We start from the raw sequence: 144,179 nt of genomic DNA, 5'->3' as shown, positions 1-144,179 counted from the left end.
TCTGCCTTCACACACACTGTTGTGTCCTTAGATCTGCACAGGAGCTGCCTTGGAATAAACAAACGTTGATTTACCCCAACTGAGGTCAGAAGTCTGCTGTTAACATGACAAGAGTATGAAAGGCAAATCTGAGCTTACATTAACTTACTTGTACACTCTGCAGCTGTTAAAACTGCCACAGAAACATAGGACCTGCCCCACCTAGAGCTGACATAGCATCATACTGACAATGAGGCAAGGGGTAAATAGTACAAAGGGGCTGGAACTTGCTTCTGGTATGTCACTGCTGGCCGTGTGCACTGTGTCATGTATTCCTTTATTGTGTCAAGAAGACAAGGGAGCAATGGCTTTGACTTTGACTTTGATAATTTCTTTTAAAAAAAAAAAAAAAAAGAGGTGACAGGCATTTTATTGAATGTCCTCCATAGCAGTACTGGGATATTGTCTGGATTCTAGGAGCCCCTCCTCATAAATACAGGTGCAACTGCAGGCCTGATAGCGGTCCATGCATGTGTAAATATGTGTATTGTACATCTGCATGTGTGAATGTCCTGCTAAGTCTTTACATCAGATATGTGGTAACCTAACTGTTTTTACCAGAAATGCTTTCACTGCAAATTGCTTTGGCTTTTGCAGAGACCCTGCAGTCTTCAAGGGTAGAAGATCTTTGGTACACTACCCTTACTAAAACATGCTAGAGAGGTAGGGATTTGCTATGTTTTGTAATAAAAGTACAAAAAAGATCATACTTAGTTTGCTATCATATTTTGCACGGACAATTGGAAATATTTGGAAGAAAAGCTGTTTCAGTTTGATTTGTCAACCACCCAAAGTTCAAAGCTCTAGTTATCTCCTGTATTAAAATGTTCTGTTGTTCCCTAAGGAAGAATTTTTCATTTCTGATAGTGCCATTGTCAAATAAAAATTGCCAATGGGGGTAAGCCTTTGAAAAAAAAGATGTTTTATTCATTAATTATTTTCTCTCATAACTTCTCTAAAGAAAATCAAATTGGGAAAATCTGCATTATGAAACTGCAACTTTGCTCACTCTAGTAGAAGTAAAACTGTTGCTGTGCAGCACATTTCCCTTCCTACACCAAACTGGCAGAAAGAGTAACTCACAGAAGATACCGTGCCTCAAAACTGTGTTCTTCAGAAGTATTTTCCTTATTTATCTGATTAAAGATGCCCACCCCACGATTCTCATTCAGTCAGTTTTAAAATAATTTGCCATTTACATATGTTTTCACTAGATTGAGAATTAAAAACCCACATTTTATGTAATTCCAGAAATAAACAATAGAAAGAGTCACATATATCTCCCGGGTTTAGTTCAGCAGGCCTGCGCTAGATCCTTGTGCCTCGGAAAGTGATATGTTTTCAATGGTGAAGGGTTAAAAGAGGATACCAAACTATCTTCTGGAAATCATTAACTTACAAAGCCTCAAGAAGATAAAAGTTTCCATTTTCTAAAATGTAAATCTAAAACATATTCATTAGTATTGCAAAACAAACATGCAAATCTTCACCACTTGAAAAGCTCAGCTAAATATGTACAAGGGCAATACCCAAAAATACATCTGGTCCTCGGTTAGAAAACTTGCCTTTTTGGTTTTATCTAAAGAGCTTGTCTGTCTTCCATGGTTGGCTTCTTGGATTATTGCAATTCATAATAAGCCTTTTAGCTAAGGATGAAATAAACAAAGATAAAGTCTACGTCCTAGTTTTAAATGGTCCAGATGGGATGATTTTTCCATATGTTTAGCACACCAAATGTTTATTAATCATTACTAGCAGAACTCTGAAGATTGCAACAGTTTATTAAAGAGGGCAGGGGATAACATTTACAGTTTGTATAATTTCTGCCCACCTCCCTAATCCTCCACGAGTGCAGGGTTTCATTTGGTAGGCACTCAGGTTCGGGGTTTGTGTGTGAGCGAGTATGTGCGTGTGCAGCTGTTATTACAAGGCAGGGAATTTCGGTTAACTGATCAAGAGAAGGTTTTGTGCCCTAATTTGGATACAATATCAGTCATGAGGAATGTGTTACATCATAACAATGACAGTGTGGGTAAAACTGGCAGTACTTGACTCGTTCTTCATCAGAGTGATTTACTTAGTGTCTGGCAATCTGTTTTTCACATGATGTTTGTTTCCCATAAACAGTTTCAACATGGGAGAGTATGGTGTCAAGATAACAGTCGTATCATCAGTCACTGCAGAACATCTACATGGGCTGCCAAGAAAATGAGACTCTTTTATCTCTGGCTTCTCTAAGTGCTCGTGTTTTAGTGATTGTTTCTCATAACGTGCCTGATTGTTTTCTGAAACCTGACCATCGGCAGCTCCATTATGTTGTCACCTCAACCTAAGCGAGCTGAAGGCTGACAAGGAAGTGGGGCTGCCCGAGGAGCCAGGGGAAGGCTGTAGAGGGAGTGTCTTCCAGAGGCTGGGGAAACAGTGCTTAGAAAGTAGCACAACAATAGAGAGGCTGGAAATAGAACCACAGACAAACACTAAAGAATCTGCGAGAGGTGCATTGCACCACACTGTTTTCCTGTGACCTTTCAAATCAACAAGTTTGGGCTATTAGTCAGATAGGATGTGAAATTTTCCATTGCATTATGTATTCCTTGCGCTTATAAACATTCTACATTTGTTAGAAGCAGAATGATTGTAGCTTTAAATAACAAGTAGGCAGCAGCAACTGAATCTCAAGGCATGTTTTGATGGAACATAGCCATGACTTGAACTATAAACAGGAGAAAATAAGCCCAATCCTATTATTTCAGTGAAATAACTCACCCTTTTATTGGAGATAATTTACATGAGCTTTGAGGTAGATTTATCTCATCCAAACAGAAGTGACTTATAGCCACATATACAGGATGCAAAGTGTACTTTGGATTTTAAAGAAAGGTATTTTGATTATTGCATGAGGCTACAGAAAAAGTTCCCTGAAGTCAGTAAATTCAACACCTGGTGAACACACATTTGCTCAAGACGGTTAGCCTGCCTGAGCCTGTTTCCAGCTTAACAAAGGGACCTAGAGGCTGAAAATGTGATTTCGATACCTCTGAAAACATTACAGCTTGTGGACTGCACAGCAACTGTGGCCTGAGGCAGGAGATGCACTTCTATGAGCTCCTCTCACGGGGCAACAATGCAGCATAGCCAGCATCTCATTTTTAAGAAAGAGTGAGCCATTAATGCATCCAGTCATGTCCTGGCACCTGCACGGGAGCTGGCTGGATAAGAACCTCTGAGTGGATCTTAATCTTGGCAAAAGTAAAAGTAAAACTTTGGACAAACTCAGTACAGCTCTGGTATAAAATCTCCGCCCCATATGCCAGATGAAACGGAAAGTCCACAGGACAGCCTATTCACAACTGTCTGGTCGGGCTCGAGGAAAGCAGCAGCTGCAGTTGTCCAAAAGAGAAGCTTTTGGCTTGGCTTCTTCTTCATTCCTATAGCCTCTACTTTCGGGGCTTAGAAATATCTTGGCATCTTCTGACTCCTCAATGTCCAAGAAGAACAGGACCTAATTTCCTATCCCAAAACATAGAACTGCTGATGCAAAACTCAAGAAAATGTTACTACCATCTCTGGCACCGAAGCAAGGGATGAAATTCCTGTCAGGAAAAAAAAGTAAAAAGAAAAGAATTAAATCCAAGATCAAGATTTCCTCCAGGCCATTATATAAATGTTGTGTGTCTCTAATTACATATTAATATTATGGTCATCTTGCAAAGACCTGTCTTTTTGACCCTCAGAACTAATTCCAGTTGTCCCTCTCATCCTCAGCCCCAAAATCTTCAGATCTTCATCTCCCTTTCTCTTCCCCACCATTTACTAGCCCAGTTCTTGCACCGACAACCCATTCATCTGACCCCACCCAAGAAGCTCAGCATTGCACCAGGGGTATTAAGAGTGGGTCGTTTTCTCCTTCTCTTCCATATTACTTGGTGGGGAGAGTAATCTCCATGTTTTCATCTCCAAGTATCACAGTAGCCTCTGGAGATAACAGGAGTAATTGCTTGGAAAGTCCTACTCCATCCAGGAATGGAATATGCCCAATACATAATTTACATAGCGAAACAATCCTAGTTTGAAATTTCATTATAATCTACAAGGCCAAGTGCAACAACATTTGCAGAGAAGCCAAGATTCAAGTGAAACTGGACCAATTTACCATCTGGGGTGGAAAACTCATTCTTTTTCTGCTGAGTTTTGCTCTGCATCATGGGAGCCATTTGAAGCCAAAACAGAAGGTAAACTCATATGATAGGGACCCTCATCAGTTGAAACATAAGAAAAACTTGCACAATCTTACAGAGATTATCTGCAGCTCAGTGTCTGTCTCCATTTCCAGTAAGAACTTTTGCAGGTGAAGACAGAATAGGTGAAGGCACAGGAATGTATTAAATCTGACGTATGTTACAAAGGACTCAAACATGGGATACAGCAAACTGGCCACTGAATAACATATGTGCACACAATTTTCATTAATAAAAGCAAAATGTTACAAAGGAACAGAATACCCAATCATTTGGGGATTTTGTCATTCCTTCCTGTGATTCTCTATAACAGCATGTTACAATTATTTGTCAAGACCTCCTAATTTTTCCCAGAGACGAAACCTCGGAGCCTCAGGCAACTCTTGGCATTGCAGGCAGCTCAGAATCCACCGAGACTTTGGACACAGTTTCCTCTTTACAGTTTCACCTGGATGCCGGCGGAGAACCAGCTGCTGCGCTTCAGCCAGCCGTGAAAAACAGGAACGTCAGAGGAGCCACACAGCCACCTTCCTCACCACGCACCGACCTGAAGCTGACAAAGCTGTTCCAGGGAAAGATGAAGAATTATCCCCAGCTGTTTCTGGTGAACAGCTATCTCAAACTAGTGATTTTGTAAGGCCTGTTTCCAGTCTCTGTTACGTAGTTTTCCTAGTGCCGTCAGCTGGAGTGCCTATAAACCTCCAGTGAGGGCTCCCCAATATGAAAAGCTTTGCATTTTTAATCCCTTTTATGTGATTTACAGCACTGCAAGCGTGGTGCTTTCTGTCCACATTTCCAAGTTTTTCCCCACATGCAGGGGTTGAAATGATTCCCGTGCTGTGGGATTCCAGAAGAGCCAAGGACCAAATGCTGTGTAGATCTGCCATGATGCTTCTCATTTCTGATGAACTTCAGATCCTGATATGAGTCAGGCACTTGCATCCACTGATGTGACACCGCTGCCCTGGGAGTGAGTAATATCATTGCCATCACAGCTCCCTGGCTATCAAAAAATCTTGTACTTGCTCAAAAGTCTCTCTACTTTCTCAGGATCTGTGTGCCTCCCCTCTTTCCTAACCCGGACTGGCCAATCATCTGGACCACATTCCTTACAAAGGCCGGTAAAATGGGAATGCTGTGAGCACACATCTGATCCTGAGAGAGCATGCTGTAGTTTTTGGCATTACACTCAGACAAAATGGGAGGAGGAAGAGGGTAGTGGTTTTATTTTACTATATCTGATTTTTATTTTCTTTTGTTATTTTTAATTTATTATATTATTTATTTTAAAAGCCTCATCTAGAGACATCTGTGCTGCACAGAGGAACAAACTCAGCTCAGGTGGAGCTGACTCAAGCCATGCTGCTTTACATGCATTGAAATACTCCTTTTTAGACAATCTTATGGACTTATTCTCACACTGGGAGTGTTTTCACACAACCATACCATACTCCTTCTGCCTCAGACTCACAACATACAAAAAAAAAGCATTGCTGAAACAGAAGAATGACTAATACGGGGATGTAAGTAATTTGTGTGCAAATAGCATGCAAAGAGCAGGACTGAGGCTGCATCTGAAGCCAAGTGTTCCGTAAGTCAAGTCATACGGAGTGGGAAGTGATAAAGGGTGTGACCCATGAGAGAGAAGTCTAAATTAATTAGGAGGATCTCCTGCTGAATGATATATGGAAGACTTGACATCTAAAAAGGGGGAATGATGTTTCAAGTTTTGAGTTCGGTGTTTCAAGCACCACTACTGTGTGAGAGGTGCCTGCAGCCTGCTCGCTCCAAATGCACAGTCCGAAATACCCATATTAGATCAATCCCAGCTTTGATCATTTTTGTAGAAACACCCTTTCACTCTATATCAAATTTGGAAATTGACAGTCTTGGCCTTCATTTCCTGGTATGAGTCTCCCGACGACAGACATCATCATGGCAACACCCCTGCCTTAATGCTCCTGGGGCTGTGACTAACGAAACAGAGGAGAGTAATAGATTTTTTTAGGCCAAATAACTTATTAAGGTCACCTACCCTGACCTCCTCTGTGCTGAATGCCACAGCAAGCAGAGATTGAGCTCAGCACAAGAGTGATTCTTTAGAATGGAAGCCAAAGCAGTGGGCCTCCACCAGAGCAGCCCCAGCAATGACCATGGCCACTTGACCATAGGGACACAGCAGGAGGCCACAGGAGGAAGAAGAGGTTGCAATCAGCAACAGCAAAGCATGAGTGTGAGTGTGTGACACACACATTTACACACAACAGGTTGATTTGAATGCAATTGTTACTGGGCAATGAAGTTGGTCTCTAGCGAAAGGTCAGATGCTGTGGCTCAGCAGGACAGATGTCTCGCAAATGACGCATCTGCATCAGATGTGCACCTTGAGTAATTGCAAGTCTGTGAGCCTGGAAGACTGCAAATGGTGCTCAAAGTCCAGAGTTGCTCTGTTCCAGTAACAGGGGCTGACAAGCAAAACCTGATTTCAAAAAAGCCCTGCTGAGAAGAAACGAGACCATTCCTTACTTACATATAATCCAGGCCACAAGACTTTTTCATTTCTCATTCTTCAGGAAGACTTTTAGAAGACACACCTTGAAAGGAGAATCAAAGTCACCTGTGGCAGCATGGCCCTCAGGGCAATGCTCACTTAATGCTCCAGAAATATGGCATGGCTTTTCTAACCACCAATATTTTTCAAGAAACACTAGAATTCATGCATAAAAAATGAGACAGAAGTATGAAACACTGTTCTCAGATGTGTGGTGTTTGCAGTCACATCTGATCCATTTGCTGAGAGCAGACTGCCTGAGCAGCAATCAGCACTGGGAGGAGGTTGGACCTTAGGAGATGGCTGAAGATCTGACTCGGCTCCGAGCAGTGTACTGAGCAGGATTCAGGACAGGATTGTACACATCAACCAGACTCTGGTCTTTCCTATGAGACCTGATCTGGATTTCAGGAAACCATCACCATCATTTTCTTAAAAAATATATTTTAGGAAAAAAAAAATAAAAATAAAAAAAAAAAATAAAGTAAATACAAAAGGCTGTATAAAACCCCAGTCATTACCAGAATAGAAGCATAATCTTTAAAATTACAAATATGTACATAATTGCTCAGACCTGATTATAGCTTTCTGTGTTTGCCTGGCTACAGATCTGACAATTCTGGGAGACCTTGGGCACTCAGATTGCTTTTTTTTAATCAAATCACTGAGTTAAGTGTCTACATATAAACTCCTTGGAGCCTAAGTTTAGTGACCTATTTTTGAAAATCTTCTTCTATTTGCACGCAAGCAAAATTACCATCAGTGTAACACAAAAGGCTGTTATAGCCTGCCCAAACAGAGAAAAAACACAGATTCTCATCACAGCTGCTCAGTGGTGATGAACATCCTGAGTTGAGCAGCTTGGCTATTAAGAAAGATTTCTTCTTAAAAAGAGTGGTGAGGCATTGGCACAGCCTGCCCAGGAAGGTGGTGGAGTCATCATCCTTGGAGGTGTTTAAGGAAAGGGTAGATGTGGATTTAGGGACATGGTTTCGTAGGCAATGTTAGTGGAAGGTGAATGGCTGGAATAGATTATCTTGGTTGTGAAGAGGGGGGGCTTGGCCTCTTCTGCCAGGCAACAAACAGGACCCGAGGAAATGGCCACAAGCTGTTTCAGATGAGTTTTAGACTGGACATAAGAAGGAACTTTTTCTCTCAGAGAGTGGTCAGGGACTGGAATGGCCTGCCCAGGGAGGTGGTGGAGCCACCATCTCTGGCAGTGTTCAAGAGGCTTCTGGATAGGGAGCTAGGAGATATGGTTTAGTGGTTTTCTGTAGGTATGGTAAAGGGAGAATGGTTGGACTGGATGATCCTGTAGGTCCTTTCCAACATTGTGATTCTATGATTCTATGATCTTAGAGGTCTTCTCCAACCTTAATGACCCTATGATTCTATGATGCTCTGCTGATGTCAGAGACACAGGCGTTTCCCCCATCTTTTGAATAATTACATTACATGGGCTGATGTTACCTCTCCCTCCTTGTCAGTATGGCACCCACTGTCTCTCTTCAGCTGTCTCCAGCCTAACAGCATCTGAAGTCAAGGTGGGATCTCTACTGGCCATTTTCAGATCAAATCTCCCCAAAGGCCAAGAGGATCTGGGCAGCTCCAAACACAGGATTCTCTCTGTCCTCTATAGCATTCTCTGGAGTGCTGTGAAGGTGGCAGAGCATCTGCAGCCTCCCTGACACCGCAAGGTTCAGGAGTCCATGAGATATTCCTGCTTAATCCTCACTGAAGGGGAAAGAACAATTTTAGCGCGTAGTAAAGCATTTGTTTAATTCCTCTTAGGTGCATGGTGCATTTTAATGAATAAAATATTGGATTACCTCATACAAACAAAGTTTAACACGATCATGAATTGAGGCCTGAGAGTACTCTCTGTGAGCTATGAAATTGCCTTTGGGAAACTGGCAATGTTTGGCATTTCCTGACCGTATATATTTTATGGAGTATATTATTCACAAACATAAAATGTGCATTAAATAAATGTAAAACTATGTCCAAAGCAGTGGGGTCATTAAAGATCCCATGGCACTTTATACTTATTGTGGGTGTTAGCCCTGGTCTCCTGGCCAAAATCAATTTGGCCATTACAGGCTGTTTGCCTAAATTCCCAAGCAGTTTTTGTCAGATGCCATATTCCTCACTTCCTCCTGAGACCATCGAGTAGCAGCATTGTGTGCTGCTCAACAGTTTCTGTGTTTCATCTTTTAAATTGCCATAGTGGCCATGCCAGAAATGGGAGCTTAAAAGCTAGAAAATCTTAGTGGACACTTGGAAGGTCTTATTTGCTTTGGGTGGCTTTTTTGTTGTTGTTGTTTGTTTGGATTATTGGTCGTTGGTATTTATTTATTTATTTTTAATTATTATTTGTCTGGTTTAAAAGTAAAACCAAGGAGAATTAAGACTTCTCCAAAATACGAATCCAGCTACTCTGCAGCCACATTGGAAAAATATGGTTACAAAATGTTCTTCAGCCCTGACCCAGTTACAACCTGAATTTAATTTGCTGCCTACATTGCCCATGGCTGTAATACATCTCAGGAGCATGCTATTCACATGATAAGGTCCCATCCAACACCCATTCCTTTCTGTGAGAGTCAGACTGCCGCTGCTAATAAGGATGGCATAATTCTCTCCTCGTCATTATGGCCGCTATCGTGTGCCAGAGTTTACATGTTCCCTTTAGGCACATGCTTTTAAAGAAAGAGTTTATTGTGCACTTTGGTGGAATCTGGAGCTGAAGCACAGAAGCCATATGTCAGGGGCTAGCTGTTTTTATATGGACGTTTGCCATAGTTACAGCTGTAGGTAATTATTACAAATAATAATGACTAACATTTATGTAACAGCTTTCTCCAAGCATCTCAAATCACTCAGTAAGCCTTATATATTGATTACAAATCCTAAGCCAAATTCTGCTTTCATTCATATATGCACAACACTGATGGAAATCTCCACTGGGATTTATATACGTAGCTAAGGGCAGAAATTAGTTCTATACATACACATATGTACATGTGCAACATGTATACACACACTCATGTAGCTGTATAGAGATTGGTTCATCTACTGGCTGAAAACTGGAGAGTGACACATTTTAAGCAACATTCAGCAACAGAAAAAGCAAGTTGGGATTAATAAACATTTCCACAGAACAGTTTTCATTGGAAAATTGGACTTCATTTTAATCAAAAAATGTCAGTGGGACAAAAAGGCCAATCTCCAAAGAAACTAGAAATAAGTCAGTTTGTCATCTCGATTTTTTTCCTGAAAAATGAAACATCTTCACTGTATCTAAACAAAATATTTCCATATTAACCAAAAAGACGCGTTTATTATAATGAAAAAAAAAAAAGCAATAATGTGACATTTCCTATCCTATCCCTTTTATTTTTCTCCCTGAATGGATAGTCTGTGAGAAAACAGAGAGCAAGCTTTCTCATTGACAGCAAAAACAAATCTAGAAGAGTAGAATTTCCCATGAAAATAAATTCAGTTTTCTAACCAGACCTACTCAGCTAAGAGATCGGGACACAGATAGTGAGCCTGAAGCCTTTGTTCTCCACTATTTACATAAACCAGGAAGAATGGACAGAGGAGACTTTGCATCATCTTTGAACTTCCCACCTCTTTTAACCTTGGTTTAGCAGAAGTTGGCACCTGTGGGTTGCTGTAATACCTGCTTGCCAGTAAAAGAGAGGAAAACCAACTGTTTTAAAATAAAGCTCCTATACGGGAGAGTTTTGGATGAGCAGAGCATAATCACCCTAATTATGAGTTAATCAAGAAGCTGGAATAAGCAATGCAGCTCCTGAGAAAAGTCCAGCAGTGATCATTCTCCCTAGCATTACAAGAGGCTTCCAGTTCCAGGTCGATCACAGAGAATCAGGATACCATTTTCCACCGTGTGTGTTTTTGGAGATTTCCTATAGATGCATCGAGCAGGCCCAAGTCTGCTTAACGGAAAGGAAAAGATGAGTGCTTGAGGCAACATGGCAGCAGGCAAGCATGACAAATTTCAAGATTCTGGATAGATTCAGAGACCAAAACTAAACAACACAAACGGGGGACAAAAAGTGCAGAGTATTTACTCTGCTACAATGATAAGAACATTTGGATTCCAAAACAACAGATGCCTTCTGCAATATCTATTAAAATGAATGACACTGTATTATTTATTTTAGAAATTAAAAAACACCCTAGTGAATTATTCATCTCTTTCTGTGACTTGAGAGGAGATGGTATGTTACAGCACATCTTGTTATAATACACAGCAGCATTTTGATCTGCAGATTTAAAGAATTTCAGATTGCTTAGAGATACATGAGGCTCCATGGTGGTATGTAACATAATTTCTCACACAGACTACCCATTGGAACAACTCTTGCCTTAGAGGAGGTTAAGTGGTAATGCGAAACATGTTGTTTCCTATTGTGAAGTTTTAAAGAAATGCATTAACCACAATACTTACTTTTCCCTTCATTAATATTCTTGTTCAATATATGCTACTAACAGGCAACTCTGGGACAGCTCAGACAGCCTGGCTGATATATAATACAAACAAGGGCCCTTGCTAGCTCAAGCATTGAAGTTTTTGAGCAGAAATACTCCACTGACTTCAGAAGAATTCCTCCTTATTTACTGAGGTACATGTGACAAGAGAATCAGGCTGAAAGCCATTGTATTGACAGTCACAAAAATCTTACTTTAATCTCCACAGAGAAACAGAATAGTTGCAATTTCCATTTAAAACATATCTATTTTGATGAAATATAAAGAAACATGTTTTAACAAGACACTGTACCATTTTCAATCTTCAAAAAAGCACAGATCACATTTTAGAGAGGCATTGTGAAATATTTTTAATGAAACATGCACAAAGGTCCTCCCTCTGAGAAACCTACCAGACTAATACATCAATAGAAAGGGAAAATGAGACGTGAAAACAAACTCTGGTTAGATGTCGATAGGAAGCGTTAGCTAGCCTAGAGGAAAGGAAAGGTTTGGAATTTAATGCAAAATTTAACTCTTCTTTTGACGCAGGCAATTTTCAATGCTTCTTTGGTTGCAAACTCCACAGAAGAAGCGAAGACTTTTTGTAGAAGAACTGAGTGTAAAACAAATTAATTTCGGAAACCTCTCAAACGTTTGACAGGCCTGAAAGAGCAAGTCTGTTATTAAGGACTATAAAGAGAGTCCTATCTCCAGTTTTGACATTTTTTTCCTCAACATCCTTGATCTCAAATCACCCATGAAAAGATATATTTTCTTCCCGTAGCGTTTTTGTTTGACCAGCTAATGCTCAGGTCATCAGCTGTTTTTGTGAAGGGAGAATATATGCAAGCAGTTTTATGCTACGATGTCCCCATTTAATTTTGATTATAAAACTGGTCTGTCCTAGAAATGGATGAGGTGGGGATGGTACTAATCATCTGCCAGGGCATGTAGTAGATCCTTAGTAGTATCTGGAGCAGAACGTGCTGTAGGTTTGGGCTGAGCGCCTTTGATCTCACACAATCACCATGCTAAGGGCTAAGGCTCTTCATCCTGCAGAGCTTCAGTTCCTTAGTCAAGAAACAGATAGATAGAAAACCTTCCCTTATTACCATTCTATTTCCACCCTATTACCATCCTGTTGCCATCCTTATCCTCTCCTAATAGTTTTAGTCCACAATATTTTGTGAGAATTGATTCCTACTGAGTGGCTGAGCTGCACTTCACACAGTGAAGTCCCCAGTGTCCAGTGGTGCCTCTTGCAATACAAATAAACTATGGTGATAAATATGTCTCCTGAGGAACAAGTTTCTCTGAGCCAATAGAGCTCTGAGCAGTCCCCTTAGGCAAATTCACCCTTTCATGCTTAGCATTTAAAACTCATTTTATGAGCTGGTTATAAGCTTATAATGTTTAATCTTTGCCTAATACATTTTATGGGGTCCTTGTGGATGAAGGGTGCACTTAGAGGGAAAAGTCAGGCTATGTGAAAACTGCTGAAAGCAAGAGCTGGGAGGACTGGTTAGATGAGAATTTGGGAATAATCCTGCAGGTCCTTAACACCAGAACTTGAAAATGAGGGAATTAGTGCTCTTTATTGCTATTCTGCATTTTTTTCCAACTCCTGTTTTGGGCCATGAATGTTTCCCTTTTAGTCAAAGCAGATATACTAATGGCTGGATGCAGTTCTTTTACTGTCTCATAATAAAGGCAACATTAGCTTGCCTTATCGTAGCCTTAACTAACAGCAGTGAGGATATTCAGCCCTTAAAGATGCACTGACTATTACCAGAGGCACCCAGAGAGCAGGCTGACCTTTAGTCCTATTGCACCACTCGCAAGTTAACTCTGTTCACTTCTCAGTGCCATGGTCCTTGTGGGAAGCATTTCTACAATGCTTGCTCACTATGAAATGCTACTCTTTTTTGCTCAAAGGAAAGAAGTTTGTTCTTTCTGAAGTGGTGGGTTGCAATCCTATCTCAGTCCCTACTGATTTTCTACAGCAGCATCACTCCCCTCATCTGCATGAAGAACTTTTCTTCCCCCCATACCCAGTCCTTTCTGGACCCCTCTGTGAGCCTGTGATGGGTGAGGTCTTCCAGGAAAAAGCAGAGCTTATGTCCTTGCAGAAAAGGAGAGCCTTGCTGACTTTCACAGACTTTGGGCCATGGTTTCTGCATCTCTGCCTTTCACTGCTGTGCACTGCTGTCTTTATGCAAAAACATTTGTTCCCACACACTGGATGGCAAATGGTGCATGCACCCATGGATATCCTCCATTCATCTTCACACACACACACAGAAAACAACACAAAAGTAGTCTTTTTCTGCTTCCTGCACCCACACAAGCATTTTCCTGCAACACCACCTCACACTTCAGAGCTTTGTAAACACCAGCAAATCTGCATGACAGAGCTAACCAAGCTCACAAACAAAGCTCTATGAGATGTGCCTTCTCAGAGGACTCCAAGCCTTCCATAAATCCTCTGTCACCACTCAGGGAAAGCCCTCTGGCTTCTCCAGCATCACTCTAAACAGAGTCAGAGCAGTCACAACCAGTACTCTCACACATAAGGAGTACCAAGACATTCAGACGCACGAACCCCAGTCTCTCATCCACCAAGGCTTTCTGCTTAACACTGCTGGTTCTGGCAATCAGACAAGCACTGCAAGATGCCCTACTCTTTGTTCTGCCCTAATCCAGCTCAGTGGAAAAAAAGAAAAATACATCCTTCCCTTTTGGAAACATGAGCTAAATCTCATTTACTTTTATTGAAAACAACACATTATTTCAACTAGTTCCCCTAGCTCCTACAGAGCAGGTGTCTCTGGCTGGTTATGTATAGAGCTCAGCTACTGTTTTGATCATACATAAATATCTGCCCTGCTTTTACCTCAGTTATGCTTCCCGTGGCCATTTGAAGCACAACGCAGTGTGAAACTGCCCACATGAACTGGAAGCTCTGACTTTTATCAACCTCAGAAAAAAACTGCAGGCTCTCACTTCACACACAAATGACACCAGTGATGGACAAAACCATGATGTCTATAGACTCAATACAGTGACAGAGCACAGAGCTCTGGATACTCACTCAAGATGTCCACCTGGGTGAATATAAGCAGGAATTATTTGGGTGATTCAGATCAAATGCTGCAAAAACCGCAAAGATTATTTACACTGAAAAGAAGAATTTTGGCTCATAAAGTACTTTTAAGAAATTTTCCTCATGCCACAGTCACAGGATTGCAATAGGCAGTAATTATTCCAGTCTTTAATACAGACTTTTTACCCCCCCTCCTTCTCCTCCTACAGAGAAAAAAATAATAATAATAAAATAAAAAAAAATTATAGGTAGTAATTTTCCTTCATTGGCCAACACACGGCTGTGTGTGAAGAATGCTCTCTGGTTATCCAGCACGATGTAGGCTTTGATGGATGGAAATAAAAGATCATTCTCTGCAAGCTGGAGCTGAAATGTTAGCCTTTGAGAGCAAAGGTTATTTTATCAGGAAATAAATCAGAGCCCTCTTTCATTACTGTTTTTTTCCGAGCTCATCTCAGTGATGACTAGGGTGTGTGTTCAGACCACAGGAATCTGAAGAACCACCCAGTCGCTTCATCAGTCCTAGAAGACGACAGCGTTCAGAGTCAAAGCAGCACCATCCTGGATTTTTTTTTTCTCCTTCGGTCTTATTTCTGTTTGTTTGTTTGGATGTTCTCATTTATAGGCTGGTGGTTACAGCTCATTTTGTGGCCCCTGAGCCAAGCAGTGCTGGGTTTTGCTCCCAGCAGCCAGTCCCCTGGGTGGCTGTGCTGCGATATGCCAGCCTGGAGCTCTTCCTGACGTGTCCCCTGGGAGCACCGCATCTGAGGCCCTTTCTGAACATTCATATTCACAATTCTTCAGTGCCTGCCCTCAAAGGAGAGGCTCTGCCCCATTGTTTGACACAGCTTCTCTCCCCAGCTCACAGCTCACCACAAGCTCGTGTAACAGAGATGGTGTGTAGGGTATAGAGGTGGTTGCCCCACCGACACTGGGATCACGGCTTTGGAGCCTCCAGACACCCACAGAGGGGGAGGAGACATGTTTTGGGACTTTCCTCTTTGAGGGGAGGAGGACGGACTCCAGTACAAGACAGGACATGCCTAAAGCTGGGGGAAAGGGAAGGCCCATTGGGAGTAGCGAGTGAGGAGAGAAAAGGGGAAGAATATAGGGAGAAATGCACAAATGGTAAAGGTGGGAGACACAACAACAAGCCAGCACCTACATGGGCATCCTGGAGGGCAGTGGGGCACAGCAATCCCCTGGCAGCCAGCAGAACAAAAACAACATGGGGCTGGCCATGGAGGGGCGGGATCTGGATACATAAACCAGAAAGGAGGGTAAATAAAGGGCTTGTCCAGGGATCCAGGCCCACGTACCTTCCACAGACACTGGCCTGTAGCGCTTTTCTACCTCAAAACCTGAAATAAACTTGGACACCACACCTTCAAGAAAAGATACAGCTATTTATAAACATTCCAGCCATGCCTTTGATGCTATTTCAAAACCCTAAGATATAATTTAGTTAAAAAAAAAAAAAAAAAAAAAAAAAAAAAAAAAAAAAGTATAAGAGAAGATGAGGGGAAAAAAAATAAAAAGTTTAAAAACAGAAATAAAGTGCTACCATCACATTTTGCTACTGACCTACCTGCCTCATTTAGCCCCAGCTTCCCAGCAATCACGTTTTTAATTCGTTGATTTATTGCAGAATTTTTATACAATTTAATGCATATCTTTTCAGATATAAATTTTCTAGCTATCAGCTGTTAAACATGCATCTCCCTTGCTCCTTTGGGAAAGAGAAGAGCTATCACCATTTTGCACATGGTGAAACTAAGGCATCAACACGCTCGACAACATGTCAGGTCTGCCAAAGCAAGCCTATGTCAGAGATAAGACGAGCACAGGACTGCTTCGTTTTCAGGTCTGGTGCTAAATGTCAAGCTTTTCTTTTTAATCTATTTTACTGCAACCTGGCAATGATTGTAAGTCTGACTGGAGAAATAAGATCTTCAAATTGAATGTCTCTTAGTGATCTTGCTGTGACTCCTACATTTATTTTATACCAATATCCTGCCAGAGATGGAGTTTTCACTTGTTCTTGACAAGAGTATAGATTAAGTAATGTCTTAATTATCAGATATACCTACATCTTTTTTGGAGGTCTCCTTTTTACATCACAAACGTCACAAAGAAGCTGCAAGATCCAAGATTTAAAAGTGTCATTGATCAAGGCCCATGCAAAGATATTAGCCACAGCAGAAGGCTCTTTTGGGTAAAACATGAAGAATTTTTTGCAAACGGTTCATCTCATCAGGGCCTCTTCTGTTTATCCATATTTTGCACAGCTTGTAGACATTCTGCATGGTAAAAAATCTCTCACTGCCTTCTAATACGTGAATACACACAGGAACTCATTAGCAGCTTCCGTATGATAAGAAATACTCGGTATTTAAAAGCTCTCAGAAATGATACACTGCAACTATCAAAATGTCAGTAAAGAAAGGATAGCGACAACTTTGAGATTGCAAAAGATGGGTGCACATGCTCTGTGTATTCCCACCTGTCCTGAAAAGTCTCCGACAGAAGTTTTGCTGGGGCAGCAAATAACCTGTTTGGGCAGCATACAATCTTCCCAGTCTTCTTTCATCATCCTGAGGAAGCACATCAGATCTGATACATTTTAGAAGGTGGCACTTTAGCGGCAGCTTTGACCTTTTCTGGTCCTGGCCTTATGCCTGCTGCATCAATGCTATGAGAACAGCAGCTGAGTTCATCACAGCATACATTTTCCTCTATCTAATTACATTCCTGCAGTCTAAATTATCTGCACAGCTTTGTTTGAAGTTTATAATGCGTGCTTTGAATTTCCCTTAAACTTCCCGCCGGTCTTGGAAACCTTCCTCTGATCAGCCTTGGAAGCCTTCTGGGAAAGCCATGGTACTGAGCAAGAGGAAAACAACTAACACAGGACAGCATGCCAAAACACAGCAGTTGCACCTATGCAGAGCAAACTACATTGTGTTAAAGACTATTTTACAGATCATCCAAAGGAGAACTATGAGGATGGGGACGGATCTGGAGGTCAAGATATGTGAGGAGCAGCCGAGGTCTCTGGGTGAGCTCAGCCTGGAGCAGAGGAGCTGAGGGGAGGCCTGATGGCGGCCACAGCTCCTCACTGGGAGCAGAGGGGCAGCGCTGAGCTCTGCTCTGTGTGACAGCGACAGGGCCGAGGGAACGGCATGGAGCTGTGCCAGGGGAGGGGAGGGTGGGGGTCAGGGACAGGGTCTGCACCAGAGGGCCATGGGCATGGAATGGGGTAGTGGTCACAGCACCAAATCTGCTGACATTCAAGAAGCATTTGGTCAATGTTCTAACACATGGTTTGAGTTTTGGATGGTGCCGTGTGGAGCCAGGATCCTTATAGGTCCCTTCCAACTCAAGGTATTCTATGATTCTGTGTTACATTTTTTCCCCTTTCACTCCAGAAGCATGGTTGCCATTCTTCTCTCTCTTTAAGGCCTGTCTAGTACATAACTAATACAAAATAAAAGCTTCTAGGAATCAGAGCCTTTCTGTCTAGCACTGAGAATTGCAGCTGTGGCCCCACAGAGGTGCTCCATCATCCCCTGCTCCTGCACAGGGCTGTCTCCATGACAGACTGAGTGTGTGCCATGGGGTGGGGGAGACACACCAAAATATACCATGAGCAGACATCTCTTAAACACCATTTTCAAAATGCCTCAAGGATTATTCACCTCATTTTAAGTACATACTGGATGTTAGACTTGCTTAAATATATCTTTCACTGAAGACTGGACAAGTTCCAACAAAGTCATCCATGCTGTTGAGGTAAATGATATACAATTTATGACCATTTCTTATTTTATTGAATAAAAAAAAGAAAGGAAAAAGCAACAGAAGAAACCGTCATTGCCAGAAAGAACAAGGAAAAAAAGAAAAGAAAAAAATAAAAAAGTCTTCCCAGAAGAAAACACGTATTTACTTAATATTATGGCTGCAGTACAAACTAAGAGAAACCAAGTGATTCAAAGTCAAGGCTATCCTTTATGCTTTTACCCCGGTAGCTATATCAGGTAAGAGTGGAGTGCCAGACATAACTTGCGTTTCTTATCCAGTGCTGGTTAATGTGCCCATCTGTACATTATGGAAGCAGGTGTCCTCTGTTGAGTCAGCAGACAAAGAGGACAGTCTTTCAGATTTGGACAACTCAGGGCTCTGGCTCCCTCCCTTGACTTCTCTGGGTTCAGGTCCCTGGGCTCAGTGACCCTCTCAGACTACAGTCATGGCTAATGTGAAGACGAAGCTGGTCCTTAGGCACTCAATGGGCTTTCCTGGCCAGTCTACTTAGGGCCCAGCAGGAATGAGAGCAGCCTATGGCCACACTGCTGCCAGTCCAATGGCATTATTCCTGATTTTTCTCCCCCATAACACAGACTAAGCTCAGGAGTTCTCAGGTCCTGCCTAGTCTGAATACTCATCACAGCAGCAGATTGCAAGCCCTCATCTACAAACTCAACTGTTATTTACCGTATGTATTGCATTACATTAACCCCTGAACCATGGACCAGGACCCCACTGTGCTAGGTGTTATGCAGCCTCAGAAATAAAGGATGATCCCCACTCTGACAAGCGCATTAGGAGGAAAAACTGACCTTGCAGTTCCAAACAAGCACTGTTTGTTGTCCTGAACCAGTATCACCACATACCAGCAAATATCATTTCCCAATATATTTTCCAGTGTTCTGTCCAGGAAATATATTCTTGCAGCAGCACAAAAGGAAGAGAGAAGGCTATGTGCGGGGACAAGAAAAGGTGCCCCATTAAGGGTTTGTGGGAGTAATGGCTTGCACTTGAATTCAGTGCATGCTGGCTGACAGGCAAGAGGATTAAAGGGTTGCATACCAAGTAGAATTAAGAAGTGCTAGTTTTCCTAGCTCCTATAATTTGTAAAGAACGGAAAGAAAGAAAAAAAAAATCTCATGGAATTAATCTATTTCTTATGCTCATTCCAGCTGTGTTTAATTTACTCTTTGCTATTTCTCCCCTCTGATCGAGGAATGCTGTATCCTTACATTCATATTTCCCCTCAAAATCCCCGTGTTGAGCAGAGCTTTTCTTAATTGCTTTAATATGCTGCATTCTGGGATGGGAGAAGCTGATCCAGAGTGACAAGTTCTGCCTCTGCCCCACTTCATGGCAGCACTGGGCTCCTTGCCTTCTCCCTGCATCATTCCATTCCACCTAGTGATGCATGTGTGGAGAGTGGATGCCCAGTGCTTGACACAGTCACACCAAGCAGCTTGCAGCAAAGCCAGAATGCTCCTCTCCACCTGCCTTGCTTTTGCTCATGGATTAGAATGGGCCTCTGGGTGGCCCATCAGTGATGTAGCAACCTACATCCTAGATGGACCAAGCCTGAAAGAACAAGACTGGGACAAATGCTGAGCCTTTTAGGTGACAGGACTGCAAAATGGAAAGGATCCATGTTTATGATTTCTGCATGTGTGTGTTAACCTGGACCCAGCCTGCAGGGGGTTTCTGGATGGAGCCTCTTGGCTAAGCTGAGCTCTGCACCCAGCATGGACTTGCACATGTCCCAAGAGCTGTCAAAGGAACATCACACCGCAGGCAGCACATGGCAGTCTGAGTGTTGGCAACTAGGAATGCTGCCACAAGGAGACCTTCCTGCAGACTCATCAAGGCCCTGCCACCATACTAGGCAGAGCAATGACACTTGTATCTCAACCAGAACCAGGACAAGGATGAACCCTTCTCCATCTCCATCTGCTAACAACTCATCTTGTAGATGGTGTGTTGCAAGGCCATGGGAGACCTCTGTTCCCCAAGTGAGTCAAGATCTTCCCAAAGCTGTGTACCCATGGTTCTATTTTTTCTTATGATCCAAACATTTCACTATGTAACAGGATTCCATATCTAAGCCAAAGTGTTATTCCTTCCAGCAGGAGGATGTGTCCATACAGAAGGAAAAGACCTCCCCAAGGATGAGCCACCAAGGGCTGATGTATCTGGCCCTCTCCATAATGACCAGACTTAAGACAACACAGCACTTTGCCAAAATAATCACCTCCATGCTAGCCATGCTCTCACACTCTGTGCAAGTCATTACGCCTAACTTATGTGGCAGATACATGCGGCAAAATGGGAATTGTATAGCAATTTATGGAGGCTAGGATGAATGTTCTGGCCAACAGTTTCCCCCTCAGGAAGCTTCTTTGCACGTATTTCCCCCTGCCTCAGTCCTGTCCCTGCCTATTCTCTGAGACCTGCTCAGCCTTACTCCTGTGCCCCTTGCTAAGAGTCTGCTGCGAATCCCTTCACAGGCTTTGGGGTTCATTGCTCCTACATTTGGGAATCGTTCTCGGGAAACTTGGGACCGAATGTGTGACTTTTAATTTTTTCCCCTTAAGTTTCCCATTCTGGCTATTCCAGGGGCAGCCCAACAACCGTAAATAGACCCAACTACAACAAGGGACAAAAAATAAAGAAGAAAAGCAGGCAAGCGAGATGATGACGTGAAGTTATGCAGCACAACCGGGAAGTCAACAAAGAGGTAAATTATGTGGCCTTCAGCAGGGACAACTAACAGCATTGTGCACGCCACACCCTGCCCTCAGCTTGGGGATGGCCAACACGCAGGAGACTGTCGTCTGCCACGAGCCGCTGGGCTGCTGGATGCCAGGGGACACCGGCACCGCCATGCCCACGAACCTGGGGTTTCCTCCTCCAGCAGCCACAGGCATCCGCCACCACTGGCTGGCTGGCAGCTGCTATTTACACCACGATTTTCTAAAAATGTGCCTTGGCCTGGAAGCCCAGAGCGCTGCCAACCTCCTTCTTTAATAAAAGTAACAACAGCAAGGTATTGAAAATCACAAGGCATTTAGAAATATACAGACTCCTTTATGGGTGAAATAATCTAATAGACAAGCTGTTGTTAATTTACAGCCTCAATTTTCAGACACACTTCTTGAGTAAAAAGTACTTCCTGCTCCATAATTCCTACAGGGACACAGGTGGCCCAAATTGCAGTATACATCTACTGTACATTAAAATGTATTTCGGACTTAGCTTAAACATTTCTGAAATCTCAAGTTTATGTCTAGACTATTTTAATCAGCTAAATGTCATAATAAGCCATATGTTGGGCTTGATAGGTTACATATACCAGCCCTGCTCATAAAGTATCAAAAGGTGTTTTTAAAAAGGAGTCTGTGTTTGTTTTACCAGGAAAATGGTGCTTTTAGTCAGTCATATCAAACCTGCTAGCAGAGTGCACGGGCTCTGATGTAACTCCTGGGAATGAGGGGCCATGGTGGCCGTGGTGTGGGGAACAGAGATGGCTCAGTCTGGGGCACCACTCCACTGCCTGGAGACACCCACCACCACCACCTGTGGCATTCCCTGGGTGGGAGCATTTGGGACGGACCCCTCCATGTAGAGGGCACCCTTTGCATCTTTGTGGTGTCAGGGACATATCCTCTGACTTGCATCAAAAGAAAAAAGTTTTCGCCCATAAAGCTGTGCTGCCACCAAATTAAATTAATTAAGTATAGCAGCACAAAATAAATCATGCATTTTCTGGTGGAAAATAGCAAAAAAAATCAAAGCCTTCTGAGTGCTGTTATGGCACCAGCCAGAGCGCCCAGCTGGAAGCACCCCACGGCCCAGCATTGCTCCGTGCTGGTTTCCCACCTCAGCTGAAAGGGATCCTCTGTGCGCCCCGCGCTGCTGAGGGCCTATGGCACACAGACACGTAGCCTGGCCTGCCTCCAGCCGTGAGCAGGGATACACATGCACATGAATTCATCACACTGTCGTGGGAGATTGTTTCCTTATGCAACGCTGGCTCCCTTCTGGATGCAGAAATTCCCCCTATGCTTCCAACCGCTGCCACCAGGCAGGCTTGCTGCCCCTCCCCGGCACCCTGACCACCAGAAATACCCAGTGGCAGTGGGCCAGATAGAGGCCTGTGTGCTCTCATTGCATCCCCTGGACAGTCCCAGCTCAAAGCACTTCTTACCTGGAAAACCACACAGCCCCAGACAGAACACATGTGCCTGGTGAAGCAGAGGATGTGCTGGGGGTTTCACGGGCAGGAACTTGCCCCTGGAAGATCCCCAGTGACTCAAGGTACACAGAGCGGAGCTTAAAGAGCATTTTAATTATAGACTTTCCTTAGGAAAAACAGTCCATTTAGTGCACAGGGATCCCCAGGGGCAACACCTGAACTGTAGCTGTAAGCAGGGCATCCCTCTGGTTACTACAGCTCCACAGGATGAGAGGTTTGGGGTATGCATTGGAGTGGCCCACAAGCTGTGCTTTAGCCCCCACAGCCTCCAGCTCTTTGGCTCCTGGGTAATTTCACCATGTCCTTTCCAGATGCACGTTTTCTTCCTCCTTTTAACAAGCCTCCAGGGCACAAAGGGAGAGAGAAAGTAGGGCTCTCATTCTGCAAACAAAGCGCGGTGCCTCTGCAGGATGTGAAATACGGTCCGGCAGGTGAAGCCGTGCAGCAGCACAGCCTGGCCGTGGTATCAGGTAAGAATACTGCCTATTTTAAAAATATATTTTCCTGTCAGTGTCTCCACCACAAAACATAAATCCTTACATGATCCTGTTTTTTCAGGATCCCCTTGTTTGCCAGCAGTAAACATCTGAGAGCTGTTTTTATTTCCACGGCACTTTATTGCTGTGCAAATACCATAATTTTCAGTCTCTGCAAACAAAGAGAGATCCTCATCCACCCAGTTTGTTACTATACTTGTTGGGCAGAGGGATGTAGTAAAAGTCATGATTCCCCTCTGTCCAAAGTGGAATTCCACTTTTTAACTCTTTCCCTGCCTGTGCAGGCAATGGTAATTTTCCCCAACACTGGGTGGTCAATTTGAGCTCCAGTCTGAATATCCATCCCTCTTCCTCCTTCTCATATTTACTATGTGCAGACACCAGGGGAGAGGACAGCTGGGCAGATACTGAGCTACATCACGAGCCCACAGAAATTGGCATGGCTTCATTTAAGGTGCCATGGTGGAGACATGAGCTATTTGCATTTGTGGTCTTAGTCCCAAAATAATGGTTAGTTCATATTCAGGAGCTACAGCTGGTCATTTCACTACCTTGGTTTCCTATTTTGGTTGCAAAGATCCAGGACTATATCACTACAGTGTAGGTTAGCCCAGCGTCTTCCTGTCTATCTCTATATGCCTGGCCTTGAGGACAGAGGTCATTGCCCCAGCAAAGAGCATCCTTGGCGTGTACCACTTAAGGAAGGGGCAACATCAGCTGAATCCAAGTGCTCTCCCAAGCTGTTATTAGTGGAGACGGATCAGCTCCTGGAACAGAAGGCAGACAAGAAAACATCGCAATTCTGCAATTCTAAATGCCTCAATTCCAAATCTGGGTGACCAGGAACCAAGGAAGGATAGAAGAATGTAACTAGGAATAAAATGGAAAGAGGAAACTATCACATGGATCCACTTTCTCAAACACATGGCTGGGCTGGGCTGGGGACTTCTAGTTTTGTGAAGAAGCAAATGAAGATGTCAGATCAAGGGTAAGCAAGGAAAGGGATAGAGAACTAAATGCCATAATTTCATCAAGAAGTAGAGGCTTAGAGGCCAAATTCTGTTGTTATATCAACGTGTATATTGAGTTTTGCTGCCATAATCACTAGGATTACATGTGAGTTTTCAGCCCCTTCTACCTGTTAATGTTTTCTTGTTTAAACTGTTCACAGTGGCACAGAGGTGAAGGTCAGTCCAGGAGGGACCAAATCCAATTAATTAAGGTTTCTCAAATGCTTAATGTAACATGTAACAGGCTGACAAAGCTCCCTGTATATTCATTATGGAAATGAAGTGCTTTAAGAGACCTCTGGGGGTGAATTCTGGCTGTATCCACAACAGGAGCCCAGGAAGAACTCTCAGTTCTCACATCCAGATGCATAGCTCAGCCACCACCTTTCCTTTTTGCAGGAAGGAAATCCGGGTATGGAAGCTGGGAGCAAGCAGTATCCCCTATGCCTACCTGAAGGGAAAACAAGGGCTGAGGCACCAGCTCTGCCTGTCTAAATGTAGCTCTATGGGTATTCAGGTGCTTGTTTAGGGAGACCCAGATTGCTTTAGCTATGCATCTAGCTTTCCTGTCACCTAGATCTGCCATTTTTCTTCCAGATGAAGGGAGCTGAACTCAGCTGTTCACAAAGATTAAACCCTGGAGTTCAGTCCTGCACCTGAACAGGCAAAGAACACCTCTCCATGCAATCCTACAATTATACTGAGACATCTTCATCTGAACATTTTAATGCACTTTCTTGACAGAAAACATTTTCATAAATAGATGCGTTTCTTGTATCACTGAAATGGCCTGCATGTTGTGTTTGTTGTTTTGGGTTTTGTTGTTGTTGTTGTTTTGGGTTGTTGTTTTTTTTTTTTCCAATCAAATCCTGGTGCCAAATATTCCCGTTATTAATTCATTTTTAATTTATTTCTCATAACAAGCTTTTTATTTATTTATTTATTTCCCTGAAAGTATCTTTGCTTTGCTTTCATTTTTGAGGGTCTTTTGAGATTTCCTTTTTTAAACTTCCAGCTATGATGATATTTTTAACAAGCAGCAATTATAAAACACAATACCTGATAGCTTCCCAGACAGATGGATCACAAGAGAGTGTAATTGGAGGTGGGTAGGAAATTACACCCTACCACTCACATATGCCTCTGTTCCTTAGACAGGGACACATCTTCTGATCCTTGAGAGCTCTTTAATCTAACAAGCATGCAAGGAAGAAAATATCCTGCTTATTTCTACACTGAATGTTGTTGACTACAACTCTGTCAATCAGCACAACTCATTTCAATTAGGTTTTAGATAGCGGATTTTGACAAATCACCGTCTGTTAGAGCAAAGTTGCTCTTGGAACACATTGCCAAATGGTGTGATGCATTTTCCTTTATTTATCTAGTCCTGACTCAAAGTCTCTATTTGTCTAAAATATGTGCTACAGTTTCACCATAAATTGTTACACTGGGAGCAGTTTTCATAGTGCAAAATCTATGGCTTGTGCAATACTAGTCAAAACAGAAATAAATATTGCAGAAAAACAAACTCACCCCCCTGTTCTAAAGTGACTTGGGACCACAAGCACTACCATCTTGCTTTAAGTTTTACGTTCCTATATATGACGAAAGGTCATGAGTCTGCTACATCACTTGAGCATCCCTGAACATGCTGAAGCTGTGGTTGATCTGGTGAAATCTTAAGCTCATCAAGATCAAGTGCCAGGTCCTGCACTTTGGCCACAACAACCCCAGGCAATGCTTCAGGCTTGGTGCAAAGTGGCTGGGAGATGGTTTGGAAGAAATGGACCTGGGGTTGTTGGTCAGCACTGGGCCAAACACAAGCCAGCAATGTGCCCAGGTAGCCAAGAAGGCCAATAGCATCCTGGCTTGTATCAGAAGTAGTGTTACCAGCAAGAGAAAAGAAGTGATTATCCCTCTGTTCATAGCTCTGGTGTGGCCACACGTTGAGTGCTGTGTTCAGTGTTCAGCCTCTCACTACAAGGAGGACATTGAGGCCCTGGAGTGTGTCCAGAGAAGGGCAGCAAAGCTGAGAAGGGTCTGGAGCATAAATCTTATGAGGAGCAACTGAAGAAGCTGGGATTGTTCAGGTTGGACACTAGGATCTTCTCTGAAACACTGGTCAGGGGCTGGAATGAGCTGCCCGGGTAGGTAGTGGAATCACTATCCTTGGAGGTGTTCAAGAAATGTTTAGATGTTGTACTAAGGGACATGGTATAGTGGGGAAATATTGGTGGTACGGGGATGGTGGGACTGGGTAACCTTGGAGGTCCTTTTCCAATCTTGTTGATTCTAGGATTTCTAGAGTTTATGGATAATTTCTTTTTCCAGAAATAACCCGTTCAGTTGTATGGGGCACGGCTCACCCCACCAAACAGAAGAACCCCAGTGCCCCCATCAGAGATGTGAGCCCCCAGCCTGGCACCCAAAAGAGCATCAGCCTCATTCTAGGCATTCATGGGGGGTTCTCTGGGGCACCACACTGTCCAGGGGGTCCTTGCTGTGGGAGATGGGGCTTATTACAGGATGCCAAGAAAGAGCATTCTGGAATTGTGTAATACTTACTATGGGATGCTTAGGGGAGGAATCAAAGGCCGGGAAAGGATTTGTGCATCTGTTGGGAACAGACACTCCATCTCTCTGGGGGACGTGGAGCTGCAGCAGCCTCTTCTCTGCAGGGCTACTGGATTTGGCAACTCCTAGCATAAGCTTTGTGGATATTTCCAGGCAAAGCTTGGAATTAAACATCCATTATTCTTAAACGAATTGTCAAATGTCAGACTGAAATAAAACATGAGCTGCAATGGCCATTAGCATAGGAAACAGAGGGAAAGTAAATAACAATACCAGATCCCCTCAGTAAAGCCACAGTATCTCCATTTCCAGCTCAGCCTCAAGCTCTTCTAGCGATGATAGAGATAGACATGGTACGGAAATTACGGAGAGGAAGCCAAAAAGCAGTGGAGGGGACATCCTGGGGAGTCTGATAGCTGTCAGCTCTGTCGGAGCAGAGGACGATTAGATCAATGTAAGGTATATTTGCAAACCTAGCAGATCAGCCTGACGGGGACCTGGCAGCCTCCCAAGCCTCTAACAACCACTGACTCAGAACGGAGGCAATCAGGGAGGCAGCACAGCAGCCACCATGGGTGGCACAGCCCAACCTGGCACTCATGGCCAGTGTGCCTCACCAGCACCAACCACGTCTGAGGAGAAGCATTTATAAATAGGCTGTTCACGAAATTTGAAGACAAGGAGGAGGAGGGCTGACAACATTATTACAACAGGCAGCACTGCCAGCCCTGATCAGGAGCATTTTGTGTTTGTCAGGTTGGTCAGCTTGTTTGTCTTAGTAATAATATCTTTTGAGTTTCTTGTTCACAGTTTGGGTTTTGAGCCTTGAAGTTTTTCTCTCAAGCCTGTCCTCAATAAACACAAAGTTTGCTTTGATAATTACTTTCCTTAATGCAAAATGAAACCTGAGATTCTTCCGTGCTCACAAGAAATGGCACTTAAAGAAAATAATGATCATCCAGTGCCATGCAAGAAAACCATCACACCCCAACTTTTCCAAACTGTTAAGGAGACTACAAGAGAGTTCATGTTCCTATAGAGAAGGTACAGAATTTTTTCCTCCCCATCCTCTCCTTTGGCCAAAATATATCCGAATTGCTCATCTCTGAGAGCAGACCTAGAATCACAGAATAGCCTGAGTTGGAAGAGGCCCGTAAGGATGATTGAGTTCAACTCCTAATCTAGTTTTTCTTAGCCTTGGGTATGAGGAGAACATAGAGGCCCAATGATTGCAGTAATGTCACTGCCAGCCATGTATTTGGCAGAGCAGAAGGTACTGCTCCTCGAGTAGAATCACTGTTGCTATAATTGGGAATGGGTTGTGAAGTGCCTAAGGCAGAATAACAGGATCCCTCTACTTTAAGAACTGTGTATACACCGAGTACATAAACCAGATTAGACATCCAAAGCAGCAGACAAAATCAGAAGAAAATGAAAATAATGCCATTTCTGAAAAATTCATTTTAAGATGAGGAACAAACCAAAGAGAGACAGAGAACTCTGTAAGCCCATTCCTTGTCTCTTCCAGTGTTTTGCAAAAGCAACAAAAATGGCCGCAGTGTTTAAAATGCAGCGCATGCCCCAAATGTTTTTACAGCGACTGTTTGCAAGCAGGTTCAGCTCTGCTGCAGAGCAGCCAGATTCATCACTCCAGCCTGTTACCCACCAAATGAGATGTGTTTACTCAAGAGATCAAGCACTGCAGCCTATCAGTCACTTCTGAAAAACTGGACTGAGCAAACAGGTTGAAAGCCAGCTGCAAAATGTCACCTGCTCACTAATTAGCCTTTTCACACACAGTAATTGATTTACCTCATCCTTACCATATCATTAGCCATCCTTCCAGGACTCCCTGCACCCTGAGGATGTCCCTACCTGGAGGAGCCGGAGCAGAAAAGCCACCACTGCTTGAGGCCACCAGGGAGCCACCATCCTCAAAGTCCTCAGGCTGCCAAAGCAGGATCCCAGCAAACCAAGACCACAGTGAGCTGGTCTTAACACTCAGCTCCTGTGCAGCTCTATTCATATGGTGAGATGGGTTAAAGAGAGGGCATCCACCTTCCTTATTCCTGTCTGCAGCCACTTTGAATCCAGCCCTTATTACTAAATATTTTCTTTCCATGCTAAATATAAATAAATAAATAAATAAATAAATCCTACATTTAATGCAGAAGAAAAAAGAAGATGCTGGAAAGTTTTCAATATTTCACCTGAAATACACACGTTAGATTAGAATCTTAGATGCTGTGTCTGAACCAATGTAGGTCATCACAAAGAAATGATTGCTAAATGTAAGCCTGTAAGAGGAGACTGTTCAGCGAAGCTGGATAATTGCAAAACAAGGCATGTATGACTAGATAGGAACTCAGATTCCACTTCAGTCACTTATCATTATCAAAGTACTCGAGACAGGTGATTATTTCAGGGAATATGTAACAGCACATAAATCCTTCAGCTATAATGCCTCCGGTGCAACCTATGAGAGCAAAAAGAGTCATCCAGCCAGCAGTGCTCTGCGGGGCCCATGGGCAACAGGCAACCTACAACATACCAGAAGGTGGTCCATGAATTGATTGCCTAAAAATAATTAAAATCCAACCCCAACCACCCGCACGTGCCATCCCACGCAGTTGGCAGGCACTCCCGTCAGCGCCTGCCCACAGGCACAGCTCGCGCACTGGCTGCTGGTGCTCACATCAAAACAGCTCGTTGGTCCTTTGATTTTGAAAGATTGAGAAATGCTCATTTAGCTCCTGTGAAAGCGGGCAGGGCTGTCGCAGCAGCTCCCAGAGCCTGTGTTTTCTTCCCCTGCAGCCGGCAGTGTGCCACCCCCACCCTGCTGCCTGTCCATCACTCAGAAGCTACCAGCAGGGATAATAGGTTCAAGCTGGAAAATCTGCATCTTGAGTCAAGTTTCCTTAAACCTTTTTCCCCACCCCATTCCCAGCTGCCCTGGTGGGCAGCATCAGTGGGGTCAGCACCAGACCCTGCTGAGCTGGGCGGCCCCATGGACAGCATTACCGCACCAGCAGCTGCGCTCCTTCATTCACCTCCCCTGGGCTCAGCACAGTCACTGTCCCCTCCCCATCCTCCCCTGCCCAGGAATGGGGTGAGGAATGCCCTGGCATCCCCTGCACAACGGAGCCCACCAGCAGGAGCCTGCAGCCAGGGAAACAAATCTCATCCAACAGATAAATAAGAGGTGAAAGGATCCCATTATGTTTAAATTTTGCTTGCTGACATCATCAAATGAAAACAAATATGGAGAAATAGTAACAAAATATGATGAACCCCACGGGTTGCCTGGGGAGCAATCGCTGTGACCTCCTGCACATTACTGGGTACGTTCGTGTGTATGGCTGATAGATTTTATTGGTAAACCAGATTTTTCTGTCTCAAGGTCAGTTCCAGTCTGCACATGGGAGTGTGAGAATATTGTTTCCCCTCCGATAAAAAGCCATCTCAGACACAAGAAAAATGCAGTTGGTGGGTGCTGTTCTTAAAACAGCCGTTTATTTGAAGAGGAGAGTGCTTTCTCCCTGCCACTTGTGAGCATAACCAGGACCAGCACACTCCCCGTTTCTCCTTGTTTGGGGGTAGCATCAAATATTCCCTGGAAGTTTTTTTCTAAGAGCCAAGAAAGTGAGCCAGTAATCATGTGGGGCCGTGTGGCCGAAGGCACATAAACTGACTCCACATGGGACCCACAGTAGATCGGGTTGCATTGGGGGGAATGAAATAAAAAAGATCCCAGAAGCCTAGTTTCTTTGGAAACGCACCAAAACTGTCTCGCTATACCAACCTGGCACATCATATGTAAGAAAGTGACTATTTCCTAATGCAGTATATGGGGTGTTTTATAGAAGTCAAAAAATCAGAATGGCCTTAGTTTGACATCGTAAACACAATATACTGTAATGTCATTGAGAGACTACTTGTCCCAAAATTAAATGCTGAAATTGAGCACGCAGACCTACCTACAGTTTCCCTGTGAGCACAGGCATGCCGGAAAATCTCATTGCCATACAGCTTGGAAATAATTGCAATAGCTACGTAATAGAAGAAACCACTTCTGTTTAATTCACCTCTATTATTTACGTCTGCCTTGAGAGCCTGCAGTGCTGGGAAGCGATGGCATGAGAATGCCACCCCTCACCCAGAGAATCTTCTGCCTGCATCCCCTGGTGCCTCTCCCAGGACATGGGCTTGGGCTCCCACTGCAATGGGTGTAGGGCACACAGGGTTGCAACAGGGCTGATCTGCAACATGGCTTTGCAGATCCAATGCTATCCAAGATGCTTTTCCTCTCAAGACCGTAACTTCAGTAACAAGTTTGTAGGTGAAGAGGTCACTGGGGATTAACAGGTGTCTCCTCCTATGGCTGATATTGGTTTAGCTTTTGGTGAGAGCTAACTGAAAGGATCAGCTGTGCGCAGTGCCTGGATGTGGGCTTGGCAACAGGGCAAGGAGGAAGAGAGCTGTCACAGAGGCCCATGAGCTCCAAGCCATAAACTTCTTAATACTGTCTTAATCTATTTGTACATTTAGAAAGATGAGATTATTTTTTCTGACAGGCTACATCATGTATTGGAACCAGTGCATCATTCTTACTAAATCAGATATATTGTCTCCAAATTACAGATCACCACCAGCCTGGAGGCAGGGATTACTACACGCTCTAGAAGTAGGAACAAAGGTAATTAAAAGGTGCTGCAGACAAAACAAAACGAAACAAAAAACTAATATGGTTTTATGTAAATCAAGGATTTGATCAATAGCAGTGAGCTCTGTTGATAGTTCCCCAACCCCAAGCGCTAACCACCAGCTGTCCATAGCCAACAAAGTAGTGAGGGATCACCAGGAAAACACTGTGTGACCAAACAACCTCCTAGGCAGCAGAGGCCTTACACCTGGAAGTTTCTGCCCATGGCTCCCTGCACGCAGCTTTCTAAACAATTTTCTGTATCTGCATCCAAGGAGGAGCAATCCATCACTGCTGCAGGAGAGCTGCTCTCACAGCCGATGGCCAGGAAATGCACGTGATGGTGGTGGCCTTAAGTGCAGTTGTGATCCAGGCAGTAAAATGTTTAAACACTGCTGATGTTCTTTGTGCCTAAGATCTGAAGGTACTCCTGAAAATGGGAGTTGGACACCAAGATTTATACACTCCTTTTTGCCTTCTATGGCTATTAGCAGGCAGCAGTTAGCTCGGCTGTGTTCTCATTGCAGCCGATGCTCCACAGTGAGCATAGCTGGGTTTCGATGCTCACCCTCACTGCTGCATTCCTCAGCTGCACCAGATGTCAGTCCCTTCATTTGGGAAGGCTGGAAGCTGACTCCAGAAGACAGAAAGCCCTCAGCCCTTCTTAATCTCTCCACGCCTGTCTGGGTTCTTTCTTCCTCTCATCATGAAGAGACAGAGCACCAATGGACCTACCCCAGTACAAGGTTCTCAAAGCTATCTGCTTGCCATGAGGTATCAGTGAGCAGCACTGAATTATTTATTCCAGCTTCCTAGGCAGGTGTGTGGCAAATTTCCATGCAGCTTTAATGGGAATCAGATTGCCAGCTTCAAACCCTAATTCTTCATCTGCAACACAGCATGACTGTGAAGTGTTGCTGAGCGAGGGTGGGGTGAGCTATGGAGGAACCGACCACGAGGTCACAACAGGCAGAAGTATGTGGGTCTCACTTAATAAAACTCAATAGAAAATAGTTGTAGCTATACAAACACAAGGGGAAAGCCAGCAGTGTGATACACTTAGAATCCTAGAATTGTTTGAGTTGGAAGAGACCTAAAAGGCCATTTAGCCCAACTCTCCCGCAATGAACAGGGACACCTACAGCTAGAGCAGGATGCTCAGAGCCCATTTCCAGGTGGATATTCACCACAGCACACATATGGTGCTGCAGGATCTGGCCCAGCAGTGGGTGTTGGGGTTTCCTAGATCACAGCTCCTGGGACAGGCACAGATCTGCCCCAGCCAACAGCTAGGGAAGTTAGAGAGGAGCTATGGTGAACCCTGACCGTGGGGCACAGCACACACCTGAATGCCCAGAAAAAATCTCATTGCACAGGGAAACAGAATGGCTTTGTTTACTCCCTGCCAGTGTGAAACATCACACAAAGCCAGGCATTAAAAATAAGAATGCCCTGATTTTTACTGCCACTGCTTTGTGCTGATTTGGTTAAATAAAAAAATAATAACAAACCACAAACCTTACAAACAACATAAAAACTGAGCAGCTCCAGAGCAATAATAAACCCCATGAATGCTGAGGAACAAAAAGTTGGTACAAATCTCCAGTGTCTGAATGTGTTTCTTTTAATAGAGAAATGTCTATGATTATCACAAAAGGGGTAGAGCCGCAGCTCCACTGAAGGATCCTCAACTGAAGGGCCCTCATCCTCTCCCCAGGCTCGCACAGATTGAAGGACTGCAAGGACAGCTTATCATTTCACCTTGCCAGCAGGGCACTGAGGGAGGGCTGGAAGTGATGGTCTCAATTAGGGATGGAAAGTGGAGTGCTGTGCCTGAATGCTGCCTGTGTCTGTAGTGCTTTACCTTGAACCCATGCCAGAGGTAGGCATACCTTTATCAGAGCGCAGCAGGCAAAAACATTCAGAGCACCTGAAATCTCAGAGCTGTCTCTATTAATCGAGCCATGAAATCAATTAAAAAACCTCTGAGGTCACTGCTGCAGGTCCAGTTGCACAGGGTGCTACACACCTGCAGGCAGAATGGGTATCTGGGGGCAAATTGCATCTTAATGATCCACTTAAATGAATAAGAGAACAAAATGGAAGCGGAAGGCACAAGGGAAAGAAGTTCTGGTTTGGACATCATTTCAGTGCAAAACATGGAGCTCGGTACCTGCCGCTGCCACATCTGGATCCATCTTCAATTGCTTTCAAACCATGCTAACCACCCTCTGCAAGTTGCATGTTGAAAATTGAATGCAAAAGCAAAGTGGAAGCTCTACAATGCTATTAAAACTTAATCATTTGGAGACTTGGATGCAAAATGAGAAACAGCAGCCACTGGGTGGTGTGGGGGACACAGTGACTATGGAGCTTTGGTGAAGGTTGGGTTCAGGTTCTACAGGGACATACTCTGACTCTTCAGAAGGTGTCTGTAAATAAATAACTGCAGCCTAGGAAGAAGTCTCCCATTCCACCAATTTCATCTCCATTTAGCACTATCTCTGCTCAGATCTCAGCTTCCTCATCCCAGCTCACCAGCGTTGACCAAATGCTTGCAGCAGAACACTCATTGCTGCCTCCGGTCTGCCCACATCAAAGATTTTCTACCTAATTCCAACTTCCTCCACCCAGAACTTTTCCCCAAACAACAGTATTAAAATCTATGTTCACATCTGCCTTCAACGTCTTCCTCATACATGTGCATTTCTTGAAGTCAGGTTCATTTCTGCCCTAGCAAGTTATTGCTTTCTTATTCTTCACATTTCCTCTTGCTTCTTCTGCCCCGCATATGCTGGCATGACTGACAAACAAGCACTTGTTTCCCTTCCCCATCTTCACTACATGCTGCTGAGAGCACAACAGTTGTGAACATCCAACTGCCTCAAGCAGGTTTTGCTGTTTTTTAACACTTCCATGTCAGAAAAGACTAATACTCTCCAAAGGCCATTAACCTTGATGTATCCCTCCTTACTATGTTCGTACCTCACTTAATCTCTTTGGCAAGCCAGCCTTTTTGAGACAAACTGTAATGGACACAGAGCTTACTAGCACTCCTAGAGAGCCTTGACTTGGAGATGGCAAGTGTGAACAAAACCACCCCGCTGAGAAAATAAAATGTTCAAAACAAAGGCTGTTAGAATAGAACAGCTTTATTTATTTTTTTTGTCATCTGCTATTTGTGGTAAGTTAAAATGGCCTTGTTTTTGGCATGTACAACATCGTTTGGAGACAAAAGAGATTCGGGGCTGAAAAGACGACAGGGAGATGACCAAGGTGTCCATCTACATGAGACTTAAACCTGATTTTGACACTGAGAAAACATCTCCCTTCCTCAGTTCTGCCATCCCCAGCCTACTCCTGGCTTTCCTACCTTTCCCCTTCCCTTGCTTTTATTTCAGAGTCCTTTCCCAAACCCTCCATGTTCCGCAGCCGCTCGCTCCTTGGTGCCCTCCTGCACCTCCTGGTGTCACTGCCATGGGGATTTCAGAGTACAGCCACACCTCCAAAAGCAGTGGCAAATCCTGATGAGAAATGGCACAGTCCAGCAGCAGGTCCCAGCACCCACAGTCTCTCAATACCAGGCTCCCAGTTACCCTCTGGAGATGAATCCTGCAGTCTTTGGACACACTGAGCAACAGAAGTAGTAGTAGAGTGGCCCTCTCAGGGTATGGCTGTGATCTGGAGATGAGGAGGCTTCATTCAAAGGGACAAATAAAGTCATGAATTAAGGTATACCGGTGGCAGAGGAGCTATTATACATGAAATAAACAACCTTAATGAGGTTGTAACCTTAGATTTATGGTCTCATCTCCGTACACAGGACTTCAGGTGCAGAACTCCGTTAGCACTAATGGGATGTGCACAATTAAAGCCCCCTACACCAAGATGAGACTGCTGCTATTAAAACCAGCTGCAAACAAGTTCTAGAGAGGGTCTCCCATTCAGCTCAGCAGAGTGGTCTGAACAAAGCTTGTTTGCAGGGCGGTCACTTCTGGGCACTCGGTGAGAGACCCCTTCATGGCAGACATGAGTGTGAGGGCAGACCTTTGGGTCAGATGTAACCCTGCCCCTTCACACTTACTGGGATATAAGCTCTATTTGCTGGGAATGGGCTCCAGCTCTCCAGCCATGGTTGGCAAAGCTTCCAGCTTCAGCTGAAAGGAACAAAAATCGCCTGGTTTGCACAGATACAGAACAGCACATCTCAGTGTGCACATATCCGGAAGCACCTCACCTCTGCTTAGGGGTACATCATGTATCTCCACACCGAGAGGCAATATGCCAGGTAAGAGCCCAAGATACAGCATGTTTACCACTGCTATGGGCAGCGATCACCAGCTGAAAAGGGCAGCAGCTCCTGCTAACTCCTGCTCTTTAGCAGACATTATCCCCAGAATGGCTTTTTTGCCAGGGAATGGCAAAAGCTGTTTACATCTGAGCACTGCCACAGCATATATGGGGGGGGAGATGGAATAAGGTGCAGGCGGTAGGCAGAACTTCAACGATAAAACATTAAACACGAACGTGATTTTAGATGTTACATTACGCTCTCCCAAGTGCCGTAACTTTTCAGATAGATGAAGCATTCAGAAAAAGGGAATTGAACTCTTCATCACACGATTTTTTTTTTCTACAACATTAACAATGTAATTTTGGCAGAAGCCGTGGGGACTCCTGTGTTCTTAATGTACTTAAAGGTTTTTACAAGCCAACTGTAAAACTGACTGAAATGCCATACGCATCCTCATTCCCACTTCACATTACTCCGAAGGCCGTTCACTCTAGTACTGCATCATAATGTTCATCTCCTTGTATTCTTAATGCTCACAGATTTCAGCAGTTCAGAGTTCTGACATCATTCCTGAAGAGTCCGCGTTCACACAGAAAGCGGCAGACTTTTACCACCAGCTTTAGTGGCAATAGGCTTAAGCCCAAAAGTCTTAAATCTGATGGACATTAAAGACGGAGAAAATTTACTGGTTAATCTAATTTAGCCAGCACAAGAACATTCTCTACATTGGCCAAGGTTATTAATGGCAGCACGAGTAGCCGCATTTATGCAGAGGCTACTTAACATTTTCCATTGTAATGCTCCGCTTCAGGATAACTTTGAACAATTCAGGCTAAGCATTCCTGATGTTAGCTGTCTGACTAACGGGATCTTTTTTGGGAAGCTTTTGCTCAAGGGATTCAGCTATTTCCAAGACTGAGGTTACAGGGGGGGGGAAACACCAAGAAAACAAACTACAGCTTCACACGAAGAGCTCTAACGCTCCCATAAAGTTAAACAAGAGCTTCAGCAATAAATCTGTTGAAAATGCAGACAATGACTGAGGAGTAAGGCTGAAAAAGCACAGACTATGGATGAAAATGAAGTGATGTGCTAATTAGAGAATGAAGAGGCATAGGAAATTAAAAGCAGGTGCTAAGGAGAGATTAGGCAGAAGGACTTTTTCTGGTCAATAGGGTTACAAATAGGGGTGTTCACATCCCCACCCTCTGGCCTCAGCCCTGTTTCGCTGCTTGGCAAGTAGCAAGGAAACCTGTTATCAGCTGTTATCACCTCCTGCTATCAGGGCTGCACCACAGGTACCCACAGTGTGCTGCTGCTCTAAAGCAGGGGGATAACTGCATCCAGCACAGCTCCAAAACAGAGCCCATGCATCTCCATGCAACAAAATCTGTTTTCCTAAACTTCGGAAATTTGAGCCCTCCAGGGACAGAAAAAAAATGGAAATGTCTGTGAAATCTTCATCCCATCCAGCTACTCAGCATACAACCTTGTAATGGCTAATCATTTTCTCCATAAGATGTAATAATCAGGCAATTATGCTCAGATTGCATTTGGAGCAGATATGCTCCAAATGATATCAAGGACCTGCTGAGCGTGGACTGGATCGAGCACATTAAGCACTTTAAATGTGTGTGACAGACATGGACGGCATCAGTCCTAAAGAGCTTACACTCCATAAATACAAAAGAGCCAGAACTCATTCTTAATGCACAGGGCACGGGGCTGAGGAACCTGTTTGGGTCATTTATCCGATCTGCTGAATCTGGGCTCAGACACAGGACCCCTGCTAGGCTCACACCTCCACTGCCTGGCAATTGCAAGTGATGAAGCAGCCCATATGTTTTCTGTCAGGAAGAGCTGCTGTTTACATAAGGAAATTATTCACCTATGTCTACCAACACCAAGACTCCAGTAATTAGTGACGAGTTCACAGCCACTGTCTGGTGGGAGTCGGAGGTTTATGGCTAGGAGACCACAGGCAGGACGAGCTTCTCACCAGGAGTGCTGGTTTCCTCCCTGGGGAATGCTCAGCCCATGGCCTTCTCTTGTCCCCTTCGATGTGGAAAACCTCCTACTTCAGGTGAGAGCAAAGCAGATTCAGCTGTCCCTGGACAGAAAGCAGCAGCTGCACATGGAGGGGATGAGAATTTCAAATAAATGCCTGACTAGTATCACTCCAGTCATCATCTATTTGAGAAATAACATAAATATTCAAGAGAAGTGTCTTTTAATAGTGCTGTGATTAAGAAACGTTAACCACAACAAATGCTTAGGATGTAGGCACATAATTTGTAGACAGCCACCATGCAGTCACTTAGTGGGCATATTACTGCTTCAGTGTTTGATTCAGAAACCCTTTTTCTTCTCATTGATCCCCTTATTTCCTTTCCATAAAGTTAAATTCTCTGAGTATCCTTCCCAATTAGAAAGCATTCCCTTCAGAGTGAGGATTCATTGAGGATTCATTAAAGATTCATTAAAGTCTTACGGAAACCAATTAGTGAACGAGAGCTTTTCATTTCCAAGTAGCTCGTTGTGCTGCAATCTGTTACCCACCCTGTGACCGTGCCAATTCCGTGTGACCCTGAGTCTGTACAGCCTCCTCTGCTCTTTGCCTGCAATACGCACAGCTAATAGCAACGTAAGCAAAGGCTTACGTTGAGCTTTGCTAAAGAAATAGGGCATACACAGTGATGTCGTCTTAACGGCACTCTAAATTCTAAACCCAATGGCCAAATTCAGTTAAAATGTGGTAGATTAGTAGGCCGAGGCATTATGTTGAGGCAGCAACTCAGCAGAAGTCTGCTGGCGTGGGCTGGGTAGGAGCAATGCTGGGGATGTAAGGATTGGACCCACACCTGCTCAAGGAGGGGGAGGGACTCTGGGAAGAGCTGTGGGTGCTGGGGCAGCCGTGTGTGGGAGTCACTGGGAACAGCTCTTTGTGGTTGAATTAGGAAGACCAAAAAGCCACAAGAAGGCAACTCTGTGAATATGTGCTCATATACGCAACTGTAGAAACTGCTCTTCCATCAACTGCAAGCTATTACTTTTTTTTTCCTCTGATGGATGCCTAATGGCATCAAGAGTCACGTTAGAAGTGATTAAATCAAGTAAGACCTTGTAGTCCATGTAAACAAGCTGTTAACATTGTCAGAACTCGTAATTACTAATCCTTCTGGAAACCAGTTTTTTTTTACAGCTAGTAACGCTGGATGTGTCTGACTACATGCTCTGCTTTTCGCCTAAGGTAAGCTGAAATAATCCGTATGGAAGTCACACATTGGGTCGAAAGCAGAAACCGCTCAAGTGTTACAATCCGGTGTAATACAGCCTTGATCGTCACATTGTTTACTTCTTATCCTAAAATACATAAATTGGACGGTACGATTTAGACTCCACTTTCAGGCATATTTATTACCACAGCTTGAAATAGAGACAAGCATTGCCTCTACTGCATTCCAGTTAAATATTTTCGTGCCTTATTCTGCAATCTGAAAATTAAATTTACCAACGTTAAAAGCCAAGTGAAAGATCTCAGAACAACAAAAAGACAAATTAACAAATTAGTGACAGACAAAACCTGCTGTAAATCTTTCAGATACATGCTTTCAAATGTGAGGATACGCCAGCATGCATACGCTAGCTGTGGGATGACACCCCTGAATTTTTCCATCCGCTTTCAGCTTTGCTCCCATTGGGTGTGACCCTCAGTCCATCCGGTTATGGAGACGTGAAAAAGGAAGAAATCGTATGATTTCATGATTGCTCAAATCCAGGCATATGCTAATAAAATATATCCAAATCTTGATGTATCATTCTGTTCTAAGGAACAACACGATCAGCGATGGTGAGGTTAATAAACTGATCATTTAAAACTGACCTGAAATCCTCAACACATCTTACAATCCCCTTTTAATCTTACAAAGCTCTTGAGGTCTTCAGCTTTGTTTGTGCTGGATAAACACATTGCTGCCCATCCTCATTCACTGATGCTAATACCTTGAATATTGTTGTAAAATGGATCTGGTCATTTTTCCCACATATAAATGTTCTTTTTAATTGAAACAAGACTTTTTTTTAAGGAGGCTTTTGCCAAAGCTGTTTATCAAGACACCTTCTACAGCTCTGCACAATTCACTGCTGCTCAGCATACGATGAGTTTTGTGTTCTGTCAATTAAAAGATTAAAAGAAAAAAAACAATAGCAACCAAAACTGCCTTCCAGTTGTAAAGTTGGTGTGCAAAGCCAATGCACTTGGTGCCCTCACACCTGAAGACGAGGGGCATGAGAAAGGTGTACCTGGGAGTGCACCCGGAGCGACAGTCCAAAACTTCCAGCACCGATGTGATGTGCTGCTCATAAAACTTAGAATGTCTTCCCAAACCTGCCCAGCAGAACTCACCCAAAAGTGAAGCACATCATGACGGACATTGGAGGACTTGGAGCAGTGTTATCTTTTTCTTAGGAATCAACAAGCTGTGGGCAAAATCTGAAGAAAATTCAAAGCGAGTATAAAAACCAAGCGAAGAAAATGCACCGGCATGCAAAATCACAAGGAAGGGTATATCTTTCACCCCAGGCTGACAAACTGGCTGTGAAGCAGATCTACAGAGAGCAATTCAGCTTCTCTTACTGCACACATCATGCATATTTAGGCTGGTGTTATTATTTGCATCATCAGCTCCTAATGGCTCCTTAACAGAGAGACAGTTTTCTCAGTTCTTTAGACTATCGAGTAAGAACTACTACATGGCACTTGCTTCTCAGAGATGTCTCAGACTGTCATTGGTGATTTGTCATACCCAAGACTCATCTGAAGGCAAAAAAATCAGGCAAGGACGACCGACAAGAAGATTAATGACTGCACTCTGGAATTTACACAGCATAAGGAGCATGAATGTGAAGATATCAGATGCTCCTCACAAACATATTGGTTGCCATGGCCAACCCCATCCAGCACCGCTGCTGGCACAAAGCAGGACATCCACATGACTCAGCCCTTCTCTACCACACACTCTGCAGATGCGAACAGCTACACAAACACTACCTGCTCTCACCTGGCAGTGCCTTATAGCAGTTCTGTTCAACCTTGCGCAGAAGTCCAAACTTCAACAGGATGCAGAGAAGGTAAAATCCAGGTCCTAAAAAGTTTAAGCATTTTGGGGGAATGTTGCATGCAACTGAGAAGAAAGGTATGATAATGTATATTAAATAACTAGGTAAAGAAATCCTGGTTTCCTCCGTGTAAGCATTTTGCTGCAGAATACTCACAAATAAAAGCTGGAATGTGATCCAAAAAGAGAACCACTTCACAACCTGATGTAGAGATAAGGCACACCAAGCATGTCTAGATCAGAGAAAAGCTCTCTCCCATTTGGTTTTGTTTTCCTCAAACATTAAGGATTAGTCACTGCTAACAAGCACAGCAGTTAATTGTGTCTAAGGAATTATATGTATTTTCTTAGTTTAACCACCAAGTAGATGGCCCGAAGTGTGGCTTCTTTTCCTGTTGCCTATCCTGAAGATAAGACATACTCAGACACGTTTCAGAGCATTAGAGAGGCTCTGTGATTAACCTATTCCACTCTGTTTAAGGGCAGGTTCGTTCACAGTTCAATACTCCTCAGGGAGAGCATCACCTCCAAGTACAGAAACAGTAACTTTTTATCTACGCAATACCACCTGCATTTGCCTTTGCCTTTTACCAACAACTTCATGCTTTGTTTGCACGTGAAAAATGAGTTGGGGCAAAGGACCTCATCACCTTGTAAGCACTCAGTCACAGCAGTGACTACAACATGGGGCTACCGTTACCACCAAGGGAGATGGCATTGCACTCCCACATGGGCTCAGTTCTGAGTACAATTAGCGCACCTTAATAGTAGCAGAGGCATTGCCGCAGTAAAATGAGAGCTATACCGGTGAAGATTCCAAATATCAATCAATCAGAAAAAAATATATTGTACATTTTGTCTCTCATGAGCATACGCATTAACTGTGGACACGTGACAGAGATGGGAGCTCAGTGCAGGGGCCTTGCTTGCCAGAATGATGAGAGATTGACTGATGGGGAGAACAGTCAACGCTGACAGGCTGCAAAGTCTTTGACTGTCTCTTTCAAACATCCCATCTTATCCTAATAACCTGCTGCTACTTCTGCTGCAGTGGGGATTTTCTGGCCCTTCAGAAAACTAGAAAATTAACACAGTTTAAATATTATTTATACAGAAAACAGAAATCACGTGCACTGCAGCAGGACTTTTAACAGATTTTTGCTTTCAGATAAGTTCACTGTAGGAACATAAACACGAGGGTGCCTAAAGTTTCCAAGATAAAAAGATCAGACCGGCAATTTGCCAGATATTTGAGGGCTGAACACAATTTGCATACATATTTGCACAAATACCACAAGCGCTGCAGTTAAGACCGACAAAAATAAGTTCCCAATCTAACCTCCCTTTTCACACACTTCTGATTTTCCAAAACATTCACCTTGCAGGCTGAAATTTTCCATACTAGGTTTGTATTTAGATGTTATTCATTATAAAAGCCTAAAACCAAATTCTTATGGCTATTTTAGGCCCACAGGACTCATCATGCCATGACAGGCAATAACTTTCTCTTCTTCTTTTTCTTTCAAAAGCAGTAACACGAGTGCACTGCCATGCATTAAACACTTAAATTAATGTTCTTATTAAAAAGTAAAGATGCTCAAGTTCTGCAACAAGTGCGTATGCAGATGGTAAAGTTAACACAGATTAGTCATGGCATCCATTTACACCACACTAACTACTACAGGTTAATTAATTTTACAACATCTTCCATGAAGATTTCAGAGGGATCATTGGGTTCCAGTCCAGTTGGTGGTGGCAATAGGAAATGGGAACAGAGCCTAACATGACATTGTGGCGATCAGTCTCCACGGAATATTGATCTGTATGTTCCAACTGCAAGGTCTATGAGATATTTGCAATACAGAAGGTCCACTGCACCAGGCTGTCCAAAGAGATTAAAGTGAAAATGAATGACTGTTTCCAAGCATATTCTGGTTGTTAAGTTCTCAACCAAAACTGGGAAATCTTAAATTTCTTCCGTAAAGTCAGCTATACTGAACGCTTGTAATAACTTGTTTTTATTTTGGATTCCAAGTTAAATAAACCCTGTATTATTTGCTACGACTAAATATGAGTAACTGCCAAGCACTTAGAAAACCTGAATGACCACAGAGAATTCCAGTCCAATATGGCCAACAAATAAGAAAATACTAAAAGATCATTAAAATTTGCCTTTTATTTTTCTTGCTAGGGAGCTCTGCACAAACCAAGGTGATTGTTTTACAAGATTCTTTTCCCAACATACAAAGTTTTTCAAAGAGCACAAACAGTATTAAACTGTAAAATTCATTCTGTTGAAGTTTATTAGCAACGTTTCATCAATTGTTGTAGTCTTGGAGAGCTTGAGCCATGAAAAGCTTGCCCAGGTTCTGTGCATTGAACTCCTTGATATTCTGACAGTAGGTATTAATTTGACCTGTCAATAGAAGAGAAGATTAAAACCTCGTCAATTTTCAAATTCAGAAAAGACGTCCTGGAATATGATTCGTTTAAAAACAGATCACAGACCATACAGGATTTACACAGAGAAGCGACCGAAACAACACTGTACTTGGGAATTCACATCAATATTCCCAAACAGGTTTGGAAAGAAGGATAAATTAACAGAATAGGTAAACTATAGCTCAAAACCTCTTAATTATCCTACAATTGTGTTATTTAGAAGTTCTTAAAAGACAATAAAAAGAACAAACAATTCCTGTAGCTGTACCAGAAGCCTAATCCTATTAACTAATGACTTTGCTAATTCAGTTGCTCTAAAATTTAGTTGTTCTAAAAATACTATGTAGCTGATTTTCAGTTCTGCTTCTGTGCATCCGCTGTCCCTGTTAAAATGTTGTAACAACAGATATTTTCCACTAACACTGAACATTGTGGTACTCCTGTTTGACAATTTCTAGGCTTTTTTTTCCAGCTAATATTTCACTTTGTTAGCTATTTCAAAGAGTCATCAGGGTATGAAGACTTGTCAGTGCTACACAAATCAGATGTGCCCATTAGAACACTTTTATACAAGCATTGCTACAAGTTATTTCCCTAGTTAGCCGGGAATAGCAAAACAAGAAGCCAGTTTAATCAAAATTAAGACTGTTTAGAAGCCCAATAAACTCTCAAGCTAATGCTTTATTTGAAAAGTTTTTAAATGCCTCAGAGACAAAAGAGTGAAGTTTTATTCTTTATTCACAAACTTTACTTCATCTGAATTTAAGTAGATGCTTTCAATTCTTCCCTTGACTGTAGTAAAAAAAAAGAAAAGAAATGAAGAGTGCTTTGGCTGAAAGCTTTGTTTCTCCTTTAATAGTTTTTAATTTCTCCTAAGAGATGATTCACATTAAGCTATCACTATCATAACACATGTGTGCACACTTATTTTGCATATTCTAAGCTATGCTAAAGCTGAGTGTTTAAATACTTTACTGCTACTACGATTCATTAACCATTCAAAACTGTTCAGAATTATCTAAACAATAGTTTGTTGAAAGACTCTGGACTGAATAGTGAATCAAGTACATTATTTCTTTTAAAAGAAGCATTTACCAGCAGTATGAAAAAATCTCAGTACTACCTTAAATCTCTTGGACATTCCAAAATTGAAGACTTAATTATCATTATTTTTTTTTAATGTCAAATCACTCACTTTCTGTACTCTAACTGCCAAGACTTCTGTTTAATTTTCTTCCAGTACAGAACAATGGTGATAGCTAAGCTGAAAAGCTTCCCATAGTTTAAAAAAGAAAATGGATTTCCTGTGACATTTTCCAAACTTATATTACTTAGCAGTGCATCTAGGTTTTCGGCTCTCTGTGAGGTCCCAGCTATTTTTGCTCTTTCAGGAGGGAAGGGGCAGGCACTGAATTTTGTAGCAAACCCTGTGGCTATATGCTGCAGAACGGCAGAAAACTGAAGAGACGGGGTGAAACACAACCAAAACCACCTGTGCTTCGTTCCCATTTATATTTTCTTTCACCTTTGGGTGTGGGAAGATGAAAGATAGCTACCATAGAACTCTGGCCACTAAGATCAAAGAAACGGGCCCAATTCTATATGAAGTTAAAAGCAACATTCTTAGCTTCTGCAACAGTCATTTCAACACTGGGATGGTCACAGTAACTTAGAGCTGCAGATAACGAGGCAAACAAATGCTCTGCTCTGACTCAAAACTCCCAGCCAAAGCAGTTGATTCCTGCCTCTCAGCTGTCCACCCCATAACTTGTGGAGATGAGGGAGGAGTCGGGCTATGAGTGCAGAGAGCAGCTTACTGGCTGCAGCAGTTGCTGCTCCAATTTGCACAGAAAAGCCATGCTCCATAGGGCATTTCTCCAGCTCTCCTTTCAAATCCCACTTCAGCTTCTCAGAATGGAGCCAGGAAGAGGCTCCTGTTTTTGCTCCTGCCCTTTTCCAGCAACCCATGAAACACAGATGGTCACACATAGGCTAGCTATAATGGCCAAGTAAGAACTAAACCGAGAAAGTCTCCAAACATCACATACACAGCCATTTTGGTTAAACACAAAGGCCTGATTTTATGCTAGCTAAAAGCAGACATTTTAGTTAAAACACATCAACCTGATTTTATACCAGTGAAATGCAGACATTTTGATGGCCTGATTTCATAAAAACATGTATGTTTATGCCGGTAACCGTAATATGGCTCAATTACTTCCCTAGATGGTTTAGAGCTGTTCCACGTGTGGAAGCTCACTTTCTAACAGAGGCATGGAGTGCCTACTAGCAATGAAGTTGTTTATCTTAGCCACTTCTTCTGGAATGCTTCAGACACAAGGGCAGTTTGCTCCAACCAGTGCCTTCAACCAAACGAAGAGCAGTATTTAGAACGCTACCAATACCAAAACACAACACTATAGTGACAAAGGTAACAAAAAATTAAGATGCTTTCTAAGGTAACAAGTGCCATTTTTTTCCCAGGGTAGCATTCATAGGTGAAAGGATGAGTCAGAAAGACTGCTGGGACATTACCTGCAATAAGGAGTGATTCCATCCTGGCAGGGGGCTGTGGTGGTTTAAAAAGTTTATTGATGTCCTCTTCAGGCAGAGGGGCTTCTCCTCGGCTTTGACGCTGTAAATTTTCTTGCTGACGTCTCTGCTGATACTGAAAAAACAAGCAACAGAAACAGAACGTAGCAGCGCTTTGGAAGTCCTGTTTTTATTTTCAGATGCTCTTTGCTTAACTATCAAGTACGTTTTCAAAACCTTACTTATCTGTGCAGGGTAAAGAGTCGAGGAAATTTCAAATACCCCTTAGTTAAGAAACAAAATGAAGTGAAAAAGTAGCCCAAGCCCTAAAAGATAACCCCAAATGTTACTTTCCATTCACTGGCAACAAGTGTTTTTATTTTCTTCCTTCAAGCTGGCAGCTGAAAGAAGTGAGGCACTTGAAAGTCGTGCGGTACTGAAGTGCTAGGGATCATTTTTATAATTTGCTTTCAGAGTTAAATACTGTATCTGATTGAAAAGCTTACAGCATACTAGATAAAAGCTTCCATTTCTCCAAGCAAAAATGGAAAACAGGGTTAGGATATGTAGGTATATGAGAAGCCATTGCCTCAAATAGTTACACAAGTTTAAGACAGAAATACCCAATTTTATGTAAATTACAGGTCTAAACAACATTAATGTGAAAGGGGAAGAGAACTCAATTAAACGAGGTATTTTAAGCCAAAAGGTATTAACTCAAGCCATCACAAAGTGGTGACCGAAACAAAGTATAATGACTCATTTCTCCATTCAGGTTATTCATATATTCTGCCACACGGATGTCATTTCTTTGTAGGTTACCAGTGATACACTTTGATGACAAAGCAGCAGTCTGTAAAAATTAATCTGCCACTAAAATATACTGACATTTGTTTTCAGTACTTCTGTCTTCCATGTAGATTATTAAAACTTCATAAAAATTAAGGCTGATCATTTTTTCATCTGTTGGATAAACATTTGCTCTTGCCAAACTACATGCATTCAAAAATACATACGTGAGATTTTATACTGGGTGTCAGAGCCAGGAGTAAACACTGTAAGCTTTGTCCACCAAAGGCCTCATATTCATCACACAAAAAGAACTTTAAAATAAAGAAGCCACATTGTACAGAGTATATTCTCTCACTTAAGTGTATCTGTGCACAAGAGAACAGTTCATACTTGGTGGCATACTGAAAGGAAGTATTTTTCTTTTCCAATAGTACTGACAAATGCATCTTTTTGGACATTGTTAAAAATAAAATATTAAATGCCCATATTTGTATGTGAATTTCATGTAGTTTCTTCTTTCTTTGCATTACCCCATTCACTTCTCAGCAGTCAGCCTATTATTCTCTATTGAAACAGCTTGCTCTTAATCATAATCACTCCATTTTAAAAATGAAGTTAAGACCACTAACTATGTCACAATGAGCCACTACTAAAGCAGTTATAGTTACTAAAGAAATGCAGTGAGACACCATGGAACCTACTTTGCTCTGCTTTTCCAAATAAATAGATCCCCTTGTTATACGCAAAAGCTTTGAAGTGCATGCCATCTTTCTATTCAAATTAGGCAGCAAAGGAAAATAATTCTTCTGAAGATAACATGCAGGAAGATTCTATGTCCTCAGGAATCGCAAAGCCAAGAGAGGCCCCTGATCATGTACTGCTTTCTTAAATGAATCCCTATTCAAGCTATACTTAAGTGGAAGAATAAATAAATAAATAAAAGCCAATTCTGATTTTAAAATAGCCAGTGATAAAGCATTTTGCATGAAACACGGATACCCTTTTTAATAACTAGCTACTTTGTGTAGCAATAGCTGCAATATTTTATCTGTAAACCGGCCTGCTCCAATTTCAACTGGCCAATATTAAATCTTGTTATATCCCTGTCTGCTAGATGAAAGAGCTCAAATTTATTTTTCTTGCAGGTACTTCTTGAGTAAGCAGGTCACTCCTTAATTTTACACATGAATTTATCACATGAAGTGGATTGTATTCGTGAGTATCTACTTTCAAGGCTTTTAGATCATTCCCATAGAGCCTTTTCCCAATTTACCATCGTTCCTCTCTAATTAGACATGGTACCGCTTTAGTTGCTGCTGCTGCATTTGGTAAAGCAGCTGTCTCAGAAATTGCAGCACAGCTGAAGGCTGGAAGAGGTCTCGAGGTCATCTGGTCTAACCCCTATGTTCAAACAGGGCTTCCTGGAGCTGGTCTTCCCATTCAGCATTCCCAAACCAGAGCCTTTTGGATCTCTAACAGCTTTTTTTGGCATTAGGAATTAAAAGCCAGCACTGCCTGATCAGTATCACTGTCTACTGACATAAAGCATGACTGAAATGTCATTTCTGATACGGGGGCACACTGCTGTCTTTTCAGTATGGACTATTTCTTGGGAGGACTATATATGATGACATTAAAACACAGTTCGCTTTATAACACTTCACTTGTACTTCACTGTACTGCTCTTTCATCTCATTTACTAATCCTGTAATCCTTATGTCCACAGTATATCTATCAAGTGACTTTGTTTTTATCACCGATCACTAACAAACACATAAAATAGCAAAGACAGACAAATCCCCATTATGTGTCAGCAGAACTGAATTCATTTGATGATTTCCCACTAGCCATAACATTTTATGACTCTACTTAACGGATATGTTTCTGTAAAAATTTTATCTTGCTTAGAGCCAGATCCAAATCCAAAACCATTTGTCTTAGATAACACTCCCCAAACCCGTATTTCATGGAGAAAGTCTTCTTATTCAGGTTTTCCCTGTTACCAACCTGGTGCTTCTGCTGCTGCTGCTTGCTTACATTCCTCAGGTAGGTATTGTATTTCACAATGTCTTGGCTCATCTCATCCACTCTGTCCATCAGCAGTTGCAGACTCTTCCCCAGGTGATTACTGAAATACAAAAAACATTCCGGAAAGACTGATTAAATATAAATATATATACACATATATATATATTGAACTTGAAAATTCAAGTTATTTGACAAACTTTTCTGCACTAATGGCAGAATTTGCACATGTATTTATTTATTCAGTTTCTGGTTATTTTTGTTCCTGCACGTATCTGAAGATATTTTACCTGGCTTCTCCTCCTACAGTGTCTTGCCACATTACAAATATGATATTTAAATGTTTTTGGTCTTTGCAAAGAACTTCCTAGTTATGAAAACCTTCTACTCATCAAGATTTATGGATTCAGATCAAATGTTTAAAAGAAAAGGTCTGATGCCTTTGTGGTGACACACAACCTTGAAAAACATTCTAGAAGATGTGTTCAGTTTGGTTTCAAGCTATTTCTGTCTTTTTTCAGTATTTCTAATGCTCAATAGGGATTGTTAAACACCCCTCAGAGGTCTCTCTCATTAACTAGACTAGCAAACCATGCCTGGAAGGTTCAGCAGACATCACTTGATTTTAGCTGTTGAGAGGGAGTATCGCATCCAGCCCAGCCAACTCCGCATTCCATATCATAGGCAACATGGAAGCAGCTAGGCTGGGCGCGTCCAGTTCCAGTTATGCGATCTACAGCCTTGGCCAGACAAATGCAGTCTGTTAAACAACTTTTATTGCAACCGTTTTTAGCAATTGGTTCAGTATTTAGCAGGAACTTAAGGTATAGTTTCCAAGTTTAAGTTTTGGAACTTTAAAGGCTGGTGCCCATGGAAACGGTATTCATCCTAGATTGTGTTTACAGGGTAGTGCAGTAAAAGAAGGGTACTTACTGCTCTGTATTGATCCCTTTGATCAGAAGCTAGGTTGCTGGCTCCAAATTTAAGCCACACCCAGTACAACCTGGCTGAAGACCAAGGACTAAGCAGCTAAACCTCATTCTTCTCCTCTAACTGAAATCCACTGCTATTCATAGAGTTTCTGTCAACTAGACACGGTTTGGTGCACTTCCATGTCAGAATCATATCCCTCAGTCACCGTTTCTCTGCATTACCTGAGATTCCTAACACCTTTTACAATGCATTCACACCACCCTACGTCCCATGGATTGGGGAAACTAACTGGAAGAGCCAGTAGGAAATAGCAGTACAATGTGAAAAGTGAACAAGACACCTAATAGTACACACATCCCTTTTCAAGTGCAAAATATTCCCCAAGCCCACTGAATTCAGAACTGTAGACAGATGCTTGTAATATACAGAGGCACTAGAGGATGCCAGCTGAGAACATAGCTAAGGACATCCGCAAGTATCAGAACAGCTATTTTACTAGCTGAGCTGCCGCCTGCCTACCCAACAAAAGGCTGGACTGGTAATTTCTGAGCACAATTTATTTAAAGCCATAGTTTTAAACTTCAGTTGCCTACAGGGGCAGATGGTGAGGAAGACTTGAGCTACATAGCAGAAAGAAATGCGCCACTGTAATAATTATTTTTAAACTCCTTGGAGGGTTTCTTTCTATCGTTTCAAGCATTGTGATACTTAGAACTGAGGAATACTGCCATGGCCATGGGCGTACATGTTTTCATTTTTTATAGTTTATATTACACTGAGTTATTGTAAGAACTGGATATTATCAGAACACTAATGGTCTTACAGGGTATGCAGCCATCAGGAATACGTAATTATTTTATAGATAGTGTCCATATGAAATATATCTGGTTGCAAGAAATGATTTTATGTGAATCTCTCTAGGAGCAGCTTAGTATAGCAGAATAGCGAAACAGGGAGTTATTGTTAAGCCACTGCAGTAATATATCGTTTGCTCTCATTGCCAAGGAAACAAAAATCTAAAAACAGCTAACTTAAACAGATGTGAGCTGAGACATGAAGTGATAAGTATGCTCCAAATACAGGACCTGCTTTTTCCTTATGTCTCATGTGCCTGATACTCTCTTTTACTCCATCATCTCTTTAAGGATATACGAAGGCCAATAGGAAACAATTCGTAAAACTCTATGTATGCAATGTTATTCAGCAGAAGTTTGAGTGAGATTTAGAAGGTTAAATTGTATTGCTCCAGCCCATAAAACTCACCGTACACTTACGCAACCCAAAAGCTCTTTTAGGTATCTCCTTACCTTCTGCACTCCCATAGATGATACCATTCTTACACAAAACTTACACAACATGGTACCTAAATGCCCAGTACACTTTAATGCAATTAAAAAAGTGCAAGTAATTGCTGCTCACCTCTCTGTAAAGACACACTTTCCTATAAGTCTCTGATAGGGAAATGGAGAAAACATGGAGTTCAGCACCTGCATTTAACTAATTGTTCTGAGACCCCAAGTAGTACAGAAATTGCACTTTCAACAGATGCGTTGAGACAGCACTAGGAGATGACTCTGCCTCAGATATCGGTGAATCTATAGCAGAAAAATATTAGAAATACGCTGGCTAAAGGAATGTCATCATACTAAGCATCAAAAAGTCTACACAGGTGACTGTGTACATGTCGGTGTTGTGCACTTCTTGTGTAACAGCCTTATACTTGATGGGGTATTTCCCCACGCAACCCTTCACCAAAAAGAGCGGATCCATACTCTAAAGGTTGGCACACAAAATACTTCCAATTCCTTATTTAACAACTACCAAATGAAGTTAAAATCATTCCGAGGGTGAGAAATGGAGAGTTGTGAGTGGGCAAACCTAACCCATAGGTGACCTGGTTCTTCTGGCTGATGAGCCTTGCCTTTGGCAGTATTATGGTCTAGCTTCCATGGAAGAACAACAAAACCTCACCTGTACATCAAATTACATCTATTTATCATTCACTGCGTGAGTATATCCTGTTGAGCAACCTGGTCTAGTGAGAGGTGTCCCTGCCTATAGCAAGGGGGTTGGAACTACATGATCTACAGGTCCCTTACAATCCAAACCATACTATGATTAGGAAACAGATCTGGCTAAAAGACCTGAATGCAAGTTTCTCTCTTCTTGAGGGAATGTTCATATCACCAGAGCCTCCCGTTGTGGATATATTTTAGAAGAGTAAAGGTGTGGTTTGATGCTGCCAGCAAAGCTGGTTTAAAAGGTTCCAGCATCAGCATCTTCCTGCCTCTCCCTTTGCCCAAGGATTACAGCACTCTCAGCTGTATGGATTCAGCCGTTTGCGTGGGCACACTTTAAGCCGTTCCAGTGAAACACTCTACTGTAAATGCAAAAACACCCTCTGTTGGGGTTTCTTTAAACTGAGGGGGAGAGGGAGAGAGAGAGACTGAAGGAAGGGCTGGAAGGGAAGAAGAGTGGGAGCCTGACTTTTTCCACCAGCCTATTCCACAAAGCTATTTGTACAGCCGTACTCCAAAACAGATGAGGGAATAAAAAAATCTTTGAGGGTGGGAGGGATGTAGAGATGAAATGGGGATAGAAGGGAGGAATGATGCAAGCAGCTGGGGGCTGGAACCTCAACTGGCTCCACTTCTGTAAGATTCATAGCACAGAGCTACACATGAAGCCCACATTTCCCTCAGCATCTTTAACCAGGAAAGGACTCCACACGTATTCACTAAAGGTCTGAAGCACCCACAATGCATCCTCAAGATAGAATCCAAAGCTTCAAAAAGAAGCAGGAATCCCCTTCATTCTCAGCTTCCCACGTCCTGGGCATTAGCTTTACCTCTCGCTACATGTGACTTGTAAGGCTTCACAGTTTGCACTTTTGGAGTAGCTGCAAAAGGGAGCAAAGTACACAGCCCCTGAGATCTGAGTCACCGTGCTGATTCATGCACCTCATATTGGAGAATGGCAATGCTGAAGCTGGAGGCATCCTAAAAGAAAGGCCTTCTGCAATTGTCCACAATCACCATAAAATAAAGTACACGTGGGGTACATTTATTTGCATCTTGTTTAAAGAAAATGAGAACAGGGAACAGCAAGGGCAAGCACAAGAGAAGCTCTAACTACTGCTCTGGTTTTCCAATCTCATCAGCCGTGCTGAGGCCCCTCTCTCCATCGCTGCTTTATGGGAAAAGGTGCCACTCTGCACAGCATTCTCCTGGCGGTAACAGCGCTGTGTGGATTAGAGAGGTACAGCTGGGCAAAGCACATCTTTTTGATTAAATATTTCTAAGGAACGTTCCCACCACTTAGCAGAACTTGTTTACATCTCCACATTTCAGCCCGAATACAACCTGTGCTCTTTTTAAGAGGATTTTGTTTGAGTGAGATATGTAAGTCAGGAGTCTCAGAGCTCCATTCCCTTTTCTGTTTTGACTTTGATGTGTGCCTTTGGGCAACACATTTACCCTCTGTGTGTCAGCTTCCCCCTTCTGCAAATTAGAGATTTTCATAATTATCTTAATAATCCGTTAAACACACAGATTTCTGAACAAGCAGTACAATGAACAAAGGTTAACATTATTTTTGAATGCCAAAGTAACCCTCCTTATGTCACTTTTGTAAAAATACCGCATCTGATGTTTGAGAAATCTTTCTGCCAAGTAGATGTTACTGCAGTAAATGTTCAGCACATGTTTGCTTCTACTGACGCACACTATTAGAAAAATTGCTTGAGACAAATTGAGATATTATAGAACAACCCTATTATGAAGCTAGACCACAAAAAAGCTTTTTTTAATTTAAACTAGATCATCAATAGAATAGGGAAGAGATGGATGAGAATGGGAAAGTTGGTTGTAATTATTTCTCTGAAGATCTGGAACATTATCTGACAGGATTTTAATTCCTGAGCTTCTATCAAAAGATTGGCAGCATTCCAAGGTCTTCACAAGACATTTTGGTCCTTAAGGGTAGCAGAAGGATAGCAGTTTGAGTGAAAGGCCTTTACTTGCTATTACTTGCTAGCTGTGTGCCATTCTGCCTTTAAGTTCTTTCCGTAGAATATTCCAGTTAACTCACATTTCACAAGAGAAACACAGATTTATGCCCCAAAAGTAAACTACTTCATACAATTATCACAAATTTACTTCAAAAGGAAAAAAGATATTAAGGTGCATTCAAAGTACCTCAAATAGGTACAGCTTCAAACTCAGACAAGGTGGGTGGCTGAACATGTGAGAATCTTGATGAAACAAACACTCCAGATGAGAAGAACCCAGGGTAAATAATTTCATTGCCAAAACCATTGCTTCAGAAGATTAAAAAAGGTTCAGGGATGCTCCCAAAGGACAGGAGGAAAAAAAAACCAACAAAACAAAACCCAACCCACCTCAACCTACCAAAAATAAAGTAGCCTTAAAGCTATCGCCAACTAAATCTACAGCAGCAGCAAATGGTCAGTGAGGAAGACATCTCAAAACTTAGAAATAAAACACTGATATATTGACTTTTTCACCCTATCAAAGGACAAAAATAAGGAAATACAAAATGAAGATAAAACTCCAGAATAGTGGTAACTTAAACTTCCCGGCTTCAGGTAATATATTCTTTGACAGAAATCTTGGTGACTGAATTCAAGTTAAAATGAGCTAAATATTTAAGCAAGCAATGTAAGTCACCCTACCTAGAATAAATGAACATTAAAGTGTTCCTAATTTGCCAGTTGAGTCACACCAATGTAAGATATTACACTGGTAACAGAATTAAGAAAACAAATGATTTACAATAATCTTCAAATAAACTCACTGGGATAATTTACGAGATTTTGTCTGCTTCAAATCAAACTAAGCACCTTAAGCTCCTCCAACAGACCAGGTGAGCTTGAAGAAAGCTGCCAGGAAAGTCAGTTCAGGAGACATAATGCTGAAAACTGATGAATCTGTTGAATTAATTCCCCATTACTGGGAAGCAGTAGTCTTCGGTACGCTGAAGAAATTGCTGCCAGCATAAAGGATATGCAAGTTCAAAGAAACACATTTAATTGGAAAGTCACTTTTAACCACGTTTATCAAGAATCCATTTCCACCCGTGTCATTGTCAAGAACAGTGCTACACTGCTCTAAGAAAACGCCTACTGAAAATAAACTTTGATTGCATAAGAAAAAAGCTCTTTTTTCTACTGTTGTGAAGGATTCCTACACATGAACGGAGAGTTTTCACTTTCTCCTTTACTCCTCTGATGAAAGGACCACCACAAAAGCCTGTCTTGCACTAGGCTACAACTCTGTCATTCCAGTAAGAAAACTAACTTGTAAACGTCTGTCTTTTAGCTTGAGTCAAGGAACAGTTACTACAAATGCTGACAAGCCAATGAAAAACTTCACCTGTGTTTTGCGATCTGTTCAGACTCATTTCCATTTCCAGAACTGCACTGTGTGACTAGCAGCAGCCTCAGAAAGGATCCAGGTTGCTTAATAGTCTTCTTTAACAGGAAGAAAGTCCCAGAAGCAATAAAAGACAACACCGTCAAGTCACCTGCACACCTCCCTGCATCCTCAACACAGTTCTCCTTTTCACGGTAAGGTGGCAAAGCTCGTGAGCAATTGCTCATCTCTCACATCTCTCACATGCCCATTCCTCATGGCAAAAGCCTCAACAAGGCAAAAAGACTGAAAGAAAGCCTGGACATTGAGTAGCCTGCACATTTCAGCAACAATTTTTTACCTATTGATTAATTCCAGACGCAACAACTGAACTGGACAAATTATTGACTAAATATTCCCTTGTGACATCAGTAAGTTCCCAAGCACAGTTCAGCCTTAGATCCAATCTCTCTTGCCCAATTTCTCTAAAAGCATCAGATCCCTCAGTATGTGAACATAAGCTCTCTGGAAAAGAAAACAAGATGGAACAAAGTTGAAGACTACCGCTAACTCAAGCAACATATGGACCACTAGCAACATGGAATCTTAAATAGCTTTACGTGGTGAGAGGAAGAAAAGGACCTAATTTGGTTGGCAGAATTAACAGTGGAGATCAGAATCTTTGCAGATAATCAAGGTAAAAAGAGTGTTACACTCCAAATATCTATTAGTGAATGTATCCCATTTCTATGCAACAAGATATTGCATCATTTTACGCATCTGCTTTTTTTTAATCAGCCCAATAATAAGCAAATTAACTATACTGTGTCAGGTAGGATTTGGGTACCGTCAAACTTCTGATCATGCTGCTACAGGAGATGCCTCTTTTGTTACCATAAATGTACTTTGGGGACAAAGTGCTACAAGAACAGAAAACTACTTAAACAATTTCCTACATCATTAATGCTGGCTGTCACCAACATCAGTCTGAGCTTTTTTTCCAGTTTCTCAGGCAGACTATATTTTTAATGAATCCTGCAACTAAAGTAAGGCAAGCGTAATTTATTTTTTATTAAAATTATTAACAGCAACACTTAAGGAACTCCTAACAGGATTATTTGCCTTAATTTTCTAAATGCAGATATTTTTCTGAAGTGAAGAAAATACGCACTACTGAAAGGGATACATAGATCAAGCAGTACAGGTCAATACAGATTACAGGCTGATTTTAGTCCTGGAATTAATGCTGTTGTTTTACCATGCAGATTTTCCTTCAGCAAAAAACACATGAAGGGTAAAGTCTTAAACCCCATAAAAGTCAAGGCAAAGCTTCCATGGGCTGTAATGAGACTGGGATTTCACCCAAGGTGTTAAACTGTGGCTTGGGAAAGCGAATAAAAATACATCCATTATTGCAACAAGTACTTACCTGCTAGCCAGACTGAGCAATTCATGTCTATCGGCTACTGCAGATTTCTTTTCCAGCTCCCACAGCATCACATTGATCAGGTATGAATTCTTAATTACAATGGGCACTTCTTCAAACATGTTTTCGTAAGCAATATTTGCTTTTTTCAAACTGTGAAACAAGTTAAAAGTATTTATTAAAATAACCAGTACCTCTGCTGTTCATTTTGTTAAACTGTTGCTCCAGCTACACTAAATGGGCAATTTCGCTAAAACTTCCCGTTTCCAGAGCTCCATCTGCAAGCAGGTCTCTCTGTTAGATAGCATTTGCATGGCAAAACCTCACATTTACAAAGAGTAGGAAAAGCTGCTCTACAAAAACTCTCAGAAGTCAAGCAGCTGCTTTGCTCGCTAATACATTACTTACATGAAAAAGCCTCCAGCAAAAGACTGCACTGACAGGATTAACTCTGCCCCTTCCAAAACATTTCACTGCTTTCCCTGACACCAGAGTTTCTTAAATAGAAGTGAACAGTTAACATCAAAACAGCTTTAAAGTCAAAACAACTACAACAAAAAACAATTTCCCAAAAACCTAAATAATTCAGTATTTTACTGATGAAAATTAGATTGACAAAACACCACGTTTCAGAACAACTAAATTCTATGGTGGATATTAAAATACAAGTTTATAGTGCACTTTTAAAAAATATAACAACTACCGTTCAGGTTTTAAAGTAGATACTAACGCCTACCATAAAGTCTGGAAATAAAAGCATGATATATGTTTCTAAGTAAATATATCCTTAACTTCTTTGTATGTGCGTGGAATCTTGAAACAAAAACATTTGCCTTTTTTGTGTTTGTTTTTTTTTTTGGACTGAGGTCCAGATTTGTTTGTTCATTATGCAAATGTTATCTTTAGACACCGAGCAGTCAAGTTGATTTCTCCTTAGAGAATCAAGTGTAACAAGTGCTTGTGCTTTTGCTGTCGAACACCGAGCAGTTTGGAGAAAAAGGAGACAATTCAGGCCTACGTCCACTACAAGCAACTATTCTCTTGAAACAGTTAATTATCTTATTTTTACTTGAGTAGTTTGTGTCCACACGGGAGAGTTAATTTGGAATAAAAATGGAAGATCAACTATTGTAGGATACCTGACTGACTTTACTTGAGGAAAAAACAGCTCGAAGACAGACCGGCTATTTCCTCTTCTCTCTGTGCTTCCTCCCTTTCTTTTCTTTTTTCCTTCTTATTCTTTTGTAATATTTTTTGACCCTGAACCCAGACACAGCTGCCTTTGTCATGTTCCTTACAGCCAGCCTGTCCATCTCCAAAATCAGTCCAAGTTCCCCCCACCCCTGCCCTCCCTTCAATGCCCAATGACAGACTTCCATTCCTTCTCCATGACTGTATCAGTACACATCTATCATCGCACAGAACGCATCCAGTTTCCCAGCACGTGCTGTTACATGAGATTTTAAAAATACCATATTTCACCATCCCGTGTACCTCCCTGCACCCAAACAATCCAGGTAGATCATAAGAAATCATTCTTCTCAATTACTTACGCCTCTGGAGAGAAGTCTTTCTCTTTGCAAACTTCCATCAGTTTGGGAGTCAACCGATATGCCTTCAGCGACAAAGACCCTTGGGCAGTCTTAATGGGATCTATAATCGAAACCAAAGGAAGAATATTAATATAAACTCCAGCTCGCTTTTTAATTCAGTATATGAGTTACATAAACAGAAGGCAAAAAACTAAATAGTCATCTTAGAAAAATAAGACAATCAACACATATTGAAATGTAAAATACAGCCTAACTATATACAATGAGGATGATTAATAAACATAACTTGGAGAACACAGTGGGGATAGAGAGCCCTCCTACCCATAACATTATTTTCCCATTAAAGGTCTAATTCACATTTTCTATTCCTTAGTGTGAACTATCCACATAACTTATGTAACAGCGACCTCATTTAAATAAATATTTTCCCCTCTAGTTATTATGCAGTAAATCAAAATATTTGTTAAACAGCATTTTATACGAAAATAGCATTTTGGAGTAGCAATAAGCTAATTCAGATCAAGTTGCCCTGCTGCTTGGTGCACAACAGTGTAACTGGTATATAAAATGCTTAATTTTGCCGTGACATACTATACTAAATGTAAGGGGAAATTTTCTAAACAAACTGTTACATTCCTAGGACAAAGAAGCTTAACACTTGCTGCATGATAATGGCTGAATCATGCCAACATTAGAATAAAAGCTGTGTTAACATTCATGTTGTCTGAAACTTAACGCAGTAAAACTTTTAGCAATCGGTGATAAAATAAAAACCAAAATAGACTGAAACAAGTGGAAAATTCATCAAGGTCTGATGATGCAATGTTTCCAGCCAATATAAGTATACTTTAACAACTTGTTCTTTACTGTAATCCAATTGTTAACATACTGAAACAATTTTGGGGCAGCTCATAAGATTGATCGTATTCATTAGTATTTTTTCTGACAGATACTCAGGACGTTACATTTACTTCTCAGCTGGAAACTATATGCAAGTCTGCCAGATATGGCAAACTGTGAGTGTTTGGGGAGGGGGAGGCTATAAAGCTGTTAAATTGCCTACGGTTCTGATACAGCACAGAACATCTGGTCTGGAGAGCTTGAGGAAACACCATTAAATAGGCAGAAAAGAAAAAAATCTTTGTGCTAAGAAACAGTCCAGGTTTTGTATGCTTCTGTCAGAGGTATAAAAAAAACTTGGCAATTCGTGTCATGATTGGTCAGTCACGTACAGAGCCAGACACGCTAGCAATCGGGGTTTGTTAGACATCTGGTCGAGTTCCACCAGCCCCTCCGACGAGGGAGGGGAGATGAAGGAATAAAAATGAAGCAGCTACTCCAGCATTCCAAAACGTACACATCAGGGCTCTGATAGCAAGAAAAATAAACAGAAAGAAGGAAACCCTGTCTAGACTTAGCTGCTGCTGAGGCTGCCGTAGACACAGGGTTGGTATTTACTTGAAAAGGCCTGCCAGGCTACTCTTACAGGCAAAAGACAGAATACAAAAATAGTAGTAATAATATTAAGAGGGGAAAAGAATAATAAAGGAAACCTCATACTAACCGTAAATGAGAACTACAGACTCCTCAATTGCGTGCTGGTAACTGAACTGGGAGTCCAGGAGGGCACGGGTGACAAAAGAGCCATAGTATGTGGACTGGTACCAGCCAACGTGAAGATGATCAATGTTTACGTGGCGAAGGCTTCGCATCATTTCCATCTGGTATTGAACTAGATTAAATACAAATTATGTTTAGAAGGTAAACTTACACAATCTGTACTATTTCTAGAGAGCGTTTAATATTCAGTGACTAAATTGTGCTCCTTTTTTTTCATTGTTTCCTTTCATTCACTGCATAGAAGTGTGCTCCTGCACTAACTAGACTATCTGCAGGAAAATACAAGGCTTCCTCAGAAAGTAAAACTAGCCTAAGCAAGCAGACTTTCTTTTTTCAGCTGGACTTAATTGCTAAAGCGATCAACAAACCGTTACGTCCCATTTACAGTGTGCATTACTTGCTCATTCATAAAAAAGCGCAGATACCGGCTTTCATTAACCAGTAGTAATTTACCATTTCTTAACAAAATAAATAGTGATTTAAATCGTGGTACTGCCCGGAATTAAATAATACTGCATGAGATCAAAAAATCATCTAATGTAAATACAAAATAGGAAAGAACTTCTTCACAGTTTAGAACTACATTTTCGGTGTTATAGTTAGGGGCACCCGCTATAGTTGCCAGACAGTTTTAACTGCATTTACCTTCAACTTTTTAATACTGTTTCTTTTAGATATGTATATGCAGCACATATAGAAAAATGGATGGATAGATAAGTATTATACATAATATACATTCAGAGCGTGTTATCTTAGAGAAACGTTGATTTTTTTTCAGTTTGCATTTTTTTAAACCCACAGCTGCAATGCTTTGTTGTATCCATGAACAAATCCTGTTTCTACGAAATGCCTCATCCAAACAGATTACTGTGATGGAAGAGCCATGCTTAACGTTTAAGCAATGTTTAACACGCTCCGATCAAGCAGATCCACACACCTTACTGATTATCAGACCTTCTAGACAGACACTGCCTGCTGACTGTGTATGAGGGGACTGATTTCTGTGTGCCAGGTCACACAGCCAAATGTTAGGAAATCAGATACAACAGCACTACACAATCCTTCAGTTGTATCTGCTGCTCCAAACTCGCAAAAAACTCCATCCTATGTGTTTATTTCTGTTTGTGTTTTTTTTTCCCATAGGCCCTCCTCACACAGATGAAAATATGATACTCATTATAAAAGAAAGCTGCATAAATTAATTAGAGAATAGAACGTGCTAAGTGTTCAGAACCCACTTTATATCATTTCCAGAATAAAAAACAATTGCATCCTTTAAAGATATGAGGAGACATTTCTCAAGAATGGACACATTTTCCAACTTATCACACACAAAGCACAAGCTAAATTCTGCAGTCTGCTTAACCCTTTTAAATGTCTTCAGTAATCTACATACATTTGTATGAACACTTGCAGACTTTTTCCATCAGCTAACGTTGGTGCCTGCATGTTATTTCATAATGCCTTAATGTAAATGACTTACAATTTGCGTTTCACCCAGGACACCAACGCTAACCTAGCACCCCACAGCTAACACAGCAAAACCATCCAGGTTCAGTCTGAAATGCCACACGCTCCTACACAGAAAGGCCTGCATCACGGGGCTGCCACTGCACCGCGGCACATCTAAAGGTGTCACTGCTTCCCAGGACAGCCAGCTAACTGGAACTGATCTAACAGCTCCTTTACAGTCGCTACAAACACCTTTCACCTCGCCAGACTGAAATAAACATTAATCCCCTTTTCATTGCATAACTTCCAGAAATACAGGACAGCTTCAGGAATCCTCCTTACTCAGCAGCCCCCGCTGTTCAGCAGGTAGCGTCTCAAGGCATTTCCCACTTTTCTAACAAAAACAAAGTCAAGACCTAGCTTGTCAGAGAAGCACAGTCCTTACATTTAAAGGTTTGGTTGGCTTTTCTCCTACTTTTTACAATTAAAACATACCGAATACAATTCTTCCCCAGAATTGCAAGACTGCTGCTATGACCACAATTTTAAATAGAAAATGCATACGATACAGTCAATAAATGAGGAAAATGTAGATAGAATGGGCTATTTTGGTTTAAGGTAAGGTTTTAAAAATACTTACATAGAGAGCACATAAGACTTGCTTTTGACATGACTTGCAAAGACATGAAATTACTGTTAAATCCTCTCTAGCTACATGAAGTCGTGAAAAAGAAAAAATAGAGTTTCAAAAGCAGTTAAAAGAGAGGAAATATTCTTTAAGAATTAAAAAAGATGTGGATTTTTAGACTGTTGATCTACACTACTAATTGCAGTACTGATTTTCTTAAAATTGAAGACACAGCCAAAGTCATAGTGGCCATGAAGCGACAGTAAAAAAAGTGTTTTCTACATATGTTCCTACGGAATCTTATGGTAAAACCCTTTCCAGTATTTTCTCCTTTAAGAGATCTTAAGGAGATGTTACAGATAGGGAACACCCTAAAAAAACATCCAGATCTTTGTAAGTCTGAATAAAGGTAGGTCATGCACTTACAAGCATAAGAGCAACTGAAAAATTAGGTTTGAGGACTTCTTGTCTTAAACACAGCATCGTGTAACTGAAGTGTGAGAGACATCACGTAGAAGAAAGGCCTCACTGAAAAGCATCCAGATTTCAAGTCAGCAGTTCCTCCTCTCATGACTGTTAGCAGTTAGATGATAATGAAGGCAATAGCGGAAAAATCTCAAAGAACCAATAAAGCATCAATAGCTAACATCTCTGCCTTGGGAAAACAACTGCAGAAATTAGAACATGATGCAGTTCCCACCAGAGAGAAATGGAAACTCTTTTAACCAAACATATATATTTTATAACATGTATTAGCAGCTAGATAGCTCCAAGAGCTGCCAACTTGCACAAATGTGTAACAGTCCCTAAGTTGCTTTTGCTGATATCATTACTGCCATTTCTTTACATCTTTTTCCTGCTCTACAAAGCACCGTGTATTTAACTAGAAATTAAGTACAAACTAGGGATGAGCTTTCTCCTACCCAGTCCTCACTCTGCTAGGAATTGATGAAGTCAAGCACTTGGTCAAGAAGTGTTTGGAAACACGGGTGCCCTCCAAGTCTGAGAATGCCCAGAGTTTAACTGAACAAGGAAAAGGCCAAGCAATGGTCAAGTCAGATCAGAATGTAGTGCAGTTTGCATTTTTAAGCAAATTATTTGCTCAGAAGCTTCCTTACGATGAGGTAAGCTACCAGACATGTCTGCACTTCACGCTTCTTGCATTAAAATGTACCCATTGCACCACTACCTTGGCAGGAATGGAGTTTCTGAACAAACGATCTTTTTCACTATCGCTGAAATACATTTTTCCTCTAAAATTACAGTTAGTTTTTCACTTGTTTGCACACAAATTTAATGGGGAAGCGGGAAGGAAGAAGAAAAAAAAAAAAAAGAAAAAAAAATAAAATAAAAAGTCCATGTGATGATTTTAAATTGCAAACAAGCTTCAGACACCAGAGTTCACAAACAATTGGAAAATTCACATTTTGCTTGTAATAACAGCTTAATTCCCAGACTCTTCTGAAAGAAGTGTTCCTGTAACAGCCTGATACATGATGCAAGTCTATTCAACACTCTAAAATTATACTACTTTCTCTATAAACGATTCATTAAAATCCAGCCCTTATGAGGTCACGTACCAACATACCTGTTGCCAAAAGTCAGTTCTGAAATAGTTACTGTCAGATGAGATGTACGTCAAGGTGGCCACATTCACACTAGTGATAAATGTTATAAAATGAAATACTGATCAAAGATGACCCAAAACCAATACATTTGATGGTACCTTAGATGCGTAGGGCCTTGGTTTCCAAAACACTCTTAAAAGTTGCTACATGTTGAGAGGTCTGCTTTGAAGAGTCATAATGGACATGTCTATGAAGTGGAAAAACTTGGTACCAGTGCTGTGGACTGGTCTGCCACCCTTGCTAATCCATTGCTCTTTGCAGCATGGCACTACCAAAGAAACCAGCTAACATCCGCAGAAGCCTGGATTTCACAATTAAGTGTCTGCTTTGCCTTGCATTCAGGAAACTGCTCCTTCAACTATGAACTTCAGAAGTACAAGTCATATACTTCTCTTCATGAGAGCACATCAAGCAATTTCAAGAGCAATCTAGAGGCACTCTCGCCCCCAGGGCGCATCCAAGGCCTGCCCAGACCACCTGAGAATGAATATTATTTTCTTGCTGGACTTTGGACAGTCAGAAGACAGAAACTAAAGCCTACCTAAAGCCACAGTAACCAGCTCCTGCTCTAATACTTATTGGATTTAACTAACAACATAGACATAGTCAATTTTGGTTATTCTGGTCAATCTGTATTGAAAACCAGCCAAAACATCCTTTTTACAGCACCACTACTAACATGGGCAATATTTTTAGGGCAATTAATTGGTCTCTTTTGAAGTGCTACCCTGTGGCAGCAAGCATACTAAACAAGTGCTATACACTACATGGTACTCTTTAGCAGCACAAAAAAATTCTGTTTTTCCTATACATATTAAACTTTGCCAAACCACATGTATGCATCACACAGTATCTTCAATGACTAAAACAAGCTAGCAGATGCTAGTTCAAGGAACTAGTGTATGCATTTGAAAAGAAGGAAAACTGATTTATTTAATTTAATTAAGCTCAGAGAATTATGGAGACAACAGATTATTTTTTTTTCCCCTCCACACATACAGACCCAATTAATTGCCTAAAGAAACTATGAATCAAAAAGATGCATCTATTGATAACTCAGACTTTGAAAAATACTAACATAATTACCAGCACAACCAACTTACTCTGGTTAAAAAACAAAACTATGAAGGATGGGTAAGGAGAACCAAGAAAATATTTAATTCTAGTGATAGCAGTATATTACTGCAGCCTTTACATACCACTGAAACATATTTTAAGCTTAAGACTGCAACACATGTGCACGTATTTGCAGATTTTTATCTAATCCAACTTCCAACTTCTCCCAAGACAAACGCACGAGTGGAGTAACTCAACAATTCACCTATTCAGGGGGAAAAAAAAATTGAAAGTAAATATTGCCTTCCTCAATAATATTCATTTCCTCCTCTGAAATATCAAATCTGTTTCAAAACAGTGCTCCGTTTTATGAATTTTTGCTATAGTGGGCTGAAAGCACCTGATCTCCTCTCAATTTGGAAGCTAAGCAGACCAGGACCTGTGAATAGCTGGTTGGGAGAAAATCACCTGAAAACGGGCAAAAGTCCAGGAGTCGTAGTCAATCATAAGACCACAAAAACAAAAATGAGTCAAAAGACTGAATTCAACTTCATTTTATTTGCTAGAATCCGGGATGAAAAAAAAAGTAGCGGCAAAAAATGCGTGTCCAAAGTGGATTAAGTTTTTCTAAAGGAATTGCTTCGTTTTAATAAGTTAGCAATTCAGGTGGAAAAACTGCACGCCATTAAAACGCGTGATTTCCCAAGGCTGCTTTTTTTTATTTTCCTTAAAAGAGATGATGGGACAAATTGAAATTAAAATCTGTAGCAATCACCTCCATTTGTGTTATGGATACTCTGTGAGTTGTCTTTTGAAAAGGTGATTATTATACAGGAACTGAAGAGTTGCTAGCATCATAACACTTTCTAAAGCCAGAAGGCCTTCAACTTTATGAAACAGAAGGGGTGAAACAGAAGAGGGAAAACTTTTTAATACCACTATTGTTAATTGTTTAAGCTCAGCAAGCAGCTTCATCTTTAATTCCAGTTACAATCAGAATCATTAAAGACCACTAAGATGATGGAGTCCAAGCACCATGCCCACTAAACCACGTCCCCTCAGTACCACATCCACCCCACGCACGGCAGTGTGCGTGACAGGGCAATGGGAAAGCAGCGAATGGAAGCACACCACTTCCTGCACATGTGCTGGCACACACCCAGCACTCGCTGACAGAAAGCATGGAGCTCCAGCCTCAGCACACAACCACTGAATAAGGAGGCAATCAAACTAATCAAGCTATCAAATCGTTTCATTACAACATAAGTGAATACTCAAATAAGCCTTTGGAAAAGCTAAGTAAATCTTACTGACCACACAATTAGCTACAATTCCAGATAATGGAAATTCACGTTGTATCTGAATAAACTGGAACCCCAAGAAGAACAGAGAAGAAATGGGCAGGACTGCCAAGGTGACTTCCAAAATTGTCTCTTGAAGTATGCAGCAGTATTCCAAAGGATAAAAGCAACACAGTACTTCCCGAAATATCACAGCAATTCTCCTAAAACAATTTAGAAGACAAGTCTTTTAAAATCGTTTTTAATGCTGAATGACACTCAAAACTAACATTTTGAAGTTAAAGTTGAAGTTAAGCAATGCAAATTCCACTGTTTTGTTAACAAGGATTCCTAAGAAAGAACCGCCGAACAACAAATGCAATACATTTTAAAGGTTTTCTGCCATGTATCTGGAGTAGGTTTCTGGGCACGTGTGTACGTAACAAACTACATCTTCACAATACTGCACAAACACTCATCACTTAACCTTCAATCTCTTTCTTTAAAGCAGATAAATATTCTCAGTATTTTAAATATTAATACTAGTTTAGTACTATTATTTTTTGTACACTGGTAGAAGATGCATTTTAAACAAGATTACAATCTCAATCAAGAAAAAAGTTTCAATCAGCAACTCCTTTGCCATGAAAGCAATAAATTATGGTAAGAACTGCCATCTGGACAGTCCAATTCTTGCTTTCCTTGTAAAAGGAAAATAAGATGCTACCTCATTTCCAAATAAAAATCAAACTCCTAATGAATGCATCAGACGTTTTCTATGAGAAATGCATTCCCCATCAGCTTCAGCACCTTGAAGCCTTTAGATATACAATTTAATCAATGAATATGATTCTAGGTGCTAAAATGCAAAATATGATTGAAAGATATGAAAATATCCATGTGAGATATTAGGAGGAAGTTTTTCACACAGAGGGTGGTGACCCACTGGAACAGGTTGCTCAAGGAGGTTGTGGATGCCCCATCCCTGGAGACATTCAAGGCCAGGCTGGATGTGGCTCTGGGCAGCCTGGTCTGGTGGTTGGCAACCTAGCACATAGCAGGGGGGTTGAAACTGGATGATCATTGTGATCCTTTTCAACCCAGGCCATTCTAGGATTCTGTGATTCTATGAAAAGGATCCAGTATGGTCAAAACCAAGTCCTGTTGTTGGGTACAGTAATCTGCTATTCAACTGATCACCTCCTTTAGAAAAAATACGTATATATTTTTTTAAGAGGCCAAATTCCTAAACTATCTTCTTAAGATTCTCTACCAGTCATTGATTTTTTTCTTGTTTACCCATTACAAAACATTAGCAATGTACCTGCCTTAGTGCTAATGAGTTACAAACAAAAGTAAGAACGCAGTCAAACAAGAATGTATGGTGAGAATCTAATTCCTTCCCTGCATAAGCATCAAACTGATGAATGGATATGATCCAATACAAATTTATGAAATTCTCTTCTACAAAAATACTCTGAGTTCTACTAATTTATTAGTAAAAATACTTGAAGTGTCTGAAGATAAATGAATTACACAGTCATCTCCTTTAATGAGAAACCAACAGATTTTCACATTCAGCAATTTTGAGAGGAGATTCGGGACAGTGTAGTGGAAACAACTTAGCAATCTGCTGCATTTTGAAAATCCATAGTGTTATACAATACACATCACAAGAAAGTCCCATTTTATTATGAACTTTTCAGTAAGAAAATTGATAGTGACTTCATATAGGAGATTTGGAGGCTTTCAGATCCCTCCACTTCCCCTTGTAAAGAAAAAGATTTTGTGTTTTTGTAAAATTCAGTAGTTTGCTTAACTTGTACTATTTTGTACCATTTATTGCATTTACTGCACGGCAAGGGAAAAGGAGCATCTCCAACAGCTTGCTTACAGCCAAAACACCCTTCTCATTTTACCAGATACAATGAAGCAAGTGGTTTTCTGATGGCTTGGTATTAAATATCCGCACATCTTGTTTTGAAGAATCTCTTGCACTGTTCTCACGTTTCAAGCTCGCAAAATGTGGTCCAAACATTGAAGTATACACCCCACTCACAAAATAATTTTCATGGGTTGTCCTTACAGTAAATCACAACTTATTAAAAGAAAATTCATTGCTACAGACCATTTCTTCAGTTGGAAATTACACAAGCTATTTGTTTTCCACGACCGCCATCAGCCCATAATGCAGGGATAACACTGTTAAAACATTTGGCAGGAAGAATAAGGCAAGAAAAGTTCTAATTTCTGGCAAAGCATAGGAAGAATGTGGTTGCTACCCCCTTAAGCACATGTCTTTTGAATCAAAATTACACAAGTATCTAGCTTTCAAATGTGTTAAGCACACTTGGAAGAAAAGACAAGCTGCCTCAGGCTTACAACGTCTTCCACTGGGAGCCCATTGGCACAGCACAGGAACCCACCGGGTGCCGGGCCAGAAACAGTTAACAGGTACGGGAAGAAAGAAGGGACCCCACACAACCCCACATTTCACATTCATTTTACAAAGCCTACTGGTTTTATACAGTCCAGGTGTTGTTAGTCACCAATTAAACAGTAGTAAAATGCTGCATTCATTTCTTTCTTTACAGTCAGCACTTAACTCTCACCCCTCATTTAAAGAAGCAATAGGGAACTCTGTGCAATACCTCAATAAACAGTGTCACAAGGATGTTTCAGTAGGTCTCTTACTACACTGACGCCTCTTTGCAATATATCCCATGCAGCACGTGGCCATTCAGTCATCCATGATGCAGAGGACTGAGATATCCCACTCAGTTGTCTTTCAAAACAGTGAGTAAGAGTCATGAAAGCACCAGTCAGAGGTACCTTAGCTTGGATCCCAGTTGTCCTACTGCCTACAGGCACTCATCTCTAAGTATCAAGTCCTGAAGCCATGACCAGCATACCCATCATCCACACACAGCATGAGCTGGTCTGAACTCAAACAAGATGCAAAAACAACTCTCCACTACAAGATGTGAGGCCATGCACTGTGAGATAAGATGAATCAAGCCCTTTCACTTGCTGTACCTGCCACAATACAATCCTTTACTTTTCTTCAGTTTGTACACAGAAAGCTCTGAGAGGGACTGGCTCCCTGCTTGATCACTACTTGAGTTTCAGACACAGTGACTACACAGAAGATACTGGGTAACCACCCACTGACAGTGGGTGATATAGTTGATGCGGTTGAATGAATCTTAGTTTTAAAGACCTCTTTAAAACTAAGGGAAAAAAATGCCAAGCTTTACCATGCACAAAAAGTCTTAACATGTATGTTTGTGACAGGCTAATGGAACAACTCCTCCAGCTAAGTATTTCTATAAATGAAATGAAATTCTTGTGTCGCATATGTGGAAGCTGTGGATAAAGACTTAGCTGATGCCTAATGAGAGCCAGAACAGAGTATGAAATAACTGCCTTTTTTTTAATATGGTAAAATATTCATAAGGGATACACATTACATTGGTATTTTATTGTAGCGTGCTGGTTATCACAAGTTGCTCTCCACTCCCTCTTAAGACAGGTTTTAGGAGCAACACAGAAGGAATTGATTGTAGGTGGGCTGAGGAATGAAAGTCTCTAACATCTAGGAAGACTCAAAAAAATGAACATTTTGGAGTATGAGTGGTGGCAAGTGTTCTAAAAACCGTGAAGGAATTTGCCTGGAAGTCTAAGTAGCTCTGGATAGACAATAAAGACATTCTCACATCTCATGAAATCTTCTACCTTTCCTTAGTAAGCCCTGCTTGCCAACAGGCACAGCACAATGATTCTGGAAGTTGCTGGCTGCACCAATAAACAGCAGGTGAAACCAAGTTCTGACAGAGGCAATCCCTCCTGCATGTAGAAATCAGCCTCCACAGATTGCCAGAGTCAAACAACATTATGTAAACATCAACACAACAGACAAAAGCAGCAGCAGCTAAGTGGAGATGAAAAACACTACTTAATGACCACGGTTGCAGCAAGAGCCTACAGTGATGAGTAATAGGACATCCCAACCAGAAAAATGTCACCCAGAACAGAGAACATCCAAATTTTTCTAACACATATCATGCCATACAGCTGATCACTAAAAAAAAACAACATGTTAAAGAATTCTGGAGCTAACCAATTGAAGAAGCCTATTTTGCTTCTTCAGGTGATACCATGTTCTTAAGTCAACTCCAAAACAGATGCTTAAGAAACAGATCACTGCCACCACAATAGCTATTCATTAGGCAGCACATGCAACATTTAGCTAGTGAAACAGTATTACTGCACTCGGCATTTAAGAAGTTTATGTTTTCAAGCACAGCAGTGAAGATTTCTAAACAACTCCGATGGCATGCTTCAACACAGGATCAGCAAACCTATGGGTGCCAAGGAAAGCCAGCAGGCAGAGTTTTGAAAGGTACACTGACACCTGAGAATGACCCCCTTTTGACGCAAGAACAAGACAGCCAGATTGTTCCAGCTCCCTGGTGCCTTTTTACAAGAACACACATGATTTAACACATGAAAACCACTGAAGCACTTAGGTACGATTCCACGATTCTATGACAAGCACTGTTTAGTCTTCAGAGGCTTTCCACACAGATGTGGAGAAAGTAAAACCTGGTATGACTAACTGACATCTCAACTGACCACAGCAGATCCAGCCCAACCACGCCACTGCATCACCATTCCCCAAACCACTAAGTTACCTCATATTTTTGTATCAGACTTCCAATCTTGTCTTAGACACTGAACAGTAAACCGTCACAGGTCCCATTTTCTTCTCAAGGAAATTGGATTCCTCATCACCACTTGCTGCTTCACTGTTATCACTTGTGTGTATACACACATGCACGCGCAGAGAGGAAGAAGGAGAGAAGATACAAAAACAAGTGCTTGAACATGCATTAAACCAAGAACCAAGGTGAATGCCATAAGTAATGTCACCGTGGTCATATTTTACTCATGTGGAAAAAGGGTGATGTAAAGCAAGTAATTTACTAAATACCTTATGCCTTAACATAAACTATAAAAATGAATCTACAACTACTACACCTAAGTTCAACAGTAAGTAAAGACCACTGCCCAGTAATAAACAAGAGAGAAACCACGCTGCATGTGTTCATTTGCAGCATTACAAAGCTCACAGTTTCATAGCACTGCTCAGATAATAATCCAACAGTTAGGACGTTTAGATCAAGGTAACTCAGTACTACAAGAAAACTCCATTTCCCAGCATGGTATTGCAATATTTAGAAGGCTTAACACTGCAAGGTGTGCACTGAATGTCACTAATAGTGATATTACCCAGTGGAGGTTCCAACATCCAGGCTAACACTACCAATACCCTATTGTCAGTGTGAAGCCTTCAATGCTCCTTCAAACAGACAATGAATTCAGGATGTTACAGACCATACAGAAAAGCTTCAAAAAGTTTTTTCCATAGGGAAGTGAGAGGAACAATGAAAACAGGAGTGGCTGGATATTTGAGGTAAAAGGCAGTCATGCCTTCTCACAAGCCGCCTTGGGCATCTGACAACTTGAGACCATAAAATATAATCAGATGCAACAATTTTCTAATAATATATTTTTTTAAATATGGTAAAAAAAAAAGAAGATCCCCAACAGTTTACATGTATTTAATATATTTTATGTAGCAAATAAAACTGCTGGCTTTTAGATTCAACTATAAGAGAGTCAGGATGAATTTCTCTCCATTCTATGGTCAGTAGCATCATATGGCAGAATTCGGCAAGCCAAAGCTAATATTTCAGCAACATAACACTTGCAACTTTTATATCTAAGTGTGCCTTGCTCTTTTAAAGTAGCCAAAAACTAAACTCACGCCCTGTTTAAACAGGCAGAAAAAGTATTCTGTGCCAAGGAGGAAGTTATAAACTTAAAGTAGGTTTTGTGCACGGGAAACTCAAGTTGAGAAGTATTAGAGCAGATCTACAACAACCAGTACTTTAACAAATAAGACAAAAAGTACAAGGTAATTTTGGAGCTAGAGGCAGGAGGCTGCAGTTCCACTACTGATCAGCTGATGGGCTCACCAATGGGCGCAGGATAAATCAACTTTTTCAAATCCTGCCACTCTTCAGAAGACATTTATTCTGAATGCAGACAAAGAGCAAAACAGCCCAGTTTGAGGAAAAGATAAATTACTGCATCACCTAATTGTATCTGTACTTTCCAGACTGCCGAAGTATCTTTGAAACTAGAGTATATTTACAAACCTAAATTATATTTGGATTTTTAAAAAGTATATCAAGGTAAATATTGAGGGAAGGTCATGCCTGACCAATCTAATGGCCTTCTATGATGGAGCGATACACAAAGACAAAGGGAAGGCATCTGATGTCATCTACCTGTACTTCTGCAAGGCCTCTGACACTGTCCCCACATCCTTATCTCTACACTGGAAAGATATGGATCTGAAGGGTATATTATTTGGTGGATAAGGAATTGGTTGGAAGGTCATAGCCGGGAGTTGTAGTCCATGGCTCTATGTTCAGGTGGAGACTGGTGACAAGCAGTGTCCCCCAGGGGTCTGTCTTGGGACTAGTACTCTTTAATATAGAATCATATAATGGCTTGAGTTGAAAGTGACCTCAAAGATCATCTAGTGCCAAAGGTCCTGCCACAGAAAAGGGTTGCCAACCAACAAGATCAGACTGCCCAGGAACCCACCAAGCCTGGTCTTGAATGACTCCAGGGATGGGGCAACATCTTCACCAATGACATACATGATGGGATCGAGTGCACCATCAGCAAGTTTGCTGATGACACCAAGCTAAGCAATGCAGTTGATAGAGCAGAAGGAAGGGATACCATCGAAAGAGACCTTGCTAAAAGTGAGCCTATGCAAAGTTCAACAAAGCAAAGTACAAGGTTTTGCACTAAGGTCAGGATAATCCCAGATATGTATAAAGACTAGGATCAAAAAAGCTCATTGAGAGTAGCCCTGCTGAGAAGGATTTGTGGGTCCTGGCAGATGAAAAACTTAACATGAAACAACAGTGTGCACTTGCAGCCCAGAAGACCAAAAGTATCTTGGGCTACATCAAAAGAGAGGTGGCCAGCAGGGCAAAGGAGGTGATTGCCCCTCTCTACTCTGCCTTTGTGAGGCCTGATTTGGAGTACTGCATCCAGGTCTGGGGATCCCAACACCAGAAATACAAGGAGATTTTGGGAAGGTCCAGAGGAGGGACATGAAGATGATCAGAGGGATGAAGCACCTTTCCTGTGAAGACAGGATGAAAGAGTTGGGCTTATGTGGTCTGGTGAAGAGAAAGCTGTGTGGAGACTTCATTGCAACCTTCCAACATTTAAAGGGAGTTTAAAAAAAGGAGGGAAATCAACTTTTTACGTCGTGATAGGACAAGGGGGAATGGTTTTAAACTCAAGGAGGTAAGATTTAGATTAGACACCAGGTGGAAGTTATTCACTGAGAGTGTTGAGGTGCTGGAACAGGTTGCCTGGAGAGGTTGTGAATGGTCCATCCATGGAGGTGTTCAAGGCCAGGCTGGCTGGGGCTCTGAGAAACCTGAAACTTGACCTAGGCATTGTCAACCCTGTCTACATCAGGGGGCGTTGGAACCTGATGATCTTTGAGGTCCCTCTTCCAACCCAAGCCACTCTATGGTTCTGGGAACACAGACCAAATAGAGTAACCCATCCTACAGTTGATTGTGCTTTGAGCATGGAACTTGAAACAAAGACTGTTGGACATCCCTTTCAACCTCAGCTATTCAATGAATCTGTGATTGGACCTTAGTAAATTTGTACCCTATTAAGAGACAGAAAACAAAATGCTAATCCAAGTCACAAAAAAGGAGCCAAGATCACAAAAGCTCAGCTACGTGCTACAGAAAAAATATGGCAAGCCAAGTTTGGTTTGAGTAAAAGACATGCTTTTAGAAACAACCAACCATATTGTGTAAGTTCAAAGAGGACATTTTCTGTTTCAAAAGCAGTTATTTTCATTATGCATTCAACTTTTTGTTAGTTATTGAAAACGTTAAAAGCAATTATGCAGAGCCCTATATAATTCTCAAAGGATTCAGCCTAAATGCTTTTTCAAATGCAAGCAAGACACTATTCACAATAGGTACAGAATCTCTGGACAACACCCACATGCTATATTTATTTTATCCACCCTCAATGACTGTCGAAAATGTTAACAGAAACTGTTTCAAAAAATTAACAGGGGTAAACCAGTCTGAAAATATTTTGTTTCACAAACTACGTTTAGATTTGTGACTGCAGTTCAGTATGGTAGGCAAACATGAAAATACAGAACTGTCAGAGGACAGAAAGGAAACAGTGACTAAGACTGACTAACACTGAACTGCAATGTCAAGAGAACTTGAAAAGTGAGGCATAGCAAATTCATTTTGTTCAACAGATAAGGGAAAAAGGCAGAAAGAAATATACTAAAAAAAATTTTAAAGCATCTCAGTACACTGACCATGAGCTCCACTGTTTAAAACTGCATTTAAATCAAGAAGAATATTGTTACAGCTATCAATGGCAATGGCAGTAAATTGCCTTGGAAAATAGCATTACAGCCAGAATAAAATCTAGATAAACTGCTGAATATCCTTTCTCTGCAGAATATTACAAAGAAAGCTATTGCTGAAGTAATTCACTGAAAAAATGAACATTTACACGTGTCACAGATATATACACATATCAGAAAGCAGCTCAGAATAAGGAAGTTTTATGAGGTGAACAGCGGCAACTGAAGGACCTGGAAAGGTGATAATTCAGTAAAAATAAGCTCAACTTCTGTTTAATTGAAATAATTACTTCCAAATTCCCCATTTCGTTTATTTTTATGCAACACTATCATAATACCCAGAGCGAGCAGGAAATATGCAATCCTCATCAAACACTTTCTCTGCCTCAGAAGAAAGTGATGTTTATACCGTTCTCAGAGGCTCCAAACACCTACTCAAAAACTGCAATTTGTGTTTCTAACACCTCCTCCATATTTTATCATAAGAATATACTCAAGTGGACTGCCAAAAAAAAGTCCTTTCTGTAGGAAGACAGAGTAACAGCTTTGCTTGCTGGAGTGCTGGCAGAGAGTTTGTGCTATGTGGGCAGAGCCCTTTGCCATACAACACTGATCGGTCAACAGCATACCAAAAAGAGACTTTTTCCTGCATAGCAAATTAATTAAGTTTCTGTTCAAGTTTAATGGTCACAATTCTGCAAATAACCTTTCTTGATTATCAGTAGCAGGGTATGGGAAACCAAAGCTCACCCTTCATGGCAGGTGGAAGGGAAACAGGCCAGTGTAGAAACATTGCAAACCCACAACGACAGAGCTGAGAATCCATGAGATTTTTAGGCAGCTGGGTAAGTTTGCAATATAGGCTCAGTGTTCAAACTGAACATTTGCCTGTTCTACCACCATCTTTTAAAGCAGATGTGAAACATGGTCTCTTCTCTTTCCACCCCCCTAGTCCTACAGTTCATGTGAGGAGTTCCGCTGAGGAGATCATCAGAGGCGTCAAGGTTGGAGGATGCCTGGGCTCCAGCGATCACGCCCTGGTTGAGTTTGTGATCTCAAGTGATGTGGGCCTGGCAAAGAGCAGGACCAGGACGCTGAACTTTAGAAGAGCAGACTTCAAGCTACTCAATGGAATGCTGGCCAAGATCCCCTGGCGCGCTGCCCTCAAAGACAAGGACGTTGAGGAGAGCTGGCTGCTCTTCAAAGATGCCCTCCTGGCAGCACAAGAGATCTCCATTCCCCTGATTAAGAAAGTGGGCAGGAGAGGTGGAAAACCGGCATGGCTCAGCAAGGACCTGCTGAGAGAACTGAGGGTGAAGAAAGGGGTGTACAAGCTCTGGAAACAAGGCTGTGTCACCCGGGAAGAATACAGGGATGCCGTCCGGATTTGCAGACGTGGGATCAGGAAAGCCAAGGCGCAGGTAGAACTGAACTTGGCGAGGGACGTGAAAAACAACAAGAAAACCTTCTACAGGTACATTGGCCAGAAGAGACAGGCCAAAACGGACATACCTACTTTGGTAAATTTAAAAGGAGAAATGGCTTCAACAGATGAAGAGAAAGCTGAGGTGCTGAATGAGTTCTTCACCTCGGTCTTTACTGGTGGCCAGGATTCTAGTCTTTTTCACGTCCCTAAGTCTTGCACCCCCATACCTCTATGTGGGGACCAAGGAGGTAAATCCCTCCCCACTGTAAGGGTAGAGCAAGTCCGAGATTGCCTCCTTAGACTGAATGAGTATAAGTCTATGGGGCCAGATGGCGTGCATCCCAGAGTCCTGAAGGAGCTGGCTGAGGTGGTTGCTGAGCCGCTCTCCATCATATTTGAGAAGTCGTGGCTGTCAGGTGAGGTCCCGGATGACTGGAGGAAGGGTCACGTCACTCCCATTTACAAGAAGGGGAGCAGGGAGGACCCGGGTAACTACAGGCCGGTGAGTCTCACCTCCGTGCCTGGGAAGATTATGGAACAGATCCTCCTGGACAACATGCTTGATCACATAAAGAACGAGCATGTGATCCTAGACAGCCAGCATGGCTTCACCAGGGGAAGGTCATGCTTAACTAATCTTGTGGCCTTCTATGATGGAGTGACGGCGTCGGTGGACGAAGGGAAGGCGACCGATGTCATTTACCTGGACCTGAGCAAGGCCTTTGACATGGTCCCCCATCACATCCTCATCTCCAAATTGGAGGGAAGTGGATTTGATGGGTGGACAACTAGATGGATAAGCAATTGGTTGAAAGGCCGCAGACAGAGGGTGGTGGTCAATGGCTCTATGTCCAGGTGGAGGCCGGTAACGAGCGGTGTCCCTCAAGGGTCTGTCTTGGGACCGGTGCTCTTTAACATCTTTATTAATGACATCGATGAGGGAATGGAGTGCACCCTCAGCAAGTTTGCTGATGACACCAAGCTGAGTGGTGCAGTCGATACGGTGGAGGGAACGGATGCCATTCAGAGGGACCTTGACAGGCTGGAAAGCTGGGCTCGGGTGAACCTAATGAGGTTCAACACGGCAAAGTGCAAGGTTTTGCACTTGGGCCGGAAGAACCCCAGGCACTTGTACAGGCTGGGAGGAGTTGTCCTTGAGAGCAGCTCAGCAGAGAAAGACCTAGGGGTCCTAATAGATGAGAAACTCAACATGAGCCAGCAGTGCGCTCTGGCAGCCCGGAAGGCAAATGGGATCCTGGGCTCCATCAGGAGAGGGGTGGTCAGCAGGGATAGGGAGGTGATTGTCCCTCTCTACTCTGCTCTTGTGAGGCCCCATCTGGAGTACTGTGTCCAGGTGTGGAGCCCTCAGTACAAAAAAGATACGGAGATTTTGGAAAGGGTCCAGAGGAGGGCCACGAAGATGATCAGGGGGCTGGAGCACCTCCCCTATGAGGACAGGCTGAGGGAGTTGGGTTTGTTCAGCCTGGAGAAGAGAAGGTTGCGGGGTGACCTCATTGCAGCCTTTCAATACCTGAAGGGAACTTACTCCCAGGAGGGGAGCAAACTCTTCGAAAGGGCTGATAATAGCAGGACTAGGGGAAATGGTTTTAAGTTAAAAGAGGGAAGATTTAGGTTGGATGTTAGGGGGAAGTTCTTTACTAGGAGAGTGGTTAGGTCCTGGAACAGGCTGCCCAGGGAGGTTGTGGATGCCCCGTCCTTGGAGGTGTTCAAGACCAGGTTGGACGGGGCTCTGGGCAACCTGATCTAGTAAAGGCGTATGTTTGGTGGCCCTGCTAGGCAGGGGGGTTGGAACTACATGATCCTTGAGGTCCCTTCCAACCCGGGTGATTCTGTGATTCTGTGATTCTGTGATTCTATGTGGTAATGAGCGTCTGTTCTCAAGGTCCGTCTCCCTGGAGATTACACTGGATGCACAAGGAGGAACAGGAGCACTGGCCTAGGTGTAAAGATACACCAATTAGCTTTTAAACCAGACCTCCAAATTCTGTTCTGGGGGGTGATTGCTGATGCCATCACACTAGCTCTGGACACCAGCTGTTGTTTTAAAAGACAGCTGTAAGCACATAAATTACTCTCCCAGTATTAATTTTTCAGGGAAGCCATTGTAGCTGTTAAAGAAAGGTTAAAAACAAAATCTTGAACGAAAAAGACACAGTCACAAATGAGTGATTCACAAACAAGAGATTATATCTAGAGAACGGTCTATTGTTAGGATCTGCTCCACGTTACACAAGAGCTCACAAACCCTCAATCCAAAGTGATTGGAAATCACATAAATGACTCTCTTGTACTCTCATTTCAAGGACAAGAGCAGTAAAGAACTGTTGTTTTCCAACGCTGCATTTCAAGACATGAATTACACTTTATCTATTTTGATTTTGCTAAATCGGACAACACTTGATTACTGCTTTTAATCTGTATGAGCTCATATTCAGATCTATAGAAGAGAATCAGATTTGAGTATGTGCCTTGTTCTAACTTACTTTCTAGTTGAAGCTGACTAATAATTCGCTATGCTATTTCATTAAATTTGCAAATGGGATATCTCCTTTACAGGGATCTAATACAGCGATGGAAGGAAAGACAAAAGACAGAGAAAGAACAAACCTCTTGTGATGAGCAAAGCTCCCAAGTGTGCCTGGTTAACAAAATTGCTGCATGAACTTTATAGGCTTGCTGTCCCCTGCAATTTTCACTGGTAAAGCCTTCCAAAATTTGGGTTTGCTATACCCTTGAAAAACAAGGCAGGAGTTCCAAGTATTTCATTAACAGACACTCAGCAGACGGCAGCTTTAGGACCACCTCATAACTCACACATGGCAAGGAAGGCACATGGTCTAAGTATGAGAGCAGGTGCAAGAACACACAAGCTGAATTTCTGCCCTCCTGTTCGCTGCTGAGGCAGTGACCATTGTGCAAGGAGCCACAAAACATCCCAAAGATGAGTTTCCTTCCACAACTACCAACTGAAGGTGTCTCCACTTCAAATTCTAAGTTATAAATGCAGAAGTTTCCCCAGCCAGAAGATTTCCAACTCTAAACAAATTTAACAACCATCTACAATATCGGATTGAATTAACTAATTATACAAAAATATGGAAGTAGACTGAGTTTTCACAAAATCTACTCCATTTACTGTTACATGTTTACAAGTAAGCTTAGTGTAAAAAAGATTGGGTCAATACAAGAAATAAGGAATCTTGACGGAATATAGTTTAAAAGAAATATATATTTAATACGATACATTATAATACTTCTTTGGGTTATAAAAGGCTTGCTTTATCTCCAAATGCTCATAACATGTTTAAAATACATTCTGAATTTTGATTTCTCACAGTGTTTGATATAAAAAAAAACAAACCAGAAGGTTGCCCTAAAGATAAATGAAACATCTGGTGAAACATGTAATAAGCTTCAGGCTCACATCTGCTACTGAAGTTAGTATTCCCGCACCATAGCTACAAGCTCTATGCAAAGCTCTACAAGAATAACTGAGAACAGGGAGGATTATAAGGAACACATTCCTCAATCTAAATTGATATTTCCTCTTCCATCTGAATCAACATTGTGCTTCCATATGTATGCATTAACGTCCAGCACCAAACCTCAGTGGAAAATTATTGCTAAAAGTAAAGTTCACATTTAAAGCTATATATTGTAGAGTGTCTTAGGCAGTTTTCACACACCTACAACAACCTAGCCATATATATGATTGCCAATACATATACGTACAGTTTTATCTAGTCACATGTATAATTTATCTCGTTTTTTCTAGACTTAGGCCACAAGTAAACTTTCAACAATTAGCTCTTCCACACACCTCTGTGTGACCAAACTTATTTTAAAAAGCCAAGAGTAGACAGTAAGAAGCACTGTAAGTGTAATCGTATAAAAATGAAGCCTCGAGGCTTTTCAAACAGTAACTGATAAAAGTGAATGTAAGATATTTCCTAAGAAATAAACTATGTGTAACTCACATTCTTGTTTCCATAAGAAGGTTGCTCAATATTTATCTTTTTTTACCCATTCACTCCTAAACTTTCAATTTCTTCCATAAACAACCATTGCAAAGTGTTTACATTTAATGCCAACATAAAATGCTTTGTATTTGTGACATTTTTAAAAGACCCTTTTGTGCCACGGAGAGTTTAGAAAAAGACAGATATCTGCACAGCAGGGAAAAAAACCACTTACATTTTGCAACAGCTGTGAAAGATCAGTCCTCTGGAGTAACTGAAATCAATGGCAAACTGAGAAGTGTTTAGGAAATAAAATGTTTCCATCACCTCATACTATCATTCACTTCCATTAGTACCGATGAAAGAGAGACTGCATTTTACACAGTGTTATAGATGGTAGGAACATTACTGGCAGTGGAAACACAGCTTGGTCACTAAACAATTCAAACATCAAACTCGGGACAACAATCTGAAGAATAAATACTCTAGTGGGCATTTTGTTAGTTCAACTTAGACGAAGAAGAAATGACATCCAGACCCAAACTCATTTTTCCTGGATAAAAATTTTGTGCTAGCATTGAAAGTGATTAAAAGATTTAAAGCCAACATAGGTACACCAACACTTTTCCACTGACCAGATCACATGATAACACAAGTCAATGCAGAAAGCTCTCTGTGCAGGGCCCTCCTCTCCTACTTACCTTTGTGTAACAGCCTGCATTATACTAATCGAGAAATTTTACACGTACTTAACGCAAGGCAGCAGACAAAAACAAGGAACAGATGAACGTAACGTGATCAACAAGGGAAAACGGAGATTAAAAATTGGCCACGGAAGATATGTGGATAAGCCAGTAGTGTCATGACATAAATCATGCACTCTACCAAGAATCTATCATGCAGAATAGAGCTGTGATACCAGGCATACCAAATTACTAGGTGTTGATAATAGCTCATGTCCTGCTTGTTGACACCCTGAAGAAACGCGCTGAAAGGATCCAGGGGAAGAACGCATAAAGGAAGTGACCACTTCTGATAAAACAAAGCAGTGGCCAGGAGGAGGAAAGGATGGGTTTATTTGTGGTCGTTTGTTACTCTGCATCTTTGTTTTGTTACTGTTTTTTAGTTTTTAAAGCAAGAAAGATTCAACTTCTGTTCCAAATAACTGTTGCACATCATCTACCTTGCAATGAATCTTTAAAACACTTTGAATTCAGGAGTGATGTAAAAGCTTTCTGTAACTAAGATCAGCTGTTACAAAGAAGTACAAGTGAGAAAAACATTATTCTGACAAGGACGCTCCTTTGAAATCTGTACACTGGGATCTATAAATCATTATCTGCTTACACCACCTTGTCCACCTACAACAGTTTGAAAGAATCTCACATTAAGTTCCATTTAAAGAGCCATACCCTGCTAACCTGTCAGTGAGCTAAAATGGAGTTCTCCCCTTAATGAGAAACACAACGGTTGCTCAAGTTGTATGCATGATTTGACAGATACGTCTCCAGCTGCGATATGGTGATATTTTGCTTGAGCTCACTTCTTAACAACGTTAACATATTATCTAGACTTTTAGCGAGGAGAAAAACAAGTCACGCAAGTAACGTTTAGATCTCTTGATCGTTGTGATAAAAAATAAGCTTTCCACTGTGTTGACAACAGACAAACCAGGAACAAAAACGATACTGCTTCACACTCCTATTTTACCAATAATGGCTGTTGAAACGTGTGGCCACATTCTGCCCCTTCCTCCAGCTCCGCGAGCTGCAGAACTTGTTGGATTCACTCTCCACCAGATCTGCAGACCAATCTCTGTCAGTTTGTGGCCACACAACCACCTGGGCTAACAACCTGGTGCAGGGAAAAGCAGGGACTTCTCCAGCCATCAGCTGTGAGACTGCACTGCATGTCTTATGGTCACTCATCTGCAGGTAAACAAATCTCTCCTTCCAGAATAAAATAGTACTATAACAAGAAACAATTCTACCCCCCCCCCCCTTCCCCCCCCCCCCCCCCCCCCTTTTTTTTTTTCTGTTATTCAGCAATCAAAAGCCCTTGTCCTGCTAAAATAACAAAGGAAGGGTAAATTACACGTTACGGTTAATTTCCCATTCTTGAAACAATCCAACTTAATCAATACACTACTGCTTCCAGGCCGCAATATTAATGCCTCTGTTACGAAAGGTTTGCTTTGCCAGGGATCGAGCTCTGAATGACAGCCGCTTGAATTACAGAAATCTAACAGCCAGGAGACTGCTGTAAGAACACATTTAAATTAAACACTACCTACAAAGGTCTCTCCGTAACAACGGTTATTTGCTTCTGAAATGACAGTGCAATAAGTGATCTGCTCCTCTGGTAACACGCAGCTTAACAAGAACTATAACCAATTAGGGGAATCGAAAGAAAGACATTTAAACAGCATAAAGCATATTTACAGTCATCCTGAACTTACAGAATTAATCAGATAATGCGTATGTGCAACCTTAATTTGTTTTTCACCTATAAGAAGCTGAAAAATAAATACGTACAACTCAAAGCAAAAGCCCTGTGATATTAACTCAAAACTGTAATTTACTATAGTCCAGAATGCAAAGGAAGACAAATCCTTGTTCAGTGTCCTACATACAAACACAGGATTTAAGCAGCAAATTATCAAAAAGGGAGCGTCAGAATTCTGAGAGAATGAATCTTTTTATAGAAATCATCTGTGTAAAGAGCAAGCATTCGCTTTGTCAACTAAGATAATCTGGGAGTAGTGTGCATTAGTACAGAAATACTCTAATGGTAAAAGAAAGCTCAAATAGTTTGAAACAGAACATCATGCAATAAAAGACTTTGTTAGTACTCGAGGTATACTGTTTGGAGTTAGCATTACTAATTTGAGTATTTCTGCATAAAATGTGATTAATAGGAAATGGCTGCTCTGAAAAGTTATACAGGCAAGTAGAATTGTAGGGCTTCAAATCACTGACATGTCCCGCTTTAAGTCATTCTGCATTCCTCTCCCCATCCCAAGGGCAACCTACCACCCCCTCCAACACACTCAGGTTTGCGGTGCTGTCAGCAGGCCAAGTAGGATCAAATCAGGCAGAGAAAATAAAAGTACACACTGTATTTCACCCTATGACCGATCATGATCTACACGAAATAAGTCAAGACAGGGATTGTCAAGGAGAGCACATTCCCGCCTGCAGAATTCAATACGGACAGGACGAATCACAAAGACTACTTAACCTGCAGCTGTGAAACGTGTTTCTTGTGTTATTACAAGTTCCATTACATGAGAGACTGGTAAAAGAGCAAAACAATTAAAAGGACTGAAGCATATATAGAGCTCTGTAGCAAATGCAGGATCAAGCTCCCAAACCAAGTTTGACAATTTCAGATAAGATGATAACAACACGAGGCTTCCCACAGCACCACTTTACACCTCTATGCCCTCCTAGAGACGTGACATCTTTGAGCATCTTCCTATTGAATGAATGCTGCCCCACCAGCTCAGGTGAAACTATTTTTTCCCCATTTCAATCATCAGTCTATATAGCATGCCCGATAAAAAATATGAAGTATATTTTCTTCTTCCCAGTAGGCCTTCCTCCTTAATCTGACATGCCCGAATGCTTCCTCACACAACCAAAACAAGCTTCATGCTGCATGAGAAAACCACCTCGGAATACACCTGGCTTTATCAATATGTAAGCTCACCTGACTCACAGGTTACTACAGGGCTTCTCTTCAGTTTGATCTCAGATCCATTCTTAACAGCTCAATGACCACAAACCCAAACATGGCCAAACTACCTAAACTACTTGGACTCTGTCCACTGCAAGGAACAGTGCAATCACCAGACATGATTCATTATTTTCATAAAATTTATGTTTTATTTAAAATAACTGAAAATCTGATCCTCCCCTTTCTCCTCAAGCAAAACTGGAATTGACTTGTACAAATTATAGGGGGAAAAAGCACCTTAGAAGTCATTAATTAATAAACAAATTGGAAAGTATTCATATAGATTTTACTTTTTCCCCCTTTAGCACCACTTTAAGAACTACAAGCTTTATTCATTCTGGACTGACCTGCAAATCATCTTACTCTACCTGCTTAGAATATTGTCCACTGTATTCTAATGGCTGGTAAGGATGATCCTCTCCAATAACAAGTTACACAACCTATTGCCAGCCAGCTGTTTTTCTTTCATTTACAGCTTTCTTGAAGGCATTGATAGCAATTCAATTTATTTTCTTCTTACTTTTAAGTTTTCATATCAAATCACAATACTCCTACCAAAAAGAAACAGCAGACTGGCCAAAATTCGAATAATGCGATGCTCAGATGTGTTCAGGTCTCAGTCTCCAGTTGGTGTTATAATGACATGGCTAAGTACTGCAGACAAAACTTTGTAGATATTGTATGTGTGTTGGGGAGGTGGGGGCAGTACTTACTTGCAACATCTTCATATGAATTACCTGTTAAGATAAAATCTGTCCCAAAACAACAGAACATGGAGTGCCAAAAAATACATACCACCATCTGAAGGCACCTCAGCCAGATTCATCTAGTCATTAAATTCATACGTATCCTGATGTGACAAAACTTTGTATAAACTGCTCTCCAGCCTAAGAAAATAATCTAGTTTTGTTGAGTAGAAGGAAACATCTTTCTTAGTACAGAGACAAATCGCCTTTGTTACCCACTGTACAGAGCACAGAAAACATTTTCTTTCATGGAAAATACATTTAAGGTACAGTAGTACACTGTCTTCCATGCTGGAACATACAATGATAAAGCATTATTAGAAAGTTAAAAAAAAATCATACAAGGTATATTCTTCAGAAAGGAAGGAGGAAGATGCTTTAGCTTTTCATGTGAAGAAATCTTATTGCTCAAGAAATAATGTGCCTCACAGCTCTTGCCTTCTTTACTGGAAAAGCGTGATGTGAAAGACATGGTTTCGCATGAAGAGGGATTAATCTATGAAAATCTGAAAAGAAATTCTTCAAAGGAAGATGCAAACCGAAAACAGAAAATATTATTAAAAAATGAAATGACCGAATGTACTGGAGCAAATGTCAACATTTTGATTTTGTAGTGTTTACGTAACTGAGGAATTGAAAAATCAGATTAGGTGACATGAGGCAAAAGATTACCATCATCTTCTCACCCGAAGCACAGACCATTACCAATTTATGGTGCAATGCACTCACTGCGCTCAGATGTTCAGCAATTGGGAACCACAGAGAAGCCTGTATGAAACACCATATCTGCACTTTTGGCATGACTAAAGGCACACACATATTAGGTTTCTGTATGAAAGTTCTCTCTTTACTTAGGTTAGCAGCAGGAGTTATTTTAAAGAATTACACATTTCCCTCAGTGTCAAAAACTTGAAGGTCCGCAGGGTCCCTTGCGGAGGTAAAATAATCACTTACCACACAGTTCATCAAATTTCACAAATGCTGGTTTTATGCGCTGAATTAAATCCTTCGATTTTTACAGTCTTGGAAATCAACTTACCCATTTTTAGCCTTTATCTTTATAAAGAGGGAGACTACGCTCACAGACCGTGCTCAAAAAGACCAATACTTTTGCCTTATAAATTCCACTTCCCATAACTGTTTTCCTCCTGGTAACCCCAAATTACAACACACACCACTGAAAAGACATTATATCTTCCTGTATAACTTCTCCTCTCACTGCTGTGATCTCTCTTTTACAAATAAACCCCTACATTTCTTTCTATTGTCCCTGCTGCTTTGCCTGTTCACTTCCTAATGCAACTCACTGTGTAAACTAAAAGCAGCAAACAACCACCTTCTGCGGACCTCTTCACTGTTATTCCTTCATTTCTTCAGTCAATCCTTCTTTGTCTATTTCTTACTGGGTGCCTGGACTAAGCTATCTAAAGTTTTTTGGTTTCTTTTTTATGCCCCCCAAAGAAGCCTACTACAGACATTCCTTTCCCTAGTTTAAACAGTAGGTAAACACTGCCTCATAGCTCATTTACTATTTAAAATTAATATCCTACCTGGCCTGTTCCAATCCCAGTATATAACTCTTTGGCACATTTCCACCCCTCAGCAGGACGCACTTCATAATACTGTTTGACTGCTATGATATCGATTAATTACTACCTACTTTAAAGACTTCATGATGTAACTTTTATTACATTACATGTCACAAAAACGAATTATTGATAAAAATAAGAACGTTACTTAAAACAGGGATGTTTCTTGAGAAATGAAAATGTATTTATGTATTTTTAAAGAATTAACACTTAATCTTCAAATCGATCTAGAGTCACCATGAGCGCTACTCTGCTTAGGAGTAAAATCTAATTAAGCTGCACTAAGAAGAATCATTTCAGTCTAAAAAAAAAATAGAAAAACTATCCCTCATACACATTAACTTCTGAAAGCCTCATTTCCATTCCAGAGCCAGAAGAAACAGGTATTCCGGATTGGCCAGCTGTGTTATTCTCCGTAAAGGCAACAATTACCTCCAGAAGTTAAGTGTTACTGGGCGTTATGATGATTTCATAAACCCTTTTGTAGAAGATAAAAAGCAAATGATGCTGTTCTTCAAATGAGCCCCCCAAGCTTTTAATGCTCTCAATATTTCCGGGTTTCTTTTCCTGTTACAAACAATTGCCTAAAGGATTTAGGCGGCCCTATGACTTAGCACGACACTGATTCAAAAGAAGAGAACAACATATTCTTGTGCCAGATTCCAAATAAACTTGATGTCCAGGCCAGGAACAAAGAACCACCATGATCTCAGATAACAATTTAGTAAAATTTGTGGCATCTGAAGTAGCAATCTTTAACTCAGCACGATACTCACGGGCATCAAATTTAATAAAATGACCCCAATAAAAGTTAATCAGAAGTGTTTAAATGTATTGGCAATAAAACAAATTTTATGGCCAGTAGAGTCAGTTATCTTCTGTGTGACAAATTAACTGAGCACTGAAAATGGAGCAATGCATCAGTACCATTCCAGCAGTGAAAAATGCATGATATGAGGAAAGAAAACCCAAGTGTAAGTAGCACGGATAAAAATCCCTCGTCCCACGCATTTTGTACTACACAGAATAGAAGAAATAAACAATTGCAGTTTTCTTCAGATGAAGACAACAAGAACTTTACTGAGGTTACACCAACAGGTGCTTCAATAATGCTTGCTCTTTAATTACATCCTGAAAGCAGAAGTACCACCATGAAACACTGGAAGAAAATAGCTATGATCAAAAGGTTTGCAGGTATAATTACAAGGCAAGGGATTAACTCCGCTCAGTTATCACTCACGCAAATTTGAAAGTGTACCAGTACAAACCTCTGGAATGTGTACCACACCTAATGTGACCCTAATTAGCTGACTTGGAGGCACGATAAGCTAGGGTGAGCTGGTTGGTATGACCTGTATGCAATACATTACAGTGTGTGAAAGTAGCATTTTCAATAACCGTGCCAGGGTTTGCATCTAGCATAAAACTACTCAGCTTGATTTTCAACTCGTGTTTCTTGTGAGTTTCCTCCCTGGAAACAACACATTACCGTTCCAATCACAACAGTCATCTTGTTGCCATATAATCTTTGCCTCCAGTAACAAAGACAAGCTTTGTAAATCTTCTTTTAAAAAAGGTTAACAATTGCTCTTATTTTAAGGTGCAAGTGCTATGTAACTTGGTTTAAACAGATGCAGACCAGAAAAGCAGAGCAACTAAATAGTAAGTCTGGGATAAAAATACACATAAATCACACCAAAAAAACTTTGTCTATCTTGAATATTGGACCTTCCGCTTCTGCCTTACAGCATGAGCTGCACTGTTGAATATTAAGAAGCCAAAGAAAAACTACCTTCTCCTGCGAGGCAAAAGCAGCTGAACAGAATGATTAAAACCAATTATCAGTCTTGGCAAGTCCACCATTATTTTAAAGGCAAGTCCTGTTTACTTTTTTCTTCTCCAACGCTGAGGCAAAAAAAAAAAGTGTGTTTTGCTTACTGAGCAAATGGCTCATACCAGCTTCCTTTCAGCACTTCTCACTCTCCAGTGTCTCAGAAATAGAAGAAAATCATTACTGGCAAAAACCAGTCTGTGTATTAAGGAAATTACACTTGGCGGGGGGGGGGCAGAAGAGTGAGTCCAGTTTTTACCCGTGTGTACTTCAAACCAAAATATAAGTTGTCGCAGTTCCAAACATTCTGAAGCACTTTTCTATCTTAAGAATTACTACTCTCAGTTGCATTTCTAAAGATAGCACCTTATACATACTATAAAGGATGCAGCCTGTAGCACAGTCCCCATACACGATAGGTTTAATTTTCATATTCCAGCACCTCTTCAGATGAATACCCCACTCCATATATCCTTTCCTGGTGCACAGTAACGTCTACTCACTCCTGTCTTTATAATCAGTATAGATACAGAAGAATTCTATACAAACGTGGTTAGAACAATTAAAAAGATAGCTCTGATTGTTTTATTCTTAATGTGAAAAAGGCTGAGCAGGAATTTACTAACTGCAAAAGTTTTCTTTGGACCACAGAGGTGTACTCATATGCTGAAGTAGCACTGCCGTGATTTAATGTGTATAAGGTCTAGCAGAGACAAAGCCATGGCTTCCCATCAGCAGCACCTCACACTGCCAGACCTCCAGCACCAGGAGTAAGAGAAATCAGGCACAACAGCACTGCTTCATCATTTCTCAATGCGGCAAAAACAATGGAGAGAAGCCATACAATAATCTGAGATACCTGTGCATTTAGAAGTAGAGAAATAAGTCCAAAAATTCAAAATATTTTCATGTCAGAACGCCACTCTCCAGCATCTAAAGCAGATGGACAAGTTACAGTGCTTTAAACTCACACCTAAAGGAGCACTTGGTTTCCCTTTCCAACATTTCCCTTCATCTGCCACCTGGAAGACCACAGTTCAAAGGACCAGGGGGGAAAAGGCACAGACAAGGAACCCACAGAACTGAAGAGATGGAGGAATAAGAAAGAGCAGGGGTAAGTTCCTGCCTTTTGTTTAGGGAAATTAGATGCTGTGATGTTAGGCATCCCAAAATTACCAAGAGAAGAACTTCCCACATTTCTCCCACAACTACCCAGGCATCCCAAAGAAGTTACTTAAAAATCTTCTATGCATCAGTTTCTTTAACTGTAAACTAGTGATAGTTTACCTCACAGAGAGGTTATGAGGCAATTAACTGATCATAAAGTGTGCCAAGATCCTCAAGTGAAAGGTGCTATGCAAGTGCAGGGTATTAATCTCACACTCCAGGTACAAATCATTCTCTTATCCCACCTTATACCTAGCGCTGGCAGCTTTACAACCATTTAAACTCCCTACTACACCGGTTGGCGAGGTGCCCTGCAGCAGACATCTTAGACACAGTGCACTTTTGTGGTTCAGCTACCTACACCTTCCTGCATAAAGGAGGGCATTTGGTTCAAGCGATGTGCAGCTTCAGGTTGTATGCGCAAACACGCAGCCTGCGAGCTTCATACAGACATCAGGTTTTTGGCAGCAGTACCAGGAGATCTATGAAACTTCTGTCAGCTGCGTGTAATGGATATGCTGCCAGATACCATCTAACTTGCATAAAAGCTGCAGCTTAGGGGGAGCAAAAGGATCACTAGCCATCTTTGTAAGTGTAGCTTTTAATTGCATACTTTTAAAACTGTCCATTGGGTCTATAACCAGTTTTAACACTTAGACTTCATTCATCGTGATGTTTTTTAAACAGCGTATTAGCTGAGGACTTCCTTCTAAATTAATGAAAATCTTAAGTTGGGAACAGGGAAAAAGATTAATCTGTTACCAAGAGCAAGTAGGATGAGAAGACAGATCTATGAGAAGAGAGATCTAAGCATCTTTTTTTTTTTTTTTTTTAATGTATAAATTAAAGTGCCTTTTTAAATACATGAAGGGAAAGCAAAGAAAGCCCACCAGGAGCATGTTTGCATCACAGAGCACATGCAGGGAGCCTCATGCCGGACCAGAACGCCTACTACTTTAAGTCAAAGCCATGCAGCTTCACTTGTTTGTTACAGCAGCTCGTAAGGGACACAGCTGCAGCATGCAACACCAAGACATGCTATGGATGCCCATGCTACCCCCAGATGCAGCCTGGTGCACCATGTGAACTCCTTCATTTGCTCACAGCAAGTCTGAGACATTACGATGCTCTCCACGGCGCAAAGCAGATGTGTCCCAGCTGAAAGTCATCTGCCATCCACTTTCAGAGTACAAGTTTTGTTCAACAGGTGTTTTGTGCTGAGGTGGGCAAGCTGAATATCTTCCCCATACCAATGTCTGATTTGAGTCATGTCTTGGGTTTTTTGTACTGGGTCAGATTGAAACTGTAGTGAAAAGGAATGCTAACAGAAAGAAGTGGACAACTCTCTACTTCAAGTTGTGATCAAAGCACCAAGTAGCCTAATAAAATCCAGGTGGCTCCAGCCTACCATCCACCATACTCATTACTTCAACCGGTCCATTTATTTGATTTCCAGGTGTCAACAAAAGGAGGCTTGCTGCCAATTCCTTCATTTCTGGCTCTGCTGAAGTATCTGGTGTCTTTTGATAAGAAGGTCTTATTAAATTAAAAAAATACTTTTTAAAACAAGTCAGGCCTTTTCCACAGTTGGCAAAACCACAGAAACCAGCGTGGTTTTGTATTATTCACCATCTACATACGACTAAGCTAATTACAAGAAGCACCAAATGACTCATGTTTGCCATAGTTGTGTTGTTTTTTTTTTATCGAGTTTGTCCTGCAAAGCACAAAAAAATTTAAAGGGCAACTTTAAGAGAATTTATTTGCAAGTTTGAATTTAAAAGAGTCAACACTTACAAGTTCTCAAAGTTTTTACTTTTCAAAGAAATATAAAAACACACAGAGAAAAGGATTTTAACTTTGCTCTTTATGCATCCAAATACATCAATATTTTCACTTGGAACAATACTGTAAGAGAAGAAGTGGGATGATTTAGTCCAATGGAGCAGCGTAAGTAACAGGAACCCCTTTCTCAAATGCCACTTTGAAAAGTGAAAGAAAATGCTCAAAATTCTACATTTGAGAATAGAAGAACTTTTTGCTTTTAATTCTACATAATCGTATCAAAGTAGAATCTTAGTAAGAACTCCCTCACCCCTCACCCTGCAATTCATTATTGCAATTAGCGTAGTGCTTTACACCCCTTCTGTGCCATTTCAGTCTTTGACCCACTATCTTAATTCCATTTCAAACAACGTAGCAGGTAACTTTTTTGCAAAAGAGATCAGCCTTAGAAGTCTCACATTTTCTAAGTCTTCTGTCCTTTTAGCATTCTAAACACCCCATTTACCCATCAATAGAACTGAGATCTCATTTTAACAAATAGCCAGGTACAGAAAGGCCAACACTCCTCATGGAGACCAGGCCATCTCAACTGGTATGGGTTTCTTCAACAGTTTGAACATGTGTTTGTACAATGGACACCCAGAGCCAGCTGATGCCTCCAGGCACAGCAAGACATAAATCACAGCCTGATTCCCAGCTGGACAGCTGCACAGCTTTCAGAATGGCAGCATTAACCTTGCTCCAGTTTACATCTGAATGCATCTCCTCACTCGCACTCCTCAGCACTTCTCTTACCTTCAGCAGTCAATGCCTACCAAAAAACCATCATACATGTCCCCCAAGTCTAGTTTCTGTAAGTCCATCAACCCCTAAATGAACCTGAGCCATCATCTTTCATCTGGTTTTCCATCACAGCGTACCACCGAATTATTTTACAGAACACTGTATTCTCCTTACAAGCAATAAATCTATAGAAAAAAATAACAGAAAAAAAACCCAGAAAATATATTCATACACACACACACTTTGAGGGAGGCCTTTCAGCCTTATTTTGTTTATAAATTATTCTTTCGGTTCCTGAGGAGAACTGTGGCACTTGGTCTGGCTCCTGAATACTTGGTGCTGCGACCGTGTCTTCCTTGCACATGATGGAAGCAGTGTAACCAGACTGCAACGCATCAAGCCTAGAAAATCATTCCCATTACGATGACAGAAGAAAAAACAAATGAAATCTTGCCCTTGTAGCTTTCATTACTCCGCGCAGAACTGAGGAATATGTTTTTCCAGCTAGGGGAAACACTTGGCTCTGAGGACGAAGGCCTTCAGAATTTTATGAGCAAAGATCTCCATTTTTAAGAGTCCTTGTTGTTTCACTGTACGAGGAAGGCTTACGAGCCTCTGTGTGTACCAGGAGTGGCACCCAGTGTCCAAACTGCATCCTTACAACATCATCTTCGATTTCCTTTTCCAACCATCTTCCCTCACTCCTTTCTCCCCGACTGCAGCCACAGAAAATCAGCAGCTCTGTGAAACGCACGGCGTTCACCATCAAGCTCACCAAGTAAAGCAGCCTGCACGAAGCTTTTGCCAAACTGTTTTTAATCAAGACTGCGGAGATGAATCAAATTTTAAACTATTTAATATAGAGAACAACTATCAAGACTGGTAAAATTATTTAATTAAGCTACGCAGCAACAGATTTGAACTCCGAATAAAATTAACATTTGCATATACCACGGCCTTTCAAGTGCACTCAACAACTGACTTAACAGCCACAAGCTGATTCATTCCTGGTCGCTGTTAGTGCTTTAATAGCTCCAACCAATTTTATTAAATATGGCTTGTTAAGGCAGAACTAAAAAAATCACCCAAGGAACTGCAAAAAATATATATATTTTCACGTCTTGTAGCTATGTGGGATTTTTAAAGACAACCTGTTGTGCTTGGCTACAACCACTGACTAAAAATGAGCGTGACAAATCCAGCAAATAAAGTCCTTTTGTTTCCTCCCAAATCGATCAGAGGGTTTAGGTTTAGGTTTAAAAAGAGACTCAACACCTGGATCTGGCCATTAAGAAAAGCTTTCCCCCAACCTGCTGTGATAGCCCTGATTTCTACTGTTGTTCCCTCACCAACACAAAACAGTTGAGAGTTAGAGATGCTGGATTAGGATAAAACATTTATCTCTAAGAATGATTATCCTAAAGCGTTAAACAGCTGTCGCTTTATCAGCAGGTAAGATCGCAGTATATAAATCACTAAAAAGTCAAGATTTTTTGCACAAAACATAAAGGAAAAACCCATTTCCAGCTACGTGTGGAAGTTTAATTGCAAGTACCATTCAGGAATCCTGCCAGACTTCAGCCGGTCAGTTTCTCTCTGTCACTAACATTAAATCCTAAAACAAACAAGTGTGCCACCACCTCTCCTCCCAAGCAAGGAAGCTCAGCACTGCCCATCTCACTACCTGCCCTGCTTGTGCAAGTTGGAGGCACATTTACCAGCACCTCGTCGGAACCCCAACGCCTTGCAGCTGAGTGCAATTCTGAGCTCATGTGAACTAAGATTAGATCTCAGTTATAGTGCAAATGTATCCAAACCAGCTTTTCCCTCTAAGCCAAAAGGCATTAAATTGGCACGATTTAACAGTTTAATCAAGACCTCCAAAATCCCGGAGTTCAGTGTCTGTTCTGCCTCCCAAACTTACCCGTCTAATTTCTCTCCAGTTTGAATGTTATATCTCAGAGCTTTTATGCCGCACAGATGATTTATTTATATACACACACTGAAGAGAGCATTCAAATCTGCTGCATTATTTCCACGTCAAGATTTATTTTGTTCTAAGAAGACTTCCACTTGCAAAACCACGCACACATTGCACAGCAAATATATCTATCTCTGTCAGGTGCCTAATATGGCCAGGGAAACCATTTTGATTATTCTGGGCCCGTTTACGCATTGTCCTACAAAACAATAAGATAGAGCAGCAAGAAACTAGCAATTAAGAGAGTCTGAATGCACATCGGGAATCACTAAAATCCACACTGGCCAAGTCAGGAACAATATGACTGATGAATAGGCCATATTATATTAGGATTGTTAGCAAGTATTAAAAAATTATCCTTCGCAGATGTCCTTTATGACCTAAATATATTGCACAAAAACATGCCTTTTTTCACCCCCCCCCCCGAAAGTTTTCAGAAATCTTTTCATTTCTGTTATTGAATAAAGCTCCACAGTGCCGCATGTTGGCTATAAATATCTGCCTCGAGGATTTATCATACCAAACCTACAAGGAAAAAAAAAAGTATGAATATTTTACTAGAGAATCAACAATCTCTTTTAATGTGTATTTTTCTACTGCATTAATTTATGCTGAACCCAAGCATATAATTCAATAAAGGAAATCAAACTGTGTGTTCAGCAAACAGTGAAACAAAAAAAGCTGCGTACTACAGAAACTTCTCAACCAATACACCACAAACCAAAATAAAGCAAACATCCTTTAGTTAGATGGCTAAGAACAACCCTACCTCCCATAAATACATTGCGTGGATAAGGCTGATGAGAAATTAAAAGCATTTAAATTGATATAAACTACTCCTTCTGCAGCTGTGCACACCTGGACCATCCTCGGCACAGTTTGAAACAGGCTTGTACTTCCTTAGTTCTGCCATTATTAAGATTCTATACGCTGCATCTCAGCTCTACTGAAGATTTTTCTCCTTTCTATCAAAGATGAATATTTCTCTAAAAAAATCATTTAAGTTGAGCAAGCTTTGTGAATTGATTGCTCATCCCTTCAGCTCCACTGCTTCAGTAGGTTTGCTGTTAGCAAAAATGGATTTCAACCACCTCTATTGCTTAAGATTCAGTACCGAACCCTGGGCCAGTAACATAGCTCAGTCCATTAACAAAATAAACACTGTACACTAATACGACACGACTTGGGTTTAATGCCTTTTATACCTTGACAACATACAAATTTCTTCTAGAATAGAAGAGCACTACTTAACTTCTCCAGGTTATGCAGTTGTGAGAAAACCATAACATTACTAAGCAAGAAACAAATCATCCGATGCCATTTCCTGCTCACTAAAACATCCCAAATGATCTTTAAAAAGCTGTGATAATTGTGTCGCACTGTAAGATAAAATGTATATTCCTCGGAATATTAAAGCTCACGTAAGAAGCTGTTAGTCTAACAGCCCCCCACCTGCAGGGCTACATGTCGTTTCCATGCACACGTCCTACAGCTGCTCCCAGCCTTTACCATTTGGAGCAACTGTCAGACTATAAAAATCTGTTCCATGACCTACATGCAACTCTTGCAAAAAAAAATCTGCTGTTCAATGTTCTTAATTTTTTAAAACTATGCCCAAGACAATACATTTGCGTTCACTACAAAGCAGCAACAGTGTTTTAAGTGACATCTTAAGCAGTGCTGTCTGGTCACTGCTTTCTGTCACACAAAATATATGGGAGAGGGGAGATCATACAAACAAAAAAAAAAAAAAAAAAAAAAAGATTGATTTTTTTTTTTATTTACCACTACTTTTCATTTCAACCCATTCTTAACACTTTTACTCTGATTTATTGCTCTGAGTTGTTGTTCAGCAGAGCTATCTCCGTTCCCTTTACTCTCCCTCTTGGAATAAGACCCCAGAACATGGGGTTTACACAGTTTGCTGTACTTTCCTTCAGCTCCCTCAAGTTTATTGCAGCATTCTTCAGGGAAGGAAACGGCTAAATACTTGCATTAGCAGAAAAGGAAAGGGGAGGGGGAGAATGGAAACAAGTAAGAAGGTGTTAAAAGATCATTCTCCTTCTTTTGGTGCAGACACATTAGAAGTGTTACCAAAAGAACAAATGAGCTGAGAGTCATAGCTAGCTGAAGGCATGGGGGAACACAGGGACCACAAAAGATACAAAAATAATAAGAAAAAGAAAAATCAAATAAAAAAGAAAAATCAGTCTCTTAAGCAAGGACATGCAGGATACCACAACAAAACACACACAAAGTAGAGATAGTGATCCAAACAGAATGGAAATTTCCATTGCTGCAGCACGTTGTCTAGGACTGAAGACTCATCATGAAAGATGAAAAAGCAAGTTTTATTGCAGTGGACACCACTGTCTTCACGTGGTCAGGGTTTCCTTCTGAAAGCAGCTCATCTGCCAGGCACAGAGATAGCCTAAAGCTTGTTAGTGCTCGCCTAACTTTTGGGCACCCCAGAAGGCACCTACCTCAGTGTGACAGCTGAGCACAGGCCTGTCTACCAGGATGCCTATTGTATGTTACAGCATTAGCCTGAAGAAAAACTGTTTTCTTAAAAAACAAATGGCTGTATCCAGATTGTGGTATAGAAAGACTCAAATGCTCAGTAAAAGATAGAGCACATCTGCAAGAGAGGCAGCACATCTCACTGTTGCCATATGTTCTCACTAACATCTTTTCATAACTGAATCTACTGAAACTGTACTAAAACAGCTGTAAGGTTTACTTGGCACTCTGCATTCGGTACAAACGAGCACATTAGATATTGCTTACCACAGGTTAGTGATAAAATATAAACAGGAGATCATTTCTGTGTGATTTTAAGTGTGGAAGAATATACAGTATTTCCACATTAAGCTTCCATATCCCCAAAACAGAACAAACGCTAATAAGGTGAATTTGTAATAAGCAAATAACCTCAAGATTCTGTGTAACTCGCCAAAAAAGAACTCTGAAAATCCTTTAGAGTACTCAGGGAAAAAAACAAACTGTAATTGTTTTTCATCTCTAATAAGCATTAAGCCTAAGACTTCTTATTTACAAATGACTATCATAAAATTCATATGTGAAAACAAGGAACATATTAAAATCTGAATATGCTCTGTGTATTTCTTATTCTCCTCTGTACACTTCAAGTCAGAGTTCAACCCATTGCATTTGCAAGAAACAAAATCGCAGCGTTGTCTGTAGTTTTTTATTTAACCTGAAGAAAATAAAGAAACTGAGCCTTCATATTACTGATTACATAAAAAATAATGTGCTTCTGCAAGCGTTATAGAATAGGAAATACCCATCTAGCAAGCTGAACAATTGTATATCATGGTTATAAATGAGGAATAGAGTTGAGATGGAAAACAAACCGTGAAGGAAAAATCTTCTGGCTTCAGGTTCAGCTCTTGCACGCAGTGAGTACCTGAATGTCAGGGCAGCACGATGCAGTGCACAGCCCACTGCATGCAGCCACGCTACCTGCACAGCTGCTCCCTGCAACCGAGAACCCTCTCCCACCTCCTCTTTAGGTCTATTAAATGAAGTACAGTTTTCGGTAAATTTCAGCATAACTAGGAGAAAAAGTTTATTAGATATGGTAATAACATCCACTGCATGGGTGGCTTATAGAAATCAAACAAACGGACCGAATTACTGGAATCTGGGCAGACGTAAGCATTTCATCTTTAAAATTACTCAAAGAAAAATGTCACAAAGAACATTTTATTTGAGTAAGATAAAAGGCGTTCCAGCATTCTTGTGTTTGATGCAAATTGCCCCGTCTCCTGCAGCACATCTTAACAGATGCGGATTTAAATACAATTTTAATACGTCTGTGCTTAAAAGAGCACAAAGATTTCTCTGTTTTGATTCAAATTGAGACGCTGAACAAAAGGATTTATCTACCCCTGCAAAGTACTATTTCTACAGCAAGAAGGAATCCACTTCAGAATCCAGAAACGCTACAAGTAAAGGTATTTAGTAACAAGATAGTAACAAGAAAAGGAGCAGAATACGCAGTGGTATATATACAGTTGTTAAACTGACACATCCCGCCGTCCGTGTCTCGGCACAAACGCTGCCTCCCCTGTAAGCGACCCGCGTGGGGCTCTGGGACGGGAGAGGAGAGCCAGCAGGCGGCCGCTGCAGCCCCGCTCTGTGGCAGAGCGCACGGAGCTCCGCACCGCCCGGCGGCACACGGACGGACCTCGGCACGGGACGGGCTGCCCCAGCCCCGCGCTGCACCGCTCCGCTCCCGGCCGCCATGCGCGGGCTGACGGCGCCCCCTGGCGGCGCCCCGCGCGGGAGAGCAGCGCCTTTTCCGCTGCGTGAGGGCGGATGGCAGCGCTTGACCTGAGAGAGATGCGGGGCATGGCTGCGCCCTGCTTTCCACACAGGGTTCGAACCCTGCCGTGGAAGACAATAAGACGCTGTTCTTTAAGGACCTATAACTCAAACACAGCAGCTCACACACTTAGCTGCAAGAGATTTAACGTCCAGAACGACTCCTCCAACGGGACAGGAACCTGAACAGAGAACATTCACTTCGGTCTCACTGCAGTAGGCACCAATTCAGGAACGCAAGCCCAGTGTGTTGCTTCTTACATTCGCTTCTCTGAAAGCACACTCCTTCCAGCTGTGCGGAGCCCCCACAGGGCAGGCAGCACTGCAGGGAAGGTTCAGCAGTACCAACTGCTGCTGCCACTGTCTGCTTCAAACCCTGCAAAACCACCACGTGGGACATACGTGTTGCTCCACATGCCCCTGTATTTGAGGCTAAACTGCAGCCACACACATAGCAAACAGTGCCACGTTCTCACTAAAACGCTCACCGTGTTATTTTAACTATTACTGACAGCACGACTAGATGCAGCCTACACACAGTAGACACACAAACGCAACAATCCTTACAGTTCTTTTCTGAGAGCTGACAAACAAAATGAACCGTCAAGCAAGGAAGTAAAATTCACGCTAGTGAAGACATCACCTTTCCATCTGCAGTACTTCACAGGGAACCTGATGAAAACTCCATATAGCTGTAAGAAAACTGTAACATCTTAGAACTTTTTCTTCTTAACATATAATTACGCACTTGTCTCCAAGTTGCTATTGGCACAACTACCGTAGCACTTAATCTATTATCTCAGCTCTGAAAGTAAGGTAGTAAAAAACATCTCAGCTTGAAATAAAGTGTCTCAAAATTCATCGTGAATTTCCAAACGTACATTACGTCATTTTTTCTCTTCTACGTTATTCATTATGAAGCTTTTCTTCCTATTTAAAGGAAATGTATATTCCTTGCATGGAAAGTGAGAGCTAACTGAAGTGAGAAGAACGGAACACAACACGTCCCTTACAGACGCAATTTGTAGTCAAGAATAATGCGTATTCTCTTCCTTAAATATTAATGCCATGCCTTACATCTTCTTTGTAAACGTTAACTGAAAGAAAAACGAAGCGCAGACCAAAGCTTTGAAGCGCCCTAAAGCAAAAGCAATTCTCAGAAAACTAACCTGACAAAACAAAGCCGTGTGCGGGTACCGCCGCGTTTCACAGGAGGGCTTTCACTAAGAAATCCTCAGAGCAGAAACCATTCGATTCAACCCTGCTCAGGGAAAATCTGGAGGACGCCACATGAAAGTATCTCCTCAAACTTAAGAGATCTCTGTTTTGAGAAATCATTTCAATACTTTGGAGCGTTTAAGCACACTGAGAATAAAGAAATAAAGCTATTTGAAAGTAAAAGCCTGAACAGGAGTCTGGAGAGCAGCCCTAAAATCAAAGCCTGAGCTGAGGCATATTTTGCTGAAGACTCAACAACATACACCAGTCCGGCAATTTTCCTCCATTAGTTCACACATCATCAACTAAACTTCACCTACAGCTTTCTAGCACAGATTGCTGGGCTGAAAGTCTCCCTGGAAAATATTGTGCTACAGCAGGCCATTGTAGGTGTTTAAGACTTCCCTGACAGGAAAATCTTACGAAAAAAAAAAGTCATACTTTGTAAAAAGAATCTCAGGAAGATGACACTGCAAGAGAAACTCTCTGAGATGAAAAACACCTGTGGATTCATAAATGTTAGACAACCCTCCCACATTTATAAGAAGAATTATTTGAAGCTCAAAAAAAAAGACGACGTCTCTTTCCTGTAGTTTCTAGAAATAGTCCAAAGAATCACCTCACACCAAAAAAAACAAGCAGTGCCCTTTGTTTTTAAATCGACAACTTTGTTTTTGAAAGAATTACATGGAGGCAAACAGTCCAAATTCACTATTAGTTCAGATATTAGCAATAAAAAGCAAAACGTCACCTTTTTAAATAAAAGCATATTTGTTGTTGCTAACAACACTTAGAAATCCATCTTTATCCGACTGATTCTCAAACATCATTTAAGTACCTATTTCAAGTTTAAGTTAAGGGCATTTTCCTAGCACCCTCAAAAACGTGCTTTGTATCAGATCTCCTCATTTTGAAAACAAATCATTAGCTTTCATGTTTCTTGCCAAGTACTCAACAATTTGTTTGCTGAAACATCACCCTCCTATACATAAACTTCATTCTCTTAACAATAATCGCCTCAAGACCAAAAGGTAAATGAGTGCTTTACACGTGACCCACTCCTAATGTTCCTGCAAGACGATACAGAAGAAATTATTTTTGGTGCATTCATCCAGTTCTCATCATAACAGATGAGGTGTTTGGGAACAGGTAACTGCAGCATCGCTGCTCCCCTCTCAGGAGGAGGTCAGCTGGGGTAATGTGGCCCCTTCAACCTGTGCAGTAGTCCCTGCATTAACACACAATCACGCATGGCCAAAGTCAGCAGGATATTGGCAGACCGAGGCTGGACTCAATGATCTCTAGAGGCCCCCTGCAACCTGCACAATTCTATGATTCTGTGCAATGTACTTTGCAGGCCCAGAAACTTACACAGTCAATACAATCGTTTCTATTCCAGTATCTTAAATAAAGGAAAAGAGAAACATCTGAAGACATACAGAGAAAGCTAGAGGAAAAGCCAATACAACATGATTCAGATCAAAGAGAACGGAGTTCAGTATCCTTCCGGATGATGGAAGTACTGACGCACAGAGATACTTTTTCTTTCCCTCAGTATGAATTTGGGTAGATACATAAAACCAGTGGTACTGATTTATACAAGTCTTGAGAAGAGGAAGGTGCTTGTTCGGTTTGGGTTTTAACATGGTGAATGCTAAGGTTCTAGTAAATAACAATAGATCTCTCCACTTAAATATCTGCATCTAAAAGAAAACATCTTTTGAAAATCTGGCAAAATAGCTGCATAGAGAAGCACCGCTCCAGGGAAAACAAACAAGACATTTGCAAAACATCTTTTTTTTTTCCACGTTGAGGAGATGGAAGACAGTTCTACTCTGAGGGTAAAAAGTAATGTAATACTCAGCTGGCTACCACAAGAGACATTTTGGTTCAGTTTTCACCTTCCCTAGCCTCCACCACATTGGTCAAAAGGCTTAAAAGACTCAAAGTAAAGGTAATGCAGAGTGAACAAGAGCAGCGTGTGAATGGTTTTGCCTGCTTAACTATTTTTCCAAGAAGGCAGAGAACCTCTCTGTGCGTAGTTCAGCATGGGAAAGGTTCACTGATGCGGTTACCAATTCCCTACTGCTGTTAGGCACATATCAGTTACACTAATACACGTGCCACCTATGCTGGTTCGAGTTTGTTCTTCCCTCTGTAGCCCTGGAACAGAAGGTTGACAAGCTAAGGCATCCTGGTAAGGGAAGCTCCACAAGCATTGCCTTTTGCACCTTACTTGATACCAGGATAAGTGCCTGCTTGCTGAGAAGAAAAGAAGAAAAACTGACAAGAGTTCTTGGAATGAAGTTTCTTACAAGCGGGAACAGCTGAACCTTGCAATAAGATCACAGACTTACAGCTTCAATGCAGTCGTCATAGTGAGATAAATCCATCTCAGAAGCTAAGAATGTTATTTCACTGCTTGCTTGTCTATTGGCTACACAGAAAAAAAACTCAGCCTCTTTGTACAGCAAAAACTGAAGCACAGGCTCCAATTAAAAATTTAGCTTACTCTAATCCTTTGAAGAGCTACAGAAGAGAAATAATATTTAAAACATATCTGAGGCTTTCACAAAATATAGCTCTGACTCTGGTACCATATTACTGTAGGACAATTAACATTCCCTTGTTTCGCTGTTCTTAAAATCGTGAATGGTATGATACCACAACAAAAGCAATAAACAGCTAAGAAACCTTACCAAGCTGCACAGGCTTAAAACAATCTCTGTTTTAAAGGCAGTTCAAGGTTCTTTTGTAATAAGATATTAATTTAATAATATCTAATCTTATTATAAAGAAAAATGAGTTTACGCTTAAACATTACTTAATCTTGCTCAAACTGAATTAGCAAAATTAGATAGAATCAAGCTTCCAACCACAACTCCTTTGATTATATTGCCTCTTCAGTTACTCTTAAAGTCAAATTGTTCGTCTCTAAAACCTAACAAAGGAGCCTTTCTACCAGCATCTCTAGATGTATACATACACACAGTACAGAGATCAGAATTGTCAACCTTTATGATTCGTTTTACAGATTTTATAATTCTGTGTCAACTATGATAACTAATATTAACAATAAAATAAATAAATAACAAATAAAACCTGCTATGCCAGCAAGGAAGCACCGAGACAGACGTAAACATCTGATGCTACTTGTAGCTTAGCTGGAGTAGCAAAAAAAATCATGCAGATTCCAGGTTAACCAGTGGTTCTTAAACTTCCAAAGCTTTGCCGTCTAGGCTTTCGGTAAGCACTTAGCACATATAAAGAAATCCACAGGGAGGCAATCTGCATGCTTGACTACATACATATATACACATGTATATACAAATTTTAGTCTTTTTGTGAAATGGCTACACAAATTATATACTGGAAATGGATGTAATTTTCAGTGAGACAGTCTTACTCTACACTGTGCATACATACATTATAGTATTTATCTCTGTAACTTTCCGTATGCTGCAGCTGGATATGCAAGATGTCATTTTAAGTTGAGCAGTTGTGCCTCAAATCAAAACAAAAGCATTCTCCGATCACACAGAAGCTACCAGTTGTGGTGAAAAAATCCCTTTTTGCACATATGGATGTTTTTTTAATCGCAAGTTTTGCAAAAATTGTAGCCATTACCTTCATCAAAGTCTGCATCATCTTCTGTATGCTGAGGGAAGGGGAAACAATTTGTTATTTCAAGTCTGTCATCCACCACAAGACCCAGCAGCACTCCTTGGACCACTTCATTCCCCTGTCCTTCTTCTTGGTAATGTTTGATGATCTTTAACACAACCTAAAACACAAAGATAAGAAAATCACAAGATGTAATCATTTTTTTCTCCGCCAATTTTAAAACTCCAAATATATGCTTTTAACTGTTGTATAAACTAGAGCTGCAAACCAAGTGAGCTACTTATAAGAATACCAGCACCTTCAAGGCAAGTGAAACAACGGCCACTCTTAAATAACAGGGGAATTTAAAAGACCACTAAATGAACAGTCAAAATGCAGTTCTAAACCATTTTTCTGAAACCCCCTCCTACAAACAAACCAACCAACCAACCCATAAATCAATATTTCATTTTAACGTTATCTTCTTGCTCTAATTGTTATTAGTTCTCTCTTGAAAGAAACATTACCAAAACATCTTGAAAGGACTTATGGAGAAATCAATAGGAATTTTTATTTTTAAAGACAGAAGATGCATCAATTAAAATTCAGAAGATGTACTAACACTTAACATTGCACCTTATTGCAATTTTACTTCCAATAGTCAAGCAATTAGTCTTTTGTGAACTATTTATTTCAAGGAGTAATGAATGCTTAAAAGGAGTACAAGTTCCTTCACTTTTTATTATATTTCTCGCTTCCTTTCCTAAATTTGGTTTCTACAACGAATGATTCTCATAAGGCAACACAAAAAGAAAACGGAAAAGTACAAACAAGCATCACTCATAAATAGCTACTTGGTAGAAATGCTACTTTAATCCACCAGAAATTTGTGACACAAATAAAATGTAGTTTAACAATAAGAACTGGAACGTGACAGGATACACTAACCACAGAAATAGACCTTAAAATCTTATCCTTGGTCCATCACATGTGGATTTTATTTCACTAAATCCCAATCCACCCGAGCAAAATGCACCAGAAAATGTATGACAGCGTGTTGTTCTTACACTACTGCTACAATATACTCGCTGGTAAATCCCCCAGTATAACGGATTTCAGCTCAACCACTTGAGGGTTGTTTAAGCTTATATTTAAATATCAATAAGATAAATCTTTTCCTAGCTTGTCCTTATATATTTGTTCTTAACCTTCTCCTTGGTTGGTTAGCATAGCTACACCACAACTTCAAAAACACTCTTACTGAATTAAAGAGTTGCAGTATAGATTAAATCAAAGAAAAACGTGCTTTGAAAGAAGTATTATAAATAGATTTCCATCATGGGGAAGAACTGGAAGCAAAGAAGAATTTTGCAAGACTTGAAAGAAGTGCAGCAAACAAGAGCTAGAATATATCGATCCACCAAATATCCTCTATCACACAGCCAACATATAAGTAACCCTCAGCTGGCATTTTGTTAAACGTAACATTTACTGTATGTTTGCCATAAACTCAGTCTTTTGCTCAAGAAATTCATAAAAAATAATTCAGGACTGGGCTCACTACAACATAGAACACTCTCTATTTACTGCACAACTATTCTCGATATACAGTCCTATAAGCTTCTTTTTTTTCTTTTCTTTTTTTTTTTTCAGCATTTTTCTCCTCATTTGCTATTGAGATTTCTGTGTATATTGACTGCCCCTGCTACAACGATTCCCATTTTCCCACTGACTCCAATCCAAAAGCTCTTCTGATATTATGTCAGTTTTATTACAGCAGTTCTAATAGTATTTGCTCACAGAAAACATCAGCAAACAAAAAGAGCACTGGCTGACACAGAGTACTAATATTTTTCAGGAAGATAAAACTAGGTAATTCAAACGCTATTCAACTACTTCAAAACACAACGAAGTTGTTACTGAAGTCAGCAATTTTCTATCTCCAACCTGAAGCTATTATCCAGGGAGACACAGACCCCAATTTAGGCTCACCCACAAGATTGTTTTCTAAAGGAGTTTGAGTAAAGTGAACAAGTAGCTCACGAACTCACTTCTCTCAATTTCACACCCATTAACAAGCTGCAGAAGTTACAGTTTATGACTGCACTGGAAAATACATTAGCTACCGAAATCATTTATGAAACGATAAATGAAGGAGTCTGAGAAATGTACCTGATGACACATCAGCCCTGTTTTCATTTTGTTCTTTGTTCTGGAGAGTTTCATTTAGTGCACAGCACACAAACCTTTAGCAGAACAGGCTCTTCAACTAGGATTTAAAAGCTTGCCAACAAAATACCGTATGACCAGTACAGACACATGCACTAAAATCTTTACTTCGATATTAAGAACAGACCTTCAAATGCAAGGTTTGCTAGTCTAAATACTCTCAGAACCATCACTGCTCTGCCACTGCCACAAGAAACTAAAAGTAAACAAAAAACATTTCAGCCCTCGCCATCGTGTAAGTAATGCAGTTGCAGAATATGACTCGCCAACCATTAAAGGCTGCCTACCTACTCGAGTACAAAATGCATTAAGAAATATGACTTACTACAAACACATATTTAAACTTTGTTTTTTAAAGATTTTAAGTTCCAGTATCTCTGAACACAGAAATGAGTCATGTGCATAGCTTAATATTTCATACATACCAAATGCGTTTACTAAGATATACGAAGGCTCTTTAGAAGAGGATGAGTATACAAATAGCTACTAACTAAACCTCAAAAGTACCCCAACACTATAAAGTTAGTCTTCAAAAATTCCAAAGCAATTCAATCACTTGGAGTAGCCACTTGCCAGATTTTAATGGCTATTAATCCTTAATTAATTTCCGAAATGCTAGCTGTTCAGTAGTGTTTCTAATCTTCAAAGCGCTGCTCAACCATTAAAAATGAAGTCATACTACAGGGAAAAAAGTACATTCTGAAATCATTAAAAATGCTCAAAGATGCATATTTTAGTAGTATGAGCTGTTCTAACTGGACATAATAGCAAAGCGCAGCTGTTTATTTCAAAAGTTTATATTTTAATACAGCAGTATCTTTAGCATGAACTGTCAACCCCAACAGTGGGGATCCTGGAGACATTCAGTTGTAATGACATGAATATGTTAAGATCCACATGTTTGTATTTTTCTGAAGAGAGAAAACACCAAATCAAAGTACTGGAAGTTCATATGTGGTTCTGTTCCAGAGAGCTGAAAATGCCTATATTGAAACCAGATTTCCAGTACCTGTGCTGAGTTCTAAGAGATACAAAATTAAACAAAACAGAACTTCTGGTAGCCTGCTAAATACACAATGAAACAAGCCAATTTATGTTCTTAAGTCACGTATTTAAACCTTTCTGAATGCTTAACAGTGTTTCCCACCTCTGAAAGTTTTATTAGCACAACCACCAGTACCAGTAGCCAGGATCTGGGGAGAGAGTGTAAATAGCCATGTTATTTAGCTGTTTTCAAATAGATCATAACTGACATGGGCATCAAATACAGATGGTGCCATGACAGCCACATCCTCTCAATAAATAACACGAGGGAAAACTGTGATCAATATTTAGCTTGGCAAAAGTCTTGAAAGCTTTTACTGGTAATAGTGGCTGACACATTTTGAATGTGCGCTATCACAGTCCTGGAACCTTTCCCATAGCAATTCTTAAACCTCGGACCACGAACCTTTACATTTAATGGTACAACAGGAATGGCAATTTCATTTAAACTCCTAGCATGGAAAACGTTCAAGAGAGCAGAACTGCCAATGTGCTTTTATAAATGCATAGGTCTGAACTGACAAAACTAACTCATGCAATTGAACTGTCCTAAACCCACAGATACTTGTAAAGTTTGAAGAAATTAAAATGTAGGTATCTACTTAATCCATATTAAAAGCATATTTAACACCTCTGGAAAAAGTGTTATTTAATCTGTTTAATACTTTCCAAATGGAGACATACCAAGTTGCATACACCCACCCCAGTCTTTGGTGTTGTCTGCCTTCTCTGTACGTGCCACACCAGAAAGCAAATCTACAATCTGTGCTGGGCTAAAATCAATAGCTACTCAGTCATTAAAACTTAATTAAACAGGAAAGCATGGAACGGCTTTGTCCTCAAAGATCTGGAAAGTGGGAGAAAACTACAGAAAGATACAGTGAAACATGGGGAATGTTAACATTTGTTAATAGCGCCAGATGATGTTTTTACAGAGGACAGATAAGTACTTATCCTGCAGTTACAAAATACAAGTTCTGGAAGCTGATGAAGCAAAAGTTGCCTTGAGCTGATTTATCACCTGGCTACAGCACCACTGGGTAAGACAGTAACAAAGTATCTCAGCTTTCCTGCTTTTAGAAAAGAAAGCCCAAAGAAGTTAAAGATATCACTGTAAGAAAACATGTCTAATACACATAATGCTCTCCTCTGGATGGTTATAATATGGTATTGATGTGGAAAAAGTAAATCTGTATTAACAACCAAACTTTGAATACACTTGAATGCGTATTCTAGACCATTTATAGATTTTAATTTTCCTTCATTTTCTTATTCAATAGCGTCTATTTTCTCACCTTCTCTGATGACTGAGATGTACTTAAAGTGGAACCTACTCCCCATCTCCAGCTCGCTTTTAGAATAAAGGCTCTTACAACCATTAGACCAATTCTAACCCAGGAGAAGTTAAAACAAATAAATAAATAAAGCACAAAAACACTTATTTTCCATTACAACCTTTGACATCTTGAAGTAATTCCTTGGATAAATATCTCAGATTCTAACAACATCTGTGGCAGAATACACACACACTCTGATCTGAATACACTGTACAAAATCTAAGGCAAAACGGACAAGATTGGGTAGATTTGAAAAGCAAGGTAGCTGTGGGGAAACAAACAAACAAACAAACCCCCTTACTCCTGAACTTAAATAACAGGTTCAGCCCACAGTGTTACATATGGCAAGTCAAACTGCCATTGTTCCAATGGAAGGACTCAAAAAGCCCACATTTCACCCGTAACTTGACTGACTAAAGTCTTAATACCAACTTTCAGAAAGCCTTTGAAAATGCAGTTCTTGGAATAGTAAACTCGCATTTTATGTCACTCAACAGTTAATAAGTACCAGATGTTATAGTCTTATTTCTGAACTTGACAAATTTGGTGCTTCAAAACATAATTCCATAGGAAGCACAGCAAAATGCTGCGTGCCATTTCATACCAACTCAATCAGGTGTGAATAACAAAAAATATCTTTTGATGCAAGACTGGAAGTTTCCAGAAGTTGGAATTCAACTACTACAAACAAAGCACACTGATCAGAGGTGGTCCTCGTATAGCGGATACTGCATCTGCTTTAAGGCAAAATTACAAATCGCTGGATTCTATAGGTTTTGTCTCAGGTCCTCGTGAAATCCTGTGATAAATTCATTTTAATTGAATGGAAAAATACCAGATTTTGAACTGTAATTTTAAATACATTTATATAGTAAGTGTTCCTGTACTACTTGAATACTTCTGGGAACTGGAAGCGTCTGAAAATTATCCAACATTTTTTATTCCCTGGCTGAGTTAGTACATCAGCTGGCACCACAGTGCTCAGCTTGTAAAGCTGAAGAATTCAGAAGATTTAACTACAGGAAGTCTTTCAAAGAGTGAAGAATAACACATTGGGCTGAAGAAAACCATCTAAATATGATTACCATCCTGGCATTCTAGGGCACCTAAAGAATCTAGATGACATTCCATCTTTTCTCCTGGTTCATAGATATCCAACTCAACACTTCCCTGTTGTTTTTCTTTGGTTATTTGTTGTGGCATTTGGGAAAAGATGTTTTTATCTTCTTTCCCCCCTCAACAGTACAAAGAAGAGGTGATTATATGGGAGGTGGTTGAATCGCCATCCCTGGATGTGTTTAAGAGCTGTCTGGATGTGGTACTCAGGGATATGATTTAGTGGAGGGATTTTAGAGTTCGGGTACTGGTTAGGCTGTGACTTTATGATCTTCAAGGTCTTTTCCAACCTGGGTAATTCTATGATTCTATGATATCCATACATAGCAGCAAGTGAGAATATACCTTGCTACTGAGTAGGTGAATCAAAGCAAAAGTCAAAGTTGGTGGCACTTCAGGAACATTTTATCACTCCTTCCTTAACATTAACTGGCTATGTAAACTCTAGGCCACAGCTAGAAATACTCTATCTTAATGCAATGGTTTCAGTTGAGATAGTGTTGATAAAACACCAATGTCTGGTTGTCTCCCAGTGATTTGTGCACAGCCAGGGCACAGCTGGGCCAGTTGGGGGAAGATCTGCTGCCATTATGGTGCACCAGCAGGGAATGGACAGAGACAGAATTAGGCCAGTGTTTATGCCACACCACATGTGGAAGGCCATAAAGCTGTGGACAGTCGGCCAGAGGCAGGCTTCTGCTCTGCAGGTTGCAGGACAACAGCGAGTAGGTGACAAGATACTGTATTCTTAGCAGGCCCTTGTTAACAGGCCAGTGGTAGGTGGGCAGTGGTATCATTATCCGGGTGTCAGTCAGCAGGCAGTACAATGCACATAGCTGCACTGTGGATACATTTTGTTTTCATCTTTGTTTGTTTGTGGTTTTGTTTGTTTTCTTAGTAGTTTATCTCAACCCACAGTTTGAACTTTGTTTCCAATTCTCTCCCTCATTCCACTCAAGTAGGGAACTGAGCAAGCAGCTGTACAGTACAGTACTGATCTGTCAACCAGGCTAAACCACAGCACTTATCTACCCCATAACTCAGTGTAAAAAAGGTAAGATGCTCTACTTTTCCACTTTCCATAAAACGTGAAGAGTTCACGCCACAGGTAGCAGACATCTCAAATTGAATGCAAAAGTTAAATTACCACCAGGTAATGCCCTAAGTAAAATACTTCATAAGCATCTACTCTCTCAGTTGTTCCGTTATTTCTCCTCTTAGCAGAAAGTAATTTTGAACTGCTGCAATTCAGGAGCTCCAGGATTTCCCAGCAAGCAAAAGAGAAATCCAGTCTAACAAGAACAGGGCCTTCCTCTACAGGAGGCCCAAACCTTCAGGCCTCCACAATCTACTCTAAATTATAGGGGAAAAAAACAAAAAAAACAAAAAAACAAAAAAAAAAAAAAAAAACAAAAAAAAAAAAAAAAAAAAAAACAAAAAACAAAAAAAACACAACACCTTTTTATGTAAAACGTGAAATGAATTGATAATACCTAGAAGGAATTCTGGCAAACAGATAAAACATAAAAATACTACTGACAAATAGGCAGGTGGAATTTAGCTTGATGAACTGAAGCAGTACAGGCAGAAAAGCCTGTTTCTGTACAAAGTCAACACAAGAAGGGGAGATTCTCTGGGTTTTGGTTAAAGGCTCAGTGGTTTGCCATGGGCTGCAGTTCCTTAAACTCTGTCAGGAACATACATGTATCAGCAAATGTCTTGTAGTGACATGAAAGATCTGTTTACGTCATTCATATACTTGTGTCCAAGTGAGCTGCTTGTTCTTGTAAGGAAAGGAAGTTAAACACAAACTGCAGCACACCAAAGGTGGTCATTAAACAGCTGAGAAAAGTTCATTACAAACACAGAAACACGTCAAATTCTACATCACGACAACTTTTAATGAACAGACCCATCTCCTCCTGTTTTTTTTGTCCCACCACATTTTAGTTTATCTTTTTAGACTCCCTAACAATTCAGGCTAACAACCACCTCCATGACTGCCATCGGTAAAAAGACAGTCTCGACAGAAGTCAAAATGCATTATTACATCCGTGCATCAAACTCTCCATTGCCCTGGTCACAGACCGATATAATGAATTTCTCTGCAATGCAAAGTTTCATAACAAATTTCACAGTACATGGATTCGTGTTCATTTCCATGGAAACCACCAGGGCCACAGGCACCGCAGAACAACTTTCCTGTAGAAACACTTCTGTAACACAGCCCCAGGATTTCAATCCTGCAAGCAGCAGGGCATTAGATGCTATTACCACACTGTTAGGAGGCAGCGATAGCGCTGTAATAAAGTAAATGTCCAAAATCCTGCTAGTTACAAGTGCTAGAGACCATTTCAGCAGCACTACCAAGTGTATTATTTCACCTATTCCACAGGACTCCAATCTTTTGAAAGCTGAAAACTTAGTATTTTAGACAGTTTATCTAAACTGCCAACGCTATTTATACTTATTATTTTTAATGATTTCAATACTTAACTGTCATTTCAAGAGTGAAAGCTGATGAACTGTGCCCCTTAGAGCACATTAGAAATAGTAAAGGCAAAGTTTCTTAACATTTTCCACCTGACACACCAGAGCCTTACACATATATGTCAAAATACAGTCAATATGTATATTCTGTGCCTAAGTAAATCACCATCGCTGAAATATTCAGAGTCCTTATTTAGCTAGCAGCATACTTCTCACGTTTACTTCTCAGCATCAACTTCTAGTACTTTCCTATTGATTTAAAAATGACAGACAAAAGCAGCAGAAGACAATTTTATTACGTCGGGCTATTCTTCAATCAGACTGTACCAAGCTGTAATCATTTCAATGCTAAAGAAAAGCTGCAAGATAGTCACTCTTACCTATTTGGCCTTCAAAAAAAATCAGTAGCTTGACTGGAAGAGGGCACACTATGTTTTTCTCAACAATTCATCTTTTGTAAAGACCATAACCTATACAACATGATGGCAACACACATACTATTAGAGTGCATGCCTTAAAATAAATAAATAAAACATTTCCAGGTGTGTTCAGCAGATGCTTTTAAGAAGCCAGTAAAATCTCTGCTGGCCCTGACTTCCATGGCAGACAAAGCTGGGCTTGTTCAGCCTGGAGAAAAGAAGGCTGTGGGGTGACCTCACTGCAGCCTTTCAGTACCTAAGAAGAGCCTATAAAGAGGAGGAGAGTCAGTTCTTTGAAAGGATAGATAACAGCAGGACAAGGGGAAATGGTTTTAAGTTGAAGGAGGGAAGATTCAGGTTGGATGTCAGGGGAAATTTCTTTACTATGAGAGTGGTAAGGGGCTGGAATAGGCTGCACAGACAGGTTGTGGATCCAACACTGGAGGTGTTCAAGGCCAGGTCGGATGGGGCTCTGGTCAGCCTGGTCTGGTACTAAACGTGTGGTTGGTGGACCTGACTGTGGTGGCAGGGGGGAGGGGGAGGAGGTTGAAGATTCACAGTCTTGAGGTCCCTTCTGTGTGATTCTTTCAGTTTATAAACATTTGCACAATACATTATCCACGTTCAAGCACTTCCAAAGCATCTGCCAGAAAGGGTATGTGCTAAAGGACTAAGATGGAGAAAGATCAGTAGTGACAGGTAATGCAATCCTGAGAATAGAGACTCACTTATTGTCAAGTTTTCATATTTTAATATCCAAAAACATAGGGAAAAAAAACACCAAGAAAGCTAATGTTGGTTGTCTTCACCTTCTCTATCCATCAATTGAAGACTTGCTTTTTGGACAGCCACAAGGACATGTGAAAACCACTTCAAATGAGCTCCATTTCTAATAATACAAATAGTAGCCAAGTAAGATTAAAATAATCATTCTAATTTTATCACCGAGAAGCTCCATGGATAAGGTTGTACAGCTTTCAGATTACTCCCAAATATTTACTCTGTGTCCTCTTAGCAATTTCACAAACTTGAAAACAGTTCATTTTCAGCATTGGCAATGAGGTAAATGATAAAAATAACTGAGCTTTCAGCACCCTGCATTAATGAAGGAGGCTGCTTATTGTCCTTGGTTCAGCATAAACAGACAAAAAGCAACTTACATCTACAACAAGGCTTCTGAACACCAAGAGGACACAACACTTGCTCAACATGAAGAACCATGTCTTATCTACCACATACAGAGAATCACAGAATGGCCTGCGTTGAAAAGGACAACAACGAAACTGGATGATCAACACCCCTGCTATGTGCAGGGTTGCCAACCAGCAGACCAGGCTGCCCAGAGCTACATCCAGCCTGGCTTTGAACACCTCCAGGGATGGGGTATCCACAACCTCCCTGGGCTACCTGTTCCAGTGCACTGCCACCCTCTGTGTGAAAAACTTCCCCCAAATCTCTAACCTAAAACTCCCCTGTCTCAGTTTAAAACCATTCCCCCTTGTCCCATCACTATCCACCCTAATAAACAGCCGTTCTCTCCCCTGTTTATACGCTCCCTTCAAGTACTGGAAGGCCACAATGAGGTCTCCATGGAGCCTTCTCTTCTCCAAGTCAAACAAGCCCAGTTCCCTCAACCTTCCTTCATAGGAGAGAGGTGGTCCAGCCATCTGATCATCTTAGAACAGGGACTCCACAGAATAGGATGGATGTATAACAAATGGATGGCAAAGCAGGATGCAGCGTTTAAGCAAAACAAGCGCAGGGACTGACAAGCCTCATACACTGAACACAACATCCCAACTGTCCTTTTCCAGTAAAGGACCAAAATTTTTTATATAACAGAGACACAGCCTCTCATCACACACACACAAGCAAAATTCAGGTGCATCTCCAAACTCCAGTGAACAAATAAGCCACACTTTATTAACCCGAAAACTAAATTAACCCATAAAAATGATTGAAAAGCTGATCTGAAACAAGCATCCACACACAAGCAACACAGGAATATTCTCACACTTATTCCTAAGTAATCTTGCATATGCATGCTAAAAAGGTATTATCCAAGTTAAAGAACTTCTAATTCCTTGGTTTGAATTTCAGATTACTAAATAATACTATGAAACAGTAACAGGAATTACTTACCAGATTTACTACACAAGCATAACATTTTCCAACTACGTACGAAAGTACTTTACTTTCATTTGATACCAAGTAACATGCAGTTCACAATCTAAATGCTAAGCACTGTTATCAAAGCAGATGACATCTCTGCAATCTGTGTCCAGTTCTGGGCTCCCCAGTACAAAAAAGACAGGGATCTCTTGGAAAGAGTCCAGCGGAGGGCCACAAAGATGGTGAAGGGCCTGGACCATCTCCCCTACGAGGAGAGACTTAGGGAACTGGGTCTGTTTAGCCTTGAGAAAAGAAGGCTGAGAGGGGACTTGATCCAGGTTTATAAATACCTGGGGTGTGGGAGCTATAGTGGCGAGGCTGGTCTCTTTTCAGTAGTGCGTGGGGACAGGACTAGGGGCAACGGGCTGAAACTCCAGCATAGGAAGTTCCGCACGAATGTGCGCAAGAACTTCTTTACGGTGAGGGTGACGGAGCACTGGAACAGGCTGCCCACGGAGGTGGTGGAGTCTCCTTCTCTGGAGATATTCAAGACACGCCTGGACGCCTACCTGTGCGACGTGGTGTAGGGAGCCTGCTTTGGCAGGGGGGTTGGACTCGATGATCTCTAGAGGTCCCTTCCAACCCCTATAATTCTGTGATTCTGTGATTCTGTGAATCTTAACATAGCCTGAAGATTTGGAGTAAAGAAAAAAAACAAAACAACAAACAATTGTGCTCTAAACTGTACCATCAAGAATGCATTTGGAGCACACATGGAAACAAGGGAAAACAATAAGCAAAGAAATACCCAAAAAACATCTGTGGCAATGAAAGATTAACAGAAAAGATGACAGCAACAATAAGTCAAAAACGCATTATCCAAAGACTAGGAAAAAGAAAAAGCAAGTCAAGCTCTTTCAAGACCTCTCATACAATTGAAAGATAGTCCTATGACACAGCAGAGCATAAAACCTCCACTGTTCTTCTGCCAGTGTTCTGCTATAATTTATGTACTTCTCTGAACTATACCATGCAGCATGAAAGTTACAAGGTTTGTTGCTGGTATTTTTAACATACAATACAATGAAAACAGTGGAATCACAGAATTGTAGGGGTTGGAAGGGACCTCCAGTGATCATCGAGTTCAACCCCCCTGCCAAAGCACATTCTCTATACCAGTTCACACAGGTTGGCATCTAGGTGGGTCTTGAATATCTCCATAGAAGGAGACTCCACAACCTCCCTGGGCAGCCTGTTCCAGTGCTCCGTCACCCTCACCATAAAGAAGTTCTTGCACAAATTTGTGCAGAACTTCCTATACTCATTTCTGTCCGTTTCCCCTTGTCCTGTCTCCACACACTGCTGAAAAGAGTCTGGCCTCACCACTTTGCCCTCCACACCTCAGATACTTATAGAGCTGGATTAGATCCCCTCTCAGTCTTCTTTTCTCAAGGCTAAACATACCCAGTTCACTCAGCCTTTCTTCACAAGAGAGATGCTCCAGGCCCTTCACCATCTTTGTGGCCCTCTGCTGGACTCTTTCCAAGAGATCCCCGTCTTTTTTGTACTGGGGATCCCAGAACTGGACACAGTATTCCAGATGAGGCCTTACTAAGGCAGAGTAGAGGAGGAGGATCACCCTCCCTCGACATGCTGGCCACACTCTTTTTAACGTACCCTAGAATGACATTGGCCTTTTTGGCCGTGATATATAAAACGATATATTAAACAATGTTTTCAGTGTGCAAGAAGACAATGCTTTATCTCAGTAACAAACCCAGCAACAGCAATCTCTCCAGTCTTAGTGATCTCAGTCAAAATCAACACCTAAAATAAGAAAAAGGTGGTATCTACCATCTGTTTTGTTTCAGATGTAACATTTTGATCATTAAGATGTAGGAAATTATTTGAAAGATATTTGGTAAAAGTGCTCTTCTTTATATTAAAACACCAAAATAAGTACCAAAAGAGCACAACACATTGTTTTCATCTGCAAAGTATATGTAAGTACAAGGCAAGAGACAAGTTTGATATACATATAACAGGAAAATAAAATAACAAGGACTTGAACTGTTAATGACAGTAGTGCACAAAGCAACATATTATTTCCCCACGCACACAGGAAAGGAAAGGCTGCTTTGAAATACTATTTCTCCCTTCAACTCTTGAAGTCAAACACTGTTCAACACATTTAAACCACCTCCATATTTAGATTAACTCCTTTTGTCAGCACACTGGTTTTGCAGTATGAAGTGATACCAGATGTTTTAGCTTTAAATTCCTCACTAGAGTATACTTACCATGACATTTAGTAGACGCTGAGTGCACAAGTGCACTCTTACAAATCATTTAAAGTTTGGGCTCTGTTAACATGTATACCTGTTACCCATTCAGACCAAACACTGAAATTTTAATCCTCAGACCACCACAACGTAGTTACTATGTCCTTTTTGTATTAAGAACTCTCAAAGGGAATAGTGTTTATATTTAAGAATGAAATCAATAGCAAGAACAAGAGTTTAGAACAAAAATAAATAAATCTCTTCCTTGCTAGAAGAAACCACCCCCAGACAAAGGACTGTAGGAACAGTAGGTTAGGGAAACAACTAAATCAATAAATAAATAAAACAGCAAACCAGTCTTTTGTTTGCTTTAAATAGGAATGTGACAATGTAAAAAGAAGGACAAAGAACACAGATAATATTCTTGGCACACTCCATTCAACTCTTTACCACTTTGATTTACAAAACCCTGACTCTGGTAACAGACAAAGCTAACTGTTGTGGTTTCACACCAGTAGGCAGCCAAGCACCACACAGCCACTCTCATTTCCCCCTCCCCCTGCCTCAGCAGGACTGGGAGAAAATACAATGAAAAACTCATGGGCTGAGAAAGCAACAGGGAGATCACTCACCAATTACTGTCACGGGCCAGAAAGACTCACCATAAATGTAATCAGTTTGATTTATTGCCAGTTACTAACAGATTAAAACAAATCTAAAAGTCAACTAAAACCACCTTTCCTCTCCCATCCATCCCCTTCTACATCTTCTCCCATGATAGTGCTGGGGAACAGGAAACAGGGGCTGCAGTCTCTGCCACTCTTTCATGGTCACTCTTTGCCTATCCTCCACATGGGGTTCCTCCCACAAAATGTCATCCTCTCAGACCTGATCCTCTGTAAGATTCCCACAGCTGCAGCTCCATATGCACTACTCTGATGTGGGTCTGTACCATGGGGATCATCCTTCACAACCACACAGCTTCAGCATGGATCCCCACCTCCTGCTCCCTGCAGCCCATGGGGAGGGGTCCACAGTGGATCTTCTGCTCTGCAGCTGGAGCACCTCCTGCCCTTCTTCTGCACTGACCTCAGTGGCAGCAGGAACATTTGTTTCTCTCAATTTTTATCACTTCTTTCTCTCAGGTGCTGTTGCCCAGCAGTTTTTGCCCCTTTCTTAAACATGCTCTCCCAGAAGCACACTCAACATCTCATAGCTCAGCTCTGCACAGCAGATGATCCCTTCTGGAGATAGCTAGAACTGGCTCTGGCCTGATATTGAGCAGCTTCTGGACAAAGAGGCCACTTCTGAAGCCTCTCTGCTACCAGAGCCTCATCACAAAGACAACAAGACCGTCACTGCCAGCCACTCTCCACAGAGTGCTATGAACACTACTAAAGCATTACCAACAAACTTAGCTAGATGGGCTAGATGGCAGTAAATTTAAGATTTACTGCAATGAGGCTCTTTACTTTTCAAGTGGAGTCCACACTTTCACTTCTGAATATAAGCATGGATTATATGGCAGAAGATTCCCTCTGTTATACTCATGCAACTCATTGTACTTCAAAATAAGTAGCATTATATATACACACGCATATATACATATCACAGAAGTAATACAGAATGTTTGCGTGTTTCCTATCATTCTGTAAGCCATGAAGACATTCAGATAGTATTCAGTTCATACACTAATTCTCAATCAAAAATTAATCTGATCTCAGCTTTTAAGGAAATAGATCAAGGAAAAGTCAAATAGATGACAATTCAAATCAAAATGCCATTCAGGCCCCTTTGGAGGACACACAAAAAGAAACAGAGCCTGCAGGATGCACTATCCTAAAACTCCATTCAATGTAATGTCAGGAAGCTGTACAGAGAACAGCAGGCAGAGCACACAGCCTGGGCATTTTTGCAAAGTTTACAACAGGGGTAAGGAGAAGTGAAGATGGCACAAGGAGAACAGGAAAAGCATAATCTTCTCAACATAAGAAAATGTCAGTGATTTTTAAGCCAATTCAATCCAGGCTTTGCTTATTACCAACTTTCAATGAAGCATGCTCAAACACTACGGAAGCGTATTGCTTTCCTTCTGAGCATGTTGGAAGTTCTCATTAAAAAGTGCTTAAAAAAACATTTACAAAATGAGTCTCAGAAACTGATTTTCCGGAAGTGTTATCTTGTGTTTTCATTTACTGCAGTCAGATTAATTGCTATAAAGAACCCCTTACCCAAGAAGCTAACTAGGCCTTCCCTATCAACGGTCTGGAATGCAATCATATTCACCGTATGATTTCAGGGCAAAAATAGCTGTAAATAAAGAAACAAGGAACAGGCAAATACCATGACTGAGAGTGAAGTAACGATGGAAAAATAGCTCAATAATTTGAGATTTTGTTTTAAGAAAAGCTAACAAGCGTTTAAGTCGGTTAGAAAATAAAACAAACAAAAATGCTTTTTATACTAGAGAGCACAAACCATTAGGCACACTACATCATCTCCAAATCAACGATAATGTAGAGAACCTTAAAAGTAATAGCCTTGGAATAAGCCTGCCAAATCTCACACAAGAAACATCAACACTGTAGCTGCACCAGTGCAAATACAAACACAGAGGAAGCTCACAAAAATATATGAAGAAGTTGATTAAAAGTTAGTTATTAGACAATCTGTGATTATATATATATATACACACACACACTTATTATTATTATTTTAATAAATAGACAAAGCTATCTTAAGGTTGAATTCTATACATATTTTATCAGGCATGCCTAAATACATATTTAGATAACTAAGTAGCTGGAACAAATATTACCTGGCACTGGAACATCATCTTTAGTAATAACTGAGTTAATACTAAAATGCCTCTGTCCTTCATGTTGATGTCTGATAGCATAAAGATTCAGGCATGCCTTACCTGCTGCTATCCAGAAAGGATTCTTTTGAATCAATAAGCCAAAGCATACATAATATTCATACACAGTGTTTTATTAAAAAGAAATATGTTCTTTACCGAAATAAAATAAACAAACAACATATTAATGCATTATCTTGTTGTTATGGCTTTAGTTATACAGCTATGCAATAGCAATATATGAGAAAGCTTTATCGTCTAGTCAACACTATTCTCCAAAAGCATTTCTGAATGTAGTTTTGGAATGCTTAGGATACATTCAGCAGGTTAGAATTAAATTTAAGAAGTCATATTGGTGTTTAAGGACTTAGTTGGACAAGAAATTTTTCTTCAGCAAAAGAAAACAATCTTCACCGTCAGTCATTTTACTGTTACTACTACGACATCCTCATGCAAAAGATATGCAAAAAAAGGAAAGAGCTTCCCAACAACAACATACTTACTTGAAAGGTAAATGTGATCAACAGAAAAAACGAAAAACCCACTACTATAGTTGCTCTAGTATTCAGTATATTTCCCTTGCTAAAAGCTCCCCACAGAATCATAGAATCACAAGGTTGGAAAGGACCCACAAGATCCATCCAGTCACACCATCCTCCCATTACCGTTGCTACCACAAGCCATTAAACCATACCTCGTAGCTCCTCATCCAGACACCTCTTGAACACTGCCAGGGATGGCAACTCCACCACCTCCCTGGGCAGCCATTCCAGTGCCTGACCACTCTCTGAGAGAAAAAGCTTTTCCTTTTGTGCAGAGTTTTTCCTTGTATCTAAAACTGCCCAACACACAGCTGTTACTTCCACACACCTATTATCAACACACTAGCAGGCAGGCACAACACACAGTCCACCACGTGGAATATCTCCCTTTTTGATTATGAGTTTAATTTCTACATTTCATCAGATTTCATGCTTATCTAGCAAACAATGTTATTCACCCTGCCTGACTTGACATCTCTGAGCAGGACACTGGTTCATCTCTGCTTTTACAGATTTGTAGATTTTGCCTGACATTACTACTGAAATTGTGAGACAAGCAGAAATATGCAGAAGATGCTCTTGGTGCAATCTGAATTGAACAAGAGTATTAGTTTCACTGAAAAGAGCATGCTAAAAGTCTTTGAAGTTAAACGGGAATTCAGAATTTCTTACAGTTATAACACTTCCTGGAAAACTTCAAAACGGCACAATCATCAACCTGCTTCCTTTCACAGAACGACCTGGGTTGGAAGGGACCTCAAGGATCATGACGTTCCAACCCCCCTGCCTGGAAGGGCCACCAAACTTCCACATTTACTAGATCAGGTTGCCCAGGGCCCCATCCAACCTGGCCTTGAACACCTCCAAGGACGGGGCATCCACAACCTCCCTGGGCAGCCTGTTCCAGGACCTCACCACTCTCCTAGTAAAGAACTTCCCCCTAACATCCAACCTAAATCTTCCCTCTTTCAACTTAAGTCCACTTCCCCTTGTCCTGCTATTATCAGCCCTTTCAAAGAGTTTACTCCCATCCTGGGTGTAGGTTCCCTTCAGGTACTGAAAGGCTGCAATGAGGTCACCCCATAGCTTTCTTTTCTCCAGGCTGAACAAGCCCAGCTCCCTCAGCCTGTCTTCATAGGGGAGGTGCTCCCTGATCATCTTCATCACTCTCCTCTGGACCCTTTCCAACAGCTCCATGTCTTTCTTGTACTGATGGCTCCATACCTGGACACAGTACTCAAGATGGGGCCTCACAAGAGCAGAGTAAAGAGGGAGAATCACTTCCCTGTTCTTGCTGGTCACCCCTCTCCTGATGGAGCCCAGGATTCCTTTCCTCACAGGGTACCGGAGAGATCTGTTTTTACAAGCTTACCCAAAGAGCTCAAGTTTGCAAGATGAGGCTATAAAGCAATTGGAAACAACACATAAATGGAGAAGTCACCCAGCACCTTACAGGCAGCCTCCTGCCTCCTGCAGTAAAGCAGTATTATACTGAGCCTAACTAATAATATACAACTACTACATTGAGAAGACAGGTTACAGTGTATATGCTGAAGAGTTACTACAGACTTGAAACAAGGTTACATTGTGAGCTTCTATTGTAATAATACATCCAACACAAGACTTTCTAAATGAGTTCCCTTCATCTGCTCTTACCTTACTGCTGCTACTCTCCTGCTGCTCCCTTGGTCCCATTCATTCACTTTGCTGAGTGAGATAAAGCACAAAGGCACTACAGAGCAAACAGCCACCATTCCTAGCCCATGGGTAAAGGAGGCCAAATAAAAATGGCAAAACCAGAACAGGCATTCTGAAAAAGACTGTCACTTTAAGAGATAATGACTAATTGCTAGTAAACACAGCTTTCCAGAACTGTACAATTCATTTTCTTTTATGACAGTATACAAGAATTTTAAGTATCTTTATCACTAATCTGAAAAGCACAAATGATTTCTCTTATTTCAGATATTCACAAAAAGACTAGAAAACAACAGCGCTCCAAGGAAAACAGCAACGCTCCAAAAGCATATTTATATCTGAAATGCTGACCAGCACACCAGTGTTTCATGGTATGGTCATAACACCAAGAAATTACGAGCATAATTAAACCACAAAGATAATTTTTGCAAAAAAACTTACATAGATTTCAAATGAGCACAGGGCATAATGAATGAAAAAGAGGATGGCATTTGTTAGGGTTAAGGAAGCAAACATGAAGATATGGGAAAAAATAAATCACAATCTCTTAGTTTGGAAGAGACCCTCAAGATAATCAAGTTCAATCATCACCTAACACTACCAAGTCCACCACTATACTAAGTCCATAAGCACCATGTCCACACAGCTCTTAAATACCTCCAGGGACTGCGACTCCACTACTTCCCTGGGCAGCCTGTGCCTAACCACCCTCTTCATGAAGAAATTCTCCCGGGCTCAATGAAGCTTGTTTTTAATACAGCTATTGGTATAAATCAGCAGCACAGCACTACCAATTACGCTCCCAGAAAATATAGTTTTTGCAGACATCTGAAAAAGGTTTACGTACACACACAACTTAAATTTGGATGTCAAACTTAAGAAGTTCTGCATAAATAATATTTATAGTCAACTCTACAAATTCAGAACGTACTGACTGCTGACACTCAGCTCTGTAAGGACAAGACTTGTGTAAAAGTTCTGGCATATTTATAGACTTCTAATCTGCATTTTGACACTACTAATTGGAATCAGATGGGAGCCAAGCCATCCCCCTTGCTTTCTGGACAGAAAGAGCAAGACAGAAACACTCCTCATTGATTAACACAGAAAGTCACCTGACTGCATGGATAGGCACTCATAAAAGAAGGCTGCCAGATCTACTCCATTAGCCTGAAAACTTCTTTCCATATAAAAGAATAAGAACTATCAACATTCTAAAATTCATCAGCTTACAGCTTGAAATTTACTGCATCCCACTGAAGGGAAGGAATATAAGGTCAGTGAACCAAATCTGATTAATTCCTGCAATTGAATTCCAAAAATTCAGAGCTCCAAGCAAATAATTTAAATAAATAAACAGAAGCAAGCTGTCGTACACTCATTTCAAATAGCATGTAATAATTATTACCCCTATGGAGTCAAATCATGAGACACATCTGAAGTTTTGCTAGGGGTGAAGCTGAAAAACAAGTACGCTTATAAACACAGAAATGGTTCAAAAGGCTTTGCACAATTGTGTCTGCACTACATTCAAACACCATGAGAATTACTGCAGTGTTCGAACTTTAATATGGTGCTCTTACCTGGACACCACAACTTACATAAAAAGTTCAGAGGACTCCAGGAAATGTACAGAGCTACACATTGCAATATTTGGTGCATCTGTTGCTACTTCTCCAACCAACAAGGAAGAAAAGAAGTCAGACAATCTGCTTCATGTGAGCAACACCAAAGAATGCCTTTGTCTTTTCCTTCCATGCTTCCCTCCCTATCTCTCATACACATGCATCCCCAGGTCTATATGCTTCCCTTTCTCTTCTTCATGTGAAGAAGAGAAACATTCTTTCTTACATTGCTTTTCAATTTACTGGCAAGCAGAGAAAAAAAAACAGTTATATATGAGGCAAGACATTTCTTCCAATCTTCAAGTGATGCCCCTGCTGTTAAATGTAGTTACAATCAACTGTGAATGCAGCCAGTATATCCAGAACTTCAGCCCTTTCACTTTGAAAGAAATAAACTCCTATAGACTCCATGAAAGTAGCTGAGCAGAGAGGAGTCTACTGGAAGAACAAGCTTACCCACCTTCCAAAAATGCCTTTAGCACGCAGCCTGCAGACACCAGAAAAGACTGCAGCTCTCCAAAAGGAGAAACAAACTTCACAAACTGTTCAATGGAACAGGTTGCCCAAGGCCAGGCTGGATGTGGCTCTGGGCAGCCTGGTCTGGTGGTTGGTGACCCTGCACATAGCAGGGGGGTTGAAACTAGATGATCACTGTGGTCCTTTTCAACCCAGGCCATTCTGTGATAAGAAGGTAAGTGCTCTAACTTGGTCTAAACATCCACTATAATCCAAGCAGCAAAAACAGTCTTTTTTGTCCAAATATTGCATTATAAGTGGTGTTTATTACAATGGACATTTATGATAAAAATGTACAGCTACTGTTTCTAAAATCTCCAGATAACACTGAAGATGCTTCATAAACCCTTTCTTAGCCATTAACATGACAAATGTGAGCAATCAGGTTAGTGATAATCTCTGTCAAGAAAAAAAAAAAGGCAATATGAAAAGCTGCTTGCCTACAGCCATACAAAAAGAGAATACAAGATAAATTCTATGCAAGTAAAATAAAAATGGAATAACATACTTCAGAGATTATTATCTTGAAATACAGAAGCTGTTAGTCAAATATAAGCACCATTTGGCAAGTGAGATCTTGACTTTACAAGAAAAAAACGTTGCTAGAAAATCACAATTGTAAGAGTTGGAAGGGACCTCCAGATATTGTAGACTCCAACCCCACTGCAAAGCAGGCTCCCCAGACCAGGTCACACAGGTAGACACATAGGTAGGTATTGAACATCTCCAGAGAAGAATCCATAATCTCCCTATGCAGCTTGCTCAGTGCTCTGTCACCCTCACTGTGAAGAAGTTCCTTTACTTATTGGTGCAGAATTTCCTATGCTCCAGTTTATGGCTGTTTCCCCTTGCCCTGTCCCCAGACCACTGAAAAGAGGTTGGCCATGTCTCCTTGACTCCCACACTTAATATATCTATCCACATTAGCATGATCACCTCTGAATCTTCTCAAGGTTGAACAGAAAACAAGAAAGTAAAAAGCATTCAGAGACATCGGACAGACAAGAAGCAGACCACCAGGGCCACTCACAGCTGATTTGTGCAGACAGAACTTTCACAAAGCAGACTCCACATCTGTTCTCCTTATTTCATTACGGCAAAAGGGACTTTTTTTCTTCCCGCTCTGTGTCATTCTGAGTACGATCAGGTGTATGAGACATCAACAGACACAGGAAATGCCAGCAGCAAAACCAAGAACCAACTTTTGCAAACGCGTTTCCACTCAAAGCCTGCACGGTCACCACAATTAGGACAGCTTCATTCTGACGTTTTACTTCTTTTAATAAAATACAGCAGGTACGGACAGCTTATTAAAGAAGGTAAGAGACACAGCAGATAAAGCAAACTGCAACATGTTCCCCCCATTGGCACCCATATGGCGTCATGTAACACTAGGTACGAAGAGAATGCAGGCACCAGAGCAGGGGAACGGAAGGGACAAAGTAAAAACCTCAAAGCCATTAACGTGGGCCCTGCCTCGGTTCGTGTAGGGCAACTCGCTGCCTCCAAGGGATGAGTGCAGGCCGCGGCAACTCGAGGCTGAACCGCATCGCTACCGCCGCGGCCCGGGACAGAAAAGAGCCCCGGCAGCGCCCCACAGACCGGGCCGGGCCGAGCCGGCTCCACTGGAGTTCCACGCGGCTCCAGCATTCACCCCACCCGTCCGCCTCCGGCTGCCCCCCCGGGCACCGCCACTCACCAATCCATCGATCTGCACTTGTTTGACGGCCGAGTCTCCCGTGGCGGCCGCCTTGCCTTTGCCCTTTGCGGCGCCAAAGCCACCGCCGGCTGCTCCAGAGCCTTCCTTGCGAGACGCCATCTTCCTCTGGCACCGACCGGAAAGAGAAAAGCGAAACACCGGAAGTGAGCACGAAGGCGAGGCGGTGCTCCGGAAAAGGGCTCCGGGCGGAAACTCCAGGTAAGGGAGGGGAAGGAGCGCGCATGTGTGGGGTTGGTGTTGCTGTGCGAGGAGTGTGCGGCTTTGTCACCGCCTCACACCGGTCGGCCGGCCGTGGCTCAGTGGTTGGCAGTGGGGAAGGAGGTTGTGGTCAGCCGTAAATGTACGTCTGAGTACTTAGGAGGAAGAGCTGAGGAAAGCCTTGCTCGATGCGAGGATTTATATCCAATAAACCCGCCTACTGCCGAGAAGGAAGCCTCCTTCTGCTGGAAATCGGGGAGAAAATGCATGTGAAAGCCTAAGACTTTACTGAAAAAAAAGAAGAAAATAGTCTCTATGCAGTTAACACGAGTACCCATCTTAAATATACCAGCATAAATAACAGCTCGCTGTGCTGAGCTGGGATACAAAATCCTGACGCTAGATAGAAATAAAGCCCTGTGACTTGTTCTGGGCCTTGAGAGTTTCGGTGCCGTATTGAAAGTCGGTTGCTGCTTTTCATTTGATGCTTTGTTTTTTTTAAGTAGTCCAAACCCTGCCTCCGTGTTCTGAAAAATGAAATTGGCTGCGAGAGGCAGATGGACCAAACATCAAACAGTCTCCAGATCCTGTGCCAGATGTGTGATCTCACAGGAATTCACCATGAAGTTTTTCAGTCGTGTGGTTGATGCTTATTTCTAAGCTGGGCAGGGAAACTTTGCAAGGCTGATGCCGAGGTGTATCTGTATTTGCCATGAGTGATCCTTACCAGCTGCCTGCGGGAGGGCTGGAACAGATTCAAGCAAAGAATTCTGTACAGCATAACCCCCACCAGGGAAATCATGTCCTAAACGCCACTGATATCATTGACTGGATCTGCATGGGCTGAGATGAGAAATCTAGGTGCCCAACTTAGCCTTGAACTCCTCACAACAGATGCCTATAGTTGGTGAGATGAGGCCCCCTTTAGATTCCCCACTGAGGAAAAGCTGTTAAATGAAGATTGAGAGAGATTGGAATTTGCACCATCTGTGAGGTAAAATGTGCTCCAAAGACACGGCAGTATGAACGTGCAGCAGGATTAAGGGCGCTGTTCTGTAACATTGGTCAGAGGCTGATGCAACAGCAACCCCAAGTTACACGGTAGTATCCTGTGGCCAATGAGCTCAACCATCGTGTAGGTGTTGCAAATTCAAGTCCTACCTTCACAGGCTGCTGTGACTGCTGGCTCCCACTGCTATTGTCTTATTAAGTTCTTCTAGAGATCAGTGTTGCTTGATTCAATATAAATGCTTCACAGTACTGTTGTGTACACTTGCATATCCACATTTAATGTATGCATATGATCAAATAGATTTTGATTAAAGAAAATTAAGATTAGGGAGCAGTATTATGGTAATATCGCGGTTTTCAGTGCCAGCCTACAGACTCCTGGAAATCTATGGGCTACTTTAAAGGTGTTGGCAAAGTGTATTTAAAAATAAAAGATGTGCCTTCTGTCAGTAAACGCACTGTGCTTTACCACCAGCAAATTCGCAGGGACCTGAAAACTGAGAAGGAATGAAAATTACTTGAGTAATGCAAATGTGATTCATTATTCCTGCCTATACTGAACAAAAACTCCATCATAAAGAAAGGTAGCTGCTGCACAGATCATCAGTACGTTCAAAGAGGATGCTGCGGGCGCCCAAAATAGTCCTATAGTAGGGACTGGCACAGAGCTCACATTTAGTGACTGCCAGAACAACTCAGTCAATTTGGTTAATTGTGATTAATGTGAAAAATGAAAGAAAAATATCAACTTCCTTCTATTTCGAACTCTTCGGACCATGAGAGGTTAAAGGCCATAGGAAAATTCACCACTGCAAATACCGAATTGTTGAAAAAGAGGACATAAAAAGGAAGTCAAGCTGAAAAAAGAATTAGTAACATTGCCCAAGCTACTCAGGAAAACCACAGAACAGAAGACTTCCATCACAAAGTAGTTTAGAAAGCTCAAGTAGAGCACAAACTCCATTAGTCATTTTAAAATTATACTCTAAGTCAAAAGGCAGATGGAACCAAACAAAGCCCTTTTATTCTCCAGTCTCACTTAAGTAAAAACCTTGATATAACTCAGATGTGCCATTTGCCTCCACAGCTTTGCTGCACCGTATCAGTGCTATGAACAGAACAAGTGCTGCTAAATGTAAATTATCTGATTAAGGCTTCAAAGATGTAATCCCTTCCAAATTGTCAGACTGACTTTACCTTAAGGGCTAAACCAACTTGAATTACTTTTGTACACGCTGTAGGCTAAGACCATTCACATGAATAGTTCCAGAGATCAGCCAACCTGCAATGACTTGTTACCACCTGGTTAATGAGTTGTGTCTGAATTCTGTGTTTTTTCTCCCTACCCTCTAAGCAATTCCAAATATTTCCAAGTATAATGAATACCTTTATTTCATTATCACAAAGTGCGCAGGAATACAAAAGAATCACTTAGGATACACATATAGCAGTCTGTACTTGCATTGAGACTCAACAGCACCCCAAATACAAAGTTGCATTAATAGCTGTAATCACTTAAAACAACATTTAGTTATCTGCAAAAAGAAACTGTTTGCATTAAAATAACCTCCTCAGCTTGGTGGCAACAGATTATCCTAACAGACATTTAAAATTACCTTTTAATACCTTGCACCCTTCCCGAGGTCCCAAGTTCAGAGCTGCTGTTTTCTGGAAGAGATGAGGTATTCAAGCTTAAATTTCCAAACACCACTTCATACAGGCACCTGGCACATAGGAATATATTGCTGCCCTTTTTCAGTGCGCCATTACATGTAACACACCCACTCTCCCTTAGAAGGTGAATATATCACATAGAAGCTAGGTAAGCATCTAACATCTTTCCTTTGTAAGGTAAGGCTTGCACTTGGGAGCACTGCAGTGAACACAAGACTGTACTTAGTCCCTACCTTCAAGTGCAAACTCGTTCCACGATTTCTGCACGTGCTAAATGGTACGGTGTCTTCCCTCCTTTGGAAATTCCTTTCTTATTCTCTTGTCTCAACACAAGCCTCTCAGTCACACACCACTCTCATACCCCATAAGGGAGAGTGACAATCCAAGAAAGCCCCTCATCCCTGCACTGACCCTGGCCAAGCATTCACCCATCATCTCATTCACTGCTGTCTTCCGTGGCATGGGGAGAAACCAAAGAGGCAGGGAACCTGTATGTTCAGAAGCACCAAGTACCATGTTCAGGCAACTTCATATGCCTCCTCCAGCTCCAGGAAGCAGTGCTGTTTTGTAAACTCTGTGTAATTCTGGATTTTCTGCCATTTCTGTTCTGGTGACATCTGCATTTCAGCTCTAAGGGAAATGCAACATCCTCTGGCTGATAAATAAGGCAGCTGATTATCTTGCTGCTAAATAAGGCAGCACTCTCCAGCCCCTCTTTGTTACTAAATATTTAACAACTATGCAGTCCCAAAACACACTCACAACATGTTTAGAGAGGAGAGACTGTTTCATTTCTGTGCTGGGTGCCAGATGGAATATTTCCACAGGTCATGCACACCTCCTTCTTGCTCATGCAAGCTTTTCATACATACTGCCCAATGTTACTCCACCTTGTTAATACAAAAGAAACACCTACTACCTACATATTCATCAAGTGAAACAAGGATAGTACTCCATCCCCTTTACTCTTCTTTCCTCAGCCAGCTGTGCCTGCACAAGGTTGTACAGCATTATTACATGACCCTCAGTGGTCATTTGATGTGTGTTCCCCTTATTCGTTTTGCCTTTATTTGATCATGAGTCATCTAAGGATGTCATTGTTCCCCTTTTGCACTGATGGTTTCTCAGTTCCATGACCAAAGAAGAGGGACAGACAAATTTCTGCTAACATGCTACATTCTTCAAGGAACACCGGCAATGATCCAAGCATCAGCTATTGAAATAAACTTGGAATAGAGAATGATGAGCCTAAGAATGCATGTGTTCATTCATATACTTGGTATCATCTTCAGGCATAAATCACTTCACCAGATGCAAGCCACTGAGGTCAGTCCTCTGAATACATATGCATGCGCATCAACAAGTTTCTGTGTCACCGATAAATAATCATCTTCTGATGAGTCAAATATTCAGACAGTGCTTACTGCGAACATTTAACATCAGGTTACATGATCTCATGGGCATTTTGTGTCTAAGAACTTATAAGTACTGAGAATTGTCACGAGGCTAATTGGGATGTTAAAAGTTGTTATTGGTGCCGATGCTGGAATGCACTGTGTAATTTTTTGTAATTTTCTTCTTGAGAATCAAAGTGAAGCAATGGTTTTATTGGATTTTTTTTCTTTCTTTTTTCTTTTTATTGGATTAGGAAATAAAAAGTAATAAGGTTCAGCAGTGATAGAACAACGGTAAAGGTGGGGGCAGCAACCTCATGGAAACCCCTGGAGACAAACATCAAATGCAATAAAGAAACCATGGGGCCAGAATGTGAGCTTTGAAAATTCATTTTCTTTTCATGAAGCATGTAGGTTTCATAGGTCATACTTGCTCTTAGCCATGCTCCTAAACCGGTAACGTTTTAGCACTTGCTTGAATAAATGTAAAAGCATTACATTAAAATATGGAGCAGCTAGCATGGCCATAATAAGGCACATGTGCACATGAGAGAAATATTTAAAATCTATGAGCACTGCTCTTTGGACTTTTTTCTTTCCATTGTCCAACTTTTTCTCTGCATTTTTTTTTTCTTCAACATTTATTTTCCAACCATTGTCAAGCAAAGAGAATAATTATTTGCAGTAATTCATTGGAAGTTTCTAAGCACAACCAAAATCTTACTGTAGTATCATGTTAGAAAACTGTGCAAGTATGGGGAGAATATGTCACTTATTTCCATGGTTTAAAGATTCTACTTTTCTGTTCCCAATTAATTGATTTCTAATTACATCAACTAAAGGCTGAGAATATATTTTTAGTATCTGATGCAACAGAATTCCCTCACACAAATCAGAATTTGGCCCATAAAATTAATTTCTTATCTGAGAGGAAAAATGAAAGAAATTAACCATGTGATTTCGCTTTTGATGTCAATTTTTTTAGCCCCATTTTTGTAATCAACTGGTGCACCTCCTGGTTCTTAGTGCTGTAGATGCTGTCACACATAGAATAACCTTCTCCATGGAGAACAAGACATGAAGAAACAAATGGAAACAAATGGATTTACTTTCTGTCGGAAAGAAGAGGGAGAGAGGGATGCTCTGCTCAAAATGAGAGAATGGACAGATTAATGTACAAGAGGCAAGCTTTAAAGCAGCACTTCCTTCTTTCCCTCCACCTACCCATCATATCAGGTATCACAGAGTTAGTGCAACATTCCAGTTCTGTGTGCTAGAGGCTTGCTATTTTTCTGGCACTTTGCTATCACACTTCAGCTCAGGTTCATCTATGAGCTCTGCAAGTGCAGAGGAACCACTGTTGCAATGTCACACATGGAGCAGAATGGTAATAACTAACGAGCGCACATCCTAATGAACAGTGCAGGGAGGAAAGGCTGCTCTCAAAGGATGCCCTTGTGTGTACTTACAGCAGCATGAGAACATTTGTTTTGCACGTACATCTTAGTGAGCTCCATCAGCCAAAAATGCTGCAAAACTGGTGTGTATCATTGTATCTATTCAGAAGGATGAAAGATTTTGTTAACTGAGGTATGATTTTATTTAGCACTCCTAGAAATTATATAATATTTAATATAATATAATGTAATGTAATATATATATTATATATAGTATAATATTTGAGAAACTGTGAAGAATCTCACTAATTGTTTCCTGAACTACAGTTTCTTACAGAACTAGTAAGAAAGCTAAAGTTTCCTGTGACATCTTTGTTCTGCATTCTCCATATATTTGCTACTATAAGCAGTCACTTCAAAGCTTATATAGATGTCCATTGTCTTCATTTTCTTACCCATGAAAGCCACCAGACTGTAGTGACAGCAAATATCCTAACCTCTGCACTAAAATGTGCACTGTTTATGACACACAGTTTATGTGACCGTTCATGCAGGATGTCCTGTGATGGGTAGTTAGGGTATTCAAGCCAGAAATAATTTCCAGTTGGGGAGTACAGTAACAGCAGAACCAGAAAGGTTCTGAAAGCTTTATCACAGATATGATTCTCATCTGCTGAGTTTGTGCCAATCTGTAAAGAAAAGCCAGTGTTGCCACTGCCATGTTTATTAGAAATCCAGATGCTGCGTTCCCAGGAGATAATAGAAAAATAGGTACTGTAAAAGATGAATGTATGTGATGAAGGTTAAAATTCAAAACCTCAAAACTAGCCCCGAGGTGATGAAAGGAGCAGCCAGCAACGAATAATAAACATTCTGACAAACACAATTTAGCATATTAAATGCTGCTGACACTTCTGCGGCCTGCATATACGTCAGAAAAATTCTAAAATACACTTAGGAAAGTATTTTCGGGTATATTCCAACACTGCTTTACTGTTGTGTGCTTCTTTATCGTCATTTTTCATTTCTGTAAATCAGCTCATTTTATTTGTATTTAAGTATGTCTGGTGCTAGGACTTACTGCAGATAACCACGGAGCACAGCACAACATTTGCCCAGAGGCAACACATTCAGATTAAAAAGGTCTGACACAGGACAAGTCTGGGAGAATCGGGAGTTGAGTTCTTTTCCTTGCCAAGCTACAAGCATTTGCCAAGTGCCAGCTATTAAGGCAAATCTTTGTTATTAGGCCCACATCAAAGCTCTTTTGATAAAGAACAGCTCCAGAACAGCTAAAGAACAGCTATAGCTTCAAGTAATCCACATGTCACAGCAATTTCATGTTACTTCATTCTACTTTTGCCTTACCTCATATCTCAAAACAAGAACTGAACTCTTTTATGCCAAGAGACGGCCTTCTCTGAAAAGGGCTAACTCTCTCCTGGTGCCAGTAATTTTGTGTGCAAGTGGTGAAGCTCAGTTTCCTATGATTCATCATTGCTTAGGTTTGGGAAGGTCAACAACAAGCCCTGCTCACACTTTGGATATCCAGTTCTCCTTCAGTGTGATGCCTTATTTTCATAATTGCTGTATATTTGTATATAGTTATTTCCATAAATACTTACCTGCAGCGTATAAACATTGTTGCAAAAGTAATAGGAACTGTTGGTTGTTTTTTGTTTTAGATTAGAACTGTACCGTAGGGCAGTATCCTTTCCAAGCCCTGTGTTTCAAAGGAGTTCCACAGTTCAAATTCTGTTTCATGTCTTTCAAAAACACTTCCTGTCAGTTAACAATGGTTGTGCTTCAGCACCTTCCGTTCTCTTCTTCATCTTCAGTTCCAAAGTGATGCTTCTTCTGGTGTGCAGTCTACTGTTACTGCAAGTGGTTTGTTACATCTTCCAAAAAACACTCATTTAATAAAATAAAATAAAATAAAATAAAATAAAATAAAATAAAATAAAATAAAATAAAATAAAATAAAATAAACACTTTGGTCTTAAAGTGATGCAAGAGGTGCTCAGGAAATATGAAGATGTGGCACGTGGCTTAGTGGACATGGTGGGGATGGGTTGAAGGCTGGACTAGATGATCCTGGAATCTTTTCCTGCCTTAATGATTCTGAGATTGAATGACACCATTCATGCTGTTTTCTGCAAAATGAAGAAGTTGGTTTCACAGTTGTGCCTTTTTGTCTTCTGAACACATTTCACCATGTTAAATGCATTACAATTTGTCTGTGAATGCTATTTACCAGTTGAGTACGGGGGGAGAAATACCTCATTAAAGTGGTATTTAACACCCAACTCTGGATTACAACTTACTTTGCATTTAGTTCAAAGTGATGACTAGTTCAAACTCATTTACTTGCTTTTCTTTTTATCTCCATTCTGTAATAGCAGCTGTTATCGTTGCAGATTCGGCATTCTAGCCGATACCTCTGGTGTGCAATGTTCTGGCAAAGTGTTCTTAAAAAGGAATAACTGCCTGTCTTTGGCAGTTAACTCGGCTTAAAAATAATAATAATAATAAGGCTTCAAAAAAATAAATACACTCTAATCAAATAAGGTTTTGCTCTGGAGTCTGGTTGAGTGTATCTGATTTTTTAAATCATGAAACCATGTAATTAGAGGGACCGGGATACCAAGCCAGTGTGAGAATAGGTCAGCAACATGAATCAAAGTTAATAAAGAACAACAAATTCAGCATATAATTTAGCTTGTAGCATAAGGCATGTGCCCATGTATGCCCAAGGTACTCATGAACACATGCAACTGCTCCCTGAGTGCTGCTGGGAAGGACATAATGGAAGCAAAATACTGCCAACAGCACCGCCATAACGCATATCTTACTCTCAATCACCTGCTTTTCACACTTTTCATCCTGTAAACACTTCTTCCATTTAAGCTTTTGAATTCAAGAATAATAATCAGTTGCATTATTTTTCAGTTTCTTTCAGCACTAAGTAGCCCTTCTTTCTGGAGGCAGATGTTCCTCATGCCCATTGCTAACAAAAAAGCCCACCAGACTGCAGGTGGGTACTGAGTGGGTAATGACCTCAAGTCGCGCCAGGGGAGGTTCAGGTTGGATATTAGAAACAAATTATTCACAGAAATATTGGCACAGGCTGCCCAGGGAGGTGGTGGAGTCACCGTCCATGGAGGTGTTTAAGAACTGTGCAGATGTGGCACTGAAGAACATGGTTTAAGTAGGCATTGTGGGCACAGGTAGACAGCTGGACAAGATGATCATAGAGGTTTCTTCCAATCTTCCAATCTTAATGATTTTGTGATTTTATTAATAACTCCAGAGCAGACTGGTTACTGGTTACACAATGTTTTCTTTGCAATTCAGTTGTCCCTAGCATTAAGATGCCTCCTGCCATACCTGCACTGAGCCAGATGTCTCTATTTATCATCAAGTTCTTTACTATGAGCGTGGTGAGGTGCTGGCACAGGCTGCCCAGAGAGGCTGTGGATGCCCCGTCCCTGGAGGTGTTCAAGGCCAGGTTGGATGTGGCCCTAGGCAGCCTGATCTGGTATTAAATGTGGAGGTTGGTGGCCATGCCTGTGGTGTGGGGTATGGAGCTCAACGATCTTGAGGTCCTTCCAACCCAGGCCATTCTGTGATTCTATGATGCACTCTGTGTGATCATTCTGATGGTGTTGAGACCTTCCATCCCTTTTTGCCTGCCCAAAACATGGCAATGAAGTTCACTTTTCTCTCCGCCTCACAGTCCCGGCATCTCAGGGCGGGATCCCGGCACGCCCCGCCCCTCCTGACGGCGCACGGCTTCCGGCGGCGCCGCCATGAAGATCACGCGGCAGAAACACGCAAAGAAGAACATGGGCTTCTACAAGCACAACTTCCAGTTCCGCGAGCCCTTCCAGGTGCTGCTGGACGGCACGTTCTGCCAAGCCGCGCTCCGCAACAAGATCCAGATCCGCGAGCAGCTGCCCGGCTATCTGGGCGGCGCCACGCAGCTCTGCACCACCCGGTACCGGCGCCTGCTCGGCCCCTCCTCACGCGATGGCGCCGCTTGGGTGGAGGGGAGGTGGGTGGGGGGCGGTGGCGGCTGTGGGATGGGGCGGGGTGTTCGTGCATCGGGCTGCGGTGAGCTTCCATCTGGAAGCGGGCTTTCTTCATAACCGGCTGCTTTTCTGGACATGGCGTACTGTGCTGTTCCATCAAGTGATGGAGGCCTGAAGCTGCCCATCGTGGAGGCACGTACTGAAAGTTATCAGGAAGATTTGTGTAGTTGGATAAAAATTAAACACGGTTCCGCTACAGAACTGACCCAGTCACACCCTTTTCTTTAGAAGGTTTGGGAGTTACTGCATTCCAGTCATGTTTAAATGTCACTTTTCCCCCCTTATTTAATCAACATCAGTGGATATTTTTTACCTGTTTGGGCTTAGAGAGGCTGAACAGGCTCATTTTTTATGCTGTCAGCACACTGAGTTGGTGAGGAATCACCTTTGTGGCATGGCCAGGGCTTTCCCACCCTGAACACCTTGCTCTCCGGTCAGAAGAAAAAGAACAAAATAAACAGAATAGGCTCAAGTCTCCATAAAGATTCTCCCCAAAGGCTAAAGTTTATTATCTAGAAAGGGGAGTAGTTTTGTTTAACACCTTAGAGTTACATCTCAGGTGATAATAAAGTAAAAGATCCAGAGTATTTCGTTACACCCAATTGCCATGAATTGCAGCAATATGGTATCCTTGAAGCTGTGTTTCAAGAATCATAGGATCACTCGGGTTGGAAAAGACCTTAAACGTCAAGTCCAACCACGACCTAACCATACTGCCCTCACTCTAACAACGCTCTGCTAAATCATATCCCTGAGCACCACATCCCAACAGTTTTTAAACACATCCAGGGATGGTGACTCAACCACCTCCCTGGGGAGCCTATTCCAGTGCTTAACCACCCTTTCCGTAAAGAAGCTTTTCTTGACATTCAACTTAAACCTCCCGTGGTGCAAGTTGAGGCCATTTACAGAATCCTAGAATCGCACAGGTTGGAAAAGGCCTTAAAGATCAGGCCATACATTCCTACTGCTTTCTACACGTAGTAGGTGTTTCATCACCTGCTCTCTTCTGAGTTTCACCCAATTATGATCCAGGATAGCTTCACTGTGCACTGCTACAGCATCCTGTGCCCATGTCAGCTGTGCTAAGAGGAGGACTTCAGCTCTGTGTTTTCTTGTCTAGTTGGCAAGTTGCAGAGTCTTTAAATCCCAGATTTTTAATCATTTGGAGTATCTCCTTTTGCTTGAGTCATTTGGCTTCTAACATAAACCTAAAGCAAAGTGACAGATACTAGTGCAGAGTTTAACTTGCATGTAGGGTTTAATCGATTTATGCTAATTCATGTAATTTTATTTGTTAAGTACATGTGCATAAAAGTAAGGACTTAGCATTGCCATTGATACAAAATGTTTTCAAATCCATTTAATGTAACTTACTGTTGTTACTGGTTAATCTTGTTTGGAACCAAGGAAGTGTTGCTGAAGAGTTCAGGTTGGTTACTCCTTTCAGATTACTGGATGCCGTTTTCAGCTCACAGAGCCTGAACACGTGGCGTTCATTCCCAGCTAACTCACGCGTGATAATTCATGATGTCAACCGTTTGCTATTGTAAAACAACGTGGTTATTTCATTGTTCAGAAATCACTGTTACTTTGGGGTTTCAGATGCATCCTGAAAGAACTGGAATCACTGGGGAAAGCACTGTATGGGGCAAAATTAATTGCCCAAAGTTTTCAAGTTCGAAGCTGTTCTCACCACAAGGATCCTGTGAGCGGCTCGGCCTGTTTACTTTCCATGATTGAGGAAGGCAACCCTCATCACTTCTTTGTGGCTACTCAGGTAAAAATGCTCATGGCAGATGCGACTCCATTTCAATTGGTGTGATCCTTTGATACGTAAGGGCAGTGAAATTTTGGCTATGAGATTTGTGTACGGTTTGTGGAAATTAGTCTTGTAAAGCCTTCCTCACTCTGAAAGGTAATTGCTAATTGTAACATAGGAATCCAATGCACTATTTGAACAACTTGTTTGTTTTACCAGAGAGGCACGTTGCTTAGTGTACCAGAAAATGGAGCAAATATGCCAACTGCCTGGTAACGAGGAAAAAGAAAAGTAGGGAATGAATGTTTGCACATTGCTTCTGTGTGCATCTCCTGCCCCTCACTGCTGTGCATGGTAGTCTGATCAGTGAATTCAGGGTATCAAAACGCCATAGAAGTGCAGTTTAAAATGATTTTTCTTCTTTTTTAATAACAAAAGTATGTAGAACTTGTGTACAAATAAGATAGGCAAGGTTCTTTTTTCCTTAGTCTACTGTTGGGACTGTAGGTGTAACACATACAATATACTCAGTGGCCTAGAGTAGAATTATTATGCTTACGTATGACACCAGGAGTTTTAAATGTCTTGTTATAGAATGAACTATGTCACTTCTCAAAAAAATCCATGTGGGCTTATGCAGGCATGCAAAAAAAAGGCAACAATTTTCTAACAAAGTACAGCTAATCAGAGGGAGACAAATTTAAATGTAAATTGCTCTGAAAGACTCTGCCAGGTATATCTACTAGATTAAGTTTCTTATCTTTTTCATAATGCAATTTATCTTTAGAGTTTTGTATTAAAAGTAGGTGCATTTGAATTGCAAATGCTGTTTAATCCCAAAATATTGACTGAAGGTTTTAATTTTACAGGACCAGGATTTAGCAAACAAAGTGAAAAAGAAGGCTGGCGTTCCTCTCCTCTTTATTATTCAGAACACTATGGTGCTAGACAAACCTTCTCCTAAGTCTTTGGCATTTGTTCAAACGTTGCAGACGAGTCAGCTTGTTCCAGAGCACCAGAAACAAAGCATCGTACAGCTTAAAGAAAAGGAAGGACTAGCAAAGCAGGAAGGTGAAAAGAGAAGAAAACGTAAAAGGGCGGGTGGCCCCAATCCTCTCAGCTGTCTGAAGAAGAAGAAGAAAACACAGGAGAGCCAGAAACCTGATGGAAAGAAGAAAAGAAGAAGAAAGCGAATTAGGGTTAAAACGGAAGCTGTGCAGTCAGCGCAGAAGACTGAGAAAGAATAAACTCGTCTTTGTGAACAGTGCAGGACATTGTTTGATCTCTGCAAAGAACGAGATCAATTTGCAGTAGGTGAAATCAAGTTGTTCATATTAAAACTTATTTTTATGAGGTGGTACTGCTTCTTATTGCATCTTCAACATTTGCAGGTTATTGTCTTAATAATTTGTTCTGTCCTTCAGAAGTGAGGTATGCAACTATTTAGGAGCCCTCAGGTTCCATTATTCTCTCCAGCATCTTGATTCCTGTCAGAGTGTTCACGTGATCACTAACAATTTTTAGACGTCCTTCTTGGGCTTTGTATGGGGTTTTTGGTGTGCTGTTTACTTGCATTGTTTGTTTGTTGAGCTGCTTTTTCACGCAAGTTAACTCTTGCAGAATGACCAGGTGACCTCAGCTACTCACTGCCAGCCTAAATTACTTTATAAACTCCATGGGAACTGCTATGTCTGTTCATAATGGAGATCTTGTAGGGCATGTGATTTCATTGGTATGCCTGACCTATTCTAGTCTCATTGTTAGTTCTATTTTATTCTCCCATTTAAAATCAGAAGAATACAAATTAAAAATGCTGAACTGATGCTCCAACCTGCACCTAACGCCTTCACAGCTTAGCACTGCTATGGAGGAGTCCTGAGAGACAGCACACTGACTGATGATGAGGAGACTCTTGTACTGCTGCACAGATTCTTAATTATGTAAGGTACTTGTATAACTCTACATAACTATAACATGATTCTTTCTCTTACCTTTTCAAATGGCGGGGGCAGTTGTTTCATGGAGATTAAGAGCCCAGCCTGGGCGATGGGAATTGCAGGCTTCCCTTGAGCCTATGCGTGAGGGGTATACCAGTGTGCTCTGCTTCCAGCACAATATGCTGGTGTTAAGGATGGACCAGACCTTTCATTTTTCTAGGTGAGCGACTGCATGCACCTTGATAACTAGCTAGAAACTGAAACAGCAAGGAAAGTTACTACTCAAGATGAAAGTTGCAATTAAGAAGTAAAAACAGTCGCATTCATTGTGGTGTTGCTCCTCCAGTGATTTCTAATAGCGAGTGCTGAGGAGAAATCTACTAACACTTAGGAAGTGCTTCGTGCAGCATGTTTCCTTCATGTATATCACCTTTTGCAAGTTGTCCTGTGCCTTCCTTCACTTGTTTGGGCACAATGTAGTTTGTTTCACATTCCTCCTTTAGTGTTGCTTGTATTTCTTTCTCCTCCCAAACCCAGTTCCAGAAAGCATTGCTGTAAGTAAAGTTTGGAGCTGAGATCAGAGATGGTTCAACTTCCAAATCCCATTCTGAGTAAAAATAATTAAAAATAATAGCTTTACTGTAAATATTGTTTTACAAAATAGGCAGAAAATACACCAGAATTTCTTACAACAGTCCCTTTCAGTGCAGTTGGACCACGACCCTTAAATACAAGACTATAGGCAGACAAAAAAACTTAATTACTGCAGAAATAATACTTCAACAGTCCTCTAATGACTCCGACCTTAAGAAGCTTGAAAAAACATTTGCCTGTGTTTCCTTCGTGTTTTCTTAACACAGACTGAGTCATGATGTTGCCGTTGGGAATGAAAAGGGGATGAGGTCTTAGGAGAGAAGCTATAAAGTTTGTCTGCAGCTCTCCACGGGCAAGGTAAATAGCACACCCCTCAGTTCTGGAGGATGGCTCCTGCCCAGGCAGCAAGCAAAGGTAATCACACCATTTTGAAATTTGATTTGAGAAAAAAAATAAGGTTTCCAAGGAAAACAGGTCCACCAGGCCCAATCTGAAAGGCTTATTTGTATTCTTAATACAGTAATGCTGAAGCTACCCTATAGCACCCAGCTCTGCTGGCAGGGACTGACCCATCTTGGGCACTCATGGTCCGAGCTGGTGTGGCTGCATGGGCTGCCCCAGGAGATGGCACTGGCCCTAGCAGTGCCCTGATGGAGCTCAGCTGGGCCAACTGCACACAGTGCTGGGGTCCCTCTAACAATTTAGCCCTGCAGGGAGCATCCCTGGGCACAGCATATAAAACGCTGCTGTGGAGTTATCTGTTGGGCTGCTTTCACCTGTTGTGAGAGCTTGAGCACGTTCTGCCCCAAGCGTGGTGGCTGGGCCCACACCCTTGTTTATCAGTGTAATAAATGGTGGTCTGACCACATCTCCGGAATGGGTGTCCCCAGAGTGACTTTTCTAATAAAGGATCATTTTGCTGCAGTGTATCGGAGAGAGAAGCTTTGTTTTCAGAGCCACAGAAAGCCAGAGGTAAATGAAAAGGAGCTTGGGAGAAAACTTCTTTGGGCTTATTGATTTGCCCTTTTCTCAGACAGGGTTACTATATAACCTCCATCCTACGTAGTACCCCACTAAATCTTTTCTTTAGAGGGAGATAACCAGTGTTGCCAAGTACAGTGCATGCTGCATGTGCACAGTAATAGAAGAAGAAATAATGTTTCAGCCACAGTCTGCAGAGCATTAATGCTGTATTTAGGACAGAGCCTCATCTACCAGCAGCAGAAGATATTTACCCGGACTGTCTGCCAATTCAATTGGCTGGATTTATACACTGGTGTGATCTGGTATTGTACAATAAATCACTCCCTAAGTGTGTTAACAACGCTAAACAGATGAGTTAATTAGAAGCTTCTGGAACCTGGGACGTTTATGAATCATTAAAGTAAATATGAATCTAGTATGACTCGGGAAAATAAATGCGTGCTGATGCTGAAAGGAAAATGGGATGTCCGGAGCAGTCCTGCTCGTTTGTTTTCAGCTGCAGTGATAAGGCGTGAATGACTTCTCCATCAGCCTCAGCGTGTTCCTGTAGTTTGCTGAACACGTTCTGTCAGACGCAAGATGAAGAATGTCAGAGCACCACCATTATTTATACTCCCTGCATCTTTCATACAGAAGTTTCCCAACAAGCTGCAGCATATTTCATACCTCCGCGTGGGCGTAATATCTCACACAGGGAGCAGCCAGAGATACGGGGAATGAACAAACAAGAGCCCCTGCAGGTGTTATCATTTACAATTTCAGAGAGAAAGATTGCAGTGCGTGGAGAGGGAATGACAGAAAGCGAGGTTTTTGCACCCGGAACGCCAGGAATGGCGGAGAGACTATGCCTGATGATGAGGGTGAACTAACTGGGGTGGAGGGGTGATGCATTTCTGGTAATGATTATGTCTGTGCACTCTGAGTCCCAAATTTGTCTCAGAGAACTCAGCTGCCGGCCCAGGGAGTCTGTCATTTTGCAGAAGTTGCTTCAGCTTGTTAAGGAGGAGACAGGCTGGGCTCTCCAGGGGCTGCACTGCCGGATTTCTTCCCCTGCAGCTGAGAGGGGGATTGTGCAGCTGTGCTTGAGCGTGGCATGAGGAAACAACCAGGCAGCTAACAAGGGCCAGGCTAACAACCCAGAGCCAGGAGACTGGAGAAGAGACAGCAGATTAGTCACTGGGGTTTAAAAGAAACCAAGGAAGAGAGGAAAATTTACATGAGGGTTTCTGGGTATGAAGCTGTGGAAAGGATTGGTCACTAGTGAAAGATGAATTACAAATGGCTTAGCTGTCACTGTGAGTAGGGAACAGAGTAATAAGCCAGAGGCAAATTCTGAATTCTTCTGAATTCCCTTAGGAAGATGCCATTGCCCTTTCTGACTCAGCTTCTGCACCTTTAGAACTGGGAGCTTGGCTGACTAACAGTGCCACAGGTCCTGCATTGATGCAGTTCCCACAGGACATCCCATGCCAAACATGCCTGGCCTTTATGGTTTTTCAGTTACTCCCTGCAGCACTGGCACGTTTGCAGCCAAATCCTTCTGCAGAGACAGCCTGAGGCTGCCTGTGGCTCGCTGCCCAGCAGGCAGATCCTATGGCCAGAAGCAACCTTAGCTGTGCCATCACTGCTCCCAGTAGTACTGGCCGTGGGAGAATGGGATTCACTGAGGCTCTTCTGGCTCTGGAAATCATGACCAAAAATGTGGTATGTGTTTTTAACTCTAATCTTCCAGGAAGTCCATGGGGGATTTTGAAGTTTCTTGTTGCAGTCTTTTCTTCTGGTTGATCCACAATGATCATTTTGCCATGTTCATACCATGGACACCAAAGATGCTACTACTGCTTTGACTCTTTGGGTTGGTTTCTCTTTCCATCTTTCGTGGAGAAATGTTGTGGCAGTATTTTGCTTTGTGAACTGGCGCCCATTTTGACAGGAACATTTTGCAAGAAGAAAAACACAGCTGTCTAGATTTCCTGGTTCCCTCTTTCCATCTCTAATCTCTCTGTCAGCTCCGAAGAATATAAGCATACCTGATCCAAGTCAGTCCACAAATCTGTTGAGCCCAGCATCACATCTCCAAGAGCAACCAAAAGCTGTTCCTCGGGGATAGGAGGAAATTAGATATAACATTTTTGAGTTACTTTCCCAGGTTATTTTCTGACTTTCCAACAATTTATTAGCAAGTTCCTGACCTCCAAAAGTATTTTGTTCTAACAGCACACAATACTTTCTGGTCTCACTCATTTGTTTATTCTCTCCTTGAGACCATGTCAGCATCTAGTCACTATTATTTTCTGCAGTAAGGAGTTGTACAGCATCAATGTGTTTTGTTAGAAATGCCTTCTCTTGTGTGTTCTGAAAGCCCATGATGATGATGATGATGACTCATCACACAGTCATTTCTTACTCACCTTTCCCATGCCACTTGTGGCTGCATAGAGCTCTGATTTTTCCTTTCTTTCATCTTTTTTCCACTTTGAAGGATCTTCTTCGACCTGACGTAAAGCCTACAGCTCGTAAGGGGAAAAAACACTGAGAAGAGGATCTCTGCATTCAGCTCTTGGTTTGTCACATTCTCCTCAGGTGCCTGAGCTCTGTGCCCATAGATGTCCATTGCCAGTGAAGTATCTTGGCTCCTTGCCCTGTGCAGTGATGGTGTAAATATTTCCCTGAGATCCTGGGCTATGCAGAGGCGGTGATGATTAGCACACACAAGTCCACTGACTACTAAACTAGCACTATGGTATGAGACTAGTCTTTACTCAACAATTGATAGATCACAGTATTTAGATGATTATCTGAATAGACTTATTCCTCCAAGTCCTGTGACTGTACTTCTGTCCTACTTACCAACCTCATTTCTCAGTGTCCACAGTGCGTTTTCAGAATGGGAGCTGCTTGTCTACTTGAGATATTCTTTATTAATTAACATGCATATAGAAGAATGATACGAGGTTTCACCATCATTGGTAGAATACTTACAAAGCTGCAGTGTTTCCTTTTTATGTTGTGTAGAAAAGAAGACAGATCTCTTGCTGTCCTAAACAAGAATGATACAGTTGATGTCAACTTTAAGCCAGAGATAAAATTGCACAAGAAATCCACAGTTGGTGTCTGCGATACAAGTAGAGCCCAAACAGGCCTGCCACGCTTCTGCACTGAAGAGAGTGAAAGTAAAGAGAGTGAAAGTGGGGATGTAGCATTTGTACAGATCACCCCCTGGCGCTGATCAGCAGACTTGCTCCTGTCTGGCTTTTGGTGATAGCGGAGAACTTGATTTCAAGTCCGTAGTTATCTCTTAATGCTAATGTGAAGTAGAACATTGTTATTACGTATGCTCGTCCATATCAAAATGTCAGATAATTAGCTTCAGTAATGTAGGATATCTGAGGGATGTTTAATTAATTAGATTTTTAATTGGTCTCTATGTGCAACAGGATAGAATAAGGTAAGAAATGTGGCTGTGTAATTCATCTGAAAATATCTTGTTTCCTCCCCTCTCTCCTTTTTCAACTGTTGAGATTTCTTTTTGTCATTATTTATAACTTATTTAATTATCTGCTTTGGAATAATTTTTAGTGGATACTTGCCAGTTTACTAATATTCACTGCCCACTACCTGATGGTGTCAAAAACACACCATCTGTTCACTTGTGCCTTCCAAAAGTCTCTGAAGTAGCTAGCTGACTCAAGCTGCAGGTGGTAGGACTGCTCAAAATACATCATCACCAGACTTCTTAATAATGAAACTTTTCTTTCACGTATACTTTGGAAAACTACATTTCTGCCTTCATTCTGGCTTTCTCAGCTACTCTCCTACTGTACACAAATTTACCTCCACCGCAAACAAATGAGGCACCACTGTACTGAGGAAGAGTCGAGCCATAATCTTATATATCAGTGTTTTTTTAATCACATTTTTTATTTGTTCTGTTTTGTTCTGTTTTCTCCCATAAGGATTTCTCAGCATTTTTACAGTCATTGGGCCAAAACTGTGCATTCAGTCCCTGGTCACGTTCCTCTTGACATCCTACTCATCCACCAAGCAGTAACCAACATCAGATTGGTATTTCTGAGTGATGTAAGCACTGCTTCTCCTCAGCTGGACATCTACATCAATATCTCTGCATCTAAGCCAGATCCCAATGCGCTTTGCGTCTTCATCCCCCTGTGAGCTGGGCAGACCTGACACTTAGCAGATGGAGAGTGTAAGTCTGGGGAGTGCGTAGGGTACCTTTACACATATAGGTAGGTTGGGACCAGAAAAGAAGGTCTAACCTAAATAAATTAATTGATACCATTAAGAGTTTCTGAGTTTAAGGAAGTTTACTCTAGTTTACTTTTAATAAAAGCTTGAGTCAATGGAATTTCAGCAGGGTATTTGGGAACAGAACAAATGGATGAGAAACATGTACTGTCCACCAGTATCCTGGCTTTCTGACCATCCTCACCTGGCTGCCTGGATGGTGAACTTGTGCAGGAGTGGGTTTGTGATCAACACTTCTTTGCAGAACCATGAGTTTCCCAGCCACCCCAGGAGATAAACTGTTAGCTCTTCTTGAATGAGCTTCCCGGTGGCGCTGGGCAACTAGCACACACTCAGTTCATCTTGCTGCCAGATTGGGATTGACTGGGAGAGCAGATCTGAAAGCCAGCCTCCTGCTCAGGCAGGAAAACCACAAATTCATTAGCCCCTGTTAAAATATCTTAAAATAAGAAATATCAGTAGGTTAAAAAGATAATAATGTAGCAATATACATTCTTTTAAAAGGGAAAATAAATTAGTTTTTCTGGTGGGAGAGTGGATGTCTCTATAGGCTTTTGCTAGACTCCCTGAAGTGTACGGTGTTATTTCTGCCACTGAAGATTAATTTCAGTGCCATTATCAAATGTAATCCTTGAGGAATTAATTGTGTTTCTATCTCATATCAAGGTCCTATTTATATAACCAAGCAATCTGGAAGAGATAAGCTCCTTCTTGGGAAACCTCTGCTGCTCAACAACATTTGACTTTGCCTCAGACAGGTT

The 144,179-nt window shown here is 41.2% G+C and overlaps 2 protein-coding genes across 2 annotated transcripts; one reads left to right on the top strand and one right to left on the bottom strand.

The window, feature by feature from the left end:
- Nucleotides 1–42,854: 42,854 nt before the first annotated feature.
- Nucleotides 42,855–124,246, bottom strand: EIF3H (eukaryotic translation initiation factor 3 subunit H). Its single transcript, XM_072328513.1, has 8 exons — nucleotides 124,090–124,246; nucleotides 102,148–102,304; nucleotides 59,321–59,488; nucleotides 57,757–57,856; nucleotides 56,207–56,356; nucleotides 48,455–48,575; nucleotides 45,659–45,791; nucleotides 42,855–43,097 (listed from the first exon to the last, which is right to left on the bottom strand). Exons 1-8 carry the CDS (start codon nucleotides 124,207–124,209, stop codon nucleotides 43,000–43,002), a joined length of 1,047 nt encoding a protein of 348 aa, XP_072184614.1. The 5' UTR covers nucleotides 124,210–124,246; the 3' UTR covers nucleotides 42,855–42,999.
- Nucleotides 124,247–133,557: 9,311 nt separating this feature from the next.
- On the top strand, nucleotides 133,558–139,607 carry UTP23 (UTP23 small subunit processome component). Its single transcript, XM_072329014.1, has 3 exons — nucleotides 133,558–133,781; nucleotides 135,481–135,655; nucleotides 136,507–139,607. Exons 1-3 carry the CDS (start codon nucleotides 133,594–133,596, stop codon nucleotides 136,882–136,884), a joined length of 741 nt encoding a protein of 246 aa, XP_072185115.1. The 5' UTR covers nucleotides 133,558–133,593; the 3' UTR covers nucleotides 136,885–139,607.
- The last annotated feature ends 4,572 nt before the right edge of the window (nucleotides 139,608–144,179 follow it).

Source organism: Excalfactoria chinensis, chromosome 2 (genome assembly GCF_039878825.1).
Source record: "Excalfactoria chinensis isolate bCotChi1 chromosome 2, bCotChi1.hap2, whole genome shotgun sequence".
NCBI lineage: Eukaryota > Metazoa > Chordata > Aves > Galliformes > Phasianidae > Excalfactoria > Excalfactoria chinensis.
This window is presented reverse-complemented; position numbering and strand designations above follow the sequence as displayed.

Excerpts from the sequence above, each read along its gene's own strand:
- EIF3H (XM_072328513.1), bottom strand. The coding sequence starts at position 124,209 with ATGGCGTCTCGCAAGGAAGGCTCTGGAGCAGCCGGCGGTGGCTTTGGC. Across the intron at positions 102,305-124,089 it reads AAGTGCAGATCGATGGATTG|GTTGTGTTAAAGATCATCAA; the intron begins GTGAGTGGCGGT and ends TTTGTGTTTTAG. Across the intron at positions 48,576-56,206 it reads TTGCTCAGTCTGGCTAGCAG|TAATCACCTGGGGAAGAGTC; the intron begins GTAAGTACTTGT and ends TTTGTATTTCAG.
- UTP23 (XM_072329014.1), top strand. The coding sequence starts at position 133,594 with ATGAAGATCACGCGGCAGAAACACGCAAAGAAGAACATGGGCTTCTAC. Across the intron at positions 133,782-135,480 it reads ACGCAGCTCTGCACCACCCG|ATGCATCCTGAAAGAACTGG; the intron begins GTACCGGCGCCT and ends TTGGGGTTTCAG. Across the intron at positions 135,656-136,506 it reads ACTTCTTTGTGGCTACTCAG|GACCAGGATTTAGCAAACAA; the intron begins GTAAAAATGCTC and ends TTAATTTTACAG.